The sequence below is a fragment of the Acanthochromis polyacanthus genome, chromosome 7, assembly GCF_021347895.1.
Source record: "Acanthochromis polyacanthus isolate Apoly-LR-REF ecotype Palm Island chromosome 7, KAUST_Apoly_ChrSc, whole genome shotgun sequence".
Lineage (NCBI taxonomy): Eukaryota > Metazoa > Chordata > Actinopteri > Pomacentridae > Acanthochromis > Acanthochromis polyacanthus.
The window spans coordinates 25010032-25131927 of NC_067119.1; the positions used below are offsets into that span (position 1 = coordinate 25010032).

The window sequence follows — 121896 nt, forward strand, 5'->3', positions numbered from 1 at the left end:
TTAGAATGATTTCCAAACATCTAATATCTAAAACATGTGAGTCTGTACTAATTTTGAGAGCTTGTTCTTTAAAAATGAATGTGAACAAAATGATGGGACTTGCAACAGAGTAGAGAGTAGAAAAACACTGACTCTTATGACCAATTTAATTCGACATGACAAACAGCGACATCATTATGCAAGCTTCAGTTGAAACAGGGAGTTCTTGTGGAAGAGTCTTTGCCTATAAATCTGCATGTGGCTAGTTGAAACCTGCATGAAGAAAACACTCTGTGTGACCTGATTTCAACCACTAGATGTCTCTGCCACACTGTATTAATTCCACAACTGCATTTATCCACACTTACTGATCAATAAATGAGAGGCTATCATTCATTTACTATCATGATGCTGCATTCACACTTTATGTTCAGTTAACAGATTATAAGACATACTAATGTAAATGCAAATTTGCAGTGAAAACATTGTCTGTGTACCTCTGGAAGCTTTTTATGGCTAACACAAAAACAATGTGTGCACCTTGATCTCATTTTGTCAAGTGAATTCTGCTTGAGATCGTAACTGAACTTGAAATCTTTCTCTGGAAGAGCCTGCATCTTCTCTTCTCGTCTGCGGCTCAGTCTTGTGTAGGCGTGTTTCCGTGTAGTCTTAACATTTCCTCTAGGTCTCACAGAGATGCAAGACAAGTGCAACTGGCACCAAGAAAAGCCATAAATGATCTCTGCAACAAAATGAAGCTAAATTGTGTGGAGCATGGTTTCATGAATACGAGTTAAACCTGCTTATCTTTCCCAGTGTTCAGCTGGAGAGCTGTTAAAATAGTCAGGTGCTACAAGAGAATGCAGCACTGAGAGCGTTCAAGAGCATTTCAGCTGCACTAGTGAAGTGACTGAAGCTGAATCGGCTCCATCAGTTTGATTAGCTAAAGCCGACACTAGATGCACAAATTACACAGAATTGTGCAAATGGCTAAATGGATTGTGGCAAAGTGCAGTGAACTTATCTGGATATCTACCTGTGTTTTCTGGGCAAGGAAATAAATGTTTAGTTTGGCATATTTTGCATATTCACAAGAACTGCACTGCATTCGATTCCAAGACAAATGCTTTGAGAGAGATGCTTCGGCGGAAATGGAAAATGCTCTGTTTCATCTCTTTCCCCTGCCACTCCAGCCCTTTCTTCAGTAAAATTTGATCTAATTTTCTTTCCCGTCCTTGGGTATTTCCCCACAGAAATGAAGGGATAGTGATTGCTGGGTAAGATTGGAGTGGATCTAATCTTCCACTGCTCTCAGTCATACTCCATTTCACTGCACATCTAATTTGTCACACTGCTGATGAATATGCCACAAGTTTCATGGGAAAGAGAAGGACATAATGAATATAAAACACACTGGGAGAGGGGAGAAGTAATTGCCGAACCACACTAACCACAGTGCATTGTTCATTTGTCCCATCAAATTGCTGACACTATGCATGCACTATGGATACATTGCTTTCTTCCCTCAGAATTTGATCAAGAGGTTAAAACAATGACAAACAATGGTGGGTTTGTTGCTCGCCTGCAGATTGGAAGCAGAAGCTCTATTGTCATTTATGATCACTGACTCCACGGTCACTCTGCTTTTCCAAGGAGAGCATGCAGAACACTTCAGCTGTGCAAATGAGTGTGCTTCTGGAGATCTGTGTGCGTTTATTGCTCCTATTTTTGAGACATTGTGAGCATTGCAGGCAGACATGCAAGCAGTTTATACGACAGCATTTCAAAGCAGAAGGTCCTATAACATTGTATCTGATGACTAAATTGTATCACTACAAGTTTTAAAAAGCAGCAACAGCAAATTAGAAAAAACACAAGCAGATGGTATGAATTGCATCTGCATAATCGTATTCTAATTTCATCATTATTCATTATTGCTCTGGTTGTGATTGTCAGGGCGGTGATACACTCGGCAGCAGTCCAAGCAACAGGCAACAAAGTGAATAGGCAGGGTCAAAAATCTGTTCAAATGTTTCCTGGCAACAGGATGTTTCTGTGTGTTGAAAGCAGTAATTCCATCCAAATTGCTTTTAAAAGTTGCACACTACATAACTGCAGCTATGTAACTGTGGCACAGAGAGACTCAGGGGGACAGACTGATTTCGAAATACACCATATGGACACGTTGAAAAGCGTTGTGTTCTGCCTGTCATGCTTGTGTTTAAATCCACTGATGAGTCAAGAGTGAATGTCTCTTTAAAGAAGGAGATGATAGAATCTGTGTGCAGAGCTGCTGCATCACCTATCCATGAGACTGGAGAGCGGCTGATGAGAAAGCCCTTCAGGACTCTTCTCTAAATAGGCATGAAATTATATCTCCCTCTGACTGAGATTAGCGTCCACGCAGCCTCTTGCGTTCTGCCCCCTCTTTTCCTCAGGCTCTCAAACCAAACAGTCACTTTGCAGTTTCAGCTCGTTTGTGCTGAAGTTTAAGAAAGTTCATTTTCATCAGGAGGTGCTCTCTGTGTCCTTCAGCTTCCTCCATGGGTCCTGCAGGATTCGTCACACATGCTGAGGGTGTGTGGAAAAATCATAGCGGTGTTATGCTTTAATGATTTATGCTTAATACAGTGCTTATTTAATCATTTGCCGGAAAGGATGTGACACACTGTGAGTGTCAGGACATGAATGGATTGTACAGAACTTACTGATACATATTTAATCTGTTGGAATCTGTCTGTTTACAAGAAAATATGGCCATAAAACAACTCATAAGCAAACTTAAAATTCACATTCACTTGATGTAGAGAAAACTCATGCAGTAGTAGCACAAGGAAACCTCTATGTTGTAGAGCTTCACCAGGCCCTCCTATATTCCACTGACTGTATATAATGGTGGGTGAACCCTCTATGAACCGCAGCTTACCTAAAGAGTGCGGTCGCTCCAGCCATCTAGACATCCTGACTCCGCCTAGTCACAGGTGAATCCCAAAATTAGTTAAAAGGTGGTGCATGAATGGAGCTCCCCATGTGTCATTCAAACCAGCATTCCCTTAATTATGCATAATTTTAAGCCTTAATAAGAGTTTAACGGGTGACTTCTACAAACATTTGTAACATGAATGGTGATATTAACTATAGAGACCAAAACTGTTTCTTGCTCATGGCTGTAAATGTATTTATTCCGCTTTAAAATCAGCCATTTTAACATGAGGGTCACTGGGGATTGACTCGCGTTTGTAACCAGCCTCAAGTGCTCGTCTGAGGAACTGCAGCTTTTGGTACTTTCAAATTGGCTTCATTGTTCATCCCTGGACGTTGGTGGTAGAGATGATTTCAGAGCATAGATTTGAAAGTAAATCTTGACCAGGACGGCAAAACTGGCATATTTTCAGGCGAAGCCTGGCCAGTCAGTTATGGTGTCATGTCGGCTACAAAGGCTCAAACTGGAAATGGAAAGCGGTTCCACATTGACTCACTACCGTCAAGACAAACGTAATATGAACAGAAATAGAGCAAAGCCCATTCATCATCCAGTCAACATGAGCCCACTGATAGTCTCAGATGACAGACACATTCTTTTCATAGCACATATATCCAATGCATCTTTCTCTGTGTGGCGACTACGATCAATAGTTTTATGTATCAGATGACGATGCAGGATGTGACAGAAGTGGTGATGCACCCACAGATGATGTTAATCACACTGATCTTACACCTTCCTCTCTGGTCGGCTCAAACTATTCAGCTTCCTTGACTTCTTTGTTTTGGGTTTCGGGCCTCCATCTTTTCTCTTTCAAGTTGCTTTAATAGCTTAATTTTAAGAAATACACCCAAAATCAAACAGCACAAAGACAGAGCTAGCGATTAGGTGGTGAACTTAGAGCCAGAGCAGCATATATCCTTCAGCGGATGAAGGAGACAAAAGCAAAGCTGAAAGATGAGTGACTATATGGGCATTGTTCAGGCAGCCAAAAACACGGCTCCAAATAATCAGTGGGATATGTAAATAAGCAGCTGTGCTCTGGCTGCTATTTTGCTGCTTTTGTTGATGCCACACTGCCAACCTGGTAGCTGTCACTTGCTGTTATTGCTGTTGCTCATTTAGCATTTTATTTGCAATTCGCCTCTTATTTATTAATTTTATTCATTGAACACTACGAAGTCAGAGCTCTTAGATAAAAATTTGATGATCTAAACTGCGTAGTTAGTGTATGTCCGGATTATCTGCTTCTCGGCTTCGAATGATTTGATATCAGTGTGGAGCATTGACGCTGCAACAATCATGCATTTAAATGTTTGGAAGCTGATGCCAAATGTTTGGGAGGATGGCAACCCGAAGACTGACCTCTTTTCATTTCGTCATGTTGCTGAGGAAATCAGAAATGCTAATAGCTCTGGATATTGTTGCGGTGGCATGACTGACGTATTTATTGTCGACTCTGTGGTCTGGTGGAAGGGGTGGTGATGAAGGGAAACAGCAATCCAGAAAAAAGCAGCACAAGCGTTTCAGCAAAAACACACTCCATGTCTTTGTCACACAACAGCACATTGACACACTGGCAAATAACTGGAAGGTCAAGACAGCTTGTAATTTTCTTGAGGTTTTTGAGGAAACCTATGAGCAAGTTCCAAAGCATCTTTAACAGCCAAAAGATGGATGTATCTCCATGTTTGTCTAACAAACAGGGGTGCAACTCCATCCACTAAACAGCTAATTTTGCAGTCTGCTGATAGAGTAGCCCAAGCCAATAAGTCAGAGACACTTTTCCAGATAATTTAGGGCAACTGACGGGGAAGAATGTAGGCTGAAATCACTTTAAATTGGTAGATGTTGATGCAGATCTACAAGTTATGATGGATCCAAATGAGTGAAACAAGAGCAAAGCAACATATTTCATACCATATGCCAGATATGATAAATATTTTATTTCTGATCAGCAAAAGACACACAATTGATGCATTTGTATCTTTCATGACTTTTCAGTACAGAGGAGAAACCCAAACATATACACAGTATGGGCATATATGTATATGGGTATATTTTAAAGTGCAAGTGATTCACAAGGGTCAATCATGCGTTACATAGCATCTGTATCAGGAACTTCAGTAATCTCCTAATATCTGCAATAACTTTTTGAATCTGATAGTAAAATAACTGTCACTTATATATGAATACAAAATAAACTTTACTAGTCACTGAAGCTTTTTGATTTTTGTTTAAGCACGACAACATTTATCAATCTATTTCAAGTCTTGAGAGGAAAGAGTACCATGAAGTGCCAGAAGTGAGGGAGATTTTAGTCTCTAGTATTGACAGGAACAGTTTCACAAAACTCACCATGGGTCAATTTAACAATACTCCAGTACCACCTTACACACCCAAAAAGTTCAATTCAAATCTAAAACAGAAAGAAACCAAAAGCCTCATACTTTTCTCACTTGTTTTTTTTTTCTTTTAACCTAACAGCCTTCATTGGTCACCTAACTTGGGCATGTCGAAAGAGACATTCAGTATACAGGTACATTCTCTAAAATTACCGTTACATTTTACTTGGTGAGGAAACAGTCAATTTGCCCTTGCCAAATATATTTGACACGAGGAATGTTCATAGAAATAAATATGTAGACATGGATAGACATTAAAAATGCAGATGTGGACTGATGCTGAGCTCACTGTGTGTTGACAGATCAGAGCGGCCACAGTAGAGGGGCATCCGGACAGCATCATACAGGGTAGTAACAGTTTAGCAGCAGCTGTTGGGTTTTGGATTTACCCATGGACAACAAAGATACAGACATATGTATCAATAGTACATGAAGAAGCCCTGACCCTTCAGGATGCAAAGTATTCAAACTTATCTCCATTCACTGGGTAAATAAAATATGCCTCAGTTGCACATGTACTGAATGCTTCAATGCCCTTTATAGTGGTTAAGATGCAAAGTGCATATTAAACATAAAATATAAGCTAGGATATACTACAGTGTGACTATAGCTCTTAACTTCCCAAGTGATTCCTTCAGAACAGCTGTCCTTTCGCACCACATGACACAAAAGAAACGATCGCATTCACAGAACAAAAGAAACGCCCTTTTACAAAAAACACAGAAACAGAAAGCATCGTAGAGGAGCAATGCCTTCACACTGGGAGTGCAGTATGAGAGCACACATGCTGCTGCTTTAGTCACACAGCATCAGCTGGCACTGAATGAAATAAAGGTCAATTTCTGTGTTGCTGTGAATCCTTTGTGTGTGATTATTGCATAGTTTGGAATTCTTAACATAGCTATTAAATTGACACGGAAAAATAAAACTTCTCATTTTCTGGTCTGTGCTTCGCTCTTAGTAATCCAGGACAATGTAGAAATTCACCCTTTTCTTTGCAAACAGGGCTAGGCTCAACTTTCATGCAGGCAAAGTAAAAAGAAATCAGGCAATAATTTCTTAGTGTTTTTGTCATCAAACAATAGATTTAGAGGTGTCCAATTTGCAAGATTTAGATTGTCAAGAAATGGAATTAGTTCAATTAATTAGCTGAGCCCAGCTCTGCTTCAAAGTTAGCCTCTATACTGCATTTTTAATGCGCACAAATATTTGCAATTTACCCTTAACTTACTACCTTAAGCCACTGATTATCCCATTGAAGTTCATGGTGCCAAACTACCGCCTATCTTGGAGGTACACATAAAAGCAAACACCAGCATGAAGACCATTCTCAGTGACCATGACTCTGCACTAAACTGCTTATTCTGAATGATTGTCTTGATCCCTGAAGGTCATGAAACAAGCTTCTGAAAGAGAACTGCTAAACGGATGAAGTCTACTGGGTCTTTTTGTTACATTAATTTACAGCTATGACATCCCCACATACACAAACTATTAAAGCCTCAACAGAGTCAACTTAAATGGGCCCTCCTAAGTGAACAGTAAAGATTAAAGTAACCAAAATCACTGCAATGTTGCTTCAAGTTTCTGTAAGTTGGCAACAGCATCTATAAATTTCTTTACACACAGCGGTAGCTAGCTGCTACTTGTGTGTAGCTTAATGCCAATGCAGCCATAGCAAAAAGTCAGCCTAGTGCATGAAGCATCAAATGAATTTCATCAATTTCTAACATGAATCAAACATTTAGATTGTTTTTTATGATAAACTAGATTTCTTCCTTTCATAATCTTTCTGTATTCTGACTCCAAACAGGTTCAGAACCATCAAAAAACACCTCCCTAACATGGTACTTGACGCTGGTGTTTGCTTTCCGGTCATTATACCTGGTCAGTCCTCCTTAATGTGCACAAACCTCCAGCACTGAACATCTAGCAGCTGCAATGACAATCCAGTTTTAAAACCAGAAAGCGTGTCAAAACTAAGCTAATGTTTTGTTGTGGTCCCTTGTAACACCCATAAAGTAGATCCCCTGACCTGAATGACCAACCTTGTTCCCCTATGGCCAGCACAGAGTCATGACATGGGTCCCATTCAGTCACCAGAGTGTCAGCTCACTTCTATTTTTTTTTTTTTGGCATAGAGCTCATGTTCAAATAGGAGCCATGACTGAACTGCTTTTTAAAATTCTGTAAACTAATTAAAACTACAATAATGCATTGAAATAATAATAATAAAAAACATTAAATAATATAGTAGGAAAATAAATATCATTCCAACAAGGCTTTTTTTAAATAGTCACTCTCCATCTTGACACTGGAAGCCAGTGTGTATGTCACATGATTCACCTCAGAGAATGATGATCATCAGTCCAAGAAGATGGCTGCTCTCAGTCTCATCGGTGAACGTGCTAATCAGCTGCTGCACATACACGACTGCTTCACACTCAGTTAAGAACATGGATTCAGATCCCACTAAACATGGTCCCACATATACTGTAGAGCTCAACAGTCTTATGCATTGCAAGTGTCTGGATACAAGATATGCAAAAAAAGGACTTTTTCTGATAGACTTGGCCATGACCTGGACAATCCTTATGTGCAGGATAATGATTTGAAACACATGACCATGGCTACATCTGCCATCAGAAAATAAAATAATTATAAGTGCTATAGCTATACAGAATTTTGGTATTTCGTGAATAGCATTCAGGGCAGTTTGAAGTTTTTTGGTCAGTTTAAGGTAACCTCTCAAAGGTTAGCATGAAACCTCTACAGACCTCACTCCGTGTGAGCACTCTCTTTTAGAGGGCTAGCTATGGCTGTCTCTGATAACGTAGTATACAGTACATTTAAGTGTAATGTTAGGTTCAGAAAATTGCTATGAAGCTCATTTCCTCATCTCATGCTCACAATTTGACAAGTTTCATTGCTGAAATATTTGATACATTGACCAATAAGTTCTCATTCCTAAACATGAACCAATAATAATCCAACTAGTGATTTCTATTCATGAACAAATGTCAGAATTATGAAATTGAGTTTTTGTCTTTTAAAGTACTGGCTTGTGCTTTAGAGGCATGAACCACTATGGCTGTTCTTTTTTTTGTTGTTGTTGTTAAATCTTTTCTTTTCTCTTCTTTTTTTTTTTGCTTGGCATCAAAAGACTTCTTAAGGATTCATCTCTGTTGGAGGATGTGAATAGGAGCGAACAGGACCGTGTTGCACAAATGCAACAGCCACATGTTCAACACTAACTGTGAGTGGACACGTTTGAAAACAGTCGATGGAAGAGGGGTTCTCTCAAGCCTAAAGTGTAGGATATACAATATAACAACAATCAAACTGATATCAACTCTATGGGCGGTCCGGCATTCCCTAGAGGTGCATATTTCTGTGACTTCCAGTCTAGCGGAGGAATGGATTTTTGTCACCCCTAGGGAATAGAGGAGCTTTCATGATGTTTTGAGGAGTGTGTGGAGTTTTTTTTTTTTCTGAATCTGAGTGGAAGTTAGGAGCTGTCACTAGCAGAGCGCTTTTTGCCAAAATGACTGGCAGAGTCTCTGTTTCGCAGATTAGGCTGGATCTTGTACATATGGGGACCCATGGACCAGCGCCAGCTCCCACGGCCCTCCACTCCAGTTGGGATGGCAGCAGCTGCAGCCACAGCAGTGGATGGGCAGGGCTTGTTCTGCAGCAGCTGAATAAGCATGGTCATCTCTGGGCCCAGCCGTGACACCATGCTGGTCCGAACGCGATCCACTGTGTCCTCATCACAGTCCATCAGGCTCTGTAGCAGCTTACCATAAAACCTAAGACAACAAAGCAGCACAGAATCGACTTTAAGAGCTTGAAACTAAAAAAAAAAAGTGCAGCATGGAAAGAAATCTCTGTGCTCTGTAATGACTCAAATCCTTGCATAGTATCTCTCGGTATTTGCACACGCGCTGTACAGTTTGAGGTCATCCATATGGGAGTGACCATCCCGGCTCCTGTCACTATAGGCTTCGTGCTCCACCCTCCTATCCTTTTGTATCCACTCCCAAGCTTCAATCCTACATGTATTACAACAACAATAGGAATGAAAACATCCAACCTTGATATTCCTGTTTGATTTTCTTTCATTGTAAGAAAGAATGTATAAAGCAGATGGTAACCAAAACAAGGAAATCAATACAAATGTCGCCATCTGTTATGCTGCATAAATCAGGGCTAAAGGGCCGTATGTATCTGTGTATTCGTAACACGAACAGTGCTCTGTGTCAATGTGTCTCTCATTCACTTAAAATGAGCAGCAGATACATTCCACTGTCTCACTGTCCATTACTGGAGAACCAGAATTCTGTGTAGCAGCTTGTACAGTACACACAGTGGAGGAAGATCTCACCTATTGGGGAAGTGACTCGGTAGCTGTGCCACTTCACCAATAGCATCTGGATTAGATCGGGCCACGGTGCAGATATCCAGCTTGCTGTAACACTCCTCTTGGACTTCAGATATCATTCTTTGGAAGGTGGAGCAGCGGCGGATGGTGGGGAATGCCTTGGAGGTGATGCCATTGGCAATGCACTTAAGGCTCTCCTTCACAAATGCTTTACCCTGTGGGAAAAAAACATGACAGCAGTGCTTCACAAACGTCTTGCCCTAACAGTTACACCCACACAATCCCACAGTGGCTCATGTGCACAATAGAGAGAATGAAAATATATACCTGAGTGTCAAATTTAGCAGCACTGTATAGGAAGGACTTGCAGATGTCATGCATGCCATCTGTGTCACAAGTTGAGTTCTCCAGGCAGGCGAAGGCTCCACAGCCAACTTGGAGGGCGCTGTTGAGACAGCGTGCCACATCTGCTGTGGGCACAGAGAATGAACCATCAGCAGGGGAGCCAACAGTGGGTTCACTGGGAATCACTGCGCACTCGCTGAGCTCATTACACAAGGGTTGCCAAGGTTTCAGCTAAAAAATGCAGCGAACAAAAGAGAATTTTCATACTTTGGTGATTCACAAAAGACGTACAGTCACTCGGGGCAAACAGTGACTTGACTGGAGATTGGACACCTTACAGCTCCAAAAGTCTCAGACACTATTTGGCACTGCTGCACTTCTCTCTTGGCAGGGAGTTATAGTCCACTGTTTGGTTCTTTTCAGCAGCACTTGGATGAACAGCACCAGAAATACCAAAGAGTTTCCTGAAAATTATTGGCGTGCTGTCGACACACATAAGCATACACTTGTACCCCTTGTGCACGCACACACGCATGCACACACACACACACACACACACACACACACACACACACATAACATATACTGCCACCACACTGTTTCCTAACTAAATTTAAGGACTCTGCCCCTTAAGCACATGTCACAATCCAACTAAATATCCAGAATTGATCCCATACACATCTACATAATCAAGCACACATTCAGAAAAGTGCTGCCATTTCAGGAGCATCACATGACTGGAATAGTTATTAGGATGATTAACCCACCAGCAACCCCCTGATCCCCATCTTTATTTTAAAAAAAAACCCTCTCAAACAACAACCCTGCAGCAGCATTCAGCCCTTCGATCCATGTGCCAAAAAAAACGGAAAATCTCAGATCGTAAGGGACACAGCTCAAAGTCTATGCAGCCGGCTAGAACTATAAAACATAATCTGTAAATCAGTGTATCCAGATAGTTGGCTTTCCTCATTCTACATCCAAGAATCCACTGAAGATGGCAGGCAGCCCGACTCAAATCCTTTGTAATAACCATTAAGAAATGTCACCGAGGAGCCTAAGCCTACTTGGCAGCCTCTGAATCTGGGGCCCCATGTTGACCTGCACAGTCAGATAAAGTCCGCCTGCCATCAGGGACCAAAGATTGCTCTCAAAATACAGAGAGAGAGAGAAAGTGAGCAGCAAATCTTATGATGATGAAGCAATTCCTGCAGAAAGGGGAACGAGCATCCCTTTTTACCCACTGAGCTGCATCTCTGTGCTCAAAAGGGAAAAGTCAACATTTGAATGGAGACGTGCAGATTGATGCTTTGCAGTGGCGTCTCCTCAGTGGCTATTACACACAGATTCTCACTTCTTTTTCTTGTCATGTGCCAACTAATAAGGCTTTTGCGTGGATTTCTCCCAAAGGCACAGCCCCAGTGACAAGGCTGAGGGGGGAAAAGGTACAGTGGTGTAACCTACTTCTTTTCTCTGACTTGAAGGCTCCACAGAGGAGACGTTATGTTTTACTGCTCTCAAGTCCACTACAGGGCTGATTAGTGGAACGTTTGCTGCAGCCAAAAAGCTACGAGAAAGACAGCGAACAGCATGACACAAGCCTGCACTCTCAGGTGTCAGCAGCAAGCTCCATGCTCATCTGTTGCCGGCAGGACACCGGCAAAAACCACAGCGTTAATCCCGCAGCCTTCTCCGTGAATCAACGCGCTCGTTTGGACAGAGAAGGCTGCATAGGCCAAAAAAAAATACATAAAACCTCCACAGAGCAAGAAATGTAAAGGCTGTGCATTGTGTAAACGGTGCGTAAAATTAAAAGGTGGAGGGGGGAAGCAAGCGGTGCACTCTGAGATATGCAGATTGGAAGCAGCGTGTTACTTACAAGGGCTATTGGCAGAAAAGCGTGCTCTCCTGGGCGAATAGGACTCGTTCTGATCCAGTTCGTATGCAGATGCATTCAGCACCATCAGGAGAAAAAGTCCGGTCCTCAAAGGCATCGTCCTCTCAACACAGATCACACAACTAAATGTAAAGAGACGCCTCCTGCTTTGTGTGTAATTCATAAGAAGGACGCTCCAAAAAAAAAAAAAAAAAAAAAAAAAAAAGCTCGAGCAGCGCAGGAAAAAAAGAATTCTTTTTACACAGAATAAATGTAGGCTATTACAAGTAGGCTGCCGGCAATTTCTCTACACTGGACTCCTCACTATCCTTTTGACTTGCATGACAGATAGCACCGATGTCAAGTCTGCATGGGTTTATATGGGAGCGCTGAATATTACGAGCTCTGCGGTTGGACCAATCAGGACGCAGGATTCATGGCCGTGGTCCTGCTCTCTCCACTACTAATTGATAAAATGATTTAACAGTAGCCAACACTGGAGATCTTACTGCTCCACGGCCAGATTTGAGGCATTATTTTTGTGAAATGATAGAATATATAATATTCGGTTTTTAAAATTGTGCTTCTTTTTTTTTGGTTGAATCATGCCTAACACTTGCATCAACTTACAATCATGCAGTTTCATCTTTTACATCTATTTTTAGCTTAAATTACATCTCCCATCATTACTGAACATCGACTATGATTAATTAAGACTGAGAGTGAGAGTCCTCACTTTGTTATATGGAATAATTGGTTAGTGGATGTGTTGCTGAAAACAATTCACCAAAAATCAGATTTTCTTGTTATAGATAGATAGATAGATAGATAGATAGATAGATAGATAGATAGATAGATAGATAGATAGATAGATAGATAGATAGATAGATAGATAGATACTTTATTGTCATAAATACAATGATGCGGTAACTTAAAACAATCAGCAGCAGTGCAATATGAAATACTCTCCAAAAAATCTAATGAATATAAAAAACAGTTTGATTATATATGTTTACACACACAGGAAAGTAAAACTAGTAGTAGTGGTGCATGTAGACAGGTGTGATGGAGGCAACAGCTCAGGGGAAGAAGCTGTTATAAAAATAAATAGTGGTACTGAAAATACAGATTTTATTATCATCACAGCATATTGCCCCCAGGTAAGCTTTACAGTATACAGAGGCCAACAGTCCTAACTCATTAGGACTGCCATACATTCCCCATCACACAACTACACTGTAGAAAAAAGTTGCGTAAGATTTAAAAAAAAAAAATTGTGATAATATGGCAGCAACTGTGCCAGAAAGGATACATTTGAAAATTATACTGTAATGTAAAAAATATAATAAGTGAAAATATTGGCAAATATCTGCAAAATAAAAATCATTTAAGCTTATCTAAATACACTAAAACGGAAAAATTTTATGGTCATATACTGTAAAAGGACAAAATACTATCTGTGGACAGTCACATGCACATATTCTCCCCCTGTGATTTAACTGCTTATTTAACGAAACAGGAAAAGACTGTAAAATAACAGTAAATTATTCAAAACAACGTTGATTCAAACAATGTTTATTTTTTTACAGTGTAGTAGCTAAAAAGACCTTTCATTTCAACCCCGTCTCCACAAAATTGCGTTTGTGTACAACTAAACTACATTCCACATTTCAAGGGAAGCGTATTTTCTGCCAGATTATGTTTGTTTGCAATGTAAATGAAACGTGTTTCTAGTTAACCTGTCTTTGCCATTCATTTCATTGTTTTGCTTCCTTTTAACCCAGAAAATGGAAGAGAGGCTTCAAACATGTTGTGAAACGTCTTAATTTAATCCAAACCCTGATATTTTTCCTAAACCCAACCAAGTCATTTTGGTGCCCAAACTTAGCCAAGCCCGTAGTTATTTTTGTGAAAGTGTCAACCAAAGCGTGATATTTTCCTAAAGCTAACCAAATGGCAAAAACCAAACTTAAGACTAAGAATAATGGGCTCTTGTAGGATGAGAAACCTGGTCAGGATATATGTCCATTTCAGAGCAAAATTGCATTTGTGTTAAAATATTATTCACACTACAGTTGAGTTGGACAAGAACTCTGCTTCGCTGGTTTCAGTCACTTTTGTGAAACACGGAAAGCTAAATTATATGTGCGATATGATCTAGCTTTTAACTAGGAAGAAAACACAAACAAATCGTACATCACTCAAATTGTTTTACTAGTGCTACCTGCTAAGCTTAGGAACCTATTTACAGTCATGACTAGCAGCAGCAGCAATGTCTGCCCCAAATACTGTTCAACCAAACAGTAACACTGAACAACAGCAACAGATTTACAGTCCACTGTGCAGCTTGTCACTCCACCCAATTCACGAAGCATGAATAAAATCACGTAAAAAAAAAATATAGATGATCTTCACAAAAATAAACCTCACTTTGCATTTGTGTAGAGAAATTTGGAAGTCACAGTTTAACCTTAGATGTTTGAATATTACCCATAGACGCTCCTCTTATATCTAATATCTTGGATATGAACAAACATACACATCCATCATCAGACTCACTGAGCTCTGTTTATACACACAACATCGCACTCAAAGCTAAATGTCATAAATGTGCCTATAATCATCCTGCTTTTTATGTGGTTGTTGGTGCCTCTTGTTATAATTAAATGTACGCCATTATTTTTAATGTTTTGCATCCCAGTTAGAGGCAAAGAAAATGTTCATACCACTTAGGCAGGTCTTGTTTTCCTTACAAAAAAGGAACATTCAAACATTTTTTGAAATTTTTCTATAATCCCAAAGATCAACAAAGTGTATATAATCGACCACTTTTTTAGTCAAATGTGGTGCGTAGTTTAGCAGATTTAAACAGCTTTGTCCAAATATCAACTCGGGACATTCAAATGACATGTCTTCTTTATCACTCTGACATTTTCCTGAACCATGCTTAATGATGACACCATTGTTGCTTTAGCTTAGCGAATGTACTGAACACGGAGATAAACTAGCCACGCTGTCGATACAAAGTGTGAACGACTGCTGCTGGATAGTTTTCCTCTTGTTGGAACTGGAAAATGTTGGATCAGAGTCCACTGAGTTGCAGCTGCACGTGCCGACGTTCAGATGATGATGTGTGGGACTCTAAGCTATCATTTATCACGGAGGCCTCACGCCTCTTCACCCACTGCACCGCTCAACCATTTCAGACAGAATCAGACACTAGGAAGCTGAAATGTCCTGATAATCAGAGTGTGGGAGATCTAAATGTGTTTACAGCAGCAACTAGCTTGCCGTTCTCTCTCCTGAAAATCATGCTGCTGCTCATGTGTGTTTCATTAGTAGGTGTCTCTGTGTGCCAGGCTTAAATTGTCACATTAAGAAACAGATGTCACATATTTTCCTTGCCTCTCCTGTCAAATAACTTGACCTTTCCTTTGCATTTCAGAGAACAGAACATGCCTCTTGGTCTCGCGCCGCTGTGTTCTGGTCGTCTTTAGCAATCACTGTGCTTTCACCCTAATTTGTCCCAGAGCATTGTCAGGAGTTGGGCATGATGTCAAGCTGCTGGCACCTTTTCTCTGCTGGGGAATCCAAGTGTGGACCGGTGCCAGCTGCACCAATAGTCTTTGTAACGGCGAGATAATCTATATTTAACAGCCTAATGAATGAGCTATTATCAGCTGTCACAGCCAATCATAATCAGCGTCCTGAAAGCCTGATATGTTGTGATTTTTTCATAATTCAGATACATGAAACTCAGCTGATGAAACTGTGACCGTTGAACTCAGGTCGTCATTCAATTGATTTAGCTGCTGGAGGGTATTTTCTCGACGATGCCATTATTTAGACAACCCTAATCCTTTTTTTTCTATTTCAAAGAAGAGAAACAAAGACTTGGATTGAAGTGTAAATGTTTTACTTTTAGCATCGCATTCTATTCCAGTACAGAGAAATTTCCGGAATGACGACTCTTTGCTACAAATTAACAGTAAAAAAAAAAAAAAAAACTGCATGTGAAAGACCGGGTTGCTTGCTTATACTGGTTATGTCAGTGCTCCAAGAAAAAAAAAGAAAAAGAAAACTGAAGCAAACAACAATGCGAACAATGTAAGATTTGAGACAGATGTTGAGCTGATATTCATGCTTTCCATGAATATGTTGCTGCTCTTGCATTTATTGTTTCCCCCCCATTCTCTCTTTTTTTTTCTTCATTCAAGTGGGTGGGGGTTTGGTGCGCCTCGGCTGAAACTGAAGACGTGAAATGAGAGTTTATTCATGAGTTTGGAAGTCAGGCTCATCCTTGTTAGCACATCACTGCACCCCCTTCCTTTCTGGAGCGCAGCCATACCACAAACACATTTGAGAAGACAACTTGCGCGTCCTCTGAGGGGAAAGGATAATGAATTCCTTTGTCAGGTAGAAGAAGGTGATTCACCTTGTTTTCAGAAATATAACAGACAACATTGGCATGGCGCTGGAGAAGGAGGGCAGAGTTCACTGAAAGGACAAATCTGTTACAGAGAATAAGTATGCTGTAGAAAGGGCCTGCTGCAGCATCAGAGTTTTGCATTCATTTCCATTGAGGTGGATGAACTGATTCTCTGATTGGAGGTCACTTTGCATCTAAGTTGAATTTTGCCCGAAGCTTATTGCTGTTTGCCTGACAGCAACTTCCTCTATAATTATAAGATTACGAGATTGCTAATTATGAGCAAGAGATTTGAAATTAGTGTAATAAATGGGAGTTTGATCTTTCATCAAGTACAAGCAAATTAGTTACAAATATGTCGGCGCTAAAGCTTTTTAACGAGTTTATATAATGAGCTGTAGAAAAGTACTTGCAAGGAGTCACCTGAAGGACAGTGCTAGACTGCTTGTGTCCACAAGAGGGACTTTGGTCAGATGCATTCATGAGCTGTAACTGTAATGCAACACCTTCAAATACTCCGTCTTTTCTGCTATATTGGGCAGACAGAGAGCAAAGGTTGTGATTTATGAAAGGAATGGAAAGGACACCCGGCAGGATGATAGTTACAACACTCACCCACATGTAGAAGCAGTTAACGCTGGTGTATTTGCACCTACATTTAGAGTTGTGTGTGATGTTTGGCCAGGGGGATAATGTGTTTTTCTCTCTAGCAGCAGATGCCTGTAGTGTTCACATGAGAATAACACTTAATTTTTGGAGAAATAGACACAGCACCCAGCGGTGCCATCAGCCGTCAGAAGACATCACCGACTGTAAAATAGAATATCACTTCTAAATTTCTAGAAAATAGTTCACATAAATCCACATCTGTCTATAACGCTCTCCTGATGCTGAGAAATTTGATTCATTACATGAAAAAATATTCAAAAACCTTTTAAACCTGCTTCCAAAAATCTAATTATCCTGCTTAATGTTGTTGAACCCACAGAAATAAACGTGTATTGTTAGAGGAAAGTCTATTGAAACAGCAGAAGTGGAGCAGCCAAACTGAGATTTGGTTTCTGTGGGCACAGCGAACAGCTAAACCCATTTACTATTGTGAGTGGTATTCACCACTCAGAAAGGCTGAAATTAGCAGGCACCGCTGTGTATAGAGCTCTCATTTTGTTGTGGGCTTGTGGAATTTACAATTCCTAGAAGAAGTATGATTTGGGCCCACAAAATACCCATTGTCACATCACCGGGACGGACAGTTCAATGTTTGACTCTATTTCCCTGAGAGCATTAAATTCATTTCTTCATCTGTAGTATCTGAATTCCTCAGACAGACACATGCATGATTTGAGCATAATACAAAAGCTCAGAGGAGCTGCATTCCTGAACTTGCGTCCAATATGAGTAGCATAGCAGGGCTATACATCTGGAGGCTGGAATGAACACACTGCAGCTCTGCAGCATGAACGCTCAGACCAAACACTGAGACGTTAACAGCTACAAATGTTTTCCAAGCACTGCTGTGAGATGATATACTGTTTATACATTATCTACAATATATGTTTTTAGAATCCTAGAATGACAATATTAATTAATCTCACAAATCCTGCTAAAAGGGCGACCTCATTGTCCAGTCAGTTACATACTTGTTATGGTTGAATGAAAGTATTGCATTCTTTCACTCATCAGTAAAATTCCCTTTCAATATCACATAAAAACAAGAATTGTGTAGTATTATATATACATGATGTGATTATATGTTGTTACATCCAGTGTTCATGAGCAAATTACTGAATGTCAGCTGATTCTGTTCTGTAACCGACCCCCCACAGTTTTACGTCCCTGTAAGACGGCCATAAGGATTCATTTCTCCTCAGAGAATTAAAAAGATGTTTCGCACTCAGATCGGAGTTCAGAGACAATTTAGAAGAAAAAGAAAGATAGTGTGTCTGGTCTTTGTGTGTGTGTTTTTGCTTTGGTTTTCTGTTGCAAGCCGCTCAATCTGATTGGAAACATTTTTAATGGGAATGCTTTTGAAGCAAGATGTTGGAAATAAGTCCCGTTTACTCGCGTGAGACGTGCTGTTGTTAAAGATCCATTTGAAAAGCACTGATTTATCAGACCCACACTGTTTCCCAAAGGCTAAAACTGCTCCCAGAGCTCTCTGAATCTGTACAACGTCATTCCCAGAAGTGAATCTCTCCTAAAACTGTGACGGTCCCTCAGTATTTGCTGATTGAATCACCTGCTGTATTTTCATCTGTAACGTCATCTCAGTGTGTTTTCAGTGAGTGTTTCTGACAGCAGTAACCACCATTATAATGTAATAAACAGATATTTTACTCGTCGTTTCGACACTTATAGATGTTTTTACAACATTGACAGAATATCTGAGGAAAGTATTGGAGTCATAGAGGAAAACAAAGTGTCTGGCAAGCGGCCTTTGGAATGTGCTCTTCAGGAATACAACGAAATATGAAAACCATATTTTGAGATTCACAACTTTTCAGTGATTTATTCTTTGTGTCAGATCTTTACAATCTATGACAGTTAACATGCTTGATCTGTTTCATGATTTAGGGCCATGAGAGTTGATTAGAGACCTTTTTTTTTTCCAAGCAGCAGAATTAAACAGGTAATTTCAGATTTTTTATTTTTATTTTTTGCTTTTACGCAGTCGTTTGTTAAAATGCTTTCCAAAATCAGAACTAGACTGGTTCAAAAAGGAAACAGATGCTCTGTAATATCTCAATAAATATCATCAAATGTATTTTTTCCACTGGTGGAGTTTTGAATAATTGCTGTAATTCCTTTTTACATTCCACTGCCCGTGCACACACACTTGCATTTGTGCTCCTATGCTCCACAAAGACACAGACACACACAGACAGATCAACCAAAACCGCAGAGCCTGAACCTTCGCAGGAGCCCGTCTATATGCAGCATGCAGTAGTACCTAGGCTACGTTTCATGCACCCGGCCATCTGGTTTCAGTTCAGACCCATCTGGATCTGACTCCAGCCCAGGCATCTCAGGAATACATTTTGGAGGGGTGCCCACATCCGTTCACACAGACAAGTGTTTTCAATTACTCAATTTTAAATGTCTCTAAAACCCAAGTGATTGAGCTCTTTTTTAAGGCAGCAGTGGTGGTAAACAAAAATAGGCTGCTTCAAAGGGAGACGGCTAACCAGAACATGGGACTGAGTTACACCTTCATGACTGGCAGCATCTTTCGCCGAACACAACCGCAGCTCGCAGACTCCACATAGCTTTTTTTTCACTTGCTGATGTTCAGAGCTACCACAAATATCCTCTGAGCACAACTGAGAAGGGACGAGAACCATACAAAGAGTTCATCTGCTATTACAACTGACAGGATGAGTCTGTGAGCTCCCACACCAAAAGGAACGAGTTGGCTTGATGTGTGGTTGAGGATTGTATCATGAAAAACAGAAGACATTTTAGGTTTTGTAGCAGTTTATCAAATTTATGCTGGCTTTGGCTCACTTTAATTGATTCATTTCTGGTGGATGCGACATCAGCTAGTAATTTCTTTATCAGAATTTATCACAGTCGCTCGTTACATTCTTGTGGATTGAGGCAAATCACAAACTGCACGGATGCTTTGGATTCTTCTTCTTGTATTTTTAAATATTTCCCACCATTTTTCTGATGTCATCTTTGTTTTCATTGACATTATGTAGCAAAAAAAGCAATTGAATGTGTATCTATATGTGTGTGTATGTGTTTCAACCTGGTGAAAGTGATTTTTGTACCTGAATCTATTTGAAATTGTGACCAACAGCACATTTTATTGACTTCTGTGACAAAACCAGAGGAGACCTTCCTCAGGATGCCCATGAGCATGCGCTCATTCTGCTGGAGTATTTCACACGGCCATGTGATGTGTGGTGGAGAATTTATATATTGTCACAAGCAGTGGCAGTTAATCCAAAGGAAATACTGCCCCTTTTTTCAATTTGCATGTTAATACCATTTCTGATTTAATCTGCTATGAGCTGCACAGTGGTAGCCCTCATACAAGTTCCCTATCAGGCACACAGTCCCCATCGCTAGCATCTATTTTGCACTGGTGCTGCAGCAGATCCCAGCATCCTATTCAAATGTTTAAGGTCCCCCTTCACACTGACAACAGCACTGCATCAAAAATTTAGCTTCCTCATTAATTTCCAGTAATGAGCAGGTCAGGGTGGATGCTGCCTGCCGGCGACGTTCTAGAAAGCATAAAATTATTCAGTTAATGTTTGGTTTATTCATTGATTTTAAATCTCTAACATAGGTTTGAATGTGGCAGCACTGGGTGCTCCTCATAGCATAATAAAATGAGCTGACATTCCAACCTTCGGGATGAGCAGAGGCTGACCAAGCGTTCAGCTATGCATTGCATGCAAGCCAGAGCCTATGGGAGGTAATGATGCAGCCTTTTCCATCACATGGCAGATGGAGAAATGTTATTTCTGTTTCTCCCATATTGTTGTCCCATATTGAGCAGTCACCTCCCATGTTGTTTCAGAAACACATAAAAAGGTGGATCAGCTTGTTGCATTTACACAATGCCAGTACTGCAGCTTTACATTTACAGTGCTTTGTGAAATGAAAGTTCGAGAGGACAACAACAACATTACAAGATTAAACTACTTACATGACTTTCAACTGAAGAAATGTGTTTATGCCAGAGTGCCAAGAGGCCAACACCTGGCCTGAAGGGTCTTCGGCTAAGAAAGGGGCAGAAAATGGTCTTTCCTTTGCAGCCTGAATGTCACTAAAGAAAAGGTTGGCTTTGAGAAACAGAACAGGCTACTTTGTTTCCAGTTTTGCAGTTTATTGCTCACTGGCCCACAGACAGTGTGTACTGCAGGATGACTGTGACTTGAACGGTTTGACCTGCACAAAATGTTTTGGTCCACATTCAAACACAAATTGCTCTGAAAACATTTGGAAATGAGAAAACCAAACACTGAGAAGCTGCATTCAGCTTCTGTGCCCCATATATATGGAACAAACTCCCAGAAAACTGTAAATCAGCTGAAACTCTCAGCACATTTAAGTCCATTCTGAAGACGTACCTGTTCTCATCTGCTTTTGACTAAATTATTTTAAGTTATGTTAAATCTTATTTTATGACAGTTACTTTTAACAGTTATTTTAACTCCTATTTTATCACAGCAATGTAACTTTTAAAATGTCCTTTTTTTCTGATTTCTGTTTTTGATCTTTTTACTGTTCTCACCTTTTTTCAAATGATTTTATAAATGTTTTCTTTTGTTTCTCTTTTAATAATTGTGTTGCCATTTTTTGTCTTAATGTCTTTGTAAAGCACTTTGAATCGGCTCTTTGTTGAAATGTGCTATATAAATAAATTTGCCTTGCCTTACCTTGCCTTGTCTGCAGATGAGTGTTGGCATCAACACTGAGAGAGTAGAGAGAAATAGAGAACAATGGCTGCATAAGATCCTCAAACTGTGGCACTTAAGGTGACTATCTCAGATCCCTGCACATGGCATCATCTGCAATCTGCAAATAATGTATGAACAACAATTAAAACGCATAATAGCCTTCAAAAACAACAAGCATGACACCCACAATATAAAACTATTATTCTATTACTATTCTTAATAGCTGACGTTAGGAGAACAGTGGATGACAGGATTATCAGGAGTAAATATTACTCAATCTGAATGTAGGGGAAAAAAAATGTCAGCCTATTTTTTGTGAAGTTGTTGCTCTCTGTGCAAGTTCATCAACAGTGGAAAACAGGTATTATTGTGTTTTCTAAACAATGCTAATCAAATAGAGCACATTATATAAATAAAAACAAAAAATGATGTATGGACTTTACTAGTATCTATGGGCCCAGAATAAGCAAAAGTGGATGGATGGATGGATGGATGGGTGGATGGATGGATGGATGGATTGGTGGATGGATGGATGGGTGGATGGATGGATGGATGGATGGATGGATGGATGGATGGATGGATGGATGGATGGATGGATGGATGGATGGCACTGTGAACTAGAAGTAAACGCAGTTGATGCCAAGATGTTTCTCAAGAACTGCTTATGCTCCAAGCAAAGTCTGAAATGCCCGTCACTTCCATCCATAAACCCGTTGCTGAGTGCAATATTGTGGGTGTAGTTTGTATGAAAAGACTTTCAGCTGGTCTCAAAGAATTTCCACAATCATTATAGACTCTTTAGGGTTAAAAAATATATATATATGATGTCTACTGCAATTTTCAAACAAGTAGCCCATTTTCCAATATGTGTCTGTGTATCTTAATGTAAACATAGATGGTATCCAGGATTACATGTATTTGCTAAATGTCTATGATGGGAACATTTTATCATCAGGCACGTCTTTATCAGTGTTATTTTTTATTATTTTACATTTAATCACAATAAGCAAAATGTTGCCTCGTGTCATTTTGTTCTGTATTGGATAAGTATGATCCAGAAGTGGCACTCTGTGGTTAAATTGATTTCCATTATAAAGCAGTAATTTAAAAACCAAAACCAGCGCATGACTTAAGAAGTCATATAAATTCTTCATGGACTTCTTGTTGTCTGCTCATGTTTCTGTGTGTGTCTCTGAACTAAAGTCTTAAAGTAAATAAAGTTTCAAAAATTCCCCACATATACCAACAAGCTATAATTCTCACTATTACACTAATTCCCATGTTGTTAAATACGTTTTATATACAGCCTTTTTTTTTCTAATGACCAGAGCTGAGCAGAGCTTGAAATCTGGAGGATCGTTGTGGTTTTGATTTATGATGCTCAAGTATTTCTCAATGGTCTTGTGGTATTCATCACATCTATGCGTAGTCCCTAATCAGGGCCATGTACATAGCACTCCATCAAGAGCTCTTTAACGTTGCTCCGAGAATGTTGACTCGGTTATTGAATCTGAGCATGGCTTATGATGGGAACGTTAGCCAGATGCCAGGATGTTTATGGCACTGTCGCTTTGTGGGCAACAGTGTACACAACCTCTGTCTCTCGGTGCAGCCAAATTTTCCATGCCCGGCGCATCTTTTTGGTCAAAAACATCTCAAGTCATTTATTGTAATAAAACTGGTGTTAGCAGTGATATGCAGCGTGTCCATCAATTACAGCGCTCTGTCAGATGCTGGCAAGGAAAACAAAACTGATTACTACATTTTGCTCAGATGAGGGATGCAGAGCGGCTTGATGAGCATGAAAATGATCTAGATCACACGTTATGGTTTTTAAAGTCACCAGATCTCATCTAAATGTGAGACAGGCGTTTCACCAACATCATCAAAACAGCAAACGAGGGACGATTTCTGTTCATCCTTCCAGCAGAGTTATGTGGAGATGAGAAATCTATGCCACGAGAAACTGGGACGGGAGCTTCCTGGTCACCTTCTTACCTACTTTAATATGTCACCTGCTTGCAGTCACGTATTTCCACACAGCATACTCATGCCTCCAGCGGGAATGTTCAGTACCAATGTAAGAAACAGAGCATCTTTTACTTACAAATTGGAAAGTAAAAGCGCTCAGGCTGGGGTGCTGAAGCTTCCCTGTCCTGTCACAGATCTGCAATTGATGTTTTTCCCACATTTAGTTGCACCACCCAGACCGTAATTTATTTCCTTTGTAGTTCAGGAAGCATGCTTTTCTTCTTTTCAGCAACACACATCTAAGCAGTCTCCACTGCACACCTTCTGCTTTCTCTCTCTTACAGTGAATGAATAAACAAACACAGCAACTGCACAGAATCTGCCTCCTACTCAGTAGTGAGACAAATAGAAGTCACTTGGATGTAAGTCTACTTATACATACTACAAAAATGATACAAACAGCCCGCTGTATCGATTACAGGGACGTTATCAAGTGTATTTGATTGGAACAGCATTTTAAAGATCCCAAAAAAGCATCAGAAAGACAAATCAAACCAACATTACTGCAGTTTAATTACAGTCTTTAACAGTGCATGAGCCTCTGGTGGCTGAAAGCACAAGAATAACAGAGCCAAACCCTTCACCAGTGCTGCAAGGCACAAATGAAGTGGACACAGAGTACAAGGAAGGAACATGCAGTTCCAAGGTCTGCATCCATCAATTCTGCACCCACTGCAACTGATTCTGCAGCCACCTCTGCTCCCAGTTGTTTGCCTTTATTGCCTCTATCAATTCTTTTTCATTGCTCTGTTTACATATCTGTGTTGCTTGAACTAAACGTGTGGGTTTCACTTTCCCAATGCACAATTAAGACCGATTACATAACTTGTTTTGGATTATGCAAAGTGCCTATGAGTGGAGAATTTATTGGTAACAATGATGGTAATTACAAAAGAACAATTGTTCACTCACTGGCAACATAAACCAGTTTCCTACTCTGTCCCAGTGATGCAGCCTTGACCTGACTTTTGCAAAGTCAAGCTTAAAGTGCAGAAAAAAAGGGGGAGGGGGAGAGAAGTGTCTTACCAAGCCACAGCCCACTAGTTTCATGGCAGACACCCTAACCACACAACCACTGCAAAGGATGAGGGAGAAAGCAGTGGGATTTGTAGTAAAAGTGCTGCACATCCTCACTGAAACACAGCCTCCATGTCCTCCAGAGCCTCAGCAGCTTGGCCGATTGCTGCTAGTGAACGCAGATGGGAGAGATGCCCAGCAGTGGAAAACAGGGAATAAACTAGCTTAATGAAAGCATGATGGCACAGTGAAAAGCCAGTCTAAGCCATCAGTGAGAATGCCCCGGGGGTAGGAAGATGGGCTGGTGTGCGTGCTAGGGGCTGGAAGCCTGCCTAGAACCAGGAGCTCTGTTGGCCCTCTGTGGGCTCATGGCAGTCCATTCCCTCACCACGCAGACCCTCCAGGGAGCGGCCAGGAAACTGATACGCCGTTGCTGGTTTGCCCTCGCTAGTGAGGACCATATCATGCAAATTAGATGCTTGGTTAAGAATGGCTGTGGCCCAAGCTTGTCTTGATCTGCAGGCGAAGTTAGCAGCGATTTTACGAGCATTGTGGGGATGGTATTTAAGAGTAGGAGTCAAAAGGTGGAGACCAAAATAGAGTTAAAAGCAGTGTGTTTTTTCAGTCTGAAACACAATTAATGCTAAAGCTGTTTGATGTGTAAATAAGCAACTGTATGCTCGCAGCGAATCAGCTCTTGTTCTAGTTTACGTTTAATCAGTTAATGTCAGTTTAATGTATTTTATCTTAACTGTGTCTTTTTGTTTTGTTTTTTTCACACTGATGCATATTGAAAACCAGTAAATCTTAATTTACATTCCTCCGGATAAGAAAGAATAAATCAATCTTCTCAATGCCTGTGAGTTTCAGTTACAACATGTGCAACTTATTTCATGTATCTGCTTTTCTTCTTTGCTCTATATAACATCCTTTGATTTTACCCAAGTAATCATGACGCAGTCAGTAAGTATGTACACAGTGGTGTGGGAGTCAGTTTGCACATATGTAACTGCCCTTTATGTAATTTTAGTTATATATATATAACATTAGACAGCAACAGGACCACCTGTTCAACCTTCATGCAACAAATCCGCTGCTTTCTCCGCTGTTCACTCATAAACTTTTTCATAATGGTTATGCAATTTTCATCTGCAATCTAAGATAAAAAAAAAATCTTATTCATTGGAAAAAGAGAACATCTATTAGACCTGGTCAATTTACTTCAATATACTTAAATAAAAGGTCTTTAAAAGCCTTTTCTAATTAACTTGCTTCTAACCTTGCAACTATAAATAAAGTCTGTCAATAGATGCCAATGAGGTGAGAGCAACCTTCATGATGAAGTTATCTTGTCCAAGGCTCTGCTGAACAATGCCACCTATTCACCGCTTGCTGCTATCTCATTCTGACAGATGTTTTGCTCCTCAGCTTGCCTCATGTCTGTTTATATCCCTGCATTAGATTCTTACGGAAGCATGATGTAACTCGCAATTTCATCTCAGACATGTACACACCACAGACACCAAGTTTAATTCCTCACACCTCCAGCACTTATATTACTGTATATACTTTTACACAGTTCATACGCACACACTGAAATTCTGTTTGACATCACACAACCTTTATTGTGACAGGACATAAGTACACAGTGTCATGCGGATTGACAGATTTTTATTTGCCGAAAGAAAAGCTCCACAGAGCATCTGTTAATTGTTAGAGTGATGGGAAGAAGATACAAGGAAGGTTGTCCCCATATAACTGGGTGAAGCACAGAGACTATTAATCCAAAAAGGTGCAGGCTGAATCCCTGCAAGAGCCAACTATGTGTCCATGAGCAGCCGCGTGTCCTGTCAAGCTGTCTTTTAGAGCCAGACGGTGCTTTTTTACTCTTTGTAAATCACTCTGTATTAGCTAAGTCAGCTAAAAGCCAAAAATATACTATTTGACGTCTTTGGACAGTATGCGGAGCTTTCTCTTTCAATGTATTCAGTGACAACTCTACTGACAGAAAGGCCATTTGCAGCTTCCAAATATATCCCCCTGTGACTGGCTAAGATGGTGAAGTTGCCGTGCATTTTCCACCGATCCATCAAGAACTGAATCAAACTGTGAGAGCCGGGGAAGTGCAAACAAGGCAAGGCTGGGTCACAGCCTCTCCTCTTTGTCTCTGCGAGCAGCAGGACGGATATTAACAGACAAATAAATAAATAAGAACAGATAAATTAATAGGTGACACATAGAGAAAGGAAAGACTCGCTCAGGTGTTTTTTTCTCTTATCACTCATTTCTACCAAAACAGTTACTCTTCATAGAGATGTATCCCCACTGTTAAAGAGCTACAGTATGTCCCAGGGTGTCAGACAGACACGTAAAAAAAAAAAAGTGATCTAAATACAGAGGCACATATTGCTATTAGTCAATTTAGAGTTGGACTTCAAGTAGGTCTATGGATTATTTAACCACTTTTACCAAACACTGAGCCACTTTGAAGAACAAATTTATCAGTTATTGGGAGTTTAAACATCCAGCAGAGACAGAGATCATACAATTGTAACATTTACATTTGGACTTGTATTTTAAAGTTGACCAGCTAATCGCTACCTCTGTGTCTGTGCAGTTTGGTATTGAGCTTTAACGTACACTAATTACATATAATATTAAAACCTTCCTGTTTGTGCTGTCCAATCAGGACACAGGACCCTTAAACCCTGTGATGTCAAGCACCGGGACACTGGCAGAGCTTCTTTGGGGTCGTGTAGGTTGCAGATGGGGCCTCCACGGATCGTGCTTGTTCTGACACAAATGCTTGATTGACTTGGGATGTGGAAAGTTTAAAGGTTAGGTCAATGCCTCAGGCTCTTAGTCGTGTTTCTCGAACCGTTCCTTTGCAAATATTGCGATGTGCCGGGACACATTGTCCTGTTAGGGGAGGTCACTGCTACTGCAGGTGTGCAGTAGGGCTTCAGTAGGTGATACATGTAAAAGTAACATCCACATGAGTGCTGACACCAGTGGATTCCCAAAAGAACTTTACATTGTAGTGAGATGATCACTGCTGTCCATTTTACTTGTCAGTGGCTGATTGCTGTAACTTAGTGGGTTTTCACAGCTTTGTAGGCTTAAAACCAAAACAGCGAGCTGAAAAATGTTGAAACTGTCCATAAAGGGCCCTGCAGAGGGGATAGTGTGTCACTATGACCGACATCTGTACCTTAGATGTGATCATCATGTTAGCGTGCTGGTATTTCATTTAATCACCATGTTCACTATATTGGTTTAGTATGGTAACTTTCACTCAATAGCTTTAAACACAACATCCAGCTGAGGCTGATGGAAATGTCATTAGCTTTTATGGTATTTGGTGATACACCAAACCGAGCCAACCATAAAATTAAATTCAGACCTGATGATGGGCCCTCGATATAAATGGCTCTAATAAAAAATCAACACTGTTCAAACGTTGTTGAGATATATCAATGTGGACCAAAAAGGAGGACCAACTATCTGATTTTACCATCCTTAGAGAAACATATTTATTAAATATTGTTTTGAAGTGCAAGAATTGTTATTCAGGCATTTTCCAATATGAGGGATCTTCTGCTGAGTGTGACTTATAAGTGAAGACTGTGGAAGGAAAGGAGGCACATGCAGTTACAATTAGTCAACTGTTCATAGTTTTGAGATGATCATCTTTCAGACGCACATGGCATATCCAGAGGACGTGCTTGATCAGTGACATAAAACCTCCAGGCCAGCGGCTTTAGCACATATTCCCAACATCTTTTAATGTTTTCATTAAATCTGTTTTGGAAAGTTTGAGACCAGTTTACTCCTGACTGTCCACAATCATTAGATTTAGAAGAAAAGGGACAAGAAAGTCTTGCTAAAGGTATTTTCTTGCGTGGCTGGAGTATATGTGTGAGTCAAAGGGAAAGTAAATGAGTGCTGTTTTATGACTCCTTTTCTGCAGCACTTTGGTCCCGTGGGTTTATATAACTTTGCAGCATAAACCACATCGAACACTCAGAGTGAGTGGGACGAATAACGAAAACAAGAGGGATCCTTGTAACCTTTCATGTGAGCATTCTTGGCAAATTCATGTTCACTTCCCTGAGACATTTTAAATTTCAGCTGCCCAGTTGGAGAGCTCATGAAAGGGCTCAAGCTATGATGTATTAATTGGCATGGTCATAATCATAGATTTGGTGGAGTTGTGTGTTTCTGAGCTTGAAATAGGCAAGTGTGTCTTTTTCTCCCTCCAACATGTCAGAGTGTCCACAGAGGGTTTGATAAGTTAGTTTAAAATGACAGCCATATTGATGATGTTAACTTTGACTGAACTCTCAGCGCATTCAGAAGCCTCGGTTAATTATTAGAGCTCGGCAGACTCCATCAGTAATGTTCATGGTGTTCTCTCCTGGTATTTGTTAGTTCGTGTGTTTGCATTCTTGTCTAGGATGACAGATAAACCATCTTTGCTTTCATGGAAAGCTGTATTGAAGAATGACTGTGTGCACAGTGGGGAATGTATAAACCACAGTGTCTGCAAATGTCCTCACTGGACCCCACTGAGGTCTGTAAGGTCCCCTTAGCTTCAAGATGTAATGGTTTACATGCACAGGTGGCAGTGCAGCTGCCCATCATTCATGCTTACATTTGATTTGTGGAAAGTGGAATTTCTTCACATTGACTGTGTCTGGCTGTGTGGGATTGGAGGCTTTCATTTCTATAGAACAGTGATAATAATTTTCAGTCCTTGAAATGTCTGACAGACCACAATGATTTCTGCTAACTATCAAGATTGTCACATATATCCTCACCCAGTGTCCAACACTGTATGAAGGAGGCAAGAATTTTTTCATGTAACATATTTATGGAAACTAATGTGGAACATTTGGGATATCTGACAATGCTTACTTGTTAAATACCATTGTATCATGCTTAAAAACAGACACTGTAGGTGTATTAATATATTCAATTCTAAAAGCATGCAATAAGCATTTGATTAGCAGACCATGTGAATCAGTGTTAGCTCAGCTTAGCTTTCTCTTCAGTGGTTGTTACTCTGTTGAACCGTAGCTGGTCTCTCTCCAAAAATTTTGCACTTGTTATGCTAGCGATTTAACCCATTTAAAATAGATTGTTTTGATACTTCATTTAATCAGAAAAATGTTGAAAAGACTTGTCTATTGCAGCATAAAACCTGAAATAACGCAACATAAGACGCAATGTGATGTTTTGTTGTGTGAATTCAAAACAACAGCAGCTGGTTATTGTCCTCTGTACTTCCCACGTGGGCCGACTAGGAGGAGACATGATAATTCAAAGGAGTTTTAACTGAAACCTCCACAATTTGGAGTCAGCGGTTTTATGTGGAAAAGGAGAGGTGTGTACTTAGTAACGTGTCCAACAACTCTGGCAGTGACTTTGTTGGGGGCAAATATTTTCCATTAAGAAATTCATGAGCTTGTAAACAGCTCAGGTCCTGGGAAGCATGGTTACATCAGTGATGATAACCAGCCTGTTTGCAGAAATACCACTCGCTTTGTTTTCACCAAAATACCCTCCTCTGTTTTCCTGCATGAGAAGCACTCCCATTAAGCGGCATGCTAATCCTTTCGTCTTGATCAACATTTTTACTTTTTTTTTTTTTTTTAACTTTTTCTAATAGATGAAGCCAGTGATGCTGTGGTTATGTGTTCACGGCTGCCTTTCTTTTAGTGCTCGGTAACGTCGGCCTGCGTGTGAGCATGCAGGTGCACACAGAGCCGAGCACTGATGAAGATGAGTCAGTACAAAGTCACTTAGCAGCTTTATAGAGGATGTTTGTAAACTTTAAAGGGCCACCTGTGAGCGGCCATAAAGCTGCCATTGTGCCGACCGCGTGGGAGATGAGTCACATCATTTTTCTATGCTCTGCTTGCATTTCTCATGTCTTCTTCTTTGGCTCCGACTCTTTGAGCTGACGCTGCTCACTGTGACTGATGCTAACGTCACAGTGAGAAACCCCTTCATCTGCAGATGACGTCTTCTCAGCTTGCACGCGAAAGAATTTCAGAACATAAAATAAGCCACACAGACTTTAGATTCAGGTGTGGAGTAAACGCCAAAGCCAGCGCGAAAGTCAATTAGCAAGAAAATAGGAGTGCATTAAAAATGCATGGTGGTCTTTCAGAATATAGCTCTATAAAGCCTGATAACACAAGGCCATCCAAAACAAGTCTGCATCACAGAGCAATCATTTATTCTAGTGAATATTTTTAAGCTATATTTTATGTCCCTTTTTATGCCTTTAATTGGGTGCAAAAGTCTGGTATTCATTTCTGTTTCTTCATCACCAGAGCTTTTTAAATTAGCCTTCCTGGAAAAAATTGCTTGTTTTGCTAAATATGAAGCCTGCTATTACTCACTTTAGTGTGTCTCATGCGCTTTATTTGTGTTCTGCGTAAAGTCTGGCTTTTATGATTGAGAATAAAAGATTCTTGCAAAAAAAAAAAAAAAAAAAATCTACCAGCAGAAGACGGAGCAATAAAAGCACATTTCTAGTCGAGAGAGTATAAAGTGGCAGCAGCACAACCTTTCCTCACGTCGATTAAATGACAAAGTGTCACATTGTTATATCTGAGAGCATTACTGAGAAATCTGTGCACAAATACCAAGAAGTTGTGAACAACTGGCCTTTCAGCGCTTGGAGTCATTAACACCAATTATCTACATCTCTAACGGGAAGCCCAGCAGCTTCCTGTTCATTTGACTTCATTTCCCCCTGTTGCTGTTACTGTGTTGTTTATCCTGTGTTTCTTCCTCTACGCATTCTGTTCACACGTAAATTCATACGAGCATCTGAGATGCCTTTCCAGGTTAGAAACTATCCATCACGAACACTTCAAACAACTGCCCTTCGGTCCTCACTAAATAGTCATTCCTTTTCACACTTAAGTTGGTTCCCATGTGTTGGGCGAGCAGTTCAATCCTCACTTGCTCATACTGGGACTCATCAGCATCGCAGAGACTCTCTCTCCAGTCTTCCCAAGATGCACAGCTGCTTTTCTGTGCTCCACGTGCTGGAAGGTCTATCTTTGTGCAGATAATATTAGCTACATCCCCTGTTTACTCAATGCTGAAAACTGAACCATTGTATGTGGAGCAGTCAGGGTCCCTGGTGGCTCAGAGTCACTGCTATTGACAGAGTAAAGGGCATAGGATTCCCTCAAAGATGAAGAATAACACTGTCCTACGTGCACAGCGACTAGGTGGCTACAGAGGAAGGAGGAGATCTGTGAGAAATACATGGTGCCAGTGTTTTGCCCACTTCAGTGATCAAAACAAATCAATCGTTTTGCTGGATTGTTGCTTATTTGTGGTATTTAACTAGTGTTAGCTACTATTTCAATAAAATCTTGATCCTAAAAGCTGAAATAAGCAGCATTTTTGTATCATATTCAGTTTGAACAGAAATTTTAGCTGCAAGTTTTTGTAGCTATTTCTACAAATTATACAAATTTATCCTTCAATAAACAGCAATATATGCAGATGTTATAAACAAAAACTGCATCTGAATATTTAACCTTTATCAATATGATCTTGATGTTTCTCAAAATCTGTGCTTTTGCAGGTGTAATCATGGCGACCGTTTTAAAAGGATTTGGTTCCCTTGTCTGTGCTAAACATTGATAAAAATTGTGCGGTTGCAAAGTGTGAAGGTGAGCGTGCAAAATCTGAGATTCAGTGCTTGAAATCCTGAAAACCACACTTTCACTTTTTATGTCATTTAAAGTTTATCGTCTACCAAATCTCTCAAGGAACCACACAAAAAGTCCACCTCTCAATCCTGAAGGTGAGGGCAGTAAAGAACCTGTCATCTTCCAGAAATGCACGTGGACATCCCATATATGTAAACATCATTTGCCTGATAGGCAGCTGGCAGAATTTACTACCTCACTGATGCAGAAAGTGAAATTTTTTTGACTCAGTGCTTCCGTATGTTGAATTATTTTTTGTTGTGTCTCGTGTCTTTTATAAACTTGTAAAATAATATATGAAGATGTTTACTCCTGCCATTCCTGAAGTCTCCAACAACTGGGTAGCCTCCGAGCTTTACAAACCATGAAGAACTTTACTGAACTATTCCATTCCAAGTGAATAATGGTCATTTGCCATGAAATGTAGTGTTTTGCTGTCAATCACAAACACAGAGAGAGTCTTCTTCCTGAAGGGGTGGAAAGCAGCAACCCAACTGCATTTAAAGCTACAAATACTGAAAGAACGTTTTCAGAACAGGGCAAACACGAGAGCTTATACAGTTATGGTGACAGGAACTGTCTTTGCAGTATTTTGAGCTGAAAAATTCTAAGACACACTCTGGGACAGGAGACTTACACTGATTTTGTTTTTAAAAAATACAGCACAATATGGCCTCTATAGAGAAGTTTGTTTGCATCTGGGCCATGCAGACTCCAAAGGGCAGTGGACTCCTCCTCCTTCTCTTCAGCCTGGTAAAGGTCCAGTGAGTTACCTTCAGGGATCTTTACCAGTCGTTCAGGGCAACACTAACAAACTCAGCTCGGTAAATTTCAGCTACAGAAATTGCAACATTGTTTAAACTCGAGAGGAAAGCGTGTGTTATTTAATGGTTGTGTGGAGTGGTAATGTGGCACCATGGAGCTGTTAATGTGAGCATTCAACACTCTATGATTGGCACCTGATACAAAGAAAAGGTGGAAGTGATAAGTGGAAGTTTGGAGCTTACTTCATCTTACTCTAACATTGCTTCCAAGAAAACCTGAATGGGTTACTTGTAAAGTAGGAAATATCCTTCCCTGTTGCTGCTTTGTGACTCAACATGAATAAGGGGGAAGTGTTACAGGCAACAGGGAACGGTGCTTTCCTCTGGGTTATGAGTGCAAAAGTTTGGTGTGTGTTCTTGTTGAGTCACAGATCCTTTTCCAAACCAAACTGGGCCGTGGCCACATTGCATCTTAAAAACTGCAGTACAAATGAGATTCAAAGCCTCTCTCTGGCTGACTTTGCAGCTCTGTATCACTTCAGTGTTGGACTAAACTCTGGATTCCATTTGAAGAGTAAAGATTTCAAACCTTTTATTAACTCGTCTGAAATTAACTGGAGATTGTTGCTGAACCACCGGCGGTGCATTCAAGATCTACAACATCCTTTGTGATAGCTGAGGAACTGACTGCTTTCCTTGGCATCATGTCATATGCAGGGAGATATTTTTAGCCCGTCCTGTATGAATTAGACAGTGTTCAGTGTTCTCTCTGTGGGGCAGTTCAGATCTACCTGACTCTAGGGTTGCTATTAGCCCTTCTAATAAAGGCCAGATTGTGGGAAAGCTGGTAGTTAATGTGACCCGGCTGTGGCTTGCTGACAGACGTTCCCACCAGCGGTGTAGGACAGAGCCTGCTCCATTTTCCTATCCACAGGAAAAATGCTATCAGCTCCCTCAGTGCTGCAGACTCTTTATTTGCATTATTTTCCCTTGAGAGATTTAATAGCCTTCTATCTTACTCTTGACATCAGCTGTGAGATTCAATGACTCCATTTTCAATATGAGTCCATTCACTGCTCCAGTGGCAGAATGGCAAGAGCAAACTCAACTCTCCAGACTTGGATACAAAAACCCAGTCATATGCCTGGATGCTGCTGAAAGTGACTGCGACGAATTGGAACAGTGTTTTATCCAGCACATTTTCTCCGAGGTCTCAGGTTTTAGAGGCCTATGCGCTCTCTTTGTTAAGTTTTTCAGCATCCATATGGAGAAGCAGGAACCTACAGGGTTATCAGTTTATATTTTTAGGTCAATCATTACATGTAATCTGATTACACAAGGGTGGAGTATAGTTACATGAAAAATTAACAGACATGGTCCATCATGTCAACAGCGTGAACTTTATCGTCCCCACAGACTTCCTTGGTTGTACATGTTGGCACTTGTGTGAGCTGTATATACCTGGACTGGCTCCTTGGGGTCTGGGTTTTATCTCACACATGTATTATCTGATATTCTCAGGGCTCACATTAGGCAGAAAAATAGTATGGTGGAAATTATTCACAACATGAGAAGAAAGTAGGGGATGTCCACTTTCCAACCCTCAAGTGGGCTGCTTGGGTTTCCTTTCAAACACTCTTAAACACATTCTGATTTTTGCTACACCTCATTTTTTGTAATCATAAAAGAGCAACTTTTGGCAGCAAAACTTTGAGCTCATTTTATTGAATTGAATTTATTTTTATTTGATGGAGACACTGGACAACATAGCTCCAGTGCAGAGCATGAAACTGATGTACTGCACAGAGAGTTTACAGCTAATTTTCAGCTCCTAGTTGGGCTTTTACATGCATAGTACAATTAAAATATACAGCCTTCATTCTCATAAAACCACAATACGCTTCAGACATGGAAGTACAATAAAATACTGATAATAAAATATATTAATTGTGATCTGTAGGGAAAAACCCAAGCAGTTTAGGAATCCAAATTTAAGATTACAATGTGGTATTTTACAACTGCCATTATACTGTAGTTACTCTGTTAGCATCTTATCTTTGGTAATATGTGGAAAGATCCATTTAAAGACTCATACAAGAAAGTAAATGAAACCCTCAAAGCAAGTAGAATTTGACAAAGATGCCATCAAACAGGCTTTCTGTCCGTTATTTTCAGGATAGGGATGTAATATGTCTAGCTTTTATTGGTGATTCGTGTGTTGTCAGATTTTAGCTGTGGAGCCAGGACTATTCCAAAGAACTGGAAATCATTGACCTCATCTACTTTTTTATTCCATATCTTGATTTTAAAATCCTCCTGTGGCCCTGTTTTCTAATCATTTGTTGTAATTTTATTGGATCTGAGATTGCTTGAACCCAAACAACTCAGCTAAAGTAGCTCATTTGAAGACAGGAAGGACAACAATGTATCTTAAATAGAAGTGCTTCAACATGAATGCCTCTCACAGATAAATGACCCTCAAAGCAAACATTACTGAAATGTACTCAGGTCTGAATTTTCAGCTTATTCTGCCTCGAGGCAAATAAATAATGCTGCTTAATGCATTGAATCTTTGTTTTGTTCTCATCAAAGACGTCTAATTTGTCTTTAAATGTTTTAGAACTTGTTCATGTTTACGTTCTTATCCATGGCTCATCTGAGAGGTGTCTGATTAGGCCTAAATTTATTGTGCAGGATAGTAATGACCCCAAACCTACAACATGGCTCATAAAGGACTATTTTTAGCTACAAGAAGAACAAGAAGTTCTGCAGCAGATGGTATGGGCCACACATACCTAAATATCATCTAGTCAGTGTGAGTTTACACACCTTGCAGAGTTGATGCTGCTTTAAAGACAAAGGGTGGTAACAACACATACTGGTTTGGTTTAGGTTTCGTCTGCTTCAAATTCAAAGCGCTAGCATCTGGTTTGTGAAGTGCAAAAGGTAAATCAGTATGCAGCCAGAAAGTAAATGTTGCCAGTTTTTGTAAATAGCACCTTGTTTTCCTCATGTTTTTGGACATATACTATATATATATGAGGAGATGAGGCTTGCAGAGTCAGTAATTTCTTTTAAGTCACTGAAAACTCAATTTTACAGACTTGCTTTTACTTACTTTGAGCTTTACTTATTGTTAGTGTTCTATTTAATATTGTGTCCTGTTCATTTTAGATGTTCTCTCTTGTTTTATTTTACTTTTGGCTGCATGGTTCTTTGGCATGAAGTCGTCTATTTTTTTAAATTCTCTGACTTTTTGATTTTTAATTTCTAACTTTAATCCCCAATCTTATCTTTTCATTTTTGAAACTGCCTAATTCCTTTGTTTGTTATGATTGCTAATCTAGCTAATTATTAATTTAATTTATTATCTTTTTAATTTTTTTTAATTGACTCCTCTGATTTGTCTCCTTTGAACTGTCAAAGCACTTTGTGAATGCTGTTCTTAAGCATGCTTTATTTTAAAAAAAAGTTATTATTATTGTTATATTCTTTAAAAAAAATAGGCCAGAGGTTTGTAAAGTAAAGCCAATGGTGCTGCACCTTAAACATGCATTCTCATTAATGACCAGCAGGGGCGACTCCTCTGGTTGCAAAATGCTATAGACGTCTATGAGAAAGTAACTCTACTTTTCACTTGATTTGTTACCTCAGTAAACATTTTTTGTAATTAGTTTATTGTCTCATTTACTACTTTCCAAACTCCTTCAACACAATCAGATGCATCTTTTGTAAATTATGGTTCCATTTAGGCTAAAATAGACGATAAAGCAGGGTATGCTTTATGATGTGTCTAACTAATCTAAACATTTTTAATTTACTTTTTGTTCCTTCCCACCATCACCGACTGCTTGTTTTTAGGGAAAGGCAACTTTGGATTGTTGGGTTCATGACATGATATGTTGTGAATTGGCGCTATATAACTAATATTGAATTGAATTAACTTGTGATTGACAAATTGTTACTCTATCAGTGTGTGTAGTGTCCTCAAATTCTCTTGTCAGATCAGGTTTCAGAGGACAAAAGTGCCAAACTGTAGGAGGTAATGCCTACATCTATCTTTTATACAGTTTTTGGCTATATATTAAGATATTCTACAGATGTTCACAATTTTCTCCCAGGGTTGAGCAAATACATCATAGGCAATAAAACAGACACAGAAGCTGGTAAAGGCAGTTGAAATTAATGACAAAATAACAGAACAGTCATTAACTGAAACTTGTCAAGCATATTTTACCGCAGTTTTACCGCTCTATACAGCCCCACTCGCTGCATCAAACATCAGATCCTTTCCACCTAAATCAAATTATAAAGCCTCTAATTGGCGCCCAGCTTCATACCCTAAAACCTCCGACACAACAGGAGCGTGGTGGAACACACAGTACACTGTCGTCTGTTAACGTAACAAGCTCGTCTGTATGAGACCATTTAATTCAAGCTGATTGGTGCCAGGCCAGCAGGTGAAGACTACTCAACCGGAGCATCCTGCCCCATTATCCAGCGAGGACCTTAACTCTGGTTCCCACATCTTTTTAATAATTTGGCTCATTTCTCACACACACACGGGTATGGAGACACAGTTACATTCTCCAGACTTTTTCCTGTTCATTAAGAAACGCAGCCATTAAAGTCTGTTTGAATCCTAGTGATTTTTAAGTGCCTTGTGGAAATTCAGGGGAGCTGATGGTGGGCTCTGAAACGGTGTCTCGTTAATGTAATTTTATTTATCGCATTCCTCGAAAATCACCTGTTTTAAGAAGCAAACGACGTCATCAGCTGGAACTAAGCTCTCCTTGCGACTAGAACACGATGCAGCCTGTACCGAGCCAAGGAGACAAAAAGCCACTGAACCTCGTAAACGTCATCCAGCGCCCTGCTCTTTAGTGGAGCCGAGGCACAAGCATCCTTCACAGCAGGACAATGTGCCGAAGGATAATAAGCTCAATAAAAGTACATCTGCCTTTCATACTGTTGCAGTGCACAGGGACTCAGTGTCCTGTTGTTTTTTATGTTTCACTCCTCTTGACAAAATAATTTCATGCCGGAGGGTAAACATCCGTCTGTACATGAAGATTTAAAAACAAATGTTTAAGGAATGCTATTCAAAGCGGGGTTTATTAAAGCAAAGATGTTACGTTCCCGAACTTACCTGTCAGTAATTTTCTGCAAACTTTTCTCAACGATGAATTCATATTGACTGACTGTCATGAATATGAGTTACATCTTATTATTTTCAAGTCACAACATTAATCTTAACTATTTGAGCGCATCAAAGAAGTCACAGTGCCCTGCAGTGTTACTACAGTCTGTTCAGGGTCATTACTTTTTATAGACCCCTCTTGCTTAGAGACTGGCGTTGAAAAGTGAAGATTCGGCCCCTGCTGTGGAGGATTTACTTCCTGTTTGTGTGTGTGTGTGTGTGTGTGTGTGTGTGTGTGTGTGTGTGTGTGTGTGTGTGTGTGTGTGTGTGTGTGTGTGTGTGTGTGTGTGTGTGTGTGTACGTTCTGTTTTGCCAAAAAGACACTCCTCTGTCTCATGTCTGTTCCTCCTCGCGCTGCTGATTTCAATATGGGTCTCTGCAGAAGAAAAGAAGAAAATGTCAAACACTGTAATTTGACAACTAATTTTTACAATCACGCCTGTTTACACTTATTGAATTAGCTCTGGCCAGACACACTGTCTTGACACAGGAGAGAATCATTTCGCTGAATTATTTTTGGATAAACGTTTCATTTAGCCGAGACCAATAACCATCAGCATGCGATGCTACACACGAGCGGGGCGAGGCTAAAAATGGTGCAGAGGAGCCAAAGTGAAACTCCTGGATTTAAGTCATGTAAGAATGCATAAGAACAAAAAGAAATGTTTAAAAACCCTGGAGTGAATGCCCACGGCTGCCAAAGTGCCACTTGATGGCTGAAAAACTGCAAGCCAGTTCATTTCAGTAAATCTTTATTTGAATCTATGACCAGTCACGCAGCCGAGTTTGAACATTTACTAAATGTGTTCATTTGGTTCACTGGGGTATAGGGGTAAATATAAATATCAGAGCACAAAGGCCCTCTCAGAGTAGTTTAAACAAGCTCTGTTATTTGATTATATAGCTGCAGAAAAGATTATATAATTACACAACAGAAACAAGAAATAACTTTTTGCTCAGCTACTGTATATTTGTACTCCACAGTAGTAATCCAGATGACACCACATGTGAGACTCCCAGAGCTGGAACAATATTGATGGGGTTTCCTGATTTTTGCAATGAAAAACATTTTCGTTCTCAGAAACTAATTCTCTCCACGAAGAACACTGAACAAGTACATTTGGCAAGCATCTATTTATATGTTTTGCATTAAGCCCACTGCGGAAACTAACAATATTGGCTTCCCCAATTTTGCAAATTACATGGCAGAAAGTATGAGGTCTTAAATCTAAATTTGGTTGTTTTTGGCTTAGGTGAACATGTTTTGGCAGAACAAATTGTAATAGTTTGTATGATGAATACAGTTTTTCAGGACGCGGTGTCTTGGGAACAGAGACGAGCAAGGGAAGCTCGCACTGTGTGGGCAGCGAAGGGCCAACCTCAGGATGGAAAGGACAAAAGGTCCGAATATGTTCTCACTTGGACCAGTGAAACCAGTGTATGAAGCTATTCAGTGCATATGAACAGCTGTATATTGGCAGTGAAGTGAAATGCTTCAAAATCCAGCTTAATTTGTTGGAAGATGTTGTCTTGACACAATGAAAGGTTTATCTGTGCTATCAGTGACGATTTAAGTGTTAGTTTCCAATGTAATTTAACACAGAGGGCATTTTAGCAGAAGTAATGTATTACAGAACCTTTAATAACCTTCATCAATAAAATGAATTTTAAAAAAAACAAAACAGCAAGAGTAGTGATAATGTAGACTACGCTGACTTACAGCAGCCTGTGAAAGGCAGCAGTTTAACATGATGTTAAAAAGAAGATGCAAACTTGGCCAGCTCAAATGTTTCCAACTCCACATTTCAGAACAGCCAGCCCGGAGCTCGCCAAGGACACCAGACTTCAGTCTTTCTCACAGGTGGTTAAAAGGTCTTACAGCTTGTCAGGCCACTAAATGCTGCCGATGCCTGTAAAGTGATCATGCGTAAAAGTATGAACATGTCTTCCTTCAGAATCAGAAAATCTGGGCAAGCAAAGCTGGATTTCAGGAATGCTCGCACAGTCTTTGTGGGCATCATCAGTGAAAAAGACGGTGTGATCCTGCCAGAAAAGCAACAGCAGGCTACTAGATGTTACTGCTTCTCATGTACGGCATTGTTTACGAGCCGAAGCGTGATGTTTTGTTCCTCTCTTTCACGGAAGCTTTATTACTGCTGAGTTACATCACATTGACACCCTGCCCTGTCCTTTGACCAAGTTCTAAATGGTCTTTATTTAGCTGTCACTATAAAAATCCCTACGTATCTGTTCCTGTCCGCGGTAGAACAGTGCTGCCTCTCACGTCCGTGGTCTCCGGTGGCCTGTAAGTTGCACCTGACCAGTCCCCCCACCTGCATGACCCGGTCTGCCTCCAACTTGTCCCCTGATTGGAGCAGCCCACCCTCTATGCCTGCCCCGGCTCCGCATGCGAACGAGTCCAGATCTCGCCTGGGAGGAAGTGGAATGTTTTTACTGGGAAGTTTGGGATTAGACAACCATTGCAGGATTTTCATTCCATTTTCAGTAGCTGCACTCCAAAGGAAGTCCCTTTTTTTTCTTACATAAGTAAGCCATCACCAGTGTGGATTAATGAGCTTTATCCCATGCAGAGAAAGCAAACAAGACTCTGTCCAAAAATTGCAGTACAGTATGTCCGTGACTGAACAGCAGCAGGGTTTGGGAAAGAAGACTCTCCCCTCTCACTATTGAGTGATTAACAACCGCAAAACCGTTTTGTAGTGACTTTCAGTATTTATCTTTTCACTCCTTGGAAGCTATTATTAATCAGTGAAATCTGATCTGCCGGTGTTTGCCTATTTTCGTCTGTGTAACCGTGTTTCATTTCTGTAACGGATTTGGCTTGTCACTCAACCTGTGGCAAAGCTCCAGTCTATGTTGGTGTTGAATACGGAGGTGTGAACATCCCAGTGCAGATATTATCTCCAGTTCCCGAGGTTACTGGTATTATCTTCGAACACCTACTGTGTAATCTACTCCTGAGTTTATTCACGGCACCCTTATCATGCAGCGTGTCTCTGTATGCATCACGGAATACATGTGGATGTGTGACAGGGAGAGATGGACATTAGTTTTCCATGCAGGAGATCCCCCGGGAAACTTCCTGTATTTTTGTAACCCGGATGAGAAGCTGTTGATAACATGAGCGTGTGGGCGCCAGCAGGGAAGGTGACATTAGCGACAACTCAGAGGAAGAGGAAGTCAATCAGCAGCGCGAGAGAGAGGAGGACAATAGTGTGGCATGAGAGGAAAGCCAAGTGGGGAAAGTGGGAGTAAACACACACACACACACACACACACACACACACACACACACACACACACACACACATAAACACACACACAAGGTATCTGTGTCTGCAGGCCAATGGAGAGTGCGATGCTGTGTCCACACGTGCTCATTTGGGCATGGCGTGTGTCTGCTCATTTAAGGGCATTTGCATGTGTGTGCGCTCACGTGTGGGAGTGAGTGTGTGGGATCACACTGTTGTCTGTTTCGCACCTGGCCGGGCCACTAGTGAGTCAGCAGTGGTGAGAGGTTGAGCTGTATTCCCCGTCACATAGCTCAAAGTTGTGTTAACCTTTTGAGACAAAAGGCTGTGACGTGTGTGGGCTTCTGCTAATCCGGTGAGGAAAACCATCTGAATGTCATTTATTCTTCCAGCAGCCATCAAAATCAGATTTAAAATCTGTGGTTGAGGTCTGTCAGTAAAGCATTCAGCAAGTCCAATTGAACTGTAAGGGAATTTTGGTCACCGCGGGACTCCGTGCAAAGTGTTGCTCAAACGCCACTCAGGTTCTTGGTATTTTCATTTTCAGATAAATTGCAATTCGATCAGAATTTTTTTTCCATTAAATAATAGGATAAATGCCAAGAAGAAACTCAAAATAACCTTATAATATTCAAAAATGGTTTTAAGTAAGAGTCTGTAACTTTTAGCGATCTGGCTTTAGCTTCTTTTTTCAGTGTTTTCCAAAAGTCACAGTGTCTTCACAGATTTTGAAATATCCATTGCACTTGAATTCACTGTCTGGCCAACAGCCACTGTAAAGCAAAAAGACAATGAAAGGATTAAGCAGCTCACTGGGGTTACAGTTTTTGCTGGCATGTTTCCTTTTTTCATTAACCTTGTCAAACCATATTTCACAGTAATGCCTTTTCAAGTTCTGTTGCATTTATTTTAAAGAGGCCATTTTCCCCCCAAATGTGAGTGAAATGGAGACACGTCAATAAGCTGGCTCTGCTCGAGGTCACCACAATGTGTGTTTTGCACTGTAGGACATTATTCGAACCCTGAGCACGAAAACAGGATGGAATACCATGAAATTGTGCACAGAAATTCATGGTCTCTTGACAGTGTATCCTAAGGAGATTGTTGATCCTCTGACTATTACTCTTGCTCCTACAGCAGGCTCATATTTGAGGTTTTGAGATACATTTTTGTTGGAGTCGCCTCAAACGTTCATCCGTCTCCACCTGCAAACATTCTCATCAGCTTCATTTTCTATTTGTGTTTAGTAAAAATTAGCTAATGCTAGCATGTCAACTAAGCTAGCTGCTGAAGAAAATTAAACCAGTGTGCAAAGTGCCACAACTGCAGTTCCTCAAATGACCACTTGATGCCATTTCCAAAAGTGAGTTAATTCCTGTTCACATCCATGTTAAACTGCCTGACTTTTTGGCAGATATAAACACGTTTACAGCCTGATATAAAAAGTAGTTTGGTCTCTATTGTTAATTTTCTCCTTCAGGAACACAGAAATGGTGTGAATATTTATGTAACTTACACACTGAAATTGTATTGAGGCTTAAACTTCTGGAAATTCAGGCTCCTTTGGCTGTAAGTGACAGATTGGTCACTCAGTGGTCCACCTCAGCTCCACTGCTGATTAGATTGGATCAAGATTAGATCAAGAAACCAATGATTGACGTCGCGGAGAGTTAATCCATACTTATATACGGTCAATGGTGAGCACATAAGGTTAATATTACACCTGCTAAACATCAATATTGTCATTAGAATTTAGCATTTACCTCAAAACACCTTTGTGCTGTGGCCTCTCCATCTGTTTTGTATTTATGTCTTGCTGAACTTCACAATTCCCCTCTCTGAAAACGTCACAGGTGACTCATCGAAAATGGTACATAATAATTTGAATAAACACATTTAGACGGCCTTTCTGCCAGATGCTTGATCTCCCCAGCCTTTAAGGATGGAACACAATTATCCATTTGATGCAAAGCTGAGACGATCTCTGTTCCCTAAAATGCAGCATCAAGCAGTATTTTCATTAGCAAGGGCAAAAGTTTCTCCCTGGAAGAATAAAAGCTGCAGTGTGACGTGTGCTTTCCTGTCAAGTCGGTGACGTCACCGGGGCTCGATCATCAACACCGGCAACAACAGTAATTCTACACCTGAAAAGCAGCCTTTCAAGCTGGCTGTGAACATGACAGCTTCTCTTTTTTTCTCCTTTTTTCATGTGGGCATCTCGTTTCAGTGTAGTCAGTGGGGAGGAAGTGATAAAGTTGTTGTAAGATGACTACATCAAAAGCCTTTAACCTGCTCTAGCAGACCTCACAGATGATGTACAAAGACGAACTGGGGTTTAAAAAGTGATGTGAAAGACGTATTAGAAGAAACGCGGGCTTGATGTCTTGGTTAATTGTGACTAGTGGACAGAAAAGTGAGCTTGAAAACCCACAACAGAGTGAATTCCAGCAACATTTGTTAATGTTTAGAGAGACTTCTATGGAAACCTTCCATAACATACAGTATAGGAAAGATGATTCACCAGTCTGGAGGGGATCACAGGATTTAGAGAGTGGATGGGGCACTTCAGGTGAAGAAACCCCAAGACTGGGGTAAACGCGTGTCTTTCTTTCAGTTCTTTTACTCAGACATTGTACAAATAGGAGAATCAAGGAGCCAATTTTGTACCCTTAAATTGAATACAGGCATTGTATATATTTACAGAAATGAGAGAGAAGAGGACAAATAAAACTGCATTTCTGACTATGGATGACCAAGTTGAAGTTTTTAGTTTTTATTCCTGTCAATGCCACTATTTCCCCAGATACAAAGAGATCAAACAGCTTTTTTTTCTAGATTAATGAAGTGAAGGTAACTGGCAACATGACTGATTGGTATTTTCAGCCAGTTTCCATGAATGTGAACCAGATATATTTTGGTTGTTGATCAGACAGTATAAGTAATAAGAATATCAAGCTTCTGGAGATAATGACGGGTATCTATCACTGTATTTCTCGACTGTAATAATTAAAAAATCCATCACTTATTCAGGAAAATTTTAGCCACATTTAGTTATGATTAAAATAATTCATGATTGCGGTGTTACGGCACTTTAATATTGGGATAATACTACCTTTCCCAAGATTACTATTTCCTTAACACAGGAAAAAGAAAAAGAAAAATTGCAATAGAATACACATACAGACAATTTAGATAATCTGACACAGTTAATGTTCTACTTCAGTCTCTAACAAATTAAACCAACTTGTGTTGACCCAAATGATATGTAGATAAGCTCTAGGGCTTTAAGCTTTGTCCATCTTGTAATACAGAGGTCAGACATAACACAGTTAAACTGAAGGTGTGTCCCATCAGAGAATGATGAAGCTCTGTCTGACCTGTGGGTGTGTGGACATCGATGTTTGACAAAGATAGTGAAGTCAAGATGAATGGAAAGTGGGAGAAACACCCAGTCACCTACTGTCCTGCACATGCAGCACATAATTCCCAGCTACACCCGTCATGTGCACGCCAAAGACAATCAGTCCCTCCCTGCTGCCATCACGGCTGCTCACTCGCAGGGTGAGAAAAGGTCCTGGCTTTGCTTGGCTTGAGGTAAGCAGCAGCATCATAAATTCAATTTTGAAATAACAAAATCCAGGATATCCTGTGGTTAACCACCAAAGCACAGATATCCGATTGTCTAACCAAAAGGACAACTCTCATCTGTATTCCTGTCAGCTCTGATACATGGAATATGGATGCTTGAGTAGATTTCATGAAAACAAGAGCGACTCCAGATGCCCTTTGCTGTGAGGAAAATCTTGTATTTTGCCTGCAAAGTTAATTCTTGATAGCAATCCTTGGCAAGTTCGTACTTAACTACAACAAGACATTCATTCCCTAGGAATATCCAAACCAAAATATTCAAATAAAGACTGACACCTTACACATTTTTATTTTGTGATAGAACTTACAACACTGTCAGTACAATACACATGATTCATAAAGCGGGTGTGTGCATGTCCTACACTGAAACCAACGAGGTGAAACTTCAGTGTCCGTGCAGGCCCAGCCCCAACTACACAATGCAGACATCCTTAGAGATGGTCTGTGTTTACTGCTGGGTTGTCAGGGAGTCCTCCGCATACATGGCAATAAGGAAAGGGATTATTTGTTTTGGCTGTGGAAAAAGGCTCCAATCAGATCACAGAGATTTGAACACACTGTTTGTCCTCCCCGCCACCCATCTCTCTCCATCCCTGCGTAGTTTCCGTTCACCTTTCACCTCCTCACCTCAGGTCTCGCTGTCATTTTATGAGAAGAGCTTGTCTGAATGTTTCCGTTTGAGGAGATCGACAGCATGAATGATTTCAGATCTAATGACTTCTTGTTTTGTCAGATTGAAGTTACTTTAAGACCTCCTCTAGTGAAAATAAAAATATTTTGATCCTCATTATTATGTCTATATGGTGTTTTTATAAACTGAAAGACACATCATGGTTGAAAAATGCGGCCAACCTCATTACTGAGCATTTTTACCTTGAAAGTGTAGCCTGCTGACGACAAGCTAAAAAAACACAAATTAGGCATTTTAGGTTTTATACAAAACAAACCTAAAGAACCAGTCCTGTCAGCCTGTGTGGTGGGGCTATCCTTACTTTTATTCGGAATTAGTTTACAGTTTAAACATGCATCACAGTGTTGTTTTTTTCTTTATTTTTAATTATCTTTTTTAATTGATTCAAGAAATGCTGATGTTTTTAGACCTGACTGATGCTTTTGACACCCTGGATCATGATTTCCTTGTATCACTTCTCGATAAAGAACTGTCCTCAAAGTCATATCTGGCAGACAGGAGTTTCTCGATTTTCTTAGTTGATATTCTTCCACTGCACCGCTGTTTACTAGTTCTGTTTTCATGTGCCCCCTGGGGACAAATGAAGTTTTCTGAATCTATCTGCTGCCTTTAGGGTCCATGTCAGATCTATTTTCATTGTTACGCAGACAACATATAAATTTGTTTGCCTGTAAAAAAAAAAAAGTATTGACTCAGTGTAGCCCTTGTTGGACTCAATAAACATTCAAACTTTGATGGATTACAACTTTCTCAATCTTAGTAAAAAATAAGATTGAAATTGTTTTTGAACAGGCTTTTTGGATGACCCCGAAGTCGCTTTTGTCCACTGGATTTATACAATGAATCTTGTGTAAAAAAAAAAACAACCTTGGAGTCTTTGGTAGCTCCTTTAAATTTAAGTGACAGATGTCAGTGGTCAAAACCAGCTTTCATCAAGATTATCCGAGGTGAAGGCCTGTCTCAGCCCAAAGACTCTGTTATCCCCACTGTTGTTACCATATGGTTAGACTGTTTTTTATCCTTTATATGTGGTCATAGAGCAGTCATCTCTTCTGCATCTGTATGGTACAAAGTGCAGCTGCTTGTCTTTTAACTGGAAAAAGAAGACATGATCACCTAAGTCCAGTATTCACCTCCCTCCATTGTCATTTTTTATTTGTTTTTAAGGTTTTTAAGGGGTTGTCACCACCTTATTTAGCAGACCTCTTACTTTAGCATTACCCAGTTAGAGCAGTTAGAATGAGGTGGACCAAACAGATGTATCTGTTACTTTTCATCATTTTGCATCTTCTTTTATTCATTTGTGTTTTAGTCTTAATCTTTTGCTTTCTATAGATTGCACAGTACTGCAGTTCAACTCGAGCTGTTTTCAAATGTCCTTTATACATGGAACAGGTACACACAGAGAGAGAGAGCTAGGGTATTACATCTCAGACATTTAAGGCAGAAATTGATCATTTCATTTGAGAAAAATGTCTAAATAGGTAACTTCGATGCAGAGAAACAATTTCTTAGTTCCTAGTAAATGACTTGAGAGGGACATAAAAGCTTCTGTGCTTAAGAAATATCTCTCAGATTAAAATCCTAACAGGCTGCATGTGTAATTGTTCTTCTCTGCCTTTTGCTCTCCTGTTGTCTACTCTGCCGACCAGCATGTGGAAAGAAAGAGTTCAAGATAAAGTAGATCACTCAGATTGGGGGAAATCATCATGTATAATTGCCACATCGTCCGTCTTATCTGATCTCGCAAGGCTGTTATTGTAATGAAACACCAGCGGAGATGAGCCAGGAAAGGTGAAAATTACACGGCATGAGCCATTCACGGCACAATCCATCCCTTCATTGCACTGGGTTTTCCACACAGTCAGTCCAGGAAGTATAGAGGGGCATGTGAGGGCTGGATGTGGGCTCGAGGAGGAAGGCAGGACAGCTGAGGTAACCACTCTGATAAGTGATGCATCTCGGCACTGCATTGTGCATTGTGCTTCGACATGACAACCCCATTGTGAAGCAGCACTGTGGAGTTGAGAAGCAACAAAGGATGATTACTTTCTGAGATTGAAAGGTCAGGTTCCAGGCTGCTGGATACTTTAAGGAGTGTGAATTACAGTGCATCTTCAAATGACTATAATTAGTGATGAATACATTATTATTTTTGGTCAGTTTTGCTTGACGAGGCCGAATCAGTCGCCTGCATACCTTTGGTGCACTCAGTGATTGCGCACTGTCATGGCTTTTGAAGACACACTCTGTTTTTATTTAATTGCAATCCTTTCATGTGCTACCATGGCATTAGGTATTGCAGTGCTTCATTTTATTTCTGAAACTGAAAGCTTCTGTCATTTACAAGTTTTACCTTCAAGTCAAAGTTAAAAGCTGACACATTTTAAGTTGCAAAAGCCATTTGATACATTTGAACTGTATTTCACAATCACTTTCTCCCAAAGTAAGGTCCAATGTCCAAATGTCCTCTAGAAACGTGGGTCTGGAACAGATGTCTGATGCATTTTTTGCATTCCAACTCAGATTAAATAAGGAATTAGCGGTTGAATGTAATGGAAAGTAACAGCAATGGTTTGAATTATGGTTTGGACTGAATGATGGGTATCACTCATGTGTTTTAAACTGAGGTCTGTTTACAGACACAACAAAGCTACATGTAAGACAAGCATCAGAGGCCTCTCATCCTGCCAAAAGCCATCCTTTAAATGGGATATAAAATAGTGTGTAAAGTAATTAGAGTTGATTTACTGGCTGTTTTACGGGACGTTCTCGTAGCTCCGCTGCGTACGTAATGACAGTTCACATCAGCTGTTTTGTTTTATGTCTTAGCTTGTTTCAGGCAGGAGGATGTCTTTTGTTTCATCCCTCACACTTTTTAGGAAGGTCATGATGCCAGAGCCACCGGTGCCCCTCTCCTCCAGGGCTGTGGGTGCTTTGCTGACCAACTCCACCTCTGAGCTCTGGCTCTGGTTGCGGAGTTGTCGGGCCTGGGCAGCAGGGACCGTGATGAAGCGGCTGACTACATTGATGTGGTAGCTGCGCATAGCCACCAGTTTTGTGACACAGTGATGAAAGGCCCGGTTCAGGCGATCGCAGGTCTGTTGCTGGACAAAACTCCTTAGAGAGGGGTGCAAAGAAATGTCCTGGATCAGCTGCTTGTGAGCAGGTGGCATGTAGTTCCTCATGCGGGTTAGAAAGGAACCTAAACGAAGGCAGTGTCATCACAGTGAATCCTCCATTTCCTGCATTGTTTTAATCATTTCATGGTTAAGTTGTGAGACATCTTACCACTATTTCCTTCATGACTGACTCCCAAAAGTTCATCAAAACAGTGCAGCAGACTGCTTTGTGCAGCACTCCCTCCTGAATACTCCATCGGCTCTGTCTGGACCCCTTCATACATCAGCCCATTGGGCATACAAGGGTTGTCTCTCCACCTATGCATGCACACATTGAAATGGTACATTGATCTGCATATAGATTTCAAAAACATTTTTTCACCTTACACATAAATCACTGATAACATGGTAGATTTTTATACCCAGACAGGTAGATCCTCATCTTGCCATAGAAGACTGCAGGATCCACGTACACTTAAGGAAAATAACAATCAAAATATTAGCATGCATTTTAACAACTGAACTTAAAACTTGCTTACAATTTAACTGAAATGCCTAAGTCACTACCTTGCATCAATTTCAGAGCATCAGTCATATCCTGTATCGATTGGCTGATGTCCTCCAGGGCTCTGGCCACAATCTCAGCATCACCACACTTCACACCATTGATCACAGTGGGAATGCTCTGCAACACAGGTACACAATGGCTTTGTCAGAAATTCCCTGAATTATTTCCACTTTTATAGTGATTTTTACATTTTTCAGCTCACAAGCAAGAGCAATTAATAATCTAACAAGTACATATAGTTGACTGGAGTTATTTTGAATACATCTTCACCCTCAGTCCAGGAACTGCTGCGAGCTCCACCAGAAGAGTGACCAGGAAGAATCCTCGGACACTCTCTCCACCTGGGAGGCTGACCAGCAACTCCAGGTTCCTGTGTGACACCAGTGAACCAATAAACCTTGTGTGCATCACAGTATTCGGGGACTATTATTTCGTGTAGGGGAATATATTTAAAATGTACTCACTCCATGTCAAAAGGCCTGCCGCAGGAAATAAACATGGAGAAGAAAGGGGACAGATTTATACTTGACATGCGTGTTATGAGGGCTGTGATCAAACCTCTACAGGAGTTTACCCGCCTCACCCCTTTGGATCTTTCTTCTTCCAATTAGCCAGTACTCCATCTGCATGGGTGAGGATTGGGGGAAATCCCAAGCGCTGTGACACCTCCCAGAATGGAACAGCCAGGCTACATGGTAGCATCTTAGAAGAACAAGATTAAAAATGGAAAATGATTCATTTTAAATGTATATTGTGGAGTAAACTGGCAGCAGTCATGGAGGGAGTTAAGGAGTCAATATTACAAAAAGAAAACCTGACAGTCCAGTTACCTCAACTGTGTCGTTCTCTCCCTCCTGCCAGACGTAAGCCATGGTCATCATGCTGAGGGCCAGGTGGGCCAGCCGTAACTCTCGGTGCTTCTGCAGAAACTCGCTGCTCAGCAGCGGCATCTGGACAGGAATATCAATTCTGAACCATGGCCCCGTAAACACAGTGAACTCTCCTTGTCAGTTTATTGTCCCCTTTTTACCTTGTTAACATGGGAGCGCAACTCATGAGAGTTCACAAGCTCTGGGATCCGCAGTGCAACATCCATCCATGGCTGGTAGTAAGGTGGAAGCTCTTCCTTTGAATTTGAAATTTCAGTAAAGGGTGCATCAATAGGAAAATACTCATCAACATGACAAATGAAATTAAAACACAGCTGTGCATTGATGTGATGGCTGAATTCTAAGGCTTGTATTTCATGTTGTTCTGCTGTATGAACAAGGTATAAACACAATGTGATACTGTAAACATGCGCTGCTTGTCTGAACAAAGTTCACAACACAAAGCAAGCATGATCAATGCCAAATTTGAGATTCTTTCAATCAATACCGCCAACTATAAGCTCACAGTTTTATAACAGCTACATTAGAGCACTACTTCTGTGTCTGTGTCTATATAAGAATCAGTAGCATTGTCAAATTCTAATTCCCGTTCTAAATAACACTCAAAGATTGTTGTTTTATGGTAGCCTGTATTTCTCTGTGATTGCCTGTGTAATCATAAAAAACAAAACAACTGCAGAAGAACATTTCCACCTACCAGAGGGTCAGGAAGGACGAAGCCGAGTTCCTCAGAGACATGGTAGGAGTCTAGAGAGAAAGGAGCTTTGGAGTCAGCAGATGCCATAGAGAAAATAACACAAAGCCAAAGACAGCAATGCTCATTCACTGAATGGTTCAGAGGAGACCCTAACCTGACTGGACTCTGACACAGACTTTAAAGCTGTCGTCAATGATTGCTTGCACAACATTAATCCCTGACTTCTACTGTTGTGCAATTCCAAGTAAAGTTCAGCAAATCAATACATAGCATCACTTTGTGAATCTCTCTGAAGAGAACTTAACATTTCTGTTGCTCCATGAGCATCCAAACGGAGAAAGGTTTTTAACAGTAACTATATTTTCAAGTTATAAGGAAAGGATGTAAAATAAGGATAAAGGAATAATGATATTTTACAGATGCAGAATGTCAAATTGACACATTTGTGAAATGTACAAAAACTGTGGAGAAAGAAAGACAGACAGTTTAAAGAAAAGTTGATTAATGATGAAAAATGTTCAATAAGTATAAAAAATTATAAAGACAGGTTAAAAAAAAAGATATACCAAAACTGTCTCCACTTCCACTCGGTGCTTTGCCCACATACTGACACCAAATCTCTTTATCTCAGCTATTGTTACATATTTTAATATGCTTTCTTTGCAAACATTTGTGTTTTAAATTTTGATTCACGTTTTTAAGACTCTTCTTATGCAAGTAGTCACCTTACAGTTACATAAGCTTCCATATAGTCTTTCTCTTATAATTAAATGATTGACTGCTAAAGAAGATTAACACTCAAACACAGTGGCTATAAAAACATGTAAGTTATTGTAAGTTTATATGATTTGTGTTTTCGTACATTCTTTCATTAGCAGTTCTTCCATTTGTTTTATTTCTGCTACCCTTTACTCTGTGCATAATTGCTCAGAATTAAAGAGACGGTAAAGGAAATTTAGACTGTCAGCCTCACCTGGTGGAGCAGACTGAACACTGCAGGAGTTCAAACTGACTAGTATACACTGTATATATGTAGAAAAACATGCAACTTTCCCAGCTCAGAAAAATTCAGTGCTGCAGAACACCAAAAAATAGTATTCACCTTGTGAATTGTCAATAGGGAATATTGAATAAAATGGAAAATAGCAGTAGGATAGAAATCTGTCCAAGCAGCACAATATGATCCCTGTTTAAATCAGCTTAACAAGTCGGAGCATTTATTTCGCAACAACTGCAGTACAGCTTTGGCATGAAAGCTTCATGAATTTTGCAAGTGTAAAGTTCAATTGTAATTTGATCCTCGTGGTCGTGGAATACAGTGAAGGAGTACAAACACTGGACTGCTTTGTTAGACTGCGTGATTTGAATGTTCAGAGCAACACAGAGAGAAGAAGGAAGAAGATAAGACATTTCTCCAGACTGTGGTTTATTGTGGATTTAAAGACTCTCAGAAACGGTTTCTTGGCTAGGGATGAAGTTAGTGCATTGCACAGGAGTGGAAACAAACGCTACTTCCTTCATGGTAAAGACTCTACCTCAGTAGGCCTTCCACCATCTGTGAACTATGGCTGTCGGTACCTGTGAGTGGTGAGTGGCTTTTTATTTGTCACACATGTAACTTACTAAATAAGGACTAAACTTACTAATATGAACTACTGCTGTGTTTGCGGCATATATATATATATATATATATATATATATATATACATATATACACACACATATATTGGTAAGGGTTTTCTAATCATCAGTTAGCCTTTCAACACCTTTAGCTAACACAATGTAGCATTAGAACACAGGAGTGATGGTTGCTGGAAATGTTCCTCTGTACCCCTATGGAGATATTCCATAAAAATCATTTCCAGCTAAAATAGTTATTTACCACATTAACAACATCTAAACTGCATTTCTGATTCATTTAATGTTATCTTCGAACTGCTTATCTTTCAAAACTGAGGACATTTCTCAGTGATTCCAGACTTTTGAACAGTAGTGTATGCAATTTACATGCATCAGATTTAACTTTGTAATAACTATAAAGTGACACTGACTATTTTCACAAAACTGGTGATGCATAGTGACTTAAACAGTCTGAATTTAGGAGTTAAATAATTACTAAAAGGTGCAACACTATGGGATTTTGGAAATATGCAAGAATGACTATAATGTAACTGTCAGGGGAGTACAACCCAGTTAACAATATTGCTTGGAATCTGTCAGTCAATTTAGTACATAGACTACATATAATCTTTATATACAGTCTATATTCTCACTGAATTTCCCTTCTGGGATGAATAAAGTGATTCTATTCTATGGTTTAGAACAATATAACTGAATGTATAATAAAAAAGACATGCAGTGTGCTGCAGTAAAGAGCAGCATAAAACACAGTTTAAGTGTCAAACTTGTAATTTAGCACCAACAAACAGGTGATTTTTTAATTTTACATAAAGTCCAGTTATTATCATTCATGCATTATTCTTTTTTACAGAGCTTTTAAATGATGTTTTGAGTCCAATCATACATCTTTGATCTTTCTGTGCCACTCATCTGCCATGCATGTGACCACTATATGCATGCATGCGCTTTGTACTGTACACACAGGCCTGTTAACCACCAGTCTAAACCAAGTGAAAGCAGTTTGCTGGATGGAGGCAGCTTTCTCCAGGCTGTTTAGGAGCTGTGGAATGAGATTTGTGCGACTTTAAAGTGGATCAGTGTTTTGTAATGAATGGGGGTTTTTTTCGTCTGTGCGCCTGCCTATTATTAGCTACGGAGGCCTTACAGTAAGTGGAGGTGGCTCCATGACGGTCAGGGCTGCAGCTCTGCAACGCACCAACAGACCTCAGATCAGCGCTCGTATTTTTGGCAATGCGGCCGGACTTATCGTCCTGATTCAGAGGACTTCTCCCGAAACACCTGCGGTCGGTCGGCTATTTTCGAGCTTCGTTCACCTTGCCTCGAAGATGAAGTTAAACGCGAGTTGCCGTCAGGTGCCAGCCGCATCCGATGGAGCCCTGCTTTCTATCGCGTTCATCGACCAACCCGATGCAGCACTTCCTTATGTTGCGGTAAGGAGCGCTGAATGAAAGAACTATATAGCGACAGGATCAAATCGTTATTTTTTAAAAATTCCTTATCGCTGCCCCCCCCCGCCTCTCTCTCGATGGACTCGGAGCCAGATAAACAGGCTCAGGAGTCAGTGACGGGGCGTTACATAACGCGTAATGCAGCAGAGCCTCATGACTAGTGTCTCGGTGGTGGAGGGACTGTTCGGTCCTTCTGGTAGGATATGCACAATTTTATCATCTTGTTATGGCTGATAACTGTTCCTGGAAGCTTAGCCAGTATTGATTTGAGATGATAGGCACTATATGGGGGTAGCCTATATAGGGTATCTGATAAAAAGATGATTAATTAATTCTGGAGTTGCGCAGTGTGGACTGTAACAGGAAAGGGCATATGAATGAGCAATATTAAAGGCGGTGTATCTGCACAGAGTCATACAGGCCCAGCCTAAGGTCAGACTGTCAGCTGTTTATATATGCCTTAGAAAACGAGGTGAGACTGAGCCTATGGGGATGCAGATTGTGCAGTCAATGAAAAGCAGATTTTATGAATGGCTACAACTGCAAGTGACCGTCAGGGGGGAAAAATCATAGTAACCCATGATAGTAATATTGAGAGCATTGTACCAAAATAGACAATCTTGCATGTAAGAGATGAATTTCTGATCCCGTCTTACAGAGGCAGTCCTTTGGAGACCGGGAGTGCTGCTTTATTTGGGACAGTTTTTGCTTGATGTTGTTCCTTTGAGGTGAAGGCAGACACACCAGGAGCAGCTGACCTCATTCGTGAGGACATATGTTAGAATTTAGAAATGAATGCTGATGATTTAAAGTGCAGCAGTGTTTGCGATCGGTGAAAATGGGGCAAAAAGCTCAAATGGAGGTCTGGTGTTTAAACATGTGAGCTGTGGATCTGTGAGGTGTGACTACAAGTTTGGGACGGCGGGCGTTCATTCAGAGTTTGATGTCCTGTGTGTTTGGTGGCACAAGTTGCAAATATATATTCATTTTAATGTGTTTGTGGACCTGAATAAAAGATCATTGTCAGTAGAACTCATGCTAGGATTGTCTGATGTTTGCTGTAACACACTGACATGACTACAGTTCCCTTGGAAACCAGTAGCTGATGTACCTAAACCATCAGCCACCATTTTCAAGAGACAGAAATAGTCTATTTACCTTTTCCCTCCATTTCATTTAATGAGGGTGTATGCATGAATGTATTAGGGCTGTGATTGGAGATATAAGCTTTAAGGATGCTATGCTTGGATTGTACTTAAGAAGCAAAAATGTGGAATCTTAAAATTCCAGATATGTAGAATTCTATCAGCCTTTTTAACCAATAACAGACAAAATTACACTAGAACTGTGTGTTTTTTCTTTACCTTTTAATTAAAGCTGGTTAAAATTATCTTTATTGACTCTTTTATTTTTCTGTATCAAGCTGTATCATATTTGCAGTACTAGCTTGTTGTAAACTCTGCTCTAAAGAATGTGCCCTCTTTTTGTTTGCTTGTCACTTTAATTTTTTTTTATATCAGTAACAAGGACAGGGAACTTGTGAATGGGCACAGTGAAGTCACGAGACCATCCATTGATAGCTCTGCAGGCAGAATGAGCAGTGCAGATGAAGTGTAGTCAGCGTCTGCACTGACCCGTGCTCATGGAGAGTTCAGGACGGTAGTTAAGAACTCCTGGTGCTGATGCAGCTTTCTCTGCGCATTTTTATGTTTTAATAGGTCCCAGTTGACAGATTCTGATATGGACTATGAGAGGCCAAACGTTGAAACTATCAAGTGTGTGGTGGTAGGAGACAATGCAGTTGGAAAGACCCGCCTTATCTGCGCCCGGGCCTGCAATGCCACTCTGACTCAGTATCAGCTGCTTGCCACACATGTGCCCACAGTCTGGGCAATTGACCAATACAGAGTATGCCAAGAGGTGAGTGTGAAAGCTCCTGCATGTTTTTACTAAATGCAAAAACAGTGCATTATTTGTAACTGTAAACTCAGAGTCATTATGATAATTTACAGAAACTGGTGGTTGCAATGTGTTTTCCTTGATTAGGTATTAGAGCGATCCAGAGATGTAGTGGATGACGTCAGTGTGTCCCTTCGGCTCTGGGATACTTTTGGAGACCATCATAAGGACAGGCGTTTTGCATATGGCAGGTGAGAAACTGTAAAATTCAGCAGTCATCTACCAGTACTTGTTCTCATCCTATCTGGGTTAAGAGACTTTGCCCTGCGGTTTTCTTTCAGGTCTGATGTTGTGGTACTATGCTTTTCAATCGCCAATCCCAACTCTCTATACCATGTGAAGACCATGTGGTACCCTGAGATCAAGCACTTCTGCCCCCGTGCTCCTGTCATCTTGGTCGGCTGTCAGCTGGACCTGCGCTATGCTGACCTGGAGGCTGTGAACAGGGCACGGAGGCCGTTAGCTAGGTACTGGAGCTTGTTTTTATATCTGTATATGCAAGATTTTCAAGTATGTCAGAGAAAGATCAGTCAGTTTGTTTTGAGATCTGTTTTACTCTTTTCTAGTTCCAGAATCGCCTTTATACCTTTTCTTGTTTTTCAGACCCATTAAATCCAACGAGATTCTTCCTCCAGAGAGAGGCCGGGAGGTGGCCAAAGAGCTGGGAGTGCCATATTATGAAACCAGTGTTGTTGCTCAATTTGGAGTCAAGGACGTCTTTGATAATGCTATCCGAGCTGCACTCATATCACGCCGCCACCTGCAGTTTTGGAAATCTCACCTAAGAAATGTTCAGCGGCCTCTCCTTCAGGCGCCCTTCCTGCCACCAAAACCTCCCCCACCTATAATCACTGTGCCTCCTCCCCCAACCACCACCGAGGAGCATCCAGTCGGTCTTCTGGAGGACCCACACTGTGCTGACGTCATCCTGGTCCTGCAGGAGCGACAGAAAATCTTTGCACACAAGATATACTTGGCGACATCGTCATCAAAGTTCTATGACCTCTTTATCATGGACACGCAAAACGAGGAGACCGAGAGGCCCATTCGTGCTCCTCTGTCCGGCCGAGAGCTGCTGATGCGTGCTGCTAGCTTTGACGTTTGTGAGAGCAGCGATGAAGGGGACAGGGCCAACCTGAGGGCCTGCACTAGTGACGGCACCTTGAAGGACTCTGAGGGGGGTCGACGGGGCCGACTGCTGTCCTCGTGGAGCCGAGCCTTCGTCAGCATCCAGGAGGAACTGGTAGATGACCCTCTAACATACAGCCCCAGGCCCATGACTGTAGTACACATGGACCAGTCCATGCAGCTCGGTCCTTTTCGTGCTGTACTTCGCTACCTGTATACTGGTCAGCTAGATGAGAATGAGAAAGAGCTAATGCACATTGCACATATTGCTGAGCTGCTGGAGGTCTTTGACCTGCGGATGATGGTGGCAAACATACTCAACAATGAAGCCTTCATGAACCAAGAAATCACCAAAGCCTTCCATGTACGGCGCACAAACAGAGTCAAAGAGTGCTTGGCCAAAGGCACTTTTTCTGGTGAGCTAAAATCAATATCTCATGTTTGCTCATGTGTTTGAAAAATACTGGATGCAGGTTTAAGCAAGGCATCTGACTGTTGTATTGCAGATGTAGTATTCAAGCTAGACGATGGAACGATCATGGCCCACAAGCCCTTACTCATCTCTAGCTGTGACTGGATGGCAGCTATGTTTGGTGGGCCTTTTGTGGAAAGCTGCACCAAAGAGGTGAGTGGAATACAGACTAAAATCAGCCCTGTATAAAACAGTGCTCAACATTTCCAGCAGCATTCTTACTGCCAGTGGATTCATAAAGCATTAAAAATTTAATTACATTATAATTACCCAAAGCACACGAGTGTAGCAGAGATCAATACATGTACTGACCCACGTAGAGCATCGATGGACTATGAGGTCTGTGAACTAAGTATAATTTAATTAGAGGATTCCAAATCTGTTGTAATACAATTAAGCTGGCTTCTCTGATCCAAACATATTGGAGTTCTCTGAGCTTTGTTACTTAGTTTTTCTACTTTGACAGAAAACAATACAAGTGAACAATAGTATGTTTTAAAGAAATAATAATTCTGCAGATAGTTTGCCATTTATAATGAGACACAATGAGATGGCAACTCTAAAGCTATTTTTAGCTTTAGATGTCCTGACCAATGATTAGCTTCGAGCCAGTTTCTGACACACAATGTTTTCACTTTTCTATTTCTATTGTTGCTGCTGCAACTAAAGAAGAACTAGAAATAAGTAGCAAAATCTAAAATAACTAACTTTATCCAATTCTGCTTTCATCACATCATGTAAATACAAAAGTAAAAAGCAGATTTCTTCTTGTTTTTCTCTTAAATACAAACCAGTTGAAGCCTTGAGCTCCTAGGTAATGACTGTGCAACATGTCCCTGTTTCTAAGGTGCTGTTCCCCAACACAACTCGCAGCTGTATGAGGGCTGTGCTAGAATATCTCTACACGGGGCGGTTTTGTTCTCGCCCTGACCTGGATGCAATGGAGCTTATTGTTCTTGCCAATCGTCTTTGTCTCCCCCACCTGGTTGCACTTACAGGTATTACATTTGGTATAGTTATTACCCTGTAAAATACAGGATTGCCTTACACAAAACCACTGTGCACATTTCCTACAGTGACGAGCTTCAATGTTTCTTTCAGAACTCTACACAGTAACAGTGTTGACGGAGGCAGCAATGATGGGGGCCGACATTGATGGAGATGTGCTGGTGTACTTGGATATGGCCCAGGTAGTGTGACCTGTCAGTCAACTGAAACAGGGACAGTTCTTAAAGCTCTTATTGAATTCTCTGGGCTTACTGCTCTGGAGGCTGAAATAACCTTCACACCCAGTAGGTGGGGCCAAAGAAACTATTTTAGACTGCAAATGGACGGCAATAGATCTGGAACAGTGGGCATCTACAATGTTGGAGTCAGGCTCACCATTTTAGTTCACTTCTTGTTGTCTTTTTCCTTTAGCTCAATCTTATCAGTTTTATTTGTAAGGACAGATGAACTAGCAGGCAAAGACCACATGTTCATTTTGCAAAAGGCTTTCTTTGGTAATGTTCATCATTCCGTCCATTAGCTATAAGTGTCTTAGGTGCCACTAGGAAAAGGCTGGGCACACCCTTGAGAGGTCAACAGTCCATCACAGGGATAAAACAAAGAGACAGACATCCACACATGCTCACATTCATGGCCACTTAGAGCTGCCAATTTTCATCACAGAAGCACAAAAATTTAAATGAAATAAGAAAGAGTATTCTCTGAGGAAAATATGTGTGATTGCTGAAAACAGCCAAAATATCGCAATGCGAAGATGGGGACCTTGACAGAGCTGCTGACTGCCATGACTCATGCCAAAGATGCAAAACGTCCAAATGTGAATTGTTGTAAAGGAGTTGTAATATTTGATTACACCCCCAAAACTAAAATATTTAAGACATACACAGACTGAATTAGACTGGATTTTTGCCCTTTTAGAAGCTGAACTACGTGTTTCAGCATATTGAAGTAGCAGCCATTAGTATTCAGCAACAGCAGCCTCTGGTAGCAAAACTGTGTGAAACTTGGCGGTCTTATCTGGAGTCTTAGGCTGTACCCTTGACCCCAGTTTGATATAATTTCAATGAAGCATTCAAAAGATATAGCTGGCATAGTGTGTATCAAGCTTTATGATGATGAAAACTGTAGAATAGGGAGGTAAAAGTAATTCATAAGATGCAGTTTCATAAAAAAAACCAACAACACAATGACAGTAGTAGTGTCATGGTAAAAATTTGCATGGCGTGTGTCGTCCTCACACCATCGTCCGCCTTCGATATGAGCAAGGCCATTTCTCAACACATGGTGGCACTATTGCTACCAGTTTTGAGATGTTTATCATTTTATTAGTGTGATTGCTTTCAGTAATCACATGACGTTTGAGTGGAAAGAGTCTCAAGGCCCAGTGGTGCCCTGAGTCCAGTGGCACCAAAAGAGTTAATACGGCCCCGAACTTGTCAATCTAAAATATACTTGGTCACCTTCAGCTGTACTTTCTCAGTTGCCATAATAATCCCTGCATGCTAAAATTAGAATGCTGATGCTAGCATGCTGTTTTTAGCCTTTAATTTAGATGTAAAGGAAAAATGTATGTAACTATTGAGACTCTGACCACACAGATGTAAACTTGACGGTCTGAATGTGAGGTCAACTGAAAAAAACACTATACTTATTTATAAGTTACAGTGTTTTTTACTGTCAGTCCTGCGTATCTAGCTCAAATTAGGAGATATTTACATTCAAAGTGACACCATTATTTCCATGTATGAAACATACCACTTACAGAAATGACAATGCATTTTTCCGTTGACAGTTCCATGGTGCCCAACAGCTCACTGGTTGGTGTCTTCACCACATCTGCACCAACTACAACAGTGTCTGCCGCAAATTTCCCAGAGACATGAAGGCCAAGTCTACAGGTAACATACATGTGATGTGCTGGCATATTAACAATCTTTAATTCGCCGCTTTGGACGCTTCAGGTCATGAAGACTTGAGTCTTGAGTAGCCTGTTAGAGCCTGGCATGGACTTTAAATAGAGCTGGTCGATTAAAATGAAATAGGTAAAAGCAAATTAAACTCAGTGGTCAAATTTCACTTCAGACTTTATGTAGTCAAGCACTCTTAAAATTAATAGTTGCTTCCTGCTCTGTGCTGTTTAGATCAATAATACAAAAAGACAATTGTACTATCTAGCTCAGGTTGCCTTTTTTAACACAATACAGCATTCTGTCATTGTATTGTGGTGTGCAATTATGGAGAAGTGGGCTATTGAAAACAGATTTATGAAACTCCTACATGGCATTCTTTAAATCTCAAAACTATTACAGAGAACCAAGAGTACTTTGAGAAACATCGCTGGCCACCTGTGTGGTACCTGAAAGAAGATGACCACTACCAAAGAGCACGCAAGGAGCGTGACAAGGAGGACTACCTGTACCAGAGACGACAATGTAAACGCAAGTGGCTCTTCTGGAACCTTCCATCCTCTCCTAACTCGAACTCTCCTTCCTCTGGCTCATCTGCTGTCATCTGACAAAGTGGTGCGGGCAGGTCCACTCTGGAGCGCTTCAGTGTGGATGTAAGTTGTAAAAGATACGATTGAAGATAAGCACTGCTTGCTAGGTACGCCCCGATTATTCAGGCACACAGTTTCTCCTCCTGTTTGTTTGCCTCTGCAGTCAAACAACACTCCAGGTTTGCAAGGTCAGCTCAATCTGGCGTTCAAAGTAATGAGTTTTGTTCCTTAGATTTTCAGCTTGGTATACATGAGACTCAGACCTCAGTGATATAAACCCTACTGACAAATGGCACAGTGTAACTGGCGCAAATATCAACTCATACGGATTGTTGTACGTTCCATCATCTGAGTTTTAACTTTAAAAAAATAGGACTCTGCTGGCACAGAACTTTCCACTTGTGGTGATAATTATTAACAGTTAACCTGAACTGATAACCAAGTGCTGCTTATCAGCTGCAACAACCAGCAATCCAACACAGAACTCAAGTCTCAGAGATATGACACTTTGCCCTTAAGTGTTTGTACAATCTACCAAACTCTGTGTACAGTATGATCTCATCAACAGGATGTAACAATAGCATGGCCTGCCCGGAGTCAGTTGTTAAAGTCATTCATTCCGACCATGCTTATTATGATCATATATGCATAAATGAAAAATACTGGCAATTTCTACTCCCGTTTATTTTTGTACAGTCACTCTGTTTTTGAATGTTTGTGTTCAGCGGGCACAGCTAAAAGTGATGTGAGCCTGGACACACTCAGCATTTGCATATTGTGATCTTGTGATTTGTGGCCTCTTGTCACAAAAGGGCTTTAGTTTACATGAATACATTCAGTGTCCTGAGACACAGGAGATCCCAAATCAATAAAAAAAAATCTGTATTTTCTGTAAAATGCCAGCAAAAACAAACCAGATCCCTATTATTTTCTGTGTTGTTTGATTAGGCTTGTTAGCACACATGTTTTTCTGAGTTCTTCAGTTTGAATGGTTCCATCATCTTGATTACTGTCCCACTGGAAAGCAACACAAAATACATCCCAGAAACTCAATAGCAGCATCTCCACAGCTGAAGCGACCACATGGACGTTACCATCCCTCTGTGACTGTCACGTCACTGGTGGTGATTTGGCCTTTAGAGATTGATCTCAGTTGATCAAATGATGCCCCCAACTATCTGCAGTCGACTAGGAAAGACTTATACATGCAGGAGGTTTCCTCATGCCTGGGTGAAGTCATCCATACTCCTCTACACACCTCAAGCACTTTCTGGACTCTTCTCCACAGAGACACACACAAGAACCTCCAGTAGCAGCATCGTGGTGAAAGACAGGAAGACGTCATGGCATGCTGAAGCAGATTTTAAAAAAGGAACTGGAGATGATACGAGACCAGGTTATTTAATATGCTCCCAAAAGCGTTCTGAAGAGGTTTAGATCAAATCATTTTTCTTGATTTGTTTTGCACACCTCACATGTTCAAGATTGTCATCTACTTGTGTACTTGATTATAGGATGAGCTGCAGCATTGTTTGGATGTATGCTGCTCAGTGAAGGAGGGTAGTATTGTAAATTGTATGAAATATCAGATGCACTGCAAGTAACTTGCATCACTTTATTGTGCTGTTACCTAATATTGTGCACTGCAGGCAGTGAGCAGAATCCTACAGTATTACTACGTAATACATATACTGAATATAGACTTGACTTATCCAACTTGCATTTAGTTACTGTGCAGCTACAAACTGTTGTTGAAAATACCTGAATACTCATTGTGCTGACCTCCAGTTACATCTATTATATACTGTAGTATACTTGCAAATTACAGGCAGTTCAAATAAACAGTTGACTAATAGTAAAATAGGAACACAGTGCAAAGTAGACACATACTCATATAAATGACATTATAAAGATGTGTGGTACATCCATAAAACATGCTTTGTTGTCAAAAGAGTACATTCTGATTGCAGCATTTGCTTTTGTAGCATATGTTAGAGAGGCTTGCTTAAATCCTGTATATGATTGATTCTTCTTTTCAGCACCATTTTTTGATTAGGCAGACATGTAGAGCCCAACAAACAGCGTATAATGATTACGTGGTTTGAATCAATTCAGTGACAGAAAAAACTATTTCTTGCTTGTATTAATGCCTGATCTAATAACTACACTGCATGAGCAGGGCTTACCAGAATAGGCTACATTTATATTTTTCATAATTTAAAATGTAAGACGTAGATAAGTGGTGGTGCTGGTGCTCTCAGCAGTAGCTTTAAATTGATCTCAATTACATCAAATTGTCTATTGCTAATTACATGTAGGAACTGTCAATTTAAATATCTTAATTGTCAGACTTTAGGATAGATGAAAGATTGTACTCTTTTAGAGACAGCTTTATCCAAATTCTGAATGTTTTGATTAATTACTACATAGTGTCCAGTACACACAAAATACAGTTTAGTCTTACAGGTTCACAGCAGGAAAGTCTGTGTTACTATAATTTGCCTTGGTGGTGTGGCTGATAAAGCTCATAGACATGCATTTCATTCCTCAGTGCATTGCATTTCTCAGTGAATTTTCTGCTGATGTTTTGCATTAAGAACACCTCATGCCTTAATGTACAGTGTACTGTAGTGTATGGTATTGAATGTAAAGTAGTGTTACTGTGGTCACTAGTTTGTTTCCTATATCTTAAGCTGCCATGGTGCTCTCTAGGCTGTGTGTGTATTTGTAAGTGTACCTAATCCATCACTTGGATGTAAAGCAATCAGTCGGTGAGTAATTCGAAGAGTTCGATGAGTATACTTTAGTTTGAACACTGTTAAGGGTTTATGTGCTTTTAAAGCGGAAATACAAAACTAATTAAAGACTCTGACATCAAGGCCACACCAGACTAATGACGAACCATCAAATTGTGACATTAATCATGAAATGAATGCAGGGATTTCAAATTTGTTTCATTATTTTAAAGTTTCTTTATGGCAACGAGCTCCAATTTTTGAGTCTGCATAGTTACGAAATGCTGCAACAGTGTGGAAATGGGAAGTTAGTAACTCAAACATGTAAATATATACTGTGTGATGACTTCTGCAATTCAAACTTGACATAGCAATTGATACAAGCTATTGCATAGTTTAACATATATACTGTTTTGTACTATGCATATTGAAATGTCTGACTTTGAAACTACAAACTTGCACTGCTTTGTAGCACCATGTACTATTCAAATTGCATTAGAGGGTATTGCAACATCATTAGATAAGCAGACAACATCAGGTAGAAAAAACAAAGAAAAAAGAAAAAAATATTAGATTATAAATTACAAAGAAGTTGTCACTGGGGCCCTTTTCCATATGTTTGGGTGCTAATATCACAGCTGCAGAGAAGCACAAACCAAAGGGAGCTTTAGCAGCACCAGGAATATATTATATGCTGCACAATCACTACTGCATAGTTTAAGAGGCCTTGTTCAGAAATGATTGAAAATTAAATTAAAAAGATAATAAGAGAAAAGAAAAAAAAACTTGAATGTTTTCTCAGTGTTCAAAGCCTGGGCGACATTTTCCTTAGTCACCAGGTATTTTTGTTCTCAAGAGCTGTTTTTATTGTTTAGGAGCTGTAAATCTGAAATTCTGTAGCATGTGTTCTTGAAAATGTGTAAATAATATTTACTAAATAAACAAGGAGCAACATGTGCAGTTTGGGTACCACAACAGTCTCTTTTTTTTAAGAAGTTGTGTCATATGAAACTTGTGCAGCCTCATACGTCAGTAGGATAATTTATAAGAAGAAGAAGAAGACGTCAGTAGGATTCTGTACTGCGCAGGTGCGGCAACAGCAAGAAGTAGAAGAAGAAACCTGCAGACAGACACAAGTAGGCAACATCTGAAACATGGTAAAGTTACTGATAAATAAGCGTCGTTACTGAAATGCTACTTACCATAACTGCAGCCTGTATGTAGTGTTAGTTTGCCGTCTATCTGCACGGATACTTGATAAGTTAAACCGTGTCGGCATCTTAAAGGTGATACACTATAAATATAAACAAGCTACAGCAACTGAAGGCTAAATTTATGCTAATGTTCGTGCTTCACAACAGTTTAAATTACATTTCAGGCGCGATTCAAGTTAGAGTTACGTTTAAGCAGATTTCTGTTTGTTTTCATGGAACAAATAACACAAAATAAAGACATGAAAGTTGTGTTTGTGCCACAGAAACAGACTTAAAGTCTAAGTATAGAAACATATTAGCATTTTTTCCCACAGTAACGCGTGACCTCATCGGATAAAATGCAAATTAACGCGAGATTAGATTTTGTAATCTGCCAGTGCCACTAATGTACTTTAAATAACGCCAGATAGCACTTTTATGTAAACCAGAATGTGCAGTGCTGCTGATGTGGCATCTCTTCCAGCAGATACAGGTAAGGTCAGGTGTGTAAATGAACTCTGATTGGCTGAGATTGCACAGCAGATAAAATGTAATAATTAGGAGTGGCTTGACAATGACCAAAATGTAATCAGACCTTGAGGTGGCACAGAATTGTGAAAAGCCGAGTAAAAATATACCTAGTTCAAGTGAAGCTCAAACTATCTGTCAGACTATTAATTTATTTAATAGATAAGAATATCCAGCAGCCAGATGTTCAATCACTGTTAACATTCCAGCTTTTCTCGGGTAAAGGAAAGCAACAGAAAACCAGTGTTTTTTTGGTTTAGGGAAGTTATTTTTGCTTAGATAATTAACAAACAAAGGGTTAGTTAATAAAAATGGGCCTGTGGGTGTTGTTTATTAAGAGAAAGAAAAAAAATCCATAAAGAAGGCTAAGAGTACTCCAACTTGCTTGGTAAACTACAAAATAAAGCAATAACATTTCCCAACCAAATTAAGAACCAAAGGTGGCTGCCCTGCTCTCTTAGTGTACTTAGAAAAGTGAATCCAGCCAAACAGGTTCCTTGTTACACAAATCACAGGGTTCTGAGCATCAGCTACTGAATACAGAAAAACCCAAGGCTGCTAGCAAATGTGACATTATTATAAAGAACACAGAAGGGCCAGGGGTACAGGGTGGAGCTGCTCACTTTAAATCACACCAAGAACGACAGGTTGGTGGTGCACTTACAAACCCAGGTGTAGAGACTGCTGCAGCTCGACTGGAGCACAGGACTAGGCAGCAGACAGATCAGTCACAAGGAAGGAGAGGAACAAGGGCAGGACCACCAGACCAGTCAGCCAGGATGACCGGTAGGATGTGGAGAAAGCCCATATAATCAGTTTACATATACGAAGCAGGGTCAGGAAGGATATAGGCCATAACAACCACTTACTTATTTTAGTCAATCAAAAATGCGATATGATGTCCCCCGCTGTAGCTTATGACAGTATAAAGTTACTTGCTATTCCTGTTAAGTCCAACAAAACTAGATTTTTGAGGCTGATACAGATAATAATAATAATGAGTATAAAAATCTAAAATCAGTATTTTGGCTAATATTCTTTATATATATGTTAGAGCTACAGTGAAAACAGAAAATGCTGAAGTCATTGTTTATTACGTTACTTTCCATCAGTGTGTTTCACAAAGCTGCGTACTGTTAAGACAAAGCCTGGTGCTCTTCTAAAATTACTCCAAGCAACTTTTTCTGCATGATGTTCTGCAGTAAAACGTTTTGTACCTGTGATAAGCCAGTAGCAGTTGATAAAATCAGCTGACTGATTTATCAGTAGGACAGTTTTCTCAGTCCTTTATGAACACTCAGCATCACTCTAATTTTAATAACAAACAAACATCGAGATGTGACAAAGTATTCGACAGATTTCAGACAATACAAATAATTGTTGGTTACAGTTCAGCAGCATGTTACGGCTTTAATTAAAAGCACCTCCGTGACAGAACGTTCCATTATTAGCTGGAAAACATGTTTTTTGTTTGTGTTTTTGTTTATTTGCTGCTCAAGAGCTATACTGCTTGACAGATGAAGGACATGTAACTGCCACTGAACTGTCATTCATTACAAGTGAAACGCAGCGTCAAATATTGTGACACCCTTGTAAATCTGTCAGTGTAGACAGGCCTCATTTGATCTTGACTGTCACAGTGTACTTCACTGTTTTCAGTTCGACTGCAGCGTAGAACAATGTTGTTTGAGTCTGCCAGTGCAATGCTGAACTTTGGAGCATTTCCTCAAGACAGCTACTTGTTATAAATGACAGATTATTCTCCAACCAAATGCTGTTATTCTGCAGGCTGGACTGGCACCCTTTGTGGTCTTATGTGTCTTCATTTTGGGTGCAACACAACAGACCCTGAACACTCAGGATGCTTCTTTCTGTCAGTAAGTAGCCCATAATGTTTCATTAACAGATGCAATGATATATTAAACATGGCAGTAATATGAAAAAAAGAGAACAATAAGAACCAGAGCTTCCTTTTCTCACAAAATGTTGTACTACGCATATTTTGCTCGTGCCTTTTGAAACAAGCTGGCTGCGTTTATCTCAGGATCTGTTCACTTTGTAGTACAGGAAATAATACAAAACATGTGGAATGAGTTTCATCTTTTGTCTCTTCAATAAAGTGGTGGGCTGGAAGTAATCTATCCAGAACTGGACATCGACAAATGTCTCATAATTCCAAAGGACAGGAACCTTAGAGAGAAAGTCAGTACAGTTTGGAAAGCTCCACAGATTTACTTCTCCAGAGCACAGCAGGTAAGAGATACGTGTGTATGTAAATGTATATGTATCTGTCAGTGTGTTATGTTGTGTATGGGATGTCAGAATAAGGAATTAGTCCAACTACTACTGCTGACTGACTGTCATCTCATCCAACAGGTACAGGTGAGGTCACGCTTCACATTTATTTAACAAATTAATGTTTGCTATACCTCAGAGAAGGAGGTGGGGATTATGATTTATGGTGTATGGGGATGTTTTAGCTTTACACTGTCTGTGAAATGTTGTCTTTGTGTACACAGTGTTCATTTGGAAATGTGCAAATGCTTACTTTTAACACTAGAGTGCAGTAATGGATAAAATAAGTTGCACGTAAACCCCAGTATAGCAAGTCTTGGGTTAGTATCACAAGAAACAAAATACTAACAACACTGCTAAATGATAAGCATGTATTGATAATTCAGATGCCAGCCAACTATCCAGTTTTAAGTATCTAAGTCAACAGCTCTAATGTGCATTACCTGCACTACTTTTTGATTCACTGTAGTGTTCTTAGTCGCCAAAGGGTGGTGCTAGCACCTCATACTTGGCGGTTGTGTTTAAACAAAGGTTATGTTGTATCTACACTTATAGTTTATACTACACAGAATGTCAAATAACATAGATTGCTAAGTTGGTAACACGGATTGGTGTCCGTAATTCACTAACAAGTGAGTATTGATTCTTAAAAAAAAAGTAAAAAAATCACAGAATGAAGCTGCAGACTATAAATCTCCATCCTTGTCAGTTACAGTTATTAGACTACGGTGCAGCGGACAGCAAACAAAGCTGTGCATGCTTCAGAAAATTTGTGTAAGAAACAATATCCATGTGTCAACAAAGTTTGAGAACTTTACTCAACCTTAAAATAGCAGCCCTGAGACAAAACAGAACGACACAAATTGTTTATTAGTTATAATTATTTTATTTAAATGATTTTGTTGGATTCATAATAATGCCAAGCTTTTTAAATTTAAATTTTTGGTGTAGCGTTAAAATTTTGGATCATTCTGATAAAAAGAGTAAGGATGTTATTTCCAGATGATAATAATGATAACGGGAACATTGGAAATGCTTGTAAGAAGAACAGAACATTAACAGTAAAGCCCTTTAAATACATTTTTGTGCCACATGACCTGAAAAAGCTTTGAATATGCATTGACAGTACATAGAATTAGTCTTAAATGTCATGTTGTATTATTATAAAATACTCAATTTTAAAAATTCCTTCAGAGGATCTATTTAGTTTATTTAGTTTTATATCATTGGGCCATCATCTGTGTAGGTTTATTGTTGAGCGGCAGACTGAAAGAGATACACGTCCCCATCCACAGAAACCCTGTTGAAAATCCTCCATCTGTAAATTGAAAACTTAAATTGAAAGCCACCTCGATTTAGGAGCTAGTTTATGAATTCCAGAGCTAAGCAGTCTGGCTTGAACATGATCTATTGCCCTTCTCTTGCCCAAACTCCATTTGATCTATGGTCGTATTATCTATAATGCTGTCTTACATGATTCTCTTTTATGGCCAGAATCAGTGTCAGACAGCAAAACAGATTACATGTTAGATTAAATCAATACAAACTTTGTTTACTGGGCTTTGAAATGTAATTCTCCATTTCTCCTGACACTTATGTAAACACACACTATTGAAGGCTCAGATCGTTGCCCGTGGTTCTGTGGTTGGTCTGCTGGTCCACCACGCTTTCTGTCACCGTGCCATTCTTCCAGCGCTGCTGCTATTCTCTGCCACTCAGCCCTTGTACCCAATAGCAGGAATACAGAATAGTGGCCGCTCAAATCCACCCACTGTAACACCCACTTCATTACTGGGACGGGATGCATGCCTGCTGAGTAATTGTAATGGAACACAATGGGCAGTAGTCCCATAAACCTGCCTCTAAATACGTGCTCATGACCAAAAACAAAAGCAAAGGGCCACAGAAACTGCAGACTACTCTGTCCAAACTTCAGAGCTACTACTCACCACATGAACTTATGTGTTATAAAAACCTGGCATGTGTGTTAATGAAGCATTTTTAGAAAGCCTAATTACACTCAGAAGCCTCAAAAGCATCTACAGTTTGATGTGAGTGGGATATGTATTGGCATATGAGACCAAAGTATAACAACATGGCTTGATTACAGTTACAGTCTAATAAGTGAAGGTAGCGCAAAGTGTTAATTACCACTGGACCAAAGGAGACAACACAGACCAAGAAGCATTTAAGGATAGTGTTTGTGTTTTGAGGACAATGCACAATACAGCTATGTTTAGATTTCTGTTACACTAAATGACATTCTTTGAAACCCCATTTAAATGGTTTATACCCAGACAGAGCACAAATGATCACTATCTCTGCTTAAAATGAGACATGCAACTTTTCTTGACTGCAATCCTAGTTGTAATATACAAAATTACATAGTATAAAGACCTTATAATTAGGGTCTTTGTGGAAATTAGGGGCATTACTTCAGTCGAAAAACCTTGCTTCTTGCCCCAGTCTCAACAGAAACATCTGTGTGTGAAAGGTAGCAATCAAATGACAGGCAGAAGGCAAAGATATTTGACATATACAGTGTAGGAATGACAATAAGCTTTCTTAATTATTTGTTGACCCCTGGGAGAGGGAGACATTAGGAGCAGTTTTTGCCCTTGTAAATTACATGCTGGGCAGGTTTCGCATGAGAGTCAGTACTGTGCTCTCACAGCAGCCTTCCTGGTTGTTAAGCCAAGACGTATTTTTGAGCTCCATTGACACCTGGCAATGTAAAGTGTCTTAAAGCATGATCAGAAGCAAGTAACCAAAAATGTAGCAGGAAACAGCTTCTTTTAGTCACACAAGATAAATGTGTTGTTGTTGAAATATATGAATGACATTTGTGTGCTGCAGAGGTCTGGCAGTCAGCTGAGTAGTGAAGGGTAATTTTTCCAGCATGGCCATTGTAAAATTCACTTTATGACAACATTCTGCTACTTGTTTTAAGTAACTTTGTGTTTCTGTATACAGTTAAGCATTGTCAAAATAATTAATCAGCATCTTGTCCTGGTAGACCTTCAGCTTTTACATTTGCTGCAAAAGCCGAAATGTTTTGTAAGAATTTTGTTTCACAGAAAGTAAACTCCTTCCCTTCTCTTTAAAGAACCTGTAAACTTGTCTGAAGGACTTTAAACCTTTGAAATAACGTTGTGTCTGCTGAAAAGAATAAAGGGAAAAGAAAAAAGAATTTACTGAATGTAAAGGATTGAAAGCCCTGTATATATTTGGTAGGTCATCCAAGTGTGCATTTGTCACATCATTTAAGCAGATAGCATCTTCACAAACTTTTTGTTGAATTGAGTCTTTCATGCACATTTTTAAAAACCTGATTTTATTGATTTTAGTTTGAATATTTTTTATTTCTTGCCATACCAACAACACATAGTCTCAAATGTTTTTTAAATAACTAATTAAGTTCTATATTTTCAAGGCTCTCATGTGCATCCATATAAGCACAGTTATGTTTGATTCCTCACCCGAAATCACTGACATTAATGTAGGCTGCACATTATTTAAAATACTTATTTTAGTCTTTATTTTGATGGTCATCTTTCATTGATGTAGTTGGTGTAAACAACACAGACCACAGCACAGCTATCTTTACCACGTAGTTACTCCAAAATTGGAGACAGTTTTGGAGTTGTTGTTTTCTTTCTTTTTTTTTAGCAAGGACCATAGCCACAGGGCACATTCTTAGACATGGGGGATTTCAAAGCCTTGTTTTTGGGTAGACATTTCTTGCATCTGGTGGATGGAATGAGGGTTTAAACCATTACTGCGATTAGAGCTGCCTCACTATGATCTCTTGAGCTTGCTTACTGCTGCTAATAGCTGTTTCCTCTCTATTTCTCTCTATCTTTTTCTTTTTCGCTTTCTCTCTCTCCGTGAATGATTTTTATGCTTTGCTAAAACATGTGGGGGCGTTGAGAGAGGATTTAAATGCAACGATCCCCCTCCTCTTTTTTTTTTGGTGAATCTCAGTGTTCTTTTCTGCAAGCCTCTGATGACGACAGGGCAGCTTTAAGCCTGGCAGTGCCCACGGCAGGCTGCCGTCTCAGCGCTGCCCACTCTCCTCTGTGTTGGCATGCTGGAGAAAGCGAGGGTGGGGTTCCTCTCTAACAGACCCTGTCATTCCTAGGAAAGCCTACATGTCCACCCATGCAGGATTCCTGATAGGTCTTCATGTTGGGGATGTAAGAGCACGGAGATAAGTATTTGATTTTCAGTAGGTGATGGTCTTCATTCGGCAAAGAGTCACGCACGTATGTTTAGAGGAATGGACAAGGCGTTTATTTGAACCTTTATATGACGGCGAGGGTCAAAAAGTGAAACATGTACCATAATATCCATCTAATTGCATATTCAGTGTCATCAGGTGGGTGTTTTTGGCTCTGCTGGATTAAATCAGCGCGTTTGGCTGGGATTCAGAGAGTTTATTTCCTTAGCTAATGTTCCTCTTTGTCATTATAACACCCTGTTAAGCTGACCCGTATCCCGCTCCATTCAGTCATTGCCCGTTACTACACAACATATATGATTCATGCAAGCTTCCGAAGAGGAAAGAATTACAACCTTCTGCTACTCGGAGCGCTGGATTGATTATGCATATTCATTGCAATGAACAGAAGCAATAAACCTCTGCCACCTTTTCACACAAAAGAAGAATAATTTGAACCTTGTGTGTGGCATACGGACCACAGGTGCAAACAGAGGCAGTCGTACTGACTGCTGCATCACAAGGTTGAAGTTTTGCCCTCATTTGACAGAATTGCATGCGCAAATGTCTTACACAAGTGAGATTGTTCCTGACGCATTTAAATCTTATAACCAGTATTTTTATATTTTGTTGCTTTCACCTCCTTTTTCCTGTTTTCTGCTTTCCTCTGCATACCCCTGCTTTCACTTGTTTAATGACAGTATGTTTTGTTTTTTGAGCTACCCTTTTGTACCCTGTTGATGCAGTAGCATAGCATTCTTTCACCTGACATTTGGTCTAGGAGCGTAGGCAGGAGTACTTTTACTCTTTGGCCGTGAGTAAAATATGATTTCAATTACCATGAAAATGTATTGTATTATCAATGGGAGGATAAGAAAAGATTAAGGAAGCTCTGCGATGCTCTTACAAATGACAATGGTCCGGTTTCTATGCAAGCAGCAGTATTGGAGAAAATGACAGATTTTCACAGTTTGACAAAAGCTCTGAGAAAAGGAGGTGGTTCAAAATGTAAAGCCGACTCGACAAACCCCGATATGTATAAGATGAGGTTATTGGCTTTAATACACAGGAACTTTTGTTTAATACTGATTGAAGGCAATTTTTACTTTTTACACAGCAAACTGATCGTTCATATTTGGAAAAGCATGAGAGAATGTATGACAATTATGAAATTCAGTAATTGAGTGGAAATTTACCCCAGCACAGAGGTAATAGCAAAGACTTAGAGTAGCAGCAGGTCTTTAATAAAAATGCCACCTGAACCTGTGCCTGCTGATTATTATTCAGTATTCACACAGAAATTCTCTCCAGTCGGTTCATATACATTGACTGCAAGATCTGTTCAAACAGAGATTCATAATCTGCATGGGAAGTGCATCTGCTGCTGTGGATACTTAGACAAACATACAAGATTAAATTTCTATTTATATGAGCCACAGAAACCTAACATTTGCCAGAGAATCATTGTAAGATCTGCAGACAACTCGGTCGTACTTTGGCACAGTAAGAAACTTGTGCGTCTTCTTAGCGTTATCTGTCCAGCAGGGAGAGTGCAGAAGTTGAAGAAACCGAAATTGAGCTGTAGACTTTCATTTAGTTGCAGAATGAAAAAGGGAAAACTGTGAATATAGACTCTTTGCATGACTTTACGGACAGGATTACTGTGGTGCTTATGCTTGAAACTGAGGTAATTTACTTTTTTTTCTCTTTGACAGCCTCTTTTGTTTTTAGAAGTAAGTAACCACAAAGTTATAGGTGATCAAGTGAAGTTTACTTAAGACCCAGATGCTTGGCTTAGTGGCATTTTGCCCAAAATGTTTTGTGCTTCTCATTTGTGGTCCGGCATAGGGTTTAGTTACAGCTGTGTCCCAATCCTCTGATTCACCTTCTTTAAGAACAGCTTCAGGGCTGCTCATAATGCTTAACTCTCCATAATGCCATCCCCTTCATCTCCCCAGTGGTCTTATTGTCTTAACGGTGGATGGAGAGACAGAGTGTATGAAAAAACAGGTTAATACATGATTGGCACAGTGAAAGTAAAGTATCTTTTCAAAGATAGATTCTATTCAAGTTCTCTTCGGAGAATGTTTTCCATCCAGTGTTTACTGTTTCTCCCAACTTGTTTCGTTTGTTTTTACTGCTTCTAAAATGTATTGATAAAATAAAGAAATTCGCTTTGCATTTGACGTAAAAGGCTGTTAATAGTAGTGGCGATCAGGTTCACTGAAGTGTTGATTGATTTGAGGAAATGATAAAACTGCCTTCCTTGTCGTATTCCTGATCCGTTAGTTTGGAAGCAGAGGAAATGTTATGCAAATGATTTGTTAATCCCTTTACATTATTTGTTCCATTTCTCCCTTTCATTTTCACACTCAGTTTCTAGCACGGCAAGCTGACAGGCAGACACCCTCAGATTGCTAATTCTTAAGATAGCAAATAAAAGTCAGTCATCCATCCCACATTTAGACGACACTTGCTTCAATTAATTAATTTGACTTTAATGATTTACCTGTAAAATGCACACATCAATTCGGAAAGCCCTCCAAACACTTCACTTTAATAACCTTGAACTTTAACCTTTCTTTGTGTCTTCGGTGTATTTTCATACGTGCTTTTGCCAGCAGATTAACAGTCTCTCAAGAAAAACATTGACCCGCACAATTAAAGCTATAAAATCAGCATAAGCAGGATAAGACAGCTGAGTCTAAGCCGAGAGAGCACATGAAACTGTGACCAGTGTTTTTTTCCCTAGTTTTGTTGTCCCAAAGGTTGGTGTTAAAAATAATAAGAAAGAGGTGGGATGGTCTTAGATTCAAGAAGCTTAAAATGCAAAATCTCAAATAAGCCCAATTTTTCCCAGCCAATCGTGTTGCATTTTGGTGGGTTTGTGTTGATCGTCTCAACTGACTCACATACCGCCCCTCCCCAAATAAAAACACTAGAGATTTACGTGGCTTTTCAAAAAATGTATCTAGACATTTATCCAGCTTAATCTTCTTAACATATTAAAGTGATTTGCTTTACCCTGAAGTGGCTGAAGCTGCGAGCTCACCGCCCCTCATGGCACTAAGACCTCAGAGGCATTGTGGACACCTTCCGCTCTTGAATAAGAGAGAGGTGGGCAGGAGTCAACCTGCTTCTCAGCTGTGGAGCTGTGGCTGTCCCCGCTGTGCGTCCATTTTACTTTTTTTGTTCTCTTATTAGTCCAACTGTTGCACTCAGTCAGTGTTCTTAGGCACATGGCTGTGCCAGCACTGCCCACACTGTGGTGTGGAGGTTTGGAGCTCTCAGCTTTTGAGCTGAACTGAAAGAGCTCTCTCGCAGAGTAGGTGTTGGCAGGATGCTTTGTTTCTTTCTGTGAATGTCATGAGAGGTATGGGTAGTGAGAGAACTGAAGCACAGTGATGGCATGATTAATCTGGTTGCCAAGTTTATGCCTGACTGCAGATTTGGGCATTTTCAGATAGATGATGTGCTTAACCTTTTCTTCAGAGGCGACACAAATCTGAGAATCTCTTGTGACGGTTACAATGTGCTTTTCCTTAAAACACCACTTCACAGGCCGGGCAGCGAAAAGGTCCTGGTCAAATTCAAGTGCTGCTAATGTCTTTGTTTGGCATAATGCTCTATGGATGTGCTTCAGGGCATTAGTTTCGCCACATCTCATCAGTAGAACCGCAAGTTTACACTTGGAGACATTTATTGTAGCTGAAGTCTTTGACCATTTATCATCACCATGGTATTTAGCTTAATGTCTGTCATAGTTAAATCAGACATGATGGGGTCAAAGTAAATGCAGCAAGCTGCAGCCATAACTTATTTTATTTGAAGAATAGATTGTCTAATATAAAAATTGCTCTTAAAGTGATCATAAAATAGCTTTAATAAGCTTCCAATGTTTAATTTATTAATACTTGTGTATTTTTGTAGTAAATTATGTGTTCTTGTATGTATTTTTGTAGTAAATGAAGAAAGATTTTTGATCAATAACTAGGCTATTTGCTACCTGATTGAAACAGCTTTCATTCTGACAAGTCAAGCCACAAACAGTGTACCATTTTTGTGGTGAGCACATTATGAGTACTTTGGTGTGACGAGAAAACTTTTAAAACGTTTGTTGTCTTTGGGAAATTTTCAGGTTCTTCTTTAGTGTGCAGTGACGCTGCCGTGAGTTCTCAGTAGCTCACTTGCCACCTAGCTGCTTATAGCAAATATTCACACTTTTTTTTACTACCTTTAGTTCAGTTGCCACAGAAATGTATTTTTTAAACTTTAGAATGCAAAACCTAGACATTTTACCTATACATATATTTGATATATATAAATGCAGGAAGTCATCAAAATGAAGAAGCTGGAACTTGACGAGTGTTTTTTTATTTGGAAAAACAACTTGGAATGACTATTTGGTTTTCAAAATTGTTAATCAATTAACTAATTGTTAAAGCTTGTGTTTCTTACACAGGCTGACAGTACATGTATGGTTTGATTTAGCTACTCTGTTCTTTCTCAGACTATATAATACATACATTAAACAAATGTCATGTCGGCTAAATAATGGCAGCAACTTGAAGTACAACTATTGATCTATATTAGAGTAGAACATTGATGACTGAATATTTCCTTAATTTTTTTCCTTCTATGCACAGATGACTCCTTAGAAGAAAAATACATCATTGACTGCATTGCTAGGTTTGCATAACGTACAAATATAGTTTGCACACAGTGATTAGTGAGACTCTCTGAGGGAACATATATCCCTGTTCTTTATGTGTTCTACCAAAATGGTTTCGCTATGCTCTGCACACTTATAAGGATACTTCATGAAATTAAATTTAGTATTTTGCTCTATCTCCTCTCTTTTTCACTCTGGCAGGTACTTGACCTTGTGTACTTGGACTGAATGTCTGACAGGTGTTAAAATCATGCTCTGAAGCTGTCCATACAAAATGTTGTTGAACGTAGCCCAGCTCTGCACAGACGAGCACTTCAAACAAACTATGAGTGGTAGCTTCTTTTCATATCACACAGAATAGAAGAAATTGATTGGAACTGGGAGGCTTAGGACTGGATTTTCCTCAACCATAATATTTTTTCTTTAACAACTGGAGCTTAAATTTAGATTTTTTCTGGCTTTGTTTTTTATTTCTTTGTCCAAATCCTATCGAGTGGTGCTTCAGGTTTTTCCTTGAGTAAAAAGTTGATATTGTTGTGGGGAGGGAGAAAGGACTTTTTTTTCATGTGTGCAGGAATGTAGATTTCTTCCCCCCGTGAAATCCTAATTGTGCCTTGGAGGGCTGGTAGGGTATCTCTGCTCAGCTCAGCTCAACAGGATTTGTGTCTGTGTATGTTAGAGTATGTCTCTTAGCTTGAATACGGATATAACCCTTTCATTGCACAAGCTGCTGATTTCTCATATTTGCCGATAGGCTGATCCTGTGCATCCGTAGCTTTTTGTGGAAAACATTGAAAGTTTTTGTTTTTGGAGGCTTCCTTATTTATTTTCTCTTCAGATATTTGATACTTGTTGAGAACTGTTGCAGATAACATGTGGCCCTCTTTTCATGGGTCATCCATATTTGAAAATTAAACTCCTGGGAGCAGGTTTGTCAATAATACATGGTCATGTGGAGAATATATTACAGGCCAAAACTATGTCTGTCCTTTGCGCAACTTGACTTATTGCTGTGCATTTATCTATGCAAATCCCGGATAAGATCCTATCTGCCTGCAGCGACATATCCCCCTGGATTTGGTCTTTGTGAGTGAGGCAGGTTATGGTTGACAGTGGAAAAGGAATAGCAAAAACATGTGGAGATTATTGCTGTAGTCATTAATTGTTGCTTGAAAGGGGATTAGGATTACCAGTCCTATAGAACACTCTAACACCTGTCCTTCCTCATATCTAACAATGTTACTTCAGTTTTCCTTATTTCAGTATCAGTTCAAGTTGGCAAAATAAAAAAGGCTGATTTATTCAAATGAATCATCAGCGCTGGAAATGATTCAATATGTGCTACATTCAGATGGGTGATATATTATTCCCTTGGGGAGAGGCAAAGATGGAGCTGTGGAGCTGTTTTATTTGTGCTGTCTTTATCAGTGTGTCAGGCAGAGAGGCTGAGCTTGTTCTCTATGAATGGACGAGCCCTTGAACCATAAACCTGTACCTCCTCTGATAACAGTTTGCATTGTGATGTAAGTGCCATTCTCTGTGATGTCCTCTCTGACAGCACTAAATATATCAACATGCACAAAATGATCTGTCAGACGAATTATTTTATTCAACCAGTTCTCCAAACTAAGGATTTTCTGTGCTGCGTACGCAGTGTGTCTTTTTGAAGACATATTGTGGATTTTGTTAGGGATTCGAGGCAAAGCGCAGTATTGTGGTTGCATTTCATCAAGCTGTGCTGCTCATGTTCTTAATGTTTTGCCTGTAGGGGAACATATTTACTGTACTCTGTGTCCTCCATACCTTATGCTGTATATCGTTTTGTGCTATTTCTGCTGTTGGGACCTCTGACTGCTCTGACGTCTGAAATTGCCACAACTTCTAAGGTGATGAGAGTGCTCCCTGAATTACTCAGAGCCCGTGATGACATGGCCCTGATTGTCAGACGGGTGGGCTGGTGACACTGGAACACAGACGGTGCTTGTCTGTTTGAAATATTCTGTTTCAAGCTTCCAAGCCCTGGGCAGTCCTCTCTCCCAGTCTCCCAACACCCAGCTTCGCCCACTGAAACAAGACTCTTCCATACTGGAAAATCCGGCCCTGTCAACTGGCAGTCTGGACTAGGTTCAGCCCACACGCCAAGCACCCCCCACCACCACTTCCACCCCGTAATAGGCACTAGAGTTTGCCACCCCATGTAGATGCCTTTTGGTCGCCATCCATGGATGGCGTCAATAGCATCTTCCTACACAACAGTGACTGAACGGAGGGCACAAGAAAATGTGGGAATAATTTACACTTTCTCACTGTACTACCATCAGAAACCATAATTAATCATGATAGAAAAAATGTGGAAGCCATCTTGGCTGGTAAAACACGCAGTGCCTGTGAACAGCCCTGACACCTTTAACAGCTCCGATGGCCAAATAGGAATGGGTGTCAGAGTGCTTACAACTAAGCTCCCTTCATGGCAGCATGTTTCCCATCGTCTTCCCAATTGTGTCTGCTGTACGATGGTTCTCCATGAAGTGCAATGTTGTAACATTTTTATATATTTTATCTACATGAAGTGCAATCATAGACAGTCCTAAACATTAATGTCAAAATAGATGCTAGACAAAATAATTATTCTTCTGTTAAAATATACAAGAATGATAATGTTGCTCAGGCTTTCTCTCTTCAGATCCTATATTTAAAAAAAAAAAAGAATTGGCTTCAGTATGAATGAAATAGCTGCCAAAATATAGTGTAATGGCCCAGATTAGGTTAATGTTAAAACACAAATTAAATAAGCGCTTAAAGTGTTTGCAGCTTTGAAATCTCACATCATGCCCTGTTTCAACTGGATGTTTTCAGTTGCACTTACACTCACCAAAACATCCACTAATCCAAATCAGTCTTTATTATTATTTTACCTCTCATCCTCCAAATACCTTTAAGTGCTTTTAGAATCAAAATAGTTTATTTTAATTCCCAAATCCAGGTGAGGGATTTAGAATGTGCTCACCTTTAACTTTTACAGGCTGCACTTGGTGGTAAAATAGCAGATCTATGACTCTCAGTGTGTGACATGCTTGACAGATTAATTATGGATGTAAGACCAGTGCTGTAATTTGCCCTGTTTGACTGTGTTGTGTTCTCAGCAGCCAAACTGCACGACAAAAATATATCCCTCTTCCCTCATTTAGCACGGGCTGGATCTGCCGCTCGTATCCCAGCACCTGGCCGCATGTTACTTCAGAGTACCTGTTAGTGGTAGTTACTGTGTCTGAGCATGTGCATTTGCAGAAATGCTTTCATGGCAGTGAGTAGGTGTATGTGTGTAAAGCCACCACTAGAAAGTGTTGAAAGCCTCAGCTAGCAAGATCGCATCCAGGGTGACTAATAAGCTTAACATGAGCACGGCTGTGTTCGCAAGCATGGTGCGGTGAAAGAAGTCTTCAATGTTGAGAGAAATGCAGAAATGGTTCCCTAGGCTGCTACTAATTCCTTCACCCCCCTCAAGCTTCAATCAGACTGTGAACCATCTTACTGTTAGCTATGGCTTCATAGCAGCTGCAGAGTGCACACCAAAAGTACAAGGCTTCATAAACAAAGTTCAGGACAGACTGCATTTAAACATTTACGGAGTTTGTCAAAGAGCTGTTCGTTTGTGGTTTGGAGGCTGCAATAAAATGCACTGTTCAGGACGCAGAGCTGTCATATTTAGAGTGCAGACTCTACCGCCTGTGAGATCAAGCATTGTCTCATATTTCCTTCTGTTGTGTTAGTTTGATTAAAATATAGCATATTTGCATATTTGTTTGTTCAAACAGAAAACGTGATTATGCAATTATGTAAACTTCAGTTTCGTATTTTGCTCTGCTTCTCCTTGAACTGCTGCCTCCTCGCTCACTCACTTTTCCGTTTGGCTACCTAGCAGGGATCTAGTAGCTGTGTTGTCTTTTGGCCTAGAATATGCATTTGTATCCACACGTGACTTTCCTTTGACCATGTGGCTCCTCGAAGTGTGGATTTATAAGCCACTTCACACTCCATTCCTGTGTGGGAGGAGGCTGAGTTAAAAATAGGCAGGTTTGGAGGTAGTGAGCAGCCCGCACTGTGTGAAGCACTTAAAAACACACTGAGAACTATTGGTATTCTCTTTGCATATCATTTATTTGAGGCAGTAAATAATGTGAATGGTAAACCAATAACTGCAATTGCCATTGGCTCTTGTGAAATTGCCCATTTCATGTTGTACAACAGCCTGATGTCAGAAGCATCAGTAGCGCTCAAGTTGCTCTAAAGTGGCAACGCGCTGAGATTGTGTGTTATTGACTTTTTACTGCCGAGTATAATATCTAAGAGAGGTTGTAAGTGGTTTCAATTACAAAATACTACCTAAGCACATTGATCCTATGTGCATGCGTTTTTTTGTCTTCAAATCATAAATGCTTATGTAAACATTACAAAAGAGAAATTACCAAAATCAAACCATCCATCCATCCATTATCTATACATGCTTAATCCTCATTAGGGTCACAGGAGGGCTGGAGTCTATCCCAGCTGACTTGGGGCAAAGGCGGGAAACATTTTGGACAAGTCATCAGTCTATCGCAGGGCTCCACATAGAGACAAACAGCACACTCACATTCATACCTGTCGACAACTTAGAGTTACCAGTTAACCTCAGCGTGTTTTTGGACTGTGGCGAAAAGCCAGAGTACCAGCAAGGCAGCAGTGCTCACCACCGAGCCACTATACAGCCCTGAAAACACACCAGTTTATTTAAATAGCATAAACTGCATTTTAGGTTCAGTTCCAAGCGTTAATCGGACCAGCTGTATGTGGTAATAGTTTAAGGAGAAGTTTCAAAACAAAGGTGCATGACTCAGAAAGCCACATGATGAATTTCTGCGTCATCCCGGTTTGAATTTGTCCAAAAAACTATAGATCAGAGCTTATTCTGAACGTAACCTTTCATTTATAGCTATGATAATTAGGCAGTCTAATACTGTGGGTTTTTTTTAATGGAGGTGACTCACTTTGATAAATATATTACTTAATTGAATATTTTTATCAGCTGTTTAGTTCAGTTAAAATTTTAAGGTCACTCACTGTTTTCATACTGACACAACCTTTTATTTTTTTGCCGTGTATTTTCTTCCAGTGTAGTGTAACATATGGCTGTCTGTCACTTTTGCTCAGTTTACCAATTTATAATAGAAGTAAGTGGTGGTTATGTTCCAGCTAATTAAAGGAAACGAGGTCTTTCTACCTGAATGTCTGGCTAGCAACTAAACCTCTACTGAAATGGGATGGCCTGCCTCATGATCCAAATGTAGCAAGTCGGTGATTTCACTAACACAGACAAACATCAAGCAAGTGCAACAACACAGGACATAGCAGTCCAGCTAGTATTCCAACAGCTGGAAGGCCAGCTCAGCGCCTGTTGTACAACCTTTACTTCATAAATGAATGAAAGCCAGTCTGAGATATAAGATATAGTATCTTGCTTAGTCTCTTCTCTCCCTAGCTTCCACCACCAATGTCTTCTTTGGTCTCTTCACCTCTACCATCATGTCCCCTCTGAGTTCTTCTTCGTCTTGTTTAGCATGTAGCATTGAGATGTTGATAAAACTGAGCTAACTTTGTGAAAGCCCACACCTGGTTTTATGTGACACAGGGCCATGAAGCATTACACACTTCTCACAGGAGGTACGATTCTGATCAACCCCACTTACACAGCACAAGAACAAGCATATTCCAAGTCAGTGTAACATCAAAATGCTTCTGAAGCTTTTTTCAAAAAGATAAAATAATGGTTTTGATAATGTTGCTTGAAGAAAAATTGTGAAGCCCTGTGCCCTGTCTTTCTACAAGACACCATTAACCACGTTTACACGCGTAGGTTTAAGTATTTCTAAACTGCCTTTTCAGTGAATAAGTTATTTATTTAATAAGCTGTAGTAGCATTTATGCAAACCATTTTTTTAGATGTTAGATATTCTATTCATCTTGTATTTATTTTATCAGAAATGCCAGGTAGACACTCCTACAGTTCTTTGTTTAAAACAGATCTGATTAAAAGATTTACATATTAATTAGACTTCCGTATTTAACAAAATAGAATGAGCTATTTTAGCTATTAAAAGTAAGAACTAGTACATAAATGAAAGACATAAATGAAAGTGCTTCACAATCAGTCAAGTTGTGTTTGAATAGCATCTTTAGAGGGTGGTGCAATTCAGAGTGTTTTACAGGCGAGTGGCAAGCTGATAATAAGACGGTTCAAATGTAAACAATAAAACACTTCAAGAATCCACAGAAATAGAAATACCGATGGTGGAAACAGATTAAGATAGATTAAATAGATAAAAAACCATGACAAATACAATTAATCAGAAGAAATCAAACATTTTAAAGCATGAATACAGTAATGTGAATTGTTCTAATCCAAGGCAAGGTTAAATGGAAGGTCTTCAGTTTGCGCTTCAAGATATCAACACTCTAAAATCGTGTCAGATTCTCAGGCCAACCTTTTCAAAGGCTCCGAGTACAAAAAAGTGAAAGTAGGCAACATGCTGGAGATAACAGGGAAAACTATTGAGCAACTTTTTCATGTGTAGAGATGAAATACTTAAATGTCTAATTTCTGTCATTTAAACAAAGACTTTTCTGAGTTTTATTGTGGTGACAGTATGTGCAGCTGAAGGTTTGCACTAGGTTTCAGAGACATTACATGCATCCTATCTGTGGTTTTCTTTGAAAGATAGAAATATCTTTCAAAGCACATTGTCAGTTTTTTGGGTGATCTAATCAAGCCTCCTTAGCTTTTGGCTTCAAGTCAAGTCACAAAGCATTCCTATCTCAAGTGCGGTTAATCTTATAGTCAACGAGTGCAAGTATCAAGTCCTAATTATTAGTGATTTTAACCAAGGTTAGAGTCTACAGCTCTGCAACAAGCAGGTGCTATATTTCAACAGAAAATGTTCTAAGGACCACATATTTAAATGTATTAATAAACACTGGATACAATAATAATAATAATTTTATTTGTTTAGTACCTTTCAGAAGAACATTCAGAAGGTGCTTCGATACTACACCTCCCATAATGCGAGTTGCTAACTTCAGTCTCTTACAAGAAATGTAAAATGCATCTTTCAGTCTCGAACGAGAAGAACTTTTAATCAGTGCAATAGTAACATTTAGTTTGTTGGTCTTTAATTCTCACTGATGACCAAACTGCCCTTTATGACTGCTTCTTAAGGAGGTTTAAAAACGCTGCTTGCAGTGAAGAACAATGAGGTTTTCATGCTTCTGCAGATGAGCAGTGGGGGTTGGAGGGTTATTAATGACAATGAGGACCTCTCCACCTGTAAGGTCAGTGACCTCTAGGTGAGTGCCACAGCCCGGCTTCTATCTCCATCTCATCTTTGGCTGTACAGTCCCCCACTCTCTGGTCAGGATTCAATTACTGCTCCCCAACTGACCTCTGACCTGCTCTTCACCAGGATGAACCTCATCTACTGGCCCTGACAGTGGTACCACTGTTCACCGTCCCCATCACTTGCTCCACAGCCCCTCTCACTGCAAAATGAGACCCTGTCACTTTGGGTAAAAGTCTACACACCTTTACTCTATGAATTAATTTAATATCAAACAGTATTTTGATTTAAAAACACTTTAAATCCCTTTAAATACTTTTTGTCTGCGCAAAACAAAATTGCTGAGGTAGCTGAGACTAATTTTCTCCATCTTCTGACAAATTTACTTCTACTGCTGTGTTTTATAGTTCCTATTTTTACAGATCGATCTTTCAACCTCACTCTAAGCTGCAGTCGATGGTTGTTAAGCCATCACCGTCTCTTAATCACAACACAGATACCTGTTAATTACCAAACGAGTTCAAGTATTTTTGCTACTTAGACAGGGATTTGGGATCGATGCATTGCTTTGCTCTGGGTCGAGCGGTGAGCACAGTTGACCATTTAATGAAACGCTGTGGGTTCTGTGCACAGAGACTGAAGAAGATGAAGAACGGGGAGGATAAAGCAATGGGTATATTAATAGGCAGCTGCTCGGATGACACAGTTTGGTATTGGGTCAGGGATAAAGCATGAACTTGTAAACTCACAGAGGGGCCTCTCCTCCCTCCCTCCCTCCCTCCAACTCACTCTCGCCCTTCGTGGTGTCATCAGTTAGCAGAGCTGGGCTCGATAGCCCAGGCAGCTCTATGAGAGCAGCGATTAGCCATCTCTCTGATTCTCATCCCCAGCAGAGTTCACTCAAAGGTAATACAGTAGTTTACATCCTTAGAGACACCGGTTTTTCTCAGCCTTTGTTCTTTGCCGTCTTCTGTTTTGCAAATACTGTATCCTTTCGATGCTATTGGCATGGAGTGAGAGTTTCATGTCATCTGTTAAAAATATGACAATAAGAAAATGTATTTCTAAAAAATGCACCTGCAATTCCATAATATACAACTGATATGTAACCCTAAAGAGCTGTGTCGTTCACGTATTCTTCAGTAAAAGACTCCCTCTTTGAGCTCTATAGGTGACGACTGCACCTTCCCATTCGTTTCTGCCACTGGCCAGCCGCAATGACAGAGATGCCCAGTCGGCTGCAGAGTTTATCCCAGCCGCCTGGCATCTGAGGTGTGGTCTCACTGGGCCGTTTTGCTGTGATCACAGCAGGCAGTGGGAGGTTAATCCCAAGAGAATGCAGGCTCAATCTTCCCCCGCCTCCAGCCTGCACCCAGGGCCCTCACATCCCCTCCTGTATAATGGCCCGATGGAGCTCTGTGATCTGTGGCCGACACCTACCCAGATTTCACTTCTGCTCTGAGCTCTCAGATTATTATGACAATTTTAAAGTTCACTAGTTATTGCAAAGCATAACAGAGTGGGTAGCCGACCTTTTACCTTTATACGATAGTCAAAATTTAATATTTGAGAGAGACTGAACATAGAAACATTTGAAGTATTTGTAATTTTTGCTAATAGCTTTGTGTGTCCTCCAAAATATAGAAAACTAACTGTCATCAGTGATAGATTTGACTAGTTGCAGTGTAAAAGTGAATTTTAAATTGTCCACAGGGTCAAATGTTAAGTTTCTTCCCGGCATTAGTAAAAAAAAAAAAAAAGACTAACAAGGAGCTCCAACGTATTTTTGGAAAATATGTGCCTTCCAGCGTACAGCGATGAGAATTAGCTCCGTTAACACATGTTTTGATATACATTTAGTTTTTTCGAGCCCTGATAAATTATTTCAGATGGCAGAATATGCATCTGTTTTTCCCTGGAGTCTTTCGCACATATCTCTGCGTAATTAATGTGGATTTTGACAGATGGAGAAAAAAAAATGTCCTCGTAAGAGAGAAGGGTACATGCCACAATGTGTGAAGTGCAAGCATGGTGGGAGCTTCTTGTATTATTTGCTGCCCATGCCAGCTGGACTAGCCAGATTCTTACAGGTAGAAATTCAAGCACTAAATATGCACGGAAATCATTGAAATTCAGTGCCCACCATAAATAGGCCGTGTTTTTGTTGTTACAGGTGGAAATGAATGTGAAATGCTCTTAATGTTGTTCTAAATTTGTCTTTAGAAAAAGCTAAACCTGTCCTATACAGTGTGTCTCCATCCATGGTAACTTTCGTGAAATATCCAATGAAGTGCAATTTCCATCAATGGTAATTGTGACTGCAGGTCATTTTTAATTTAAATGCTTAAATTGCCTTGTAGTCTGTGCGTGTGTGTGCGTGTGTCTGTGTCTGTGTGCTGTTGTTTGAAACCATGTTATTTCTGAATGTACCAGGGTCTGACTTAAATATTAGTGTAACTACATTATCACAGTTTCTTTGCCTGGTAGCAAACATGTACAAATGAGGATTACAACTCTTGAGAAGGCAACAGGTCATGGTTGGTAAGCTGCCCGGGGGGGTCACTGATATAGAGTCACTTTTGACAGGCTGTGGAGGAGGCTCTATTGTTGCTGGTGTGTCTGGATGTTACCTGCAGGCACTATCACTGAGACTACAGTATTATCCTATTATTAGGCTTAGTTGTTTACGCTTATTACTGCTTGTCAGGTAGGCAGAGAATCCTTCTGAAAATGAGCATCTGCAGAAAAATACATGACTACTTCTTTATCTCATTCAAGTACATCGGCTTAGGATAATTTTCAGAGGCCTATAAGAATGTCTAGATAGGACACAACAAACAGAAATGCAAGGTTTATGTTTACATGGAGGCATTTGATTCTTCAAAAATGTTTAGCCGCTCCGCCGACAGTGTTATTTGGCAGTCGGTGTGAGAATGTAAGAAACGCTGCATCTGTTTTATATGTGTTAAAGCTGATATCATTATGGTCTTGCTTCAAATGAAAGTACGTATACAGTAAGAGGACATTGTGGATTGAAGCAGCCTTGATTAATGTCTCTGTTTGTAGAGGAAGTGAACAAAATAAAAAAAGCCCATCATATGGTCTGGCAGATTTTGGGCACCGGCCCAGGGATGACAAATGTGCTCTCGCAATAATTCAATCTGCTCTCATAATTCTCTAACTTTTAGGGACAGACAGAATGAAGATTTTCCGGCAATTAAGCCGCCAAGTCAATGTCCAATAACTGTGATCAAGTGTTAGTTAAGATGCTTTTTCTCTCACTTTATCCATTGACAGATTGAGGGGTATAAAGATACTTGGTAAGTGGCAGAAAGTTACTGTGAATATGTTAACGAGAGGATTTGGTATCAGATCCAAAACGTTGTCATTTTGTTGATGTCACAGTAATGATATTAAGTTTAAGGAATAAAAGGGAAGAGACAGAGCGTGCTTGCTGTAAGAAGAACTTTGTGATTAACACAGCTAAAGTATATATTGCCATGTATGTTATTTTCCTTATAGAACATTTTCTTCATACTTTAACATTTTAGCCCTGACAGATGAATTCAGGCTCTGTTATGATCGTATGTCAGGCTGATAAAAGGAAAACCCGTCCATCTGGCTTCGTGAGCTCTCTGTAGCTACATGAAAAAACAAGCCACAAATTTTATGAGTAGGATAAAATTCCCACAGCTCAAGGTAGAATAAGTTAAAGCTAAGAAAGTAAAGGAAATCTGTTTTGAAGTATTTAAACTAAGTATTGTTTACTGCAGACGTGACTGTCGAGCCTTGGGCAACGTCATGAACAAACAGCACATGTCTGCATTTAGAAAGTGAAAGGGATCAGGTACCGCTGTTACTGAACTGCCTCTAGGCCAATCACAATGTGTGTGGTACTGTGGTAAGTACACTTGTGAAATGTAATAACGTACGGATCTCCTTGCAGAAGAAGTACGTCCTGGCGATGGTTGATCCGGATGCTCCCAGTCGCACCAAACCAACATCTGCGCACTGGAGGCACTGGTTGGTCGTGAACATACAGGTACAGTAAGTCTGCAGTAACCTTTGCTCTCACTTTAAAAAAAAAGAAAAAAAAAATCCTCATGTGTTTGGGTGATGGTGACACGGGCAGTATTTGTGATTGGATTAGAAGCTCATACGGTACAAATTTATGAAGTAGCGTTTGGTTGTTTTTTTTCTTGAAAATTGTGCATTTTCATAATCTCGGGGTCTCACTTGGCATGTCTTGTGTTTACATCTGCACTGGGGCCGATCGTAAGGCTGAAAAATTATGAATGGTTTTTAAGCCTAACTTGGTTAAAAAAAGGATGCCAAGTTTGAAAAATGTTAATTTTTCATATCATGTATCTTGTGCAATAAATGCCTGTGACAAAAGTGTGGGAGTAAGTCTTTCTAAATGGCTGTGAAAGTTTGCAAGGCCCTGTCAGCAGCAATTTCCCTCTGCTGCAGAGAGCCTGGGACGTGTCAATGCAGGCGTGTGAGACTGAGATTGAGGAGAGCAGCATGCGAGGCGCACACTCTTTCTCCCATAGAGCTCCAGTCCCTCAGCTCCCCCTTCAGTGGAGAGATCTTGGCAGAGTGTCCTCCCTTCATCTGTTCCCCCAGGCAGAGCAGCTCCCCCAATGATCCACACTTCTCCATATTTTACACCCCCGAAATGGGCACGGCTCCGATCCCCTTATTTCTCTTCATATTTCACTCCTTTTTATCCATTCGTTTGTGTGTTTTCACATTCTTGCATTCTAACGCCAAATGCATGTTGAGTTGTTGATTGCCTCAAATATTTTGAGGTTTGCAGACATTTTTTAATCCCCCGGGAACCAGGAGATCAACCCAGTAGATTAAGACTAGTGGTCTGAAAAACAAGCACACAAAGACGGTTCGGCAGTGCGTCGTCGCTCCTGTTTCGCTTCACAAGGCGCGGTGGTACACTAAGTAAACGCCACATTGATTCCAAGATTCAAATGTGATGTGTTTGGATGGGATATATATTTTAGTAAACCAACAATAAGTATAAATTTAGCATTTTGTGATTCAGCTCATTGGTGCTGCGCTTAAGAGATAATTTATGCAGCCACATTCCCGCTTGCCGTTAAGAATCTATGAATATTTACCTCATATCACTCACATACATCAGTGATATACAAAAAAGTAGTAATTTCCACTTTATAAAATTGCATTAGGCATCACCTTTGCTTCTTATTTTTAAGCCCATGAAGTCTATCTGGCTGCGTGGCCAGCTGTGAATAAACAAATGTCTTTCAAGTGCTCAGACAGACCACATTCTCTCTAGCAATTCAATTTCCTGTCACTTGTGTGGGTGTTGACCTGCGTTGCCCATGTAGGGATTGGCCAATGTGACGGGATGTTTTTCTGATTGTGACTGGTGGTTGGTCAGAAGGGTTAATGAGCCTTTTGAGTGATGCCAACTGTGGTGGGAGGTGTTTAATTGACCAGGGTGGCTAGGTGACATCACACAATCTCAGTTTTGTTTTTTTCAAGTGTCGATGCGAATCCATTGGATTTTGTTTCGCTTGCAGTGGTTTGACAGCAGTGTGGGCCAGTTTATGAATGAATGCCCACTTGTAATTCAGCAAAAATGGGGAAAAAAAGACTAAACTAGTGAGTAACTCTAATAAATTATTAAGCTATTCTCAGTAATTTTGTTCCATCTGTATGTAAGGTAAAGAGTTCTGTACGATAACGTGCTTAGCATTTAGTTAGCTATTTCTGGCAGCGTGTTTAATAGTAGACTGTTTTGTAAAGGAAAATTTCTTTCGCTGAAGTCAGAGGTCACGCTTTCAAATGTCAAACGGATCAGTGTTTTGATCCTCGCTCGTCAAAGAGTGTGAGCTGCAGCAGCCATACTCTTTTCATAGATATTCATTAGTCCAAGGTCATGCAGTCTTGCCCTAGTTTGCGGATGTTTCCATAATTAGTGTGTTTTCTTTATCCGGACCCACAGTTACGAAGAGAAAGATTTCCTTAATTCAGCCGAGACTGAAGTGAGGTCAACCTGGACTGAGCAGCATAGCACCACAGATTTACGCTGATTGTTCAGCCAAAGTCTCATTAGAGAAGCAATGGTAACGCAAGAAGGACACACAGCGGTGCTCTGTGTGTTGTAGATGCATCACTCACCTTGTTCTGAGCTGCATTATGTAGCTAGCTCTTCACTTATCAAACCACTGCTGAGTACCTCCTCACTGCGTGTCAGCTGTGTCAAAGCCCCCTTGAAAGAGGCATTTGAGAACCGGATATTTGTTGCTGCATACGGTCTCGTTCCTCTTATATGTGCGGTATCATCCACAACTACAGTGTAGAGCTTTTGAGAGGCAGAGTTTAGAATTTGGAATCGGCTCTCCAGAAAGGTTTGATGGCTTCCCAGAAGAGAAAAGACTTTGACCTTTTGGTGTGGTAGATTTTATGTGCAGAGCATTTTGTTTGCCTTTTTATGTTATCTGTGAAAAGTTATGCTATTGTACAACAACTTTTCCTGAGCATTTTTAAGGTGGCACACCATTCTAATGGATGCCTTCATTTTTACATCAATTAGACTGATGATCATCACCAATCTTCAGACCGTGGATGAGACCTGAAAACTGTTCTCTGCTTAGGATTTTTGGATATCATTTGTTGGTAATTAGCTTAAAATGAATGTAATTGATTATTTTACAACATTATGCATTTAAATATGGGATTTAAAAGAAGCTTAGCCACACTAAAACACGATTCCCTGCAGTCCAAAGCCAAAATGGACAAATATTGCTACAAAGCTTGTTTACTTATCATCAGCAGGTTCAGCTTCTGAATTTAGCTTGTGTCTTACTTATGAAGGGTAACAAATTTATCTATTGTTCTGATAACAAACATAAAAATTAAATTACCAAAATATGAGTTCATCTAAATTGATAGCACGGCTACAGTAAAAAGAAGCTCTTTGACTATGACTGATTTTAGTTCTCTTGCTTTAACTGGCTTATTTGATTAGTATCTATTCTTTTAAAACCCATGTCAAAAAGTCACACTCTCTTACCTACATTGTAGCTAAAAATGAAGTGGCTTTTTTGTCTTATCAGCCCATCTGAGCCGGGCTCTTGTTTCTGCATGACAATAAACAAGAAAACTAACTATATATTTGTACTTAACATCATCCAGGCATCAGCATGCATTTATAAACATGCAGAAAAACATACATATACAAGTCTAAGACAATCGTTTTTATGTTTATGTCAGGTGTCACATCTTTTATTTAACTGTGTATCACTTATCACATCATTACTTTTGACTGCCAAGAACAATTTATTCCAGCAATTAAGTGCAAACTGTGTGGCTGGGTGTCTTGTCTTCTCTCACCAGCTGTCCAGTTCCTTTTAGAACTCACATTATTAGATGCTGTATATGCATTTTTAGTGCAACTGCCCATTTTCATTGACCCCTCGAGCTACAGAAACAGTAATTTAGAATCTTCTGCAACACACGCTGTGTTTTTACATCAATTATGGACAATTACCAAAATAACCATCAACAGATTGTTGTCTTGCTCTCGAAGTGGAATTCCAGATTGTGAGCCTCTCCCTCCCTCTCTCTGCTCTCCCAGAGTCTAAATCAATACAGATGTTCCGGTATAGTCTTGCAGCAATAATTACTGTAACAAGCAAATCATTAGTATCTGAATAGAGTCAGCTTATATAAATACAGCACTGGGTGTTACTTTTACTTGTTAATACTTATTCTCTCATTATAGTTTTGGTACTTAGTGAGTCAATATGATGCAATATAAACTTGCAAAGCAGTGCCTACAGTTAATGGTCTTTCCTACCCTGAGAAAAGCCAAGGTGTTCATTGCTGTAAAATCCCATTTAAACAGACATGTATAGCCTTAGGTTTTTATGGATGTGATAATGGAATAATGCATGAAGTTTCTCTCCTGATTATTTGTCACCACAAAAGGTGTTAGTTGTCTAAAGTCACCAACTTTTTCTATATTAATGTGCAAAAGTAATATCAAGGTAATTATCAGATTTTCCGGCCTGTAGTTTTTTGTACAATGAGTCTCTGAAAGGTTTTGCAATTTATACTGTTTAAACTTGCTTCAAGTCAAAGCATTAAAGCTGTCTCCTTCTCTTATTTTTTGATCGAACAGACTAGCAGCATTACCTCCAAGTTAAGATATATTTTAAACAAGAAAAAAGGTTTGTGACCCATCATAACCTGTTCAGGCTTTCACTCTTTGTCCTGTTCAGTCAGTACAGTCCTCCACTTCCAGATTCACTTTAATAGCGTCTGTGGATTGGAAGCCATCCCATGTTTGTTAACTTCCTCTCCCTGACTAATTTAGGGCCAGTTGGACAGTTCAGCACACTCATTATTATGGTGCATGAGGGATATGCATGCTTTAACATCTATCTCTGTTGTAGCAGCTCCCAAAGGGGGACCGAGCCTGTGTTCTGCTGCTGCTCAGGCAAATACAAACAGTGAAGTATTGTGACTGTATCAGACCAGCTGGCTTTGTGTTTGTGAATTCTGTGGCCTGCAGAGATCATCTGCTCCACACCTCAAGATGTCCTTTAACTGCAAACTATGAGACGTGTAATGCTTTGCAGGATTTCATTCAGTGTTTGGCTCTTAAAAAATAGCACTTTTGTTATTTTGTCTCCTTTTTTTTTTATTATAAACCATTCACCTTAATGGACCCAAAAATAAAAAGCTCAGTGATTTTTGGTTGGAAAATGTTGTGTTGGTTACAAAGAATAAAGGTCTCAACTGCCATAATAGGGCTGTTTTAGTGGCATTGGACAGTTTTGGGAAAACTACAATTATGGATGCAAGGACAATACATGTTTACTATTATGATAAATGAGTTTAGTTTAGGTCTATTCAGGATTATTAAAAAGATAAAAGTAACAATCAGCTATCCTTGAGTCAAGTATAGCACTTCTTCCCTCTGTTGTCTCAAAAACATTTCTGCATTTACCACCAAGTGACTTGAGTTACAGTCGATGTCAAGTTTTGCAAAAACAGCCTCAGTCGCAGATCATTATTATCTGAGCAGCACCAAATGATAGGATTACATTTTTAACCTCTGCAATAGTCTTAGAGTTTGTTTTAGCAAAATACCTATCCAATATTGCAAATAAACATACATAATTGCATTGTTCTTTATGCTGTAATTATCCCTACTGTGGCATGTTATGATTTAAGCTTTTATTTTTGACAGACAGCTGCCCCCATATGGAAGCCAAAAACAATTTCCCAAAGGCCAGGCGAACCATAGCTAGCTTCATTGTGAGAACAAAGAACCATTGGTATTATTCATAATTAAACTCTTATTGTGTACTCTGCTGAATATTTCCATTCTTCTGCCTCTCTCCTGCTCACTCTCATTTCCCCTCTCGGTACTTTGCACCTCGTGCTGGGAACATCTGTCTGGCGTCAGAGTGGAGCCTGGCTGTGCAGATTGGAGCAGGTAGAGGAGCACATTGTAGCCCAGCTAATGATGAGAGTGTCTGCCCTCTCTCTTGGAGGAGACGCAAGCTGCTGCTTCACGCTCGCTCACTCCACTCATACGCCCAGGGAAACAGATTTCCAAACATATGCAGTATGTTTTTAATCCAGTTGAGCACTTCATTTCCCAGCAAACACAAATAACCTTACGGGACATCCATATCTTATGACAAGGGGGTGGGCGCAAAGGAAGTGAACAATTTTCTTTTTTAATGTGATTTTTTTCCCTCCAAAGTTGCTAGGCATGCTCATAACCCAGGTTAACAGTTTGCTTGTTTATGGTTTCGCAAACTTTTACACAGAAGTGCCTCCTGGCTTCAAGTCATGAAGCAACTTTATCCAATCTAAACTCCACTCGGTCCACCTGTTGTCATCCTTTGTTAAAACTGAAACTCACAGGATAAACACATGTTCTTTGTGTTAAAGAATATGAACAGATTGTTGTCAGTAATATATATATGTGAGAAGTGACTAAACTGAGCACCTGTTTATGTGACTGAGTTAAGCCAGAACTTACAGAAATGCTTTACGTTCGAAGGACACAAGCTGAGGCTATAAATTACCGACATGTCAGTGTAGAACCTGCTTATTGTATTGCGTGTTTTATGTTCCCGTTTGAATTAGTTTGACCCTGATAAAGTTTGTGTGCAGTTCATTCATCTTTTTTTCAGAACAATCCGAAGCCTCCCTTGGTACAGGTCAACAATAGTCCTTAACATCGGAGCGCAGCTGGAGGTGCTTAACATTTAGAGCATGTGCTCATCTTGTCAACTCCAGCCAGGCAAATGTCAGAGGTGATCATACATGGAGTTCAGCTTTTGGAACTCATTCCTGCACTGAACCTCATCAGACTCCTCCTCAGCAATATTGATATCCTCATTTTTGTTAGCTTTTTTTTTTTTTTTTTGCTTGAACTTGGCTTTCTCTTGCATGACCTTTTTCAAGTTTGTTTCCCTTCATGTATGCCTGTATGTGTCTGCAGCCATCTATTTGTGTGTTTGTGTGACCGAACTGGAGAATGACTAACAGAACAGAAATCCATGCTTTATGGGGTGATATGCCATCTTTGTACCTGGACTTGCTGCCACTTGTTGTCTCTAGTGCGCTTCTACATCTGGATGCCCCTGGTCTTGTGTGAAAACACCCTGTAATAATATCGATCTTATCTTGCAGCTTATTAACAAACAGGTTCTTCTTCAGTGTGGGCTGCTGCTCTCACTGTTCTCTGCCACCTAAAGGGAGAATTACATAAGAATCCTCCGCTTAGTTGTCAGCTCCATCCCCCGTCCACATACAACAAACACGCACGCAAGTGCACACATACTTATACACACATAATACTGTAGCTGATAACCTACCAAGCCTCTCGCCGTCTCTATAATAACTGACCTCCCTGCTGTGGTTGCTGTGGTGAAATGATTGAGGAGGTTTCACTGCGTGAAGAACGTGAGCTGCTATGGTTTCCTGTCAGAAGTCGTGAATGCTGTTTGGACAGCAAGGGAATAATCATCCATAAATTACAGTTTTTGCATGTTGCCTAATAGTGTTGTCGAGGAACCCAAATTTCGATTGATTTTTCTTGTGCATTTAGGCTCTTTCTCTGGGAGAAAAAAAAATCATATTACATCTCCTACACATTTTATTTTATTTAAGGAAGTAGGTCTACTGTGTGTCAGCATGCTGCATTAATTTCTAGCCTGAACACTGTCCTGAATATATCACGATTACTCTCCAAGAAAACAAGGACAACCTGGAAAGCCCTCTTTGATCCAGTCTGTCACACTATAGCCTAGTAGGGGAAAAAAAAGAACAGATTGGACCTTATCCATGTGAATGCAGTTTAAAAAGCAGTAGCTCTGCACACATAAAGGCACTTCTTTTAATATGTGCCCCCTTTCTTCACACCCACGACCATTGTGTATAAAATCCTGTTTTTCCTGAAAAGATTTCTAGTCGCAGCCGCAGACAATGTTCCCCCACACAAGCTGTCGTCTTTGTCATACCCCCCACCCCCCTCCACTTCAGTCAGTAAAGCAGGATCTTTGGCAGTCGGCCCCACGTGCGAATTTAAGCGTTTCAGGGTACAGGTGGGGGGGACTGATGGAGCCGGCCTACCTGTTCCCCGGTAAAGTGGTCAATTTTGACAGACATGGAGACGGGGGAAAGGAGTGGGTGAGGAAACCAGAAGGGGGAAGAGAGGGACGGGTAAATGAACAAATGTCAGGGTTAGTGGGGGGTTAGTGGGGGGTTGGCGGGGCTGCGACGGTGGAAAACACTTCCTCTTAGGGGTGTCTCCTGATTGGGTACAGTGAAGGGGAGTGAGGCATGCTGATAAAAACAACTCACTAACAATTATGCTCACCTAAAATAGCCCTTACTTAAGTATATAGCATGCTTGCCAGTTAATTGTACACAAAAACAAAGACTTCACAAAAGACCTCCTGCAGCCAGTGTATTTTCTTCTATTTTGGCATGATAATTAAGTGTGACAGCTATGAATGCAAAGTTGGCAGATATTATGGTGGCCTGTCTAACTCTGCATATTGTTTATGATTGTTTGGATTCCAAAAGTTACACTAAACTATAAAAGTAGAAAACTGCAGCATCGCTCAAAGATATGTATATTGTATAATGAACAAATGCATTCACATGCCAGAAACAGTCCGACCGGAATCTGCCAAGAATATTACAATACAGAGTACAAGATAGTTACCAAGGATTAGCGATGTAATTATCTTTCAGTGTAGAGTCTGCCTCTGTTTTACTAATATTAGACAAATATTGTGTTGCCTGTTTCTGTGAGTACTATGAGTACTGACAATTACAAACATTGTACAATGGTTGAGTCCATTCTTTGCAGATTCCAGCCCATATCTGTTCCCAACCAAGCAGCTGACAGAAAGGGATTTAATGACAGCGTTCCTAAAATTCTCTGGAGATAATGCTATTTGTAATGGCAAGCGAAAAGCCACCATCAAAACAATACATTTAGTTGAAGCCAATATTTCATCCATGTTACACTTGAATAATTTGAGTGTGATCGCTGCATTTCCTCTGAATTGTTCTCTGGATTTGTTCAACTTGTTCTTATTGATATGCTGTAGGACTAACAACCATAAAATCTACTAAGACCTCTGATCTGTACTATTGACCATTATCATAGCCAAGAGGTTTGTTACAATGTGGTATTTTTATGCTACACTTGGTGAGAAACCTGTTTACATTCCAGGGTGCTGTATAGTTCACTTCTCTCCGCTGCTCAGTCAGATTCCAAAGCACTGTATAGATTTCTTTCAGCTGATGAAATTAAAAAGACAGCAGTGTGTGTGTGGTGTGCCTTCCAGCAACGCGATTTGCCTGCGAGTTCACGATACGGGTTGAGAGGGGAGTTCCTTTGGGGGGGATTAAATAGCTCCCTCTCTTCCTTCCCTCCTCCCCTGCCCTCCATACTTGCAGAACACAAACAGCTTGCAGGGCTGTACAGTACTTGTACAACATGTTTGCCACAGTGCTGCTCACAGGTAACAATAAGCCAAGGTCAGAGGTTAAGAGGGATTGTGGAGCTCGGATTCTTGTGTGTTCCTCTGGCAAACATTGTGTACAAAGGCACAGGAAACAGTGCCCATAGTATAGCTTGGAGAAAGTGAGAGTGAGAAACAGAGAGGGTGAGTTGGCTCGGCAGAGAAGGGGGTATCGAAAAGAACGAGACCTGGGCAGGCTTCGCGAATATATGTTGGAGTGGTCTATAAGGTTAGGACAGTCTTAGTTTGGCTCGTACTCTGATGCCAGTCAGACAGCTGCTCAGAAATAAACACTAATATTAAGCTTCAAAGGAGCTTTGCTGATTGTAGCAATTGCACCTGCTGAAGAATGGACACTGTCCTCTCCAGAAAAATGACAGAGCTGGGTGTTTGTTCAATCCGCTTAAAAGGACTCATGTTTGTGTAATCTTCTTATATGAGGTGCAAAAATGAAGTGTTCAAAAATGCTCGAATTTATCTCCTTTTCATGTCCTCCTACAAACAGTCAGCATAGGTTTCTGTTAACGATAACGGCACTCTTTCTACCGACATGAATGAAAACGATTAGTGTTAGAAACTGCTAGTATTCAAATCGCATTCAAATGTTTTACTTAAGTAAAAGTAACAAAATGTAGAAGTATGATTAGAAATAATGAGTGAAATGTAAATAGTAAAAAGTAGTTTGCAGCATTATTTTAGCAGGTATATATTAAAGAGAGTTTACTTCAGATGTATATACATGTCAGAGGCATCTTAATGTTGAAGCTAATTTGAACAACTTTGCATATTGTTTGGTGGTTTAATCTGTAATAATGCATTGCGTTTCATAAGATGTATTGACATTCTCTGAAAAATAAAAGTAGTGAAATGAAAATTACACTGTGTCCTTCTTAGGTTTAATGGCAAGAAGTAGCATTAAATGCCAATATTCGTGTTGCATACACAGACCTCAAATTAGGTTTATGTACAATACTTAAGCAAAGGACTTTCATTAAATTCTACCACTTCTTCAGATATTCTGTCTCTTTATCATAAAGGCAGCAGATTAGGAAACATTCATTCTCTAACAACTTTAGTTTGAACAAATCGAGGTCAAGTAAAAATGTCACCAGCTGGAAAAAGGGAGTTGTCATTGTAGCTGACATATATTGAAAATTGAATGTATTGTTGTAGAGCACCTGTCTTAATTGTTCAGTTTTTCTGGAAGGATTTGTGTCCTTTCTGAGTCGAGTTTGTCCATCTAGAGCAAATTTGTTTTACTGTAGAAGTTTTTAGCAGCTCATGAACTTGGGTTTTGTATTAGAACTCTGTTGGTTAGATTTAAACCACAGGGAAGCCAGATCTCTGCCTCCGTCAGTGTCTTTGAATGGCAAAGGGATTATCCATTTAATCTCTTAATCATGCACTCTGTATATGTAGTTGGACCTGTGCCTAAAACCTCTGTCCTGATCAGATGTATCATTGCCACCTTTTGCCATGATTCCATCTAAACCCACAGACTAATTCAGGCTAGCACCGGCACTGTTCCACGTGTTCCTCTCCAGCTGTCAGTATATTATACCCTCGGTGCCCTGTTAAAATGAAACCCAGACCAATGGTGCATAAAATGGATTGTGGAAATATGTAGATTTTAAAATACAGCTTTTTTTAAAATCCCTCATTCCCACAAATGTATTCAGAATAAAGGCAGCTGTTTCATAACATGAATTAGGTTACTGTACATTTTGCACAGTATATGTTCCCCAAAAGTAGGAATTAATAATGAAGATGCTTTTTGGCCTGAAATTGCTATTCAAACAATTATGTACTTAGTTTCTTCCAACAAATGCATTCCACATTATTGTTTTGCCTCATAGCAAAGCACCTAAAAGACTAAAACCTTTCATTCCAGCAAAGGCCGCTATTGGTCACCGTCAATAAAAGCATAAAAGCATTTATTTCCCACGTTTGTCAAATTAACAGCATACTCCATCTCCCATAGGACTTGTAAGGTTCATTAACCTTTCTGTGAAGTGGGACAGGTTTCCAGCAGTTACCATAACCTCTGTCTCGCTCCTGCCTCAATTATAATAGAAGAATTAAACATCCAGCGATTCAAAACAGTAATGCTGCCTCTTAAATCCCTTTGTACCAGCTCTCAGTTGTTAATGACTAAAGACACTGAATGAACTATGGAGTTATCAACAGATGTAACTGTGGACAGAAGCAAATCAAATGGCTACTCTTAACAGCAGGGATTACTGACTATACATGTACAGTTTTTGTTTAATGAATAGAGTTTACTGTTTCCAAAATTGTTATGCTTTTTTTAATGGTACGTTGCTTTTGTTTTCTATGAATAACATAAATTTGGGTTAATTGTACACAAAACTGTTGCTATTAATGCTGCCACTGTGTGAAAATACTTGTGGCTCTTTATTAGTTTATTAAAAATCGTAAATTCTTTGATATTTCACCAAATTTTTTTCAGTCGAGCTGCACCCTCGTCCACTATCCTTCCAAAGTCATAAGAACAGACTGACCTTGAACTAATTAAGTGGTCAATTACACGCCTGTTGATCTCTTTTAATTTCTTAATAATTAGATTAATTGTGTGGGCAAAGAGTTCGTTTTCTTGTCCACCTACTCCTACTCCTCCTTAGCCCTCCTCTCCCTCTCACGGCTTTTTCCCTCCCACTTCATGCACAGGCCCACAAGGTTTTGATGCTCATTTATTTTGTGTCACTGTTCACACCTCAAAAACTATTTTAATTCTATGCCATTGACTGTTTAATAAGCTTAAGCGTACTCTCCTGCCCCCTTACATCTCCCTCGTCCCTTGATGTATTAATGAAAATCCAGCACGTGCCGGGATGCATTTGTAGGCATATTATAATCTATCCATTTACGATCTCTGTGGATTTCTAGCCTTGCCGGCAGAAACCGTTGTAGCCGTGGAGCAGCGAGGCCTCGTGCTTCTGTGTGCGTGTCTTCTGATGCTACTTGTAGGCAAAGCTCAGGCTGGGATTTTCCAGTGCCACCCCCGTCAGTGGGAAGCCCTATATGGGGACATGTCAGCGCCTTGTTTGCTTGTTGTGCTGATGAAGCTGGGGGTGGGGCGAGTGGGCAGCCTTGTTCAGGTTCCAGGATTCCCTTCAAATGAGTCAGCCAGCCCCCACTCAAACCGACTGTTACCTTGGGAACTCAGGCTTGGGCTTCCCTCAACAGTACTAAAGTACAGACTCATCAGCACCCATACTCGCAAACACACACACTCACACACACAGGAGCTGTAGTTGAAGCAGCACCCAGGTTGGATGAGATTAGCTTATAAAAACACTCTCACTTTGGCCTGTGCGCTGCCCTGTTAGGCCCAATCTGTTCTCTGAGAATAAGATGACCAACCCAACACGGCCACTTTGTTGAGGCCTATTTCTAATGCATGCAAATTAAACTGAATAGATGGGCGTGATAATGAGTTTGGGTGGCTAGTTTCTTAGGTCAGTGATTTGAGTAATAGTATCGTTCCCTGCTAATGAGCATAACCAAAGGAGTGTAGGTTTAGGATGTCATAGTGTGTCAGGTGATGTCCGTGATGGTGGGAGTTCACTTAATAACTGGACTGTTTGTGTTTCTACCTCGGGTTCATTACCAAAGTCAAATGAGTTTCTTTACTGAAGCCATTAGTCCAGCAGGCTATTGTTAAGTGGGTTAATTTGTTGATGCACTGAAGCAGATCAAGGGTGACTCCCCTACTGGCTTTCACCCTCTCCCATTGAGGCCAGTTCTCCCACTCAGCCGATCACCATTAGGTTTCTCTCCCAACCATCCCCACTCTCCAGCCCATGAGGCTTTTATACATATATCATTACAAGAAGTTTGAAGAAGAACGGGTCATCATTCTATCCATTTGTAGATCATGTAGCGGTTTAAATGAATAATTTACCTAAATTACTTTTGATCATTGAAATACATCAAAAAAATCTGTGTGAAAATTAGAATGAGTTTAATTATGTATTAACTAATTTAATGCATTAAGTTTGATTTGACATTCTCATGTTTTCTCTATGTGTTGATGAGGGTAACAGAGGAGCATACAACATCACTTCCCTCCCTTGGCAAAACATGACCAGAACAATAAAACGTATCTTCTGTATGCTATAAATGCTTCATATGTTCCCATTACCAGGCATGGTCCTGTACCAGCTGCTCAACCAGTGAGCAAAAGTTGCTTCTTTTAAAAAAAAAAAAAATTGGAAGCAACTCTCATGTCATGCAGCACATGACTTTGATATGGTGTGTGTTTGATATATTTGACAGACAGAACTTACTCATTTCCGGTTTGTAGTTACCTGCAGCAAAGCAGAGTTTTCACCAGAGAAATGTGGTGCACCTGGGTTTCCAGTACAACTGGAAAGATGAAAGCTGTGAGGCACTTCTTCAGCATCTGGTTCAGTTTCTTCATTGTCTATGTTAATAGAAGTTATTAAACTAAACGAAACTTTATGAAATCTGTAGCCTTGCAGCAAACTCCACAGAGAAAGTAACTGTGCTGAGCCATGCTATAAACTGCCAAGCAACGCTATCTCTGCAAATGTTGTTTTTCCCCACACACTGCACTGCAAATCAAGGTACAGTTGTTTACCTGAACCACTGTTGAAGCTCTGCTATCTATGAGATAAATGCATTGCTTTCCAGGAAAGCATCTCTCTGGTTTGCCATTGAAAAGTGTTGAATGCACAACAGTAGCAGTGGGAAAGTTCAGTGTGCATTAAGAGTAAAGCTCCAATATGGCTGAAAGTGTCTAGTAGACAGTAAACTGTAGCTGATAACTGGCAATGCAAGCAGGAACAAAGGAGTACAGCTAAATTCCTTGTAGCCGAAGCTGAAAAAGCACTGAGAGCTGAATACAGAGTTGGGTTTTTTTTTAGACAAAGCCTTTACTCTGGTCTCTACCACAAACACACAGTAGTTTAGCTGCTGAAGACAGCTGATGGCAGAAAATCATCACTGGTGGCTGACGCTGCTACACAGCAGGACCAGAGCAGAGTGGTTTTGCACAGATATCCTCTGCTGTGAGGCTGTAGTGAAAACAGAATGATGGAAGCACGCCTAATAGGAAAAACATAGATTGTATGCAGCAAGTAGCCTCAACTTTAAAACCAGGGACAGGTTAAGTGAATAACATTGATTATTTTGGTAAAATGGCACCTGTTAAAGTCTTGGCTATATTCAGCTACAAGTAAATAGTCAGTTTTTGAAGCTGATAAGCAGGAATAATGGGATGCATAAGAATTTGAGTGTCTTGGAAGAACAAAATTGTGACAGGTGGATAACTGGGTCAGAGTATCTCCAAAACAACTGGTCTTTTTGAGTGTTCCAGGTATGCAGTGCTTAGTACCAACCAGAAATTGTCTAAGGAATAATAACCAGTGAACCAGCAGCAGAGCCGTGGCCTGCCAAGGTCATTGATGTTTGTGGGGAGCAAAGGCTGTCCCTTGTGGTGTCATCCCACAGAAGAGCTACTAATGCACAAAGTATTGGAAATTTTAGGCACAGAGACATCAGAACTAGATAATGGAGCAAGAAGGTGACCTGGTCTAATGAGTCACGCTTTCTTTTCTTAATGTTGATGGCTAGATGAGTGTACATTGTTAACCTGTGCTAGTGGAGACAGTGTGATGCTCTGGGAATAGTTCAGCTGGGAAGTCTGGTTCTGGCAGGCATGTGGCTGTTACTTCCACACATAACGCCTTCCTCAACGTTGTTGTAGACAACATAGTTCCCTTTATGGTACAAGTGTTCCCTGATGGCAGTGACTTTCTTCAGCAGGATAGTGTGCCTTGCCATATTGTAAAGATTGTTCAGGAATTGTTAGAAGAACATGACAAAGAGCTCAGCGTATTGACTTAGCATCTAAATTCCCCAGATCTTTGTTCCATGTAGTATCTGTGTGATGTCCAATCAATGAAGGGTGCACCTTTCAACTTACAGGACTTGAAGGAGTTGCTGCAAATGTTTGGAGGCTGCTTGGGACACCTTCAGAGGTCTTGTGTAGTCCATGGGTCAGAGCTGTTTAGGTGGCATAAGGGGAACCTACACAATATTAGTGAGCTCATTTTGACATTGTGGTTCATTGGTGTATGCCTCTCAGGTTCTGGTTGGTAGGTAGGTTGTCTCTTATGATGACCTCTGGGTTCTTGTCTATATCACACCAGAACATTGGTGTAATTTCATGATGGCTGTGTGATATGAGCGAGCAAAGACTATGATTTATGCTCATGTGTAGTAGCGTCAAATCTCTGTGCTAGTCAAACTGTACTGCAGGATGACAGCTCATGTTAATTCTGGCAGATGTTGACGAGCTGTTTTGAGATGTTTGAGAACATCCCGACAGCGTAAGGACCAATTTAGGCTTTCTGGATCCGTGCATGCAGCCCAGTGTGGACTCTGAATGCCGACCATGGTTTTGCACACTGTCCACAATACAATAAATCCATGCCCATGTGCACAGGAAGTGACATTACCCCTGACACGGAACACGGAACAACACGCAGCACAATTTTCAAAGTATATAGCAGCTACTTACAGATTGAACAGTAGCACCATGTCAGTGAATATTCCTGTGGTGTATCAAGCACAGTGGGCAGACATTGCACAGGACTTCTAGAGAATGTAGAACTTCCCACGGTGTTTGGGCTCCTTCATCAAAAAACATGTACAAATCAAAGCTCACATTTGTTTTGAGCACCATTTGTTTTCCTTGCACATGCACAGTCTGCTTGCTTGTGGTGTGGACAGTCTGTGCAGTCACAAAGCTTGTGCTCCAAATGGACATCTACAGAGGGCGGATTTAGGTGGATGATGAAATTTAAGCCTGTGCACCATTGTAGATGTAAAGTCAGAATGTATGAATTAGCCTGAAGACTAAAGTTAGGAGTAGATTTGCTTGTTTTCATTTTGTCGTCTTTTCATTAGAGTAGTGTTTTCTTTTTATCTGACATCTTGGTAAGTATTAAGGACGTTTTTACCTTTACATGTTTCGACTGCGTCTGCAGTCTTCCTCAGAAGCGTCATCCGGCATGACGGTCACCTGATAAGACATGTGATCAACGTGTGTAAAGGTAAAAATATCCTTAATATTCCTTACAAAATTGTCAGAATAAAAGAAAAAGCTAATCTAAATTTAGAAGTCTTCAGTGTTGTGTGTCAAAGAGCTCACCAGTGTTGCTGTTTCATTTCTTGACCAATACCTGGCCTCTTTCAGGCCCCCAAATCCACATCATTGCATAGACCTGCTTTGTTATGTCCTTCTTTAGCCTCTTCTGAAGTTCGGTGATCACTTTTCTTGTCTTTTTGTGAAAGGGCACAGATGCCACACTCAAGTTGGACAGCCATTTAACAGGGTTCTCACCAGGATTTTTTTACAGCGTGACGGCAGGTCCTCCTGCATGCACACGCGCATGCGCAATAGCCTTCATTAAATCTTGTGAGCGGCCGGCCCAGATGTCAGCCAATGAGAGTCACGCAGATGCTCCAAATGCTAGTGATTTAGGTCACTATTCACCATACATGGCATCACCGAAACAACCGAGACATGCTAATTGTAACCTCGAGATTGGAAGCGACTATTAATTTTAGACGGGAACGGGTCAATCGACAGGAAAGTACGGCTGAGGTGGGGAGACATAAATTAACCTAGATAGGCACCGAGTCAATAAAAACAAACGCACGTTATCTGTCAAAATAACAGCGTAGCGGCCCTAATCACAGCGTAATCTTTTAAACTGACAGCGCAACGGCCCGTTACGACAGCGTAACGTTATGCTGAAATGTGCTGGCGAGAACCCTGTTTAAGCCAACATTATTACTCTGCAAAGGAACGCTGGAGTTATATGACGATCAGTGTACATTTGTCTGTGAATCTGTCTGTCTGTGTGAAACATTACTCAAAAATGAACTGACAGATTTGGATGAAATTTTCAGGAAAGGTCAGATATGACACAAGGACCAAGTGATTAGATTTTGACAGCGATACGGCTTAAAGTCTGGATCCATGGCTTTAAGGATTTCCCATTGCGAGATATAGCTGCCGGCACAGCATCGCTGTAACAACAAGTGAACACTGTGTCAGTTACCTGCTGATGATCACATGATTGTGATCCTACTACAAAACTGTGATTTATCTGTTGGAAATCATACAAGGAACAAATGATTAAACTGTGGAGATGCTTCTGAGTCCCATCAATTCCTGCCGCCTCCTTCTTAGATAAACACTTCCTGTGCTGCTGGAATGGTGACAAAATAAAAGCCTGTAATGTTAAAAATACACCTTCAAACTAAAAGCATAGAGGGAATGGTTATTTTAACTGTAGCATAACAAAGGCTTGCCAAAAGTGATGAACTGATCAACCCATACAAAACATGCACATGCATGACACATGCCTGTGGTCAGTGCAAGGTAATTTTTATTAAATATTCATCCATCAGAAATGATACGTCACCTGAGCAGCCTTGGCAGAGGACTGCACTCTCTGAGTGCTTTTGAAGTTCTTGATGCATTGATCATTATGTACACAAACTGATGTCAACTCAGAGCCATGACCAATATATTTGTGCTTGTCTCTCTTCAGTCTTGTTCCAAACGGCAGGTGTCACTGCTGAAAAAAGTCTCATATTTTCCAGTTGTTGCAGCACCTACCTCCACAGATTCTCCCGCGTTGATGGATCGTAGAAATAATTGTAGAGACGGACCTGCTTACAGGCTTGTCCAGTTTGTCCATTTGCAAATGCACCAGCTGCATCGTACACACCAAGTACAAAAAACTGAGAGATGCTCAGCTAGCTGAAACAACCTTAAAGCACACTACACACCAGCAGTAATGCCACTTTTGCTGTGCGTTGCTCTGGCAAGGCAGATGGTGGCATCATCAATTAGGCTTTGCATGTCAGACTTGAGAATAGATAGTCTTTTGTTGCCACGATGCTTAGCCAGTGTTAGAGGTCTGATCAACCATAAACCAGAAGGGCATCCTAAGGAATATGTGGTAGGCGTTATGGCATAAAATGGCAGGATGGGGTGTGAAGCAATCGTGTACAGAAAGGTCTGTGTGCCCCCTATGCCAGCTTACAGTTACTGTAGCCATGTGGGATTATAGAAGTGGCAGTGAGCGTCTGGCATTTGGCCTTGCATCTGGACAGGTTCAGCACGGATAGCACAGCACTTCTGCGATGAATTAACAAACCTCTGGCAAGCTCATTACAGTTTCTACAGCACTGAAAAACTATTGGTTGGCTGTCAGTTTCTGCTGTGCATTGGTTCGTTCTATAGAGCACATCTGGGTTGTATGCTGGAGCCTGGGGACTCCATGGACATAAACATGACTTTACACTTTGGGCTCTGAGTTAGTGGCTCAGAGGTTATTTCCACATTTTCTTATTGAGAACCAATATTACTCCCTAGGACAGAAAGCTAAAAAGACGGTACAAGGAAAGCAGAGTGCAGAAAGTAGACAACTGGAGTTGACAGCAGACACACTGCAGAAGTTTTGATAAACACACACAATCAACACCTGCATGACTGTTGTCAAAACCTGCCATGCCGTTAAAGACGACTATACTCTTTGGATGACCTACCTCTGACTGCCTGTAATGTTGTCATGAGTTACAAACTTTTTCATGTAGTATACAGTATTCGTTGCTGATCTTTTCTCAGTAAATGGTTGCTTATTGTTCTAGTAAACTCAAAGTCATTATCAATAGAAATATTGTTTTTTCTGCTGTCAACATAATAAAGTCCCATAGTTGATCAGTGACGTGATTCTCTGTTCCACTTAGGAAAAAACACTGTGCTTAACCTGTAAACCGTGAGGTTCCTTGTGAGACAGACTTTTAATTCACAATAACCCTGCGAATGAATGGGCTGATTACTGAGGCGAAGATGAGGAGGTAGTCATAAGCACTTGGCTTGAGTGGAATAGGCGAAGGGGGGGGAGGGTGGCTGTGGCGGTACAAGTCCAGCCTCAGAAATAGAGCTGTGAACACCATCTGTCATGCTCTCTCTCCCCGTCTGTTAGCCTGACTGCAAGTAAAAGGGAGAATGATGCTCTCAGAACTGCATTAGAAGGACGTGGGTGCTGATTGTCGTAGGTGTGGGTTTACAGGGTGTGCAAGGGAGGGGGAAGTGGTGAATATACAAGGAGGTGCATGAGTAACTCTTGCTGACAAAGGGAAGCACTCACCCACACAGAGAAGGAGAAGGGTTGTTGGGCAAGTGGGTATTCCTGCTGAAACCGCACCCCTGCACCCACCCACCACCTCTTTGTGGACTCCTACCTATTGGCTCTTGTCAGAGGATTCCTAGCGGAAGTTATGTGGACACATTATACAAACACACTGCTCATCTCCTGCCCGAAGACTGAGAAAAGTTAACAATTCACGTCTAACATGAAGCATGATTTCATACAGTTAACTATTGCACCTTTACAACTCCCCCATTTGTCTATGCCCCCTTTCAGACCAATTACAAGTCCATCAATGTTTCATGATCAGAATTATGTGGAAGTAATTTTACCACTGTCAGCTCTGAGCTTATCCTGAATCATTATATAAATTAGGATAAATTTGATGGTCCAGATCAGCCCTACTTGTGCTTCACGTCGAGCAGAGAGGCAGAGTTGTTGCACTGAGTATTGGTGTTGGAGTGTCAGGCTATTACGTGACCCACAAAAAAAGCTCTGCTGCATGGCTTTTTCTAGATTTCGAGAATTATTCATCGCTCATAATGTGTAGGTTGTTTGGAATCCTTTCTGCCTTTGTTTGAGTCAGAGTGTGAACTAGTCAGTAAAACATGAAGGCAAGCTTTGCCACGACTGACAGCAGGGAGGGGCAGGATGAAACGTCCGCAACACCTCAGCCGGGCGCACATAAGTTAGATCTGATGTTAGTAATAAATGAAGGAATCTTTAATAAAAATAGATTAAAGATTTAGAAATGAGCAATTTATGATATATTTAATAAATTCTTCATAATGATTCTTTTTTGCTTTTGAGTCTACAGTGTTATTCATGATTTACCTTCAGGCAGGTCAGAGTTCAGGGTCGGATATACAAGAGCTTAAAGTCACTCTTTTCCTTTCAAGGCGTATTTTCTTGATGTAGTGTCTTGAACTCTTGGCCTCTGTTTGAAAGGTAATCTCACTAATGGCACTTCCTGTTAGTAATAAATCAACAGACTTCTAGAGAGTTCAGAATATTTAGCTAAACTGATGATTTCTCTTTCTAGAACATTTTCAAGACAACTTATCACAGTTTGAAAAACAATCAGCCACCAATGAATGTGGCATTTGAACATGTTTTCCTCATGTTGATTGGATTTATATAGACATTTTTATATGTATGAGTGAAATGACAGCCAAGAAAATGTTCGATCTCATAAAAATAAGATGACCAGGTCTGTCTGTTGTCTTTCACCGGTTCTACATCCCTTTATTTGTATGAGACGCAATGTCCCAGTTGTCGGTAAAGTCTCCAGTTGAAAGATTTAAACACCCTTATGCTTCAGCATAAATCATATTGACGCTTTCAGTTTTTATCTCTGTCAGTTGCTGCTTCTCCCACACTGCTTAGTGTGTGATTCACTATCACAGCTACAAGAATGGGTATTCCCCTAGTATGAAAATACAGTGCGTAGTTGCATTTTGTTAGACTAAGTAACTCCAGAACAACTGTTACATGAATCCAGCCAGGTATTTCAGACCACGCTCTGTTTAGTTTTATTAACATTTGAAATCAATAGCTTGACTTAGCCTTTAATTAAGTGAACGATAAACTAAAGGACACTGTGGTGCTAAAATAACAATTTGAAGAACACGATAGAGATCAAGGTGCTGACTTTCCCCAGATTAGAAAACATATCTGTGGGATGTGGTGGAAAAGCAAGTCCAATCCATGAAGGTCCCACATCCCAACTTCTAGGACTTAAAGGCGGATCTGCTGCTAACATGCTGGTGCCTGATACCACTGGACCCCTTTAGAGGTCTGTGGACTTCAGGCCTCCAGGTCAGAGGTGTGTTGGCGGCATGAAAGAGACCTTCGCAGTCTTAGGCAGGTACTTTAGATGTTTGGGTGATCGGTGTATGTTCAGTTCAGTGAATTAACATCGAATAAATTCAGCAAAGTTGACACTCTGAAACATATAGTCTATAGTAACAATGTGATTCCTGAAAATATTTGTGACAGTGTGTTCCTTGGAAACTGCATACACAATGAAGCCAGTTCTAGTCTTTTTCAACTTTCAGCTGCTGAAATGACAGATTTTGCAAATTTCCAACAGTTGAAACACTGACACATTAGCTGTTGGGCTTTGTAATAAGGATACGCATTTTAATTTTCTGTCCATTTTCTATTCCTTGCTTCAAATTAAAACCCTATCTTAAAGAAAAAGTTAATGGTAGTGAATTTGTGTTAATTGTTTAGAATTAATTAGGTGCATGTTTCACATTTATTATTTATTTCTGAGTAAACACACTGTATAGTACTAAGAAACTGCACAAACTGCTGTTTTCTCTGACATCTGTATTATGTAATGCAAGCTTTATCTGCAGCTTGAGGTCAAGAAAGACGATCCAAAAATACAACTGTTGGTGAACATAGATATTGTACAGCAAAATTGTTGCACTATTTCCAGGGTGTATGTCAGAAATTGACATTTATATAATGTTATGACATTGTTTTTTATATGTATGTAATAAATAAATGTAGAATTTATATAGATGTATATGAAACACTAGTAAATGCAGCTTATATAGAACAGCAAGAAACAGCCCTTTATTACACCATAATTTGTCTTTGATTTGTCTGTTAAATATAATTTATCATTCTGTTTTATACTTCCAGAAGGTTAACTGTCATTTTTAGCAATGTTGTCAACAGACATTTTATTATTACAAGTGTATTAGACCTGTACTTTCTAGTGTATGTGAAGTTTCAGAGTATCAATCCAGCTTACGGTATCATTAGTCAAGGTTATCATTTTTACCATTTCTCATTTTTCATCATTTTTTTTCCCAAACTATTTCCAGCTACATTCATTTTAAGATGGCCAGTGCTGTGGTTCTAACACTTAGGATCATTCCCGACATCATGTATTTTTTGTCATATATTAAATCTATTCCAGCTTTCTAAGGAGCAATCAAAAGCCACTAATAAGAGCTGATGAAGCTGATCTTCGGTCACTTGTTCACCAGCTTGTTGGTGGGTCCAGTAAACAAATAAATGATCAAATAAATCATTATTCCCAGATCACACATGGGTGAGGTTAACCAGAAACTCATTCAGAGTTGAGAGACATTAGTTGAATTTAATTAGTTTAAACTGTGTTGGCTTGTGTTTGACTTACTTCAGTCATTATTTCAGTTTTAAATGTTTGTACATGCCACTGTGGCATTTTATTTTTGTGTCAGTGTATTTCTAATTATATGAAATACTGCAGGAGTAAAGCACCATATGTAACCCATACTTTAAGCAGAACCTTTCTTAATATACACAATTAACACAGCAAGTGGCTGTCAGTCACTTAGTGGTCAGAACTTTTCTGCCTCTGTGTCACACCCCCACAGCAAGGTCCCTGGGGGAGGCCGCCCACCACGTGAGAATGTCCTGTAGATGAGTGTGATTGAGTCCGTCACTCTCCGGTGAACATTGAGAGTCAGTGAACTCAACACAGCCGTGTCCTGTCAGCATGACATGTGATCCCAGCGCTGCTCTGGAATAGATTAACCACCAAATGCAATAAGCAGCATCTGTGATTTTGATGTCTTGTGAATATTAATAAACACTATGCAGTTTTATGTGAATTCTGCGCATTATTGACTTGTCTTTTATTATTTGGCTAAATTTCAATATTATATTCATTTGCTGTTGTTTATACTCAATGTATTATAATGAAATTAAAAGGGCAAGGGGTGCCATGGAGAATGAGCGAGAACCAAGCATTAAGATGTGGGAAAATGTTGCACGCTCAAATGTTGACTACCTGTTGCTATGGTAATGGGTTTGGATCCTGCGGGCTGCAGGACTCTTGCTATTTCTAAATAAAGCTTTTTTTCTCACTGATCTGTGGATGAAGATACTCACAGCTGAAACTAATCTTCTGAATTTTATCCGTCAGTGTAAACACTTTAATACTGCTAAACGTTCCATACTGCAGTGACAGTATCATAGATGATGCACAACATAAAACGTGTCCTGCACTACTGTGAAAAATCCTTACTGGAACACTGAAATATAAATCATGGGAATTCTAATAATAAATGTTTCATTGCAAAGTTATAAGTGTATCTTAGTCATTCTGGCATTGAAATGCAGACACACTATGAATTTGTGACAATAGAATTTGAAAATTTATTTGGCACTACTGTATGTACCATAATCATCACTGAACAACACTTCATCAGCTGCCAGATGACAGATGCAGTATTCTCAAAAATAGTCAAACTGTGGTTGGTCCAGTTTAATAATTCTCTGTTCCACATATGACTAGAAAGCAAACTATATCTTTTCTTTTTCTGTCATGGATGTAATTCAGGGTACTGATTAGATTGCTGAAATGGGGGGATTGAGATCTCTTTCCAACAGTGTAATGTGTTTATCGCTCTAAAAATGATAACAACTTGGTGCACAATGTAGTTGCATTTTTCCCAAGATGTAAAAAAAGATGTTGCTGTGTGGATTACGTTTTAAATTGATTGAATCCACATTTGTAAAGAGAGCTACAGCTTCATGTTTCTGTCTTATTACAGCTTGAATTGTGTTTGGTTCTACTTTCAAGCCAACTGAAATTTCTGATTCAAGATCAAAGGCAGGGAGTGAAGAAGCCCGTGTCCTGCTTGTCTTTGTCCTTGTTTGCTGTCTAGTAGCACAGTACCTTTGTCACCCTGTGGGGGGAGCCTGTGTGTGGAGAAAAGAGGACAGAAATAGATGCTGAGACCACAGACTCGATGTATGTGATGGGGACTTCCATGCTTACCTCAAGTGGGTTTTGGGCCATTTCACAGACAGCATATTTAGTCCTTTTCCTCCCACTCAAGGATGCAGCCGTCTTGCAGTAAATAGCCAAGTCTATTAAACAAACATGCCTGTGTGCAATTTGCAGTGTGAAGTGCCTGACTGTGTGCTTCCTGAGGATGAGGCAGTCTAACCTGACAAATATACAGTGGAAAATGCTCATGAAAAATATCTGCGCTTCGCATCGGGTAGCATGATGTCTGTTTCTAGGCAACAGGAGGTTAATATACAATTGATAATATGGGAAATTGGAAATCCTGTCAGTGGTTTAATTTGCTTGAGAACTGTCTTTTGTCGGGGAATTGTCTCCTGTCTTCAGATATTAATATAACAATATTCTTTTATATGTTTAACTTTGACATATTTTAACCAACCATGTTCCTTCCTGTGAGGTTGGATTTTTAAATTACTCGCAACAAATCAGAATTTAGCCAATCATCACCTAAGTCGTCAAATTTATTGACTTTATCTTTACTAAAATTGCTATTACTGTATGTGTCTAATTTTGTCAGATTTCATCCGGATAGATTCCAATAAAACTGGCTCCAAATAAAATGTACTTGAGAATAAAGTGGCCTGTCCAGCCTCTCTCCATTTCAGATGACTGACCACTGAGCTAAGTGAGAGCAGAGTATTTGTCTGTGGGAACACAAAATTAAGGGTTTTGTGGCATCATGTTGTAGGCAGCAAAGTGATGGCACATTGAGCTGCCTTTGTAGTCAGACTGGTAGGCTTTTATGACAATGTTCAAACATTTGTGATTGGGTTTGGCCCAAAAGTAAACTGACCATCCGTCATACTTTGACTAACTGAATCTGTGTCTAAATTCCCAGGGCAAAGCGCTCAAGAATGGACGGATACAAGGAACAACTCTCACTGGTGAGTAGAGCATTCAGTTACTGCACTGATTACATCTAGGTTTATTTTATTGACACAAGTTCATCTCACTTATTTATGTTGTGTAGGCTGTACAATGTGCTTCAGTAAATGTATAAATCTAGTTCAAATGAGTCATTTTGTATTCTTATTTCTTCAAAGTATTTATTTCAATAGTACTTAAAGCATATTTAATTCATTATTGTTTCTGTGTAACCTTTAAGTGTTTCATATCCTCTTTCCCCAGAATAAATATAGTTCCTACTCACCGTTGTAAGTTCAAATGGGGCTCAATAAGTGTAAAAGTTCTCATATACAGTCTCACTACCACACTGCCGTCGCCTTCCCCAATGAAGTTGGACATGATTACCATCTTAAAAAGTCAGAGAACATTTCTAAACTTTTTATTACTTTCAACCCAGAGTGGCTAAAGGATTGGTTTGATGTAATCAAAAAAAAAAAAATCCACATACAAGATGATGTTTTGAGTGATTAGAAACCTTGTACCGTGAAAAGAATTGGGATATCGACTAGTATCATATATCTTATCAATTACCAGTCTCGTCTCTCCTGATTCTGATTTCTTTGTTTTCCTGTTCAGATTATCTTCCCCCAACCCCGCCGCATAATACTGGCCTTCACCGCTACCAGTTCATGTTGTTTGAACAGCCTGCAGACGCACAAGTGTCACTCACCAAGCAGGAGAAGTCATCCCGCGGTAATGACTCCACACTCACCAGCATCCTCAGTTTGCAACACTGTAGGCCACTGCAGTATCATCTATCATGTAGCAACAGTGACCAACACAACTGCCAAGAGTTAGTTGTTGAATCAGCAATAGAAAGATTACAGCAAGGCACTGAAACTCAACGTTTCCTCTCAAAATCACCACGTTGTCCGTTTTTTTTTGCTTTTATGTGTCCACATTAGATTTGAAACAGTGCATTAGTGACATGACTGAAGCTTCTATTATTAGTGGTTGGATTTATTATTATACAGTAGACAACCATCTATTCACTTTGGAGACCAGATTTCACTCACTGCTTTGTTCCATCTGGACACATGTCATTTTGCATAATTCACAATTACAGGGTTTTAATCGAAGCATTTGGAGTTGCTTTAGGTAGATAATTTTCTCCAAGTGCTTGAACTTAACAAGGGAAATGTTAATGAGGTTAGTGAGTGAGTCTGCTGCAGTGTTAGTGCCTGCGGGGTCAAGACAAGTATTATCGGCTCCCACGCACACCTGCACGAGTCTGCCTGACCATGTCTCATTAACCTCCGCCAAATCTGAAATCCTTATCAACCATGTCAGTACACATGAACAGCCAATTTACTTTTAACCTTGATTACCATTGAGGTCATTGTTGCTTCTTTTTTTCTATTTTTTTTTTTTTTGCAATGTCTCAAAAGTCAATCTTGTTTGCCTTGCAGAGTTATTATTTTGTTTATCATTTGGGTTTTCTTACTTTTCCATCCCCTGACGTCTGTGGGAAGGTGGGCAACGATACTCCGAAGCACAGCAAAGCACCTCACAGGAGGCGTGTCTGTCTGTCTGTTCTACTCGGGTCACAGCCGGTGATTTGAGGGGAGATCAGGGCGGTCTGAGACTTCAAGCGTTGCGGCCGTGAATGAGCGGCGCTGCCAGTCTCTGCTGTTTGAAGTTTTGACAGCTTTGTCAGCAAACAATCCAGGCACATTAGGCTGAGGTCTGTTTGATGTTGGAAACTCTGGAAAAAGAAATGTCAAAAGAGATGTGTTTGTCTTATTTAATGTATCCAGCTCACATTTGGGGAAACTCAGATGAACTCTTATCGCATTGTTAGGATGTTCACTGTGTCACTGCTGGTTAAGCTGAAGGAATAATAGCTTGTAGAATATTTGAATGTACTTTTTGTGCAAAATAAACTGTAGCATGCTCATTTTCTGCTACTAGCTTCTGTACAGTGGTTGCCCCCACATTATGAAGCAATTGAACTGAGTGGATACACCCATCCTTAATCTAGTGGATGAGTTTAACTCCCGCTGCAGCACTTCCTCTCTCCTGCAAACTGTTCTCTCTATTCAAGGGAAATGAAATTAAAAAATTCACTCTCGGATAATCAAATGTTTCATTTGATGGGTCAGTTCTGGAGATAAGTGTCCTTGTAAGGAGAGCGATGTAAATAGATGCTGTGTAACGTATTGTGAAACTCCTGGTTCATGAACACAGAAATGCTTTTGATTTTGCTCTCATTGTTGGTTTGGCTGAATTCAGCAGCATACCTGCTGCATTATTATTGGCCTCCACTTGGCCATGAGCTCGGTATTCCCGCACAGACAAGAGGAACGGAGGGAATCCCATGTCTCCCCACCTCCTCCGATAAGTATGTTCACTTATTAGCGTCTGTCCTCCCTCCATGTGGTATGACACAGAGAGCATTTTTCATAGCCCATGACATTAATTGATGTGATTTGCAAAGGGAGAGCATTTAGCCGTGGGTGGAAGACTCCTAATGATCGTTTTCCACTTCCAGTAGCGCAGTCATTGACTCAATTTTATCTCAAATTTGTTGTCCTTTTTTCTTTTCATCTCTGACCATCACTTAAGTGATAAAGGGGGTGAACAATTAGAGGTGGAGCAGGGCTGTTGTGAGGAACCGTGGGAGTCTGCTGTGACTCCTGTGTTAAGGTTATGAATGTGGGTCAGTGAACTGATGGAGACAGCTGGTTTGTTACACGAGGAACTACAGGGGGGCTGCGCTCTTGGCACCGGGCACAGGGGCGTGATCGTAGGGAATCCCCAATGCTCTGGCTCAGGAAGGCTGTCCCTGACTGGAGGCTGCCCCTGTGCCAGGGTGGGGGGGCAGGCGTGGGCGCTCAGGCCCTCGTGATACTTGTCAGCCACTTGGCAAGCTCTTAATATGTCCTGCTACTGTTTAGTGCCGACGAGTCAGTTTGTCAAGGGAAACAGTGTTACAATGCCGAGAGGGAAGCCCCGAGGCCTTGAGAGAGGCCATGTAGTGTTGTTTCAGCCTACACGTTAATTTGCACATACGCTGTTCACACATCCAGCCCTCTGTCTCCTGACTAGAACCTCAACAGCTACTGTAGATTGATCAGAGGCGAAAACTGTGATGAGCACCAGAAGAACAAGATCTGAATTCTTGGCTGAAAATGAAAGCAAAAGTTGAAAACGACATAGTGCTCAAAATCATCATTCTTGGCCATTTTTCCCTTTATTTTTTTGGTGCTAAATTGTAAGGGAGAGGACGTATGTGGCGATCACGTTGTGTGAATGAATGGATCACAGTGGAGTTAGCTGCTGGATCGTACACGTTGCTCATCTTGCCTCCTCGAGCCCCTACTGCCAGCTCAGCACACTCCACAGTAATTGAAGCCATTTGCAATGTTGCAGTGTGGTAATGGGCAGATCCATGTCTACCACCCACCCACAGCCTCTACCATTAATCAGAGCTGCGTGGAGTCAAGAGAGCCAGGATTTGGTTGCTACAGCAGGCCTGAGTTTCAGCCAGGAGTCGGCTGCCTTCAAGGAACGCTTTGACATTTCGAATTTTGGCTAGTTGTCTTTTTTGTTGTTGTTGTTGTTGTTGTTTTTTGCAGAGTCTTGACATGTTTAGGGTGGAAGTTTCTTGATTTTTTTTCTCAACTTCTCTCATCTGTACATAGGTATATAATCTGTTTAAGTAATTCATTTTATCTATATTTTAATTTAGTGTAATTTTACTACATTTTGATCACAATTTTTGTGTCTTAATATCAACTAATTATTCATCTGTGAAGCACTTTAAACTAAACTAGACTGATTGCTTGATTATAGTACTGTTGAAATATATTAAATCCTGCTGAATTCAATAATTAAAGTGGAGCTAAAAGTGGATAGTAAGAAAAATCTAATAAATAATACATTTTCCCTAGTTCCAGCTTCTGAGTTAAGGTTTGTTGTTCTTCTTTGTGATTAGTCAAAAAAAAACACTGTAATGAAAATAATCATTAGGCTCCAGCTGAAATGTGTGGTCGATTAGTGGATCAGTCGACTGACAGAAAACTAATCAGCAGCTATTCTGACAGTTGATTAATAGTTTGAGGCCTTTGTCAGGCAAATTCCAGTTTGTTTTATCTAACTGTGAACTCAGTATTTTCCAGCTCTGGAATGGTAGTAGACAACAAAAGACCTCACCTTCAACTCTGACAAACTCCTGACATGTTAGAGACAGATATATGTGTATATAACTAATTTGCAAATTAATCGCTGCTCATAATAATAGTTAGACGAACCTCTAATTGTAGCCTTTAATCAATGCATTCCTACCTGTAGTGCTAAGTGTTTTTGTAATAGATCAGGACAAGCATTGCTAATAAACATTTCAAATGGAATTGAAGGACAAATACAGAACATTTTCATGCAGTGTGGCTGACAAAATATATTTCAACATGCCTCCATGATGGAATATGTGATATTGGTAAGTTGGCAGTGGGCTGTGAGCTGAGATCAACAGCCAAGCAGTGCGACACCTATTCATCGACCCACAGCAGGGACCTCAACTGCTGAAGCGTCCCCGAGTGAGACACATCTCTGCTCCGAGGCTCTGTTCTATGGCTGACCCCTGACCTCCGATAGCTACAAGGAATTTTCCCTCCATAAACTAATGATTGCATTATGCGTTATTATTGCAGTGAATCGTATGTGGAACAGCTCAGTGAAGCTCCTGCCCTGATATGGCTCCTCTGACTCTACTTCAATGAGCAGGATCACTTGGTTTTGAGTATTTCTGAGACACTATAAGAGGTTTAACAGGGACACCGCCCACACCACTAAATGTAGCAGTTCTGTGTCACCTCACAGCAGTCCTGATCTTCCTGCCATACCCAGACGTAGAAGCAAGGTGGAAACAAAAGGAGAGGCAGGAAGACTTTAACATCGCCCTCAGGTCCCACGCTATCTGTCCTTTCCATGAGCAGGCAGATGGGAGAGGCGGAAACATGTCTCTGCACTACAAACAGACACCATCCTATTTTAAGGTCACTTGTAAGTCTAGGCATTTGCAGGGTACCAGTCAGCGTGATAGCTCCAGATATTGTGAATTTGCCATATTTTGGATTGTGCCCAATAATTGCACAGCTTTAGACAGGATTATGTGTGTAAAGCCTTACGAGCAGTGCAGGGTTTTGACTCTGTGTTTGATCGTTATTCCACAATGAAATGATCCTCAGTGTGACATCCTCCATTAGTGGAAATGTTGCCTAACGCTACTGTAAGGCAGGCCCCCATCACGAAAAGGGGAAAGAGAAAGTTTGTATGTGCAACTGTCATGGAAGTCCATTCTGCCACATGACTCGTCAACTATAGCCCTATATCGAGTGTAAAGTTTGTCCCCCGCCCGCCTCACCCCTCAGCTTTCTTTAAAGTACTAGCTCTACAGGGTGAGGGACCTTGTTGTGGACATGCAGGGGAGTTTGGGGATTTGCAGAGGCGGTACATTATCTGCAATTGAAGCACAGGCCAGAGGGGCCACTGGGGCCATGCCCTATCATACAGATGGGTCACTTGACTCCATTGCCCTTACTTGATTATTGGAGGCCTTTCTGCAGGCAATCCTCATTCACAGAGAGGACCTGGTGAGATTCAGGCACTCATCTGCTCATTTTTCAGTTATTATTCACCATCTTCCCCAGCTGGGCTCATAACCTGACCTGAACTCAACACATGAGGTGTCAGTCTGATAAGCTAAACATGTAGGGAGGATCGGGGGAAAAAAATAGTTGAGTAATAATTTGGCAGTACCGTGAATTTATTATTAAAACTTTTCAGTTGGAACATGTACAAATAAATGCTCAGCTTTAAGACTGGATAGGGGTGTAATACAATAATGTATGCTGGAAAAAACCCTGAAAAATTACAGCCTTGAATAAGACGTTTTGTCTGAAATGTGAATCCTTCTGATTTATTTCTGCATTGACGGGAGGTGAGTGCACTTGATGTGCATGACACTGGCAAAGTGTATTTCTTCTCCCATATCTCCTCCAAAATGCCGGAGGATACAAATTGTGGCTCCCTGATGGCAAAAACAGCCTAAGTGAAGGCTTGTAAAGCAGCTGTAGTAAGAGGTCAAAAGCAGTAATTTTTCTATCCAGGCAAAGTCAGATTTGACCCCAAACTGTGAGGCTATTCTCTCTACAGATTTGGATCATTTCAATAGTTGGCAGCCTTTTCAAAAGATTAACTTTCCGATGCTATTCTTGAGCAGCTGTTAATGTAATTACTCCACATACGGAAATACCAGAATGTCAGTGATTCCCTGGATTACAGAGCAAAGCAGCAAAGCATTGTCTTCTGCACACCCAAACATATGAAGATGCAGGCATACAGACACTCTTTCTTTCTATAATCTGTTGGAGTTTGCAAGTTTAAAGCATGCAGGATTTTCTTTCCTTGGAATGATAATTGTGAATTTGTCTTTTTTTTTTCTTCTTCTTCTTCTTTGTACAGGGAGGGGAAGCTGCAGGGAATCAGCGGTTGTCAAAATCTAAGAAGTGATATTGTCATACCAGCCGGATGGCCGTCTGGTGTTTGTTTAAAAGGGGAGGGAAGAAAAAAACAGTCCAGGCGATTGAATCATATCTTCTTGCCAATACGTCCTTGCGTTCCCACCTCCATCATTACAGCAACATGTTTTATTTTCAGCAGTGCTGTTCTCAGTGACTCACATCCCAGAGCCATGTGCTGCTCAGTTAGGCCTCAGATCCCTTAAACACAGACCGAGCGGTCATAAGAAATGCACTTGCAATGCACCAGAGACCATACTCAGAATGCACTGCATTTATATAGGATGTTGTTATAAAAAACATGTCTGTCAAACTTGAGGGGTTTAAGTGCTTCAAGTTATTTTAATCTATCCGAAAAACAGTGTTGTATCAGGCTGAAAACAAACCTTGGCTTTAAGTGCATTTCTCCTTCTAAATATCTGTACATACTAAAAAATATCTGTGTTTGTGTGCCTTTCTGAATCCTCAGGTAAATGGGATTTTCAGGCCTTCGTCAAAAGATTTGATCTGGGGGAGCCTGTTGCTGCTGTTCAGTTTCTCACCCAAAACTACAAAGACTGAAGGATGCTCAGCTGCCTGAAATGGAGGAAGTAAAATCTGTTAGCACAATATTATAGAATAAGATGTTTCCCCACTTTCCCTGTTTCTCTGCTTTCCCTGTTCCCTTGCTTAAGCAGCACGAAGTCTTCAAAGCTTGCACACGTCAGCCGTTTTTGCCCCTATCTTATCGTTGACTTGGAAAGAGACTTCCTCCTTGTGTTACATCAGCTGCTTGGTTTTGATGTTGCCCCGTATCTCTGTCACGTGGTCTGGAGGGAAGGATTCCTGTGATAGATTCTGACTTCGCTGGGGATTTCTTATTAGTTTCCGAACTCCGTCGACAAGAGAAGGAAGACCGCCTGATATCACAACTCGGTGTGGAAAGAGTTGATTCTAATTCAGGGGCGGAAACACGTCAGGGCCAAAAAAAGGAAGTGGGAGGTGAAACCGAGACCGCAACACAGCCGGATGCCGCAGTGGAACTTGAACCAAAATACTCTACAGAGTGACAGGACAGGGGGAGGGGCTGTGGGGCTGTCATGTACCGAGGGAAGGGAACTTGCTGTTTGTGTAATTGTTTATCATATTTCCATTGACCACTCTTACCACAACTGGAAACAATGAGTTACTTTCAGGTCCTTGATTGATTTTTCGGAAATAAAGAAAACGCTCCGTCTGAATGTGTCCTTGAGTGTAACTTTGGGACGATGAACCCGTTCTGAACTTGCATAAGCGCCTCACCTGGCAGGTCTGTAGAGGATGGTGCAGATAAACTTTTCAACCCTTTCACAATGAGATACTTTTCAGACTTCACGGGTCTTTGTAGAGGGTGGGTCAGAGTACCCCCCATGAGGAATATTGGTTTCTAACCAGCAACTCTCCTCTGGGAGTGGTTTGTATCAATACCCCAGATGTCTGAAAAAGGCTGGATTTACATGAATGACTTTGATGTTCTGATGATCAATCTTTAGTTGGTGGTTTCATTGACCCTAATTTGGTGTTTCATCAGTGGGCAAGGCAGGAGTAGGTAATGGAGGTTTTTGTTCCTTTGGTGGTTAAGCCAGCCTTGGTAAACCCCTATGTGCCCTTCCCGTGAACTCTGGGAGATCATTGATCAAATTGTCCTGCGTTTGCTTTGTTTGCCTCCCCGACTTAGCAGTCAAAGCCGCCGCGTCCACAAACAAAACAACCAAAACAATGCACATAAGCATGCAGTTAGTCA

At 40.3% G+C, this 121896-nt stretch overlaps 4 protein-coding genes across 8 annotated transcripts; 2 read left to right on the forward strand and 2 right to left on the reverse strand.

Annotated features, from left to right (window-relative positions):
- Positions 1 to 4888: 4888 nt before the first annotated feature.
- On the reverse strand, positions 4889 to 12339 carry stc1 (stanniocalcin 1). 2 transcript variants are annotated; one of them, XM_051951157.1, is made up of 4 exons: positions 11973 to 12339; positions 10076 to 10215; positions 9752 to 9963; positions 4889 to 9176 (listed from the first exon to the last, which is right to left on the reverse strand). In XM_051951157.1, the coding sequence occupies exons 1-4, from the start codon at positions 12151 to 12153 to the stop codon at positions 8876 to 8878; spliced, it is 834 nt and encodes a 277-aa protein (XP_051807117.1). In that variant the 5' UTR covers positions 12154 to 12339; the 3' UTR covers positions 4889 to 8875. The 2 variants fall into 2 exon arrangements, with proteins under 2 accessions (XP_051807117.1, XP_022056540.1); XM_022200848.2 differs by having other exon boundaries at positions 10076 to 10218.
- Positions 12340 to 47439: 35100 nt separating this feature from the next.
- ido1 (indoleamine 2,3-dioxygenase 1) lies at positions 47440 to 51748 on the reverse strand. 2 transcript variants are annotated; one of them, XM_022200846.2, is made up of 11 exons: positions 51455 to 51744; positions 50898 to 50993; positions 50698 to 50817; positions 50451 to 50569; positions 50332 to 50346; positions 50138 to 50237; positions 49867 to 49984; positions 49722 to 49773; positions 49469 to 49617; positions 49051 to 49382; positions 47440 to 48193 (listed from the first exon to the last, which is right to left on the reverse strand). In XM_022200846.2, exons 1-11 carry the CDS (start codon positions 51539 to 51541, stop codon positions 48017 to 48019), a joined length of 1365 nt encoding a protein of 454 aa, XP_022056538.2. In that variant the 5' UTR covers positions 51542 to 51744; the 3' UTR covers positions 47440 to 48016. The 2 variants fall into 2 exon arrangements, with proteins under 2 accessions (XP_022056538.2, XP_022056539.1); XM_022200847.2 differs by lacking the exon at positions 47440 to 48193 and having other exon boundaries at positions 48355 to 49382; positions 51455 to 51748.
- Positions 51749 to 54011: 2263 nt separating this feature from the next.
- On the forward strand, positions 54012 to 65302 carry LOC110955733 (rho-related BTB domain-containing protein 2). 2 transcript variants are annotated; one of them, XM_022200842.2, is made up of 10 exons: positions 54012 to 54525; positions 56262 to 56463; positions 56590 to 56693; positions 56784 to 56969; positions 57106 to 58046; positions 58137 to 58255; positions 58950 to 59100; positions 59204 to 59292; positions 60903 to 61008; positions 61420 to 65302. In XM_022200842.2, the coding sequence occupies exons 1-10, from the start codon at positions 54464 to 54466 to the stop codon at positions 61623 to 61625; spliced, it is 2166 nt and encodes a 721-aa protein (XP_022056534.1). In that variant the 5' UTR covers positions 54012 to 54463; the 3' UTR covers positions 61626 to 65302. The 2 variants fall into 2 exon arrangements, with proteins under 2 accessions (XP_022056534.1, XP_022056537.1); XM_022200845.2 differs by lacking the exon at positions 54012 to 54525 and adding an exon at positions 54598 to 54739.
- A 99-nt stretch (positions 65303 to 65401) lies between these two features.
- LOC110955732 (phosphatidylethanolamine-binding protein 4) lies at positions 65402 to 121350 on the forward strand. Of its 2 annotated transcripts, XM_022200841.2 has the most exons (7): positions 65405 to 65499; positions 67852 to 67940; positions 68184 to 68316; positions 88566 to 88661; positions 113546 to 113591; positions 114190 to 114306; positions 120604 to 121350. In XM_022200841.2, the coding sequence occupies exons 1-7, from the start codon at positions 65497 to 65499 to the stop codon at positions 120693 to 120695; spliced, it is 576 nt and encodes a 191-aa protein (XP_022056533.1). In that variant the 5' UTR covers positions 65405 to 65496; the 3' UTR covers positions 120696 to 121350. The 2 variants fall into 2 exon arrangements, with proteins under 2 accessions (XP_051806487.1, XP_022056533.1); XM_051950527.1 differs by lacking the exon at positions 88566 to 88661 and having other exon boundaries at positions 65402 to 65499.
- The last annotated feature ends 546 nt before the right edge of the window (positions 121351 to 121896 follow it).

Coding starts and splice junctions, on each gene's coding strand:
- stc1 (XM_022200848.2), bottom strand. CDS start 12,153: ATGAATTACACACAAAGCAGGAGGCGTCTCTTTACATTTAGTTGTGTG. Junction 9,964..10,075: donor CTGCTAAATTTGACACTCAG/GTATATATTTTC, acceptor TTTTTCCCACAG/GGTAAAGCATTTGTGAAGGA. Junction 9,177..9,751: donor CCGAGTCACTTCCCCAATAG/GTGAGATCTTCC, acceptor TTGTTGTCTTAG/GTTTTATGGTAAGCTGCTAC.
- ido1 (XM_022200846.2), bottom strand. CDS start 51,541: ATGGCATCTGCTGACTCCAAAGCTCCTTTCTCTCTAGACTCCTACCAT. Junction 49,774..49,866: donor TGCTCTGAAATTGATGCAAG/GTAGTGACTTAG, acceptor ATTTTCCTTAAG/TGTACGTGGATCCTGCAGTC. Junction 48,194..49,050: donor TCATGACCTTCCTAAAAAGT/GTGAGGGATGAA, acceptor TCAACTCCACAG/TGCTGCTTCACAATGGGGTT.
- LOC110955733 (XM_022200842.2), top strand. CDS start 54,464: ATGGAGCCCTGCTTTCTATCGCGTTCATCGACCAACCCGATGCAGCAC. Junction 56,694..56,783: donor AGGCGTTTTGCATATGGCAG/GTGAGAAACTGT, acceptor GTTTTCTTTCAG/GTCTGATGTTGTGGTACTAT. Junction 59,293..60,902: donor TGTACTTGGATATGGCCCAG/GTAGTGTGACCT, acceptor TTCCGTTGACAG/TTCCATGGTGCCCAACAGCT.
- LOC110955732 (XM_022200841.2), top strand. Junction 68,317..88,565: donor ACTTCTCCAGAGCACAGCAG/GTAAGAGATACG, acceptor ATCTCCTTGCAG/AAGAAGTACGTCCTGGCGAT. Junction 114,307..120,603: donor GCAGGAGAAGTCATCCCGCG/GTAATGACTCCA, acceptor CTGAATCCTCAG/GTAAATGGGATTTTCAGGCC.